Below are 144179 nucleotides of genomic sequence, written 5' to 3'. Positions count from 1 at the left end.
TCTGAACCCTAGAAGACCAAAGAAGCTTGCTTCAAAAGCAAATATACCAATTCATCATGCATGCATAGAAGAAAACCCTTCACATGATACTGGTATGGGTGGAACAGAAGATCCCCAAATCAATTTTGGGGAAGATACGGTTATGGGTGAAACCCAAGATACGGAAGGAAATATTGGGGAAGATACGGTAATGGTTGACAGAAACGAGAATGTAATGAATATTGGGGAAGATACTGTAATTGGTGATGTAGAGCAGGGTGAAATAGAACGATCAGTGGGGGGTCAAATTGAACTGGAATTGATGAAATAGTAGAGCAGATTTATTCTGAAAATTAAGTGGGGCAAAAAGGAACTGAAGAGCTAGGGAGCCAAGAAGGAATTGAAGAAGCAGGAAACAAATTTGGTTCTGAAGATCAAGGGGGCCAGAAAGGAACTGAAGAAGTACGGGGCCAAAGTGGAATTGCCTCCAGCAGTAGCTTTGATTGGGAGGATTTTTATTGGGATGGTTTCATCAGTGGAAACGATAACACATGGAGGTGTACTTTGAGAGATATGGTGGGACCATCTGACATTATTGAGACACAGGCTTCAGTTGTGACAGAAGATGTTGCTCTGGATACAAATGATCCAGGTACAGGCAACTTTGGAGGTGATGTCGATCCTGAAGAATGTTATCACAGTAGCAGTTCAACCGAAGAGGAAGCACATGAAGACAACAAGTCTGAGGACGATTCGGGAGATTATTACGACTCAAGGTTTGAGCAGTTTGATGATTGTGTTGAAATGACAAGTAATGTGTACCAAAATGAAGAAGAAGGAGCTGAGAGAGAAGATGAAGGTGACTAAGAATTGGTATGACGTGGGCAACAATTGAAGAGGCAGGATTATTCGTCAGGAATTATGCGATTGCCAATCAATTTTCGTTCAAGCAAGTTAGGAATGAAACAAGAAGGTTGAAGTTCAGATGCAGAGATCGGACTTGTAGTTGGACTATATACATTGGGCAGAGGAAAGATGGACACACGTATCGTCTTGGTGAGAGCAATCTGGTCCATACTTGTGCTGCCGATCCTGAAGACAAAAATGTTCTAGCAAATGCTAATTGATTGGCAAGACTGCTCTTGGAGGAGTTTACATGAGACCCAGATATAAAAGTAAGGACTATTATTGCATGGGTGAAGGAAAAACATGGTGTAAATATCCGATACAAGCCAGCTTGGAATGCTAAGAACATAATGATGGAGAAGATTCATGGGAATTTTGAAGAAGGTTATAGACTGGCTCCGGAGATGGCACGACAGATACAACTTTCAAACGCAATAAGCATTGACATTGCGTTTGGGAGTGGAAGACATAGGTTTTGTTTTAGACACATGTATAAAAACTTCAAACAGAAACATCCTGGTCTACATCTGGAAGAGATTGCATGGAATGCAACTAAGTCATTCACCAAGCCAGACTTTGATAAATGGATGGCTTTGATGGACAAAGCAAGCTCTAGTGCCAAGCAATGGTTGTTGAAGGAAGATCCCATATCGTGGGCCAGATCCCATTTTGATGTTGATGCCAAGTGTGAGCACATAACAAACAACTTTAGCGAGAGTTTCAACAATCAGATAATGAAACTGAGGGATAAACCACTGTGTAAAATGATCGAAATGTAATGGTTAATGGTTATGTCAACTATATACAATCGAAAGATGCAGGCGAAGGAATGGCGACAAGATAGGCTAGTCCCTAAAGTGTCAAAGTATTTGGAAACACAAAGGACTAAGATTAGGTATTGTACTGTTCAACCTTCTGATAATACATTATGGAATGTGAGTGTAAAGTCAGACACTAGATGGCAAGTCGATTTAACAAATCAGACTTGCACATGTTGCGCATGGCAGATATCAGGTTTGCCTTGTATCCATGCCATTTCTGTTTTGGTGCCAAGGAGGGAAAATTTAACAAGGTAAGACACATATTTTCCTTTTTGGCCCCCTTGCTTCCATTTACATTAGTCCTTACCATTTGTCTCAATCCACCTTTCTTTTTGTCTTATAACAAGTTTTGTAGCCCTTTTTTCAGCATGGGGAGAGGTAACCTCTTCCTTTTTGGTCCCATTTATGTGTTTACAGATTCACTGATTAATACATTCCTTTTTTACCCCCTTTATGTGTTTACAAATTCACTTATTTAAAATTTCCTTTTTTACCCCCTTTATATGTAGCCTGAGTATGTTGTCCGACCACCTCTGCTCTCAAATCCAACAGGCAGACCCAGAAAAGAAAGGAGGGACAAGTCAGAATAAGGACATGGACTGAGAAAGAATATATGCGGCACTTGTGGTAATGTTGGCCACAATAAGAAGACCTGTAGAGGAGCTCCCCCTCCCCCAACGGGTGCATCTTCAAGTACTGCTAGAGGTGGAGGAAGAGGAAGTGGGGGAAAAAGAGGTGGAGGCAGAAGTGGACCGAATAGTGGTGTACGAAGTCAAGGTCAGCAAGAACAGCAACAAGGGCAGCAACAACAGAGAGGTAGAGGCAAAAGTGGATTGAGAAGTGGTGTACAAAATCAGGGTCAGCAAGAACAACAACAAGAACAGCAAGAACAACAACAAAAAGGTGGAAGAAGAAGAGGTGGAGGCAGGACTTCTGTTGAACAACAACAACATAACCAACAACCTCAACAACAGACAAGGCCAAGATTGGTTATTCCACCAATCTCATATGCCCAACCTATATTCCTAGAAAGAGGATGTGGATGGAGAAGAGGTGGGGGGGGGGGGGGGAAGAGGTGGAGGCCTGTGGAGTTGGTTCAACATGAGTAGATACGCAAGTGATGAGTAATGGATTGCTAGTTACTGTTGGTTATTTTGCTTATTCTGTGTTAAACATTGATACATTGAGTGACATTTTGGGATAGTTAGATGTTTATGGATGTTTGTGATGTTTATGAATGTTGGTGACATTTTGGGACATTTTGTGTTAAACATTGTACATTGAGTACAATTTCTGAAATTTTTACTGTAATTGACAAACCGAGAGACTTTTCATTCATTAATTATACTGAAATTTTACATAATCAATGATATAATATTACATGGAATTCTTCTTAACAAAATCCCTACAAAACTGATCATAAAGTATTTGGATCGACACCATTCGTGGTTCTGCTTTAGATTTTTCTACACTTTCAACCTAGTCAGACAACCAATCGAATTTGTTGCAACGTACACAAGAGATAAACTTCCTCTGATAATTTTGGGTTGTCAACGATGTTCGGATCTTCCTCTTGCCTGTGCATTGTGGCAATGGACATGGAGTGTCAAACCATGGGCATTCTTTCGCCCGGTGATCCACAAAACCGCAGTGAAAACAAAATTTGTCCACCACCGACTTATAGCTGCTCGATCCGTCAAGTGAAACCTTACCTGGCCGAGCGCTTACAGAAAAATCTTCATCCTCAACCTCACTCTTCGCTTCATCTAGCCACTGGAATTCAAGGCATGTGTAAAACTGACAAGCAAGGTATTTTCGCACTTTACCTTCTTTGTTCTTGAAGGCAGACACAAATCGAATACCAGTGCAGTTTGAGGTTCGGCAGAGACTGTAGATCCATGGACACTCTAAACCAGAGTGTGATTTTTCATCACAGATTTGACAAATCTAGAGAGAGAAACCATAGATTAGAGACGCAAATGGGAGAAGGAAAGGGAAAGAGAAAACTCGGACTTCAACTTACCATCATATTTTCTGATGCATCGCCTCCACCCCTTAATCCAGACGAAGCTTTCCGCATGTCGATGACAATATCAGATCTGGGTTTAGGGTAAAATGGCGATGAACGGCTGAGTTGAGGGAGAGTTGAGAAGTGAAGAACAACTTCTGAATGGGTTTGATATTTCTTGAAAATGAAGGTGGAATCGTAATTAATGGAAAATGGGTAGTGATTTGACAACATCGGGAAGGAGGAAAGACATGGAAACGCGTGCGTTCCTGCGGTAACCCACGTAAGGGTAGATTAGGAATAAAATGTTCGGACTAAACGGCATTTACACGGCGTCAGGAAATAAGGGGCCATATTTGAATTTACGAAAAACAGGGAGCCATAAAAGAAGCAGGTCACAAAGTAGGGGGCCAAATAGGAATTAACTCGTGTATTTTTTTAAAGTAAGTATTGTCATTACCTCTCCCACCTAGAAACTTATTTCGTACATTATGTAGTTGGCAAGTAAAAAGTTCTAGCACACTTTTAAATATGATTTGAAATTTGTATGCTATTGTCAAATTCTAAATTATTTCATATAATTCTTTGTGTTTGTCCATTTCTAATTTACATCAATCACCAATAATTCATTGAGAATTTAGACACGCACAAGTATTGATAGATAATAGTGCCAAACAACCACCACAAGTGCATGAAACTAACGTAAGAAAAAAAATGTTTTGTTCTCTTTAATTCCAGTCTCCGCAATTCAAATTTAGTCGAAGTAGGGTTGTTTCTACATTTTCTAGCTTTTAATATGTGATACGCCTGCTTTAATCTCAACAATTGTAGATTTATTATGTGTGGTCTTTTGTTTGTTCGTATTTTTCCTGCCTAATATCTTCTGCCAAGTTACCTTCATCCTCATAGAGGTAAATAGGTAATAATACATAAATGTTATCCACCTTTGAGGAAGAATTAGAGGCTATTCGGTGTAAAATATGCTCAATTTTACTTGTAAATCAAAGTCCTATCTTTGTTCTACAATATTTAATCAATCTTTCTCTTGTTTCAACTTTCAAGACAATAAGACAACACTCTTCCTCAACTCGCTTTTTGTTTTCTCAAAACTATACTCCCTGGTGGTAAAGACTTTTTTCAAGCCATCTCTCCAAGAAAAGCGAATCATTTACTCAATTTAGTTCACATATTATTGCCTACCCTCAATTCCCATTAGCAAAACAAAAGAAATATGGAGATGTATAAATTCATCTAAGAAGCTTATAATGTCGGAGTCAAGATCAAGACGGCGAAGAATATCAAAAGCTTTATTAAACATAAATTTTATTAAATGAACACTAAAAGTCCCACACTTCGTCGTTCTCTGCTAGGAAACCTCATGGGGCTGTAGCAATGTAATAGGATATCAACAATTACATCTTATGTTTACTTCATGGGTAGTTCTATTCTGTCTCTGAAAGATCTGGAGTACTTCGATGAAAAAAAATATGAGTTTAGAGAATGACGAAATCTTACTCGAATTCTTTAAGAAACTATGTAATGCGATTATCTCTATGGACTTCTTTTATGCTAAAATGCATGAGAAAGATAATAAATAATGCAGAAGAAATATTTGGTTCAAATACTTCTTGTTACGACTCTGCAGCCACTAAGGTTATAAATGGGCCATGTATACATAAGAATTCAAGCATAATTGAAAACCGAGTCACCTGGTTCCTAATTTATTTAGCTCCTAAAAAATTATAATTAAAGTTATTATTACGTAAGAGTGTTGTAAAAAAAAGAAACCTCTTAAATTTGAAGCTTAGATCTTTATAGAATCTGGGGTCCAACCATCAAACCCTATTATATTAAGATATACGAAACTAAATGTGCACAGAGCCACAGACACGGCCAATTGATGTTGTTGTAGGTATATCTACTGAACATCTTTCAGATGCTCTTGACGATGGATTATTTATTATTGGCGTGTAAAATCACTCATAGAAAGGAGTCAAGAAATTAAAATTAGTTTTTCTCTAATGGGTTTAATTTAATTCCTAATACTATTGGTGCGTAAACTCACTCATACAAAAGATAGCCAAAGCCGTTCAACAATGTAGACAACAATCTTTCAATAGAATTTGTTTTGATTCCAATAACAAAATCAACTATACCATTTTCTATACAATTTTCAATAGCAAATTGATAGGAGGAATACCGATTTACTGCAAGATGCAAAACTCCAGATGCAATAGCCGGAATCAATATCATGAACATCCAAAAAGCCAAAATTCAAGAATTAAAGGACAAGGGAAAATCCATAATGTTCAGAACTTTTATCAGATCTTCAAAGTTCTTAAGACCTTTGAAGCTTGGCGTTATTGGTTTCGACCTTTTTTAAGAGCTTCGAAGTTCTCTGTTATTGGCTCAGACCTTTATTTAAGAATTTTAACGTTTTGTGTTATTGGTTCAGATCTTTTTTTAAGAACTTTAAAAGAACGCGTTATTCATTTTTTATGAAAAATGAAGAACTTTTAATCAAAGATCTGGCCCATGGACTTTTCAAGACAAATTTACTCATAAAGTAATCAAATTCAAAGATCCACCTAAACAGGTGGATCCTTGAAATTCCTACTTTGGGTGTACATAAAAATAATCGATTTTTTTTCCTTTTAATTCTTTTTACACGAGTCGAATAAGTGTGTGTTTAGTATTTATTTTGGGAGTCTACCTTTTTATTTTCTTCTTAAATTCTAAAATGATACTTTATACATAGAAATTAAATATTATTTATTGGAAAATTATACGCCAGAACATCCCAAGCTTTCATTCTAAAATAATACTTTAAAGTTTAGCCCTTAAAATAATATAACGTTCGTTGTAATCTCAAACATTAGTTTGGACGGCTTAGATTTGAAATAATATAAGTTTGATTTTAACAAAAAATTTTGGATTTTCAAAGTTCCAATAAAACGTTCCGAACTCAATGATCAACGACTTTAGTGTCCCGGACCTTTAAAAGTTTCAAACTTTAAAGTTTCTGAACCTTTAAAGTTTTGAACATTTATGTGCCAGGACACTTAAAAGTTATTAGATCTTTGGAGGTCCGGAACAAAAATATCTAGTAAAAATATCTTAACGAATAACAGGCCCTAAATCTTATTTATTTTGGGACATCAATCTAAATCAGGGAAGATCGAAGTAATGACATAACATAGTTGAAGAACAAACTGAATGAATACAAAAAATCACTGCTTTAGATAGATCATAACTAAGTGGCTAGAGAGATAAAGAAGCATACTTTGGTGCGAAAGATATCCAGAAGCTCACTTTCTGCCTTCAAATCATTAAGGGCTGCTTGTGACTGTTGAAATCTGGAAAAATAAAGGGAAATTTTTAAAGGGATTTGATAACTTTGCTCGTCATCCATTTCAATTCCTCTTAACCCACAACCAACATTTCTTTGTCAACTATCTACGTCTTTGATTGATAATGAAGAAAGAAATTGAGAGAGAGAGAGAGAGAGAAGAGTTAGCACCTTAAAGAGAGAATGAAACTGAAGATAGATGATGAAGAGATGTGGTATTCGATTACCCTAAACGGTTACAGAGTTAGAGAGAGGAAATGAAAATATGATATGCCGCTACAACATGCAACGAGTTTAAGAGAATGAAACGGAGAAATCAGTTTGGATGGCCATTGAAACTTAATTTGCCACAAGCTGTTACAGAACTGGAAGAGGGGGAAAAGAGAAAGATATTTAGACTTTAATTTGTCGTGAGCGGTGATCGAATTGGAAAAGGGATAAAGAAATTTGGACGGTCGGATTGAAGTATACAGGCATTAATTTGAGGTTTTAATGAGAAATAAATGGATATCTGGGTAATGGATATAGATTTAGAGAGGTTGAACAAATTTTTTACTTTTTTAGGTAGGTAATAGATCTAAAAGCCGAGATTTAGAGAGAAAGTGCAACGACCGGCTGGATTTGTCATTCAGTTTGTCCTAGTCAGCACAAAACATCAGGTTTTGTATAATAGACTAGGTATAGCCCGTCCGTGCCTTCGGCATGACGCCAAATCGCATTCATATTAAAATAAAATAAATTTGTCTTCTCGAAATTTAGAAGAACAATTACATTAACAAATTTATTTTGATAGGATGCAATTAAAGAAAATCTCTTTAAAAGAAACACACCTGAAATATGAACCAAATCTAAAACAAAAGCAAGGGGCTATTAAATGTCAGTAACGCCCACATATATGAGAAGTAGTAAATTTGGAGATGTTCTCCAACTTAGTTCATCAATTCTCACCATGGAAGCTGATATATATGGTCTGTAGAGGAGAGTAAGAGAGAAGATGAAGACGGTGGGGAAAATGTTAAAGATGATAACCGAAGATTTGAAGACATTTGGTTTTTCGCGTGCAAGCAAAAGTACACAATTGTGTAGGGTATTTGATCTGTTCGGGTACCCTGTCAGGTAGAAATTGGTCGGCAAAACGTTCCAGTCACTCAGTTAAAGGTCTTTGCCTATGTCCTGAACACTAACTACAGGCCTGACATGCTGGGTGCACTTGTGTCTTGTAGCGGGTATCGGCTGTCCCTTAGGGGATGGGACCATCTTAATCGCAGCTATCTGATCTTCTTTGCCAACCTTTACCGATCAAATTCTAGTGCATTCTAAGAAGCAAGAGTTGTTAACGTTATATCTGTAAAAGAAAATAGGGAGATTTTAAAAGGCCTCCCCGTTTTTGTTAAAAGGCCTCCCCATGGTTTCGTTGACTTAGTAAAAAACCTTTGACTTAGCTTGGTTAAAGGGCCCCCCTCTTTGAATGGGTGAAAAAAACCCCCTTTAAAGGTGTATTTCACCCACATTTTCTCTCCTCCTCATTTTCTCTCTCTGCCACATCATTTGACCACGCCACATCATCATCTTCTCCGGCAGGGTCGCCGGCCGGCCAAATTTCCGGCCGGCGACCTTCAAATTTTTTTTTTATTCTCTCTCTCTCTAAAAACAATATTTTTTTTTAAACTCTCTCTCTCTCTACAGATCTAGAGAGAAAGAGAGAGAGCAGATCTATGTCTGTTCACAGACCTCAAATGGGTCTGCAAACAGATCCATTGAAGGTCTGTTCGCAGACCTTCAATGGATCTGCTCTCTCTCTCTAGATCTGTAGAGAGAGAGAGAGTTTAAAAAAAAAATTTGTTTTTAGAGAGAGAGAGAGAATAAAAAAAAATATATTTTGAAGGTCGCCGGCTGGAAATTTGGCTGGCCGGCGACCCTGCCGGAGAAGATGATGATGTGGCGTGGTCAACATCACCGGTCTTGGGTTAAGTTTGATCTAACGGCGTTAACTTTGCCGTTAGGTCAAATATTGATGAAGGAGGTGCTCTTTTGTAGAGGGGACCCTATAACCAAATGGGTTATAATGAGGGGCGTTTTTAGCAGGGAGGCCTTTTAACAAAAACGGGGGGGCCTTTTAAAATTTCCCAAGAAAATAACATAGTTGATCAAAGAAACTGTTAAATGAAATCCAAGCAGAATATCAAACAAAAGGAAATTCCTTACATTATTAGGCCTCAAACACCAAAACATAACAACTATATGTTAGCTTAAGAGACAAAAAAATAGAGAAGAGAATGTAACCCCTCCGTTTAATGAGGAAATGATACGAGAAAGAAACTCAGGATATATCAAGTTAAAGAGGTTAACTTTTTTTACTGTTCTTGGAGGAACAAATAAAGACTCATCTCAAAGCATAATAAGAATAATACAGTCAACGTTCATTGAAGAAGATTAAAACGAAAAACACAATTTAAATGTCGCATTTTGATGATATACACATTCAAACAAAAAACACTTAACAAATATATAAGAAGATTTTATCTCTCTTTCTTTTTTCCATTAGCTAATGAAAGCTTCTAAGTAAAAAACTAAGCTCATTCATATCATCAACAAGAACAAAACCATTCAGAAAAAATATGTTAGAATAACATATAAGGAAAAGATAAACTACGAAATTAAGCACAGATACTCCCAAACACTTCCTTTCTCGACTAATTTATATAAGAACAATATACCATACGATATTTTTGTATCACACACAATACCTACCTGCGTCTTCTAACCATTTCAAATGTCCTTAATCAATTGTGGGTTGAAAGAGAGAGAAAGAAGTTACATGTGGGCTACAAATAACATGTTGAAGTAAATGAAATGAATGTGGAAGCTTATGGAAACAATGGGTAAAAGAGAATAGATCTTTCAAATAAATGTACTGGTGTCAGACTTTGGTATAAGAAATCCAAACATATTTGATTAGGTATGCATAAGGAGATAAGTTAGAAAGTGGATTGGAGTTTTTTTTTTTTGAAATAAGTGGATTGGAGGTTGATCAGACAAAACCCTTCTTGATGATAAAAGTTGAACTTGATGATGAAGTGAACATACTTGTATAACAAATAAGAGGCATATTGAGAAAGGCTTCTGACACAATGAATGAGTGGAAGCTATAAGCAATAAGTGTACCTACGCACCTACGCTACGCTGAGTAAATTGTATATTGCAGAGACTAAAAGACGTTAACTACATGAAAGTTGAAACCCCCAATTTGGTTATGGCTCGAAGAATTTAAATATGTGAAATACCATATGGAATTCCAGTGTAGAAGTCCCGAACATGGAGGATTCTTGTAGATCGCTCAAGGAGGCAATAGTGTTGACAATATCCATCACCACTTGTTGAATTTTTCTGCAGCAACCGAAAGTTCTTTTTACTTATTTCATTGATTTCTTTTGCTATTATACTGAAAACCTGACTTGCTTTATCTGCTTGAATTTTTAACTTCGATCCTTCAAAATCACGTTTTCTGTTCCGGAATACAACTAAGTAGTCTGAAAACTAAACTCAAAGAGACCGCATCTATATTCATGACCCGTCGACAAATAAAAAAAGAACCTGTTTCTAATTCAAGCTCAATCCAAGAAATATGTATCTAAAGTATGGGAAAGGAGACCACATGAAAAGAAAATATATATCAGTTTAGAAAAGAAACTAACACCACTAAGTGACTAACTCAATGTAAAATGCTCCACTTGCTCTACCGAAACTTTGTAAATGAAGGGCGATAGAGATTACCAATCAATGTTAACAACCTTTCTTTCATTCCGGGGCAACTGAGTATTACAGAGGAACGGGAAAAGCAACTTGGAAGAAAAATTATCCCCATTAATGGACTGTAATTTTCCGCTATAATATTATTTGTAACTTCATTGTTTTCAAAGAGGAGTTAGAAGATTAGATATAAAATTGATTTTATAGTTGTTTGAAAGAGGGATATAAATTGATTTTAGCCGTTTGGCCACATAATTTTTGTTTTGTAACTTCTTCAATAACCAAGATTTTGTAACTGACATCTTCATGGTCAATTTAGGATTTCTAATATTGCAGAGAGAGAGAGACGGAGTATGTGATAAAAACTGTAACTGATGGATTGAGGAAATTGCAAGAGTTTAGTGAACCCCTTGTTTGTGTGTGGATTAGAAGGATTGTTAAGAGGGGATGGTATAATTAAGAGGGATGGTATAATTAAGAGGGATGGTATAATTAAGAGGGAAGGTTTAATTATGATCTAGTGGCCACGATTAGATCTGACAACTGACAAACGGTCATGATTTAGTGTGCCCCAATTGATGATTTTTTTAACGTTAATCATGGTTGTAATCATCCAAAAGCGGATGTTAGTGTTTGATGTGGGATGGATGGCCGGATATTAGAAGCTAAAATTTTATCTTTAATAGGGTCTTAATTATTTTTAGAAAGATAAATAACGTAAAAATTTCAATCCAAAGGCCAGGCTTTGAGTTGCATGAAACAAACGGTCATGATAGTTTAATGAGTGGGTGAACTAATTTTCATTTTCTTAGGTAGGTAATAGATCTAGTGGCCTAGATTTAACAAGAAAGCCAACGGACGACCGGATTTGTCTTTCGGCTTGTCCCAGTCAGCACAAAACATTGTGTTTTGTTATATAGATTAAGTATACGACATTTTTGTCCGAAAGGTTTAGAATGCGAAAAAAATGTCCGCATAAAAGAAATATTATTATGTGTTTGTGTGAAAGAATCATGAATCTTGTGAATCACATACTCATATGGACTCTTCAATCTACTCCATGAATCGTTAGAATTTTGTTTGGTCCACTTGGCAACCAAAGAAACCCTAGGGTTCAGGATTATTTGTAGTTTTTTGTTTGAAAAAAAACATTTTTTAACTGATTTTTGGATTTTTAAAGCAATAATTTTTTGAAAAATACGCAGATTTTAAGCATCTTATTATCTCATTTTTGAAAAATTATTTTAATAAGGTATTTTATTTATATTTCAACAAAAAAAAAAGTATTTTATTTATAAAAATGACTATATCTTAAATTTTGGGAAGGGCTTCTTGACAATATCTCTTATTAAAGAATGGTGTTTGTCCCAGTCATCGTTTTCCCTTCTGTTTTATATAATAGATTTTATATATTTTGTTTGAAAAAGTTGCAACTGTTCTAAATTTGTCGGTCTATTTGCTTCAATGTGTATCGATATTTGCATGCAACTTAATGGAATTAAAAGAAGGGGAAGAGATATAGGTAATGAGCAATACTAAAATAAAAGAGATAAACTTAAACCAAACTTTATTAGATGAAATCTTTCCAAACCTTTTACATCTCTTACCAACTCATACAAACAATACACCAAGTACATCTATTTATAGGGTGGGAGAAGTAATAGGAAGTTGACACATAACCCATGTTTTGTCACTTGCATGGTGTGTTGTCACCACCAAGATGACACTTTGCATATGGAGTTGTAGAATGGTGACACATAACCTCATGTGTTGTCACTTGCATGATGTGGTGTCACTTAACCACAAACACTTGTCATATGGAGCTACCATAAGGTGACACTAGATCAAGGTAGTATTGTAGAAATGGTGGGTTGCTATAAATATAAGTTGGATAAGAAAAAGTATATTAAAGGAACCCAAATCCCTTGCATCACCAATGATTTTATGGGCAGCCACAACCCTTATAACAACAACTTGTTTTAAACAAGAAATATCAGTTTCTTCAAAAAGCCACAATTTCACAGCTTCTGTATAATAGCTCTAAAAATCTCTTTCAACAAAAAAACTTTCTAAAAAACATTTGCCTTTTTTTGCTATAGACTAAGTTGACTAACTATACCATCGCAAACAGTAACCCTAAATGTTAATTAGCTATTCGAGTGGTCAAGAAATGTGAGATGCTCCACATTTTTGAAGTTTTGATGCACCAAAAACGAAATATATTCCTTACACTTAGTGTGTGTCATCAAAATCTTTCTCATTATCTTTTTTTTTTTGTTGAAATATCTTCCTCGTTATCTTACCTCATTCGAATAATAAAAAGAATTGATTCTGCTTAAACAAGGAAAAAATTTTAACAACATTTTATTCCAAACTTTCACCATTAATTAAACACCTTCAAATTATTTATTTAGTAGACACAACCTAACATCTTTAGAGAGATAGAAAGAGAATGATTGAGGAAATCAAATTTTCTTGAAGGAAGTTAACCCTATGGATTGTCTCCTGTCATTCACCCAAACTTGAGCTTCATATTTGTTTGAAGATTTTGATTCATCTATGGCTATCAAAATTAGCTTAAAATTTGTAACATGGTCAACAACTTGGGTTTCGCCACTAACTACTTGATCGAACTCCAACTTTTCTCGTGCGCTTCTGTTGTATTTTTTTATGGCGTATTCGCCGGTTCTTTGGATGTTTGGGTCGTTTACATCTTTGATCGGCTGCCAACCGTTTACAGATCTCAGTTTGCGAGCTGAGACTTCAATTAAAACGTTCTGTAAGGAAATGAGAATGACAAAAAGAAGAAAAAAGTGATTAGACCTCATGGTTTGCCTTTGATGACAGAAATGTCAGAAACAATGCTTGTGCTTGTGGGGATGGATGTGAGTAAAACTCTAGGAGTTCATCCAATATATAGATAAGTGCACACTGGTAAATTTGTAAAAAGATTTAGAATTAAAACCCCAGTATAAAATTATAAACAAACAAAATAATTTGGGGAAACATAATATTTTTACATATATGTCTATTAATTATTACATTATTTTAGGAAATACAAGAATATATACTATACAACCTCCACAATAGACATGTATGTAAACAGAAAGATTTTATGCTGCCACTCGGGCCAAGCAACATTCTCCCATAATAAAACAGAAGGATTTTATGTTGATTGGGACAAATATTTTTTTAATAAAAGATATTATCTAAAGATTCTTCATAATATATAATAAAAGATATCATGGTTCAACATTTCATACTTATTTTTCCTCATATATTTAGGCCGCGGCTTTGGGGAATAAAGAAAAATCTCCGGGGCATAAAAACTTAGTCAATAAACATTGATGTATGGGATATATTTGTTTTTAGGCCAAAAATAGACTTGATCAAACATTGCCCCCTAATACTCATCTTCTCTGTCCATCTATCTCTTTACTCTCTCTCTCTCTCTCTCTCTCTCTCTCTCTCTCTCTCTCTCTCTCTCTTCTCTCTTCTCTCTCTCACGCAGTAGAAACTCCCAAATTTCCAAAATCCTAGTTTCTCTTGCGCTCAAAGTTCGTTCATTGTTTGAGCATACTGTTGCCCTAACAAGGAACTTCGAATAAACTACAACTACAAAACCCTAAAAAGCAAGCGTACATAAACCCTAGATGTAGTCCACAAGATCATTCTATTTGTTTATGTTCCTTTAACTGATTGAGTTGTAGACTGGTTTTCTTATGATTAAGAAATCATATCACTGACTATGATGTCTGAAACAAGTTGGTGTTATTTATGAATCATGATCAATAGACCTTAAAAATTTGGCCTTTCTTGATTTACATTTTGTTGAATTTAAAGGGGGTTTGAGTAAGAAATTTGGTTAGTGCAGATAGATGCCAACTTTATGATATTGTCCTTGTTGATATTTCAATTTTTGTTTTTGTATCAGACTAAGTAGTGAGATATGTAGCTATCTATAACAAAAAACTTCAAAATCATAAATAATGAGAGAGAGAGAGAGAGGATAAGAGTGAGTGAATGAGAGAGGAGGAGAGATGATAGAGAAGAGGTGACAATGGTGGTCGTAATGGTGTTGGTGGGAAGTTGTGGTGGTGATAGAGAAGATGAAGATTAAGGGGCAACGTTTGATCAAGTTAAATTTTGGATTAAAAAAAATATTCTCCCGAGAATATCCAAAAAAAACATGAATTTCCTAGAGAATTTATTCCCTAGATATTATTTTTTATGCCCCAAAACCGCGACCTACATTTACTATAAATACACTTGAAAAAAGTTGACCCGTCCTATTCTGAAAAGTTCTAAATCACGGAATGGTTCTAATTATGGTTGAAGAATTTTAGGGATGCAACTGTATTTTCTCCCAAAAGTGTATGATTTTGGGAGATCTATGAAGAAATTTGGTCAAATTTAACTGATACAACTGTGCCCTAGGCCACGAGATATACGCTAGTTTAGTATAAGTAACAAATAATTTACTGTATTAATTAGCTGCTAGGTAGCTTCCACAAAACAAACTACTAAGAACATCTCCAATTGGAAAATGTTACATTTAGAAGTTTTGTTAAAATTTCATCTCCATTAGATCCAATAGGAGAAATTATGTGATGTGAACTTCCACGATGTTACAAAATTAGATATCCTTAAGAATATACTCTATATTTTAAGAATGTCCTTGTAAAACGAAAAACTACTTTAGTTTTCTTATGGGCCAAAGTCTAAGTTGAGAATTTGTCTAATTTTTTGAAATTACATACTAATAATTTACTGATTTTGCATAAACCTAACATCTGGAATCAACACTTTATCTCAGAAACTTTGAGTGCCACATAAGATTGTTAGTCTTTTTTCTTTTGAAAACCCCTTCCAATGCAACACTCAATTTGAATCTCTAACAGTATGTCGAGGTAATTAAAAACTCTCCAATCCAACACCTTATTTTAGAGTGTCTTCTTGAGATATCTCCAATTGTTCAACTCATTAGTATTTAATGTTAAACTAGTAGAAATCAAGTTTATATATTTCCAAAACAACTAATTATTTTTTTACAAAAATAAATATAACACATAAGTAAATAAAACAAATTAGAGTTTTACATTGGAGACACAAAAAGTTTGAAGATCTCTTTTTTCGAAACTTAAAAATAAAAATCTTAATTGAAACTTGACACACATGACAAATAGAGATTTTCTTAAGTTTTGCATTGGAGATGCTCTAAGTTTTGATAACACAATTCTAATTCTCTAGATATACATGTTTGTATACAACATTTATATGGCTTAAGTGCTTAACTAAAATTATCGTGTTCTTTTGCGTCTTTTGTATGTGTGACATGATAATGGTTATTTGGAGAGGAAGAAGTCCATGAAATTTTAACTTCGTTGGCCAAAAAAATGGGCCAACTATGGAGAAGTTTCAAAGTACCGATACAATGCGTCAAGTTGGATTGTTGTCGGTAAGTTCTGAGAAGTTGAACCATGAATACAAAAGAAAAAAATGGGTGAGAGGTCCAAAAACAAAGCCCTATTAGTGCAAATAGTCCACTCATCCCCCAAAATAAATCAAAAGTCCAAAAACAAATTATAAACTTACATCTAGTCCAAAAACGGATCCCAACGCACTAAATCTCATCTCTTGGGGAAAAAATTCCTTCTTCCAACTTTACCCTTCTATATATATAATTTTGTACACATTTTTCAGAACTATGGTACATTATTTGTATAGTTTTTAAAATGTATGTTTTAATCGTCTAATGATTTACACTATGTACATTTTTCAGAATGTTTAAGGAATGATAATACAATGTATTTTCTTCAAGCTTCCTTTATATTTTAACAATTACTAGGTATAACCCGTGCCTTCGGCACGGATGCTCTTGTGAATACTTTGAATCGATCATTTGATGATGTTTTTGGATAGATTATTGAAAATCAAAGAAGAAAGTAGCAAAGACTGGTAGACATAAAAATGAGTCGTATCAAATCTCAAATTCATTTTTGGAACGACTTAAAAAAAAGAGTGCACAAAATAAACGAAGAAAAAGGAATTGAAACAATCTTGCATTCGTTGATTGAAGAATTTGATTGCAGACAAAAAAATTATTAGATGGACATTATAGAAATCCAATCAAATTTAAATAATAACAGAACAATGAAACATATTGATGTTCTTCTTCATTGCAATTCCTCGCTCCCACTTTTCCACTGCGCAACTTGCTCTCTCTATATTAAGTGATAATTTTCACTGGAGTAAAGAAACCGTCTATGGTCCAGAGAAGCTAGCCAAAATCACAAATAAGTTGGAACAATTCTTCTTTCGGAGCTTAGGCAGATTGACCGTTCTCACAGTTCAACAAACTAATGAAGTTTGTAAGAAATTGTTCCCTGTAAATGCAAGAAAGGAGCTCTCACCAGTGATATACATTAGGAACAACATAAGAGTAAGAGATTGTAGATGTAATCATAGGAATGCACCTCTCTTCAACAATGTTCTTGACGTTGAAAATCACAAAACTCTAGATAGAATCGTACTCAAATGTGTGCATGCTGAAAATGGCAAGATTGTACTGCTATCAGAAGCCGATCCCTGAACCACCACGCAAATAAAAAGAAAATAACGAGGTATTAACCCTACAGGTGGATCTCAAAAGACTGCTGACACTTGTGATTAGCATTTAAGAAGTCTTAAACATATCATCTAAAATGCAAAAGAAAGTGTTCTTGGAGCTCATAATGCGCCCATATTAAAAAAAAACACTTGTTCTCATATATAGTATGTTAAAGAGAGAAACTTGTACAACTCGCATTAGACAAGCAAAACAATATAGTTCAGATTTCAGTAAAATAGACGCAACATGAGTAAAATATAGATATCATCTCCCAAAGGTAAAGCGTCAAATTAGGTAATGGCTTCTATCACATCGTTACTTCTTAACAATTCCTTACAGGATTCAAAGAAGTGAGTCATACCTGTCTGATTTTCTCAACTCGAGATACAACAATAAAATCAGGGAGCGGAAAAAGTCGTTTCTCAATTCCTCGCTTTCCCTACAAAATAAAAAAGAAGGGTTGATGAAGTCAGACCTATACTCAGGATACAGTAACAGAACTTTATTAGGTTATAACAATGTCACAAAAGAGTCTAAGAATTCTGATGCACTATAATGGCCTGACATATCTGCAATAAATATAATAGGTTCAGTCCAAGTATTTCCATAATCAAATGCACATGAGTTACGTAGAAACTTCATCAGTTTGCATGGTGGCAGGACCAAAACCAATGGGGCATGCAAAGTATGACCACCAACTAATTAAGGCAACTAATGTTCCGTCCTGCATTGTTAGGACACCACAAAGAAGTCACATAAACCCACCCGAGTATCTCTCCTCCTTCTGACTCCTTGATAGTTACAACGCCTGCAAGAACTACATATATGTATAAGAGGGGTGAGACCTTATGGGTTTTATGTTCTCCTACCCTATAGCGTGAACCCTTATTACATGCCCATCGAGCAAAGACTTCACCTTCATTGTACTCAAGAACCAAATGAAGAAGATAAATATTGTCATATAACAGGGGTAACCCCAACATATGCATCAAGTTAGAAACTTTTTCCACTTTTAACAATTAAGTTCAGTTGCTGTCATTGCACATACATTAAGTAAACTAATTACAGCCATGAATGGGCACTATGATAAGACCCAAATGAAGATTTCTAAATAGAATCAAGCTTACCACAATAAGACTCAACATGACAACAAATGATTTCTGAAATCAAATGTTTATTAAGACAAAGCAACAAAAATTTGACCTTGAGCACAAAACTGTCATTGCTATGCAGTACCCCATTCAATCTAACATGAAGTAGAAGTATAATCAATCAACAGTTACGTCAATCACCCATTGGGCTGAAAAACTCTTAAAAACAATACCACTAAAATGGTCTCAAGATGCTCATCCTGTAAAACCTAAAAGATCACAAAAACTAAAATTTATTTTATATCAAATAGAAACGTCAAATCCTCACCTATAGCCCAACGAATAAGAAGGTCTCGGTGTTTAAGTTTAACTCAAACAGAAATGTATAATCCTAACCAATAGGATAGTGAATTACAATATCTAAGAGCAGGTAAGGAATGTCCTCATAGTAATTATACGGTATAAGAAAATGAGTTTGCAGTGTCATTTTTTTGTGAATCTATAAATTGACAAGGTCAGTATTGACATGGTCAATCAAGATTTAAGAAACGTTACAACAACAGAAGAAGCAATAAGAACAAAGATAACTACAATTAAAATGAAAATACCAATTGACTTACACGAGTAAAGTCATCAAGAGGGATTATTTCCTACTTTTAACTTGGGTAGGAGTTAGCTGGCATTTTGAGTGATGCTTACGGACCTGTACAAAAAATGGCAACTTACATGATAGAAAACACAACATGGACAATAACATTGAAAAACTGGAAAAAAAATCATTTAAATAAGAAACAAAACCTGATACGAACCAAGTCCTCGGCAAAGATTATCTGTAATATGTAGATATTTGGCATACGGATCAAACAAAACTTATTCACCACTTGAAGTAAAACATTTAACAATAAATTACAAGGACAAACCAAGTAAATATAAACAATAAAGGTGAATCTCCGGTAACTTCATATCGTATTTGAGCTCCAATAACCACTGGAATATGCGTATTGCTGTGAAAACCCATGTCAAAACAACTCAAAGAGATCATACCCATGGATTAACAAATAGATCATATCTATGGATTAACAAATGTCTGATACCTACGTACGGATAACATTTTCATTATTACATTTTGAATAAAGGAATCTAAAGCATCAATTGTTTCAGTAACGAACTACAACAAAACTTCATTATAAACTACATTCGTTGTAGTAAAAGACTGAGATTGTTCAGGCAACAATATGTGCACTCTGTGATTGTTGGTGCATCTAGATAGAGCTACATATAACTGACCATGGCTAAATACAGGAAATCGTAGGTCCACTCCTACATATTTAACCGATTGTCCTTGCGACTTGTTTATTGTCATTGCATATGCTAGCCTCACAGAGAATTGACGCCTTGTGAATTGAATGTTCATATCAGAAGAGCTCGGTGTTAGAGAGATTCTGGGAATAAAAACACAATTCACCACTTTTATCTCCTGTTAGAATTTTTGCTTCAAGTACTCGCTCAGCACATTTAACAACCATCAATCTAGTACCATTACATAAGCCATCTTTTGGAGAAAGGTTTCGTAACAACATAATTGGACAACCTTCTTTTAACTGCAACTCAAAAGGTGGTAACCCAGAAGGATTCAAAGAGTTAAGGAACTCACTAGGGTAAGGAGCATTCGAAGAATAATTATCTTCAGTGTCGGCCGTTTTGTCGGCTGCTAGATAAGTGAATATTCACCTGGAGTTTGGTTTAAAGCAACCATATTTATAGAAGCTACATCTTCTTTTCGTGCAGACAAAATGGTCCTGTCTGTAAGGTAATCAGCTGAAACATTATGATTCACACTTAACCTTGGGTAAATAGTATTTATGAGTTCTAATAGAGTACCACATTTGTTTAAGAAGGAAGGTAATTGGAAATGTTCTGCGTCATTTGTCCCCACCTACATAAAAGAGGTGAATAAGCATTTATGAAAGCACGAAAAATATATGATAAAAAATGTCAACACATTGAATTTCAAGATCTAACAATGCTCAAACCTTGTTAAGGAAAGCAAGGAATAACTGATTATCAGAGTCATCTGATTGGAGTCGCATGTTTTGTGACAGAGTTACCACTTTAATTTTAGTCCACAGAAAGGATCTCCGTAATGAGGCTCCAACAATTTGCTCTCGGACACCCTTTGGTATAACTTGTAGAATTTGACGAAAGTCGCCACCAAGAACAACCGTTAAGCCACCAAACGATTTGCTGTTATTTCGAATATCTTGGAGTATACGATCAACTGCCTCGACGCAATATTTGTGTTGCATAGGAACCTCATCCCATATAATCAATTTAGAAGCTCGAAATAATTCTGCAAGTGTTGTTTGCTTACCAATATTGCAAATAGAGTCTTCGTGGACATCAAGCGGGATACGAAAGGTCGAATGAGCTGTTCTTCCCCCAACTAAAAGTAACGAGGCAATACCAGATGAAGCGACGGTAATAACTATATTGCCATTTGCACGACAGGTTGCCGCAATTGTATTGTACAAATAAGTCTTTCCTGTTCCAGCTCCACCATTTAGGAAAAAAAGTAACCCCTTATTGTTCGTTACAGAACTAATTATGGAATCAAAAGCATAGCCGTTGTTCGGGATTGAGGCAATCTACTTTAGATGTTAAATCATCTGTATTAATCGATGCTTGTAGTTGCATGTGTTCCCAAATAAATCGATTGCCACATATGTGATTCCACTTTTCAATTGGTTGGGGCATGGATGGGAAGTCATCCTTAAGGGTCTTACCATACTCCAGGAGAATTTCATTAAGGAGGTGTAATCCAAAATCCAATATTTGGGAAGTCCTTGGTGTTGGAATACCTCGGGTTGTGCTAAGACGATGTGCAAGATCATCACAAATATTTAATGCAAACCTTTCCCACAAAGACTGGATTTAAAGGATTACACTCTAATAGAATTATGCAAAAAAGTCTCCGTAGCTGATAACCTGTATTTATGCGTGCAGCTTCTTCCAGCCATTGTATCCATTCTCCATCGTCTTCTAATAGCCCATGTGCAACACATGCTGATTTGAAAGTATCATAACAAAACCCATTCACAGTCCTTAACGACTCAAATGATAATGAACCCTTCACAACGGTTAGTAATAAACGTAGATAAAATCTTTCCCCTTCATTAGGATTAACGAAGTACATTCTCCCTATTGCGAAACTTTGTTTCCGTTTGAGTCACATTTTGCATTGTTTGTCCCACACATAGTGGTGTGGAAATTCTTGATAAGTGTAATTCCTTGCATCAGGATGCGCCTGACAACAGATAAAATACGCCATTAAAGTTGATACTTCGTTTGCAGCAATATATTGAACTACGTCTGGATGGGCGTCAGGATTGAAAACGACATGATGCATCCCAGGTAAATGTACTGCCAACCTCACAACAGATGGATATTCTTCATGTAGTAAGTAACCAAATAATCTCCATGCCGCCTCGGGTGGTGCAATATATCTGGAGTCGAGGTACTGTTGAATCTCATCAGTTGCTCCCACAACCATTGTCGAACGATCACCACCCTTATAAATATATTTGTTTATATATTTGACACAACGAACACTTGCACAAACTTCTACATTTATGTGGCAATCAAAGAACCTAGAAAGATGTGGATTATAAGGAACAACATCCCTATTATCAACGACATGACCTCTGACGATGGTAGTACGTCCATCATTCCGTCGACGATACACTGGATATCCATCTTCTCCTATAGTTGTTCTATCTACAAACTTACGTGGGTAAGATTTAGAGCACTTCCCATTGATCATACATGGTGACGTGGGTCGTCGGTTTCCACATGGGCCGTGAATCATACAATTTTTTACCGTTTCAAACAACAAAGGGTCATCATTTTCAGAAGGCAATTCTGCACAAATAAACTGGTCAACCTGATCAGGTTTGTGGATTTTATCAGACTGCTGAAGGAAAATGAGTGCATGCATATGAGGCAAACCCCGTTTTTGAAACTCAATTGTGAAAACGTGAGCAACAGCTTTGCCGAAAAGGTTTTCTTTATTAATAACATTCATCAACTTTTTGCGCTTTAACTCGAACACACACCCTACTAAATCTGGACGATCAAGAGCTGTTTGGTTGGGTAATAAAGCCGCTGTTATTTCTGGCCATTTTGGATTTGTAGTCATTGTTAAAAAAATATCTGGATGATGGTGGTAACGTGTGATAGCCATAGAGTCTTGATATATTTCGAATAAATGTCTACTACCTCCTGTAAACGACGATGGTAAGATGAACCGACGACCAATTTGATCAGGAGGTAGACCCCCGCATGAAATATCTGTAAGACCATTATATAGTTCTGATCGTAGCTTGCTTTGATTAAGTCTAATATATGTCAAACGGTTTTGCTCTGTTGTGGCCCACACATCAACCAAAAATTCCTGGAATAAATTACAAGCCCTTAATATAGTTGAATACTCATTAGCTCGTTGGAACAAACGATAACTATAAAACTGCATTTGAGTTGGACGTCTTTTACTCATTTGATTTTTATCCGTATCCCATTGCTTAAGATCGGGCTCCCAGCCTAGTTCACCATATGGAAACAGTAAAACATAATGCAACGGCAAATAGGCTGGATGACATTCTGATATCCGCCTTAATTCATACGATCCTCTTAAATGTAAGACAATATCCCTCGATGTAGTTATTTCAGTACCATCTCCTGGAATTATAACTGCGATTTCATCGGTTGTTGGTAGATTATATCGTCGTCGATCAGTAGATGCACTATAGTGTAGACGAACAGGTACGTCATGGTCGGGTGAATTTATTCGCATGAGAATAGAATATGCTTGATTATATATCCGATAAAATGCATTGTGTTCTATCATGGTGTACTGAATAACACGAAAAATTGACTCATCCAAATCCTCATTTCTATGGGTACGAATGCTTAAAGCCAATGACGGATCGTATATATAAAGTTGCGCATAGGACGCAACTGTCCCATGCTCAGGTATAAGTGATCCAGACTTGTGCCTTAGTTCTCCATGTATAGTGAATGAGGTAGGACCATTACCATTGATACTTCTAGGTTCCAAACTACAACCTAGACTTGTGAAAGCATTTGATGCGTTATAACGGCGAATGTTTGATCTAAATGCTTTGGATCGTGTGTCACAACCTTCATACAATGCTTTTAATATCAAAGGTGGTTCACGTAATTGAGGAAGCCGTATTTTCCCTTGTAAACAACAAGTTCCAAATTATATATTCCTTGTGGTAGAAATTGATAATTTTTCATCAACCCAATGGAATGCCTTACAATGTGGGCATACAATGTCCATCAATCCTAACGAATGACGTTGCGCAAACATAGTGGGTATTTCTTTTCTGACGGGAGACAAAGCTATGACAGATTCTTGGACCAAATTATCTGTTGTCGAATCAGGTTCGATTGATGGGGCACCCTCTTCAGTGAGGCTAGAATGGAATCTCTTACGCTTGACTACATTTGTATGTTGAATTGTCGTATTAACTGCCTATTAATGTAAGTATGTATATCGGTGTCAACATTGATGAGAGCGGAGAATTAATAATAAAAGACTAATACCACAAAGTTTAAAAGTTTATAGAATAACCTTATCAATAGATCGGTTGTTGCCATGAGGAGTAGGATTTAAGTGCTGGTTGCCTGTAGTTTCACCTATCCTTAATGGTCTCAGAGGCATATTTTCAAAATGGTAGAAGTGAATATCTTTAACGTGCTATAATAAATAGTGAAACCATAATCAGAGAAATTTAGTAAATAAAAATAAACAATAATTTCATGAAACAACGAGACACAACAAGCGAAAATCCAAATGAAAATCCAAACAAAAGTAGTAGTCAATTTCATTAAATGGGGGGATGCATTCTACTTGGAGTACTTAAACTAAAATGAATAAGAACTTTTGCTAATTCATTCATTTCATAAACGAAAAGGGTTCAAAATTTTTAAATCTTGTTTCGAGAATGTGAGTCTTAATAGTTGTTCTGGCTTGTTAATTGTTATAAAGTTTAACACCAAACTTAAAGCAAGTTTCTACATGATTTATTTCAAATATGCTGAATTAGGAAATTGGTATAAGTCTTGATCTTACCTCAGGTTGAATTGTCACTGCTTTTCCCTTTTGGTTGTGTGTCACCTTGTCAATTAAATGAATTTAATAAATACAAATAAACAAATATTTAATGCAAATGCGATATATATCAAAACCAAGCCCAATTTAAGTAGTAAGATTGAATAAATTTATACATTGTGCATTTAAAATATGTTAAATAAGAAAATTGGTTTAAGTTATGATCTTACCTCAGGCTGAATTGCCAATGCTTTGCCCTTTTGCTTCTGCGTTACCTTGTCGTTTTGACGGTGCACAGGTTGTGCAACAATTCGGTCCTACATTGATAAGGAAAAAAAAAATAAGAAACTCAATGTAGAAATTGTAGAAATTTCACAACGAAATCGATAGTTATTTAAGGAATTGTAGAAATTTCACATTTTCGGAAATCAATAGAGATGCATCAACATCTTTTAAAGTTCCTGGATCCGAACGCAATGCTCGTTTCCTCGCACGACGGAGTTGTTGGGCTAATGAACGCACCTTAATAGGAAAATATGCATTTGGAGTAAGTTTCTGATTCTCCTCAAAATAGAATACAAGGTGTAAGGAAATAATTTTATTTTAGACACATACATTCGATTGATTTGTTTTAGCCTCCTGTAGAATCTTATTCTCAGGGTTAGTTTGTTGTTTAGGTGGGGAGTTCGGCATCTGATCTGGAGGAACGTTCTCGTCAATATAAAAGATCAAACCAAAAGCACCTGCAAAATAAAAAAAAATTGAGTTATCTGTAAGGTATGGCCAGGGTAAACAATTAGATAAAGAGAAGTCCTGAGTTAGGTTAGTTTAGTTACAAAAAAATAGTCAATAATAATTAAAGCAATGTGAGGTTTGATAATATAGGTCAACCAGAAACCAGAATGAAGAGGTTAGCAGCTGGACGGTTAAGATCATCTCTTGAAGTTGACAAAGGCAAATATTTTGCATATATGTTTGGTCAAACCCTTTAATACCCCTAATACCGGCAAATAAGAAATTCTGAGTAGATTTAGCCAGAAATCTTATATGGCTTCTCAGATTAGAGTCTTCGCTGATGTAACTTTAATTACGAGAAACGGCGTCCGATTTCGCATATAATCTCCACATACTTTTAGTATATGATTTATATGTGTTCTTGATATCTTTTTTGTTTTTGAATGTTAAATATAATAGTTATTACAAAGGCATCATTCTTGATATCTTTCTATACGAAAAAGAAAGAGTTTTGTTTTAGACTCTATGCCTATGATCGCAAAACAAGAAAAAAAAATGCGAAATCTAATGGTATAAGTTATATGGGAAAAAATAATGGTAAACTTAACACCAAAACTTTTCTTTTGTGGAAACTTCAATTATATTTTAGAAACGCAAGCACAACTATCCTGTCTATCCAGATAACAATCGTTGTGCCCCAAGTACGAATTAGTTTTGCAACAATATCCTACAATAATAACCATGATTTTCTTGTTTTAGAAACTGCATTTATTTTGTTGGATTAAGTTCAATTTAGCCTCTATACTGTGACACACTAAAAAGTTTGGCCCCAGCTTACTTCTAGTGCTCTAATTTAGTACCGCAGACCATGATTACATGTTACTCAACGTTAATACTTGATGTTTTGTTTATCGTTTTATCCTTGATCTCAAAAATATTCATCTCTGTCATTTATGCGAATGTCGCCGACAACAGTGAGATGGTCCTGCACAAAATTTCTTGTTTCTTGACATTTTTTTCTACAAACATTGTACCTAGTCTCCCGCTGTAAAACAGGAACCAAAACATGAGTAGATTATTTCCCAATCTGAGTGTCTTGTTTAAACCCAAGTCTTAACGGTTATTGATATTGTTTTTGTTTTTGACACATATCCCAAGCCCTACAATTGGTGGTCTTAGCTTACCACCAACTTCACAGAAAACAATAAAATATAGCATCTACAACCGGGGTTATCAAAATAAAGATAGATAAAAGGCAATGAGAAGAGACGCAAGACATGCTACCTGCATATAGTACGGAGAGAATGAGATACACTTGAGCGTAAATTTTTTGATAATTGAACAACAACTTGACGATCTACTCGTATTAATATGAATTGGCTTTCACAACCTCAAACTCTAACTGTCACACCTATCTTTCAAAATCATGTTTTAAGAGTTGCCTATCTTACAACAAAAGTAATTGGAGTATAAAAAAACGGCATATATGTAATGAGAATGTTATAGAACTTGTTATCTAATCAGATGCTACAAACAATTAGGATTTTTAAAAATAAATATCAATCTAGCAAAAATATCAAATCTACCATCAAATTTAAACCCTAAAGTACAGATGAACCAATTGTAGCTTTTATTTCGGTGTTATTTATTATTTTCAACATTCAATTCGTTAACACTCTTTTCAAATATGAAAACGTGTACTTGCTATTTTTCTTTCATGTGTCGCACAAACATTTCAAAACAAAATAGGATAATAGCCAAGATTAATCAAAACTATGAATCCAAAATCCTTCACAACTTGAGCAGAAATCTGGGTTCAATTAGAGAACTCAACAACAATAGAAGAAGGGTATAAGCTCTTATAAAGAGTTCCATACTTCCATCATGAAGGAGAATCAGGTGGTACCATGAGATATAAGAAATATATGTGGTCTAACAATAAATATAAGAGATATATGTGCATAATGAAGAGATAATGTAATAAGACTTCAGTCTATTCAAAATTCTGAGAGTATTCATGAGATCTGGTGAATATGCCACAACAAGATATTGGAAAAGGGGACAACTGAAGGGAGCAGTAACAAAACTAAGCCGAGGTGTCAATCAAAAGCTACATCTTCATTGTTTCAAATTGGTGTTTTTCATTTAAGTTCTGAATATCATCAATTATCAATATGTAATTCTAAATGCCGAGGTGTCAATCAAAAGCCTGGAAAGAAAGTTAGTCCACATTAGTAGTTGTAGTAAAACTTCAACAAATGTCATGCCACAACATTCCTTTGAAGTGAATCATCCCACTGATTTGTAAATGTACATTATAATACTTATATGGCACTAATAAGATGTAGTAGGAAAAATAGGTTTACTCCTATTGACCAGAAGCAGAAATAGTAAATATAACGCTCTGAAGATTAGGCATATGGTGCACTCTAGTATTTCTTCATGATAGCAGCTCCTCCAGTTTGTATATGTTCATGTGTGACTGTGTGTGTGCATAGGAATACAGCCAAACAATTTACTTGGTCATGATTTATTCTAATGAGACTGAACTTTGTCAAGATTATTCCTTTTTGAAACAATTCGTTAGACCACCCTTTCAGAGTTTCAAAGAAGTACCAAATATATTTATGTTCTTCGGGTAAATAGGAATGAAAAACAAGAATTAGATAAGACCTCTTAGTCCAGTGACGCTAGTAGCCTAGTACAAAAGAAACATTGGCAGCTTGGTACAAAAATAGGGATTTAGGCAAGTCATTTGTACACAGAAGTCACCTTAATCACGCCACGGCAAAAGAGCATGTCAACAACTTCTTTAACAATTGGAAGCAGACCTGCGTGATCCCCCCCAATCCCTCTAAGCAGAAGGCTTTGGAGCTTGACGACCAGCAGAAAGTAGTGACAGTATATCAGCTATTAAACTTCATACAAAATGAAGACAGTCACTAACGAAGCTCAGAAATACCTGTGGAACGTTCCTATCGGATCCCTTTAGATGCGAGATGGTTGTGTCACAAAAAAAAATGATACGAAGCAGATTCACAAACTGAATTAGGCTTCTGATTGAAGTTTTACTACAACTACTAATGTGGACTAACTTTCTTTCCAGACTTTTGATTGACACCTCGGCATTTAGAATTACATATTGATAATTGATGATATTCAGAACTTAAATTAAAAACACCAATTTGAAACAATGAAGATGTAGCTTTTCAGTTATCTTTTGCCTGTCGGTAACTCTATATGTTGAACAAAGTGCTTAGTTATATTTATTGTTAACACTCTTTTGAAATGTTTGATATTGGAATCTTATTTCATTTTTTTAAGACAGAGAGAAAGAATGTATCTAGTGCATCTATTTGTGTCATTGCTTGGGTAGCAATAGCCAATGGTGATAGCATTTGAACATATGAAAATGAACAACCACAAAACATTCAATCAATAGAATGTTATAGTCAAATACATGAAATTAAATTAGTCAGTTAGATAGTATAGGATCATACTCATGTAGTCGTGTACATAAAGCAGGAATGGAAGCATACTGTTAAGATGAGGTAATAAGGCATTTATACATCGTATTTGACAATCAAACTTATCTAGTTGTAGTTAGGGAGATTCTTGCACATGTATAGAATTTCAAACAACAGACTAAATCCCCAACCTCTACATGTACATACTAACCTAATTTGGTAAAACTACATCTCCAATAATTTACGTTTTTTACGTGCACGGACACAGACGCTTCATTGAAGAATACAGATTTGTGACACAAAGAATACAACTTTGTGACACGAAGATACAGAATCACTACCTCAATTGTGACATTAAAACCTTATTTTCGCTACAAATAGGAAACGTGGAGAGCTAACTTACTCAGCATTAAAACTAATAGGCGGCAGAAGATATATAAAGAAGAGATCTCCACTGAAGACTAATATATGCGAACTTTTTCCTCCAGTAGTTAGTAGAATCACAACTCCAGTACAAATACCCTATCATCAATTCCAACAAATAAATCAAATACTTCATAATTTCTTCAATGAAATTGCAAAAAGAAAAAAAAACAGTACTTAACTGCATAAACTATCTATCATCCAAACCAAAGTACACAAGAAACTCACAAGTCACAATAGCAATAGCTGTAATAGATTCATTCATCCATCGAACTGAAAGCAGAAATATAATAACAATCCAACGTGACAAATGTAATAAAATTAAATATCATGAAATTGACACACTAAAACATCTGAAACAACATCAAAGCTTCGACACAAACAACCTATAAGTAATTAATACCACTGGGAAAGAAAAACAAACAATAAAATTCAAATAACATAAATAATAAAAATTAAACATCCTCATGGTGTAGATGTAGTCTCTGATGAAATCTTAGCAATTGAATCTAGAAGCAACTTGGATTCTTCCGAGTAGTTTAATTTTTCGGACTTCACCACTATGGCCTGCACCCGTGCTTCATCATTGTAAGTTTCAATTTTCACTCTCAAATTGAAGATATAATGATTGTAGATAACACCACGAATGGTGTCCATAAATTTTTCATCATTTTCTTCTTTTAAAGAATACAAATCCTCGGCTGAAATGCCCATTATCTCTTCTCCGGCCTCCTGAAACGCAGTGACATATGTTGTACCTGTCGAGTCTTGAAGTTGTAATCGTAGAATATACCTAAAAATGCACTCAGGAAAGACTTATCACAGCTGTGGCAATGCCACTGACAATCTTCAATCATTATAACTTTTTTACTACATTGACGGTCTCCAATCATTAGTGGATAAGAAGGATATGCGAAGTTTTCAGTTTTCACATTCGAAATAATAGCGCTAACAGTGATGAAATCAGCTTTATCAGAGGTCCACAATTGATCGTCTTTGATTTGAGAAATAAGATGACGCTCTTTGCTAAACATACTGGACAAACCTACAGAAATCGATTTGGTAAGGGCAGTGGTTCCTGTTGTGGTAAACCATGTTTTTAACTCTCGCACCTCAGGAATATCTGCTTCAACAAATAATTGAGTTGAAGGAAGAGTTCCTACTGATCTTCCATTAAAATCACTTACTTTTGCGGCTTTAATGCACACAACTGGATTTACTCCAGATTCAAGCATATCATGAATCTTATCCCCTTCTTCATTGCAAATCTTTCCCCACAAGGTCAGCTGAACACTAAAGCCTGACATGTCTCTCAGTTGAAGGGTTCTTTTCTGTGTTTGACTACCATCTTTTTTTGTGATAGTTGTCTCCACATTTATAGTTGAAACTACCCCAATTATATTAACAAAAGAATTAGGTTGCATGGTTACAATCTGACTAATGGGTTGAAACTTAAATTTATACGTAGGTATACAGTCATCGCTCTCCAAACACAATTGAACCGTGGAATACCTTTCTAGATACATTTCGTAGTCATTGTTTAGGTGGTTAAAGCTCTTTGACGCTGGTTTCATGGTGCCATTAGATATCATATACACTTTCCCGGTCTCAACGCCAGCATAGAATTTGTCAACTAACTCGTTAAAACATGTCACATGCATTTCTCCACCGTCAGAATCAAGAACATCGAATGAAAATAATTTACCTGCCCTCTTTGCATTTGTGTAGTTTATAATAGTATTTTTTTTTTAGTCACCCTCACTTTAATTGTCCATTTTTTTAGGTACGGACTCAAAGGCTTAACAGGTATTTCTTTCACAACAATATTTCTTTTAGAAACATCCAGCTCATTGCTCTGAGTTGAACAACTTTTCCTCTTCATTTTGCTACATAATATTTGATACAAATAATTATTAAAACAAACCAGGAAACATAAAGGTATGGCAAATATCAACACTAATTTATCACTATTGGAAATGAATATCCCACCACGATAAACTACACAACACTAAGTTCTCAATAACAACCACCATGACACATTACTGGCTGAAAAACAAAACAGGTTACAATAGTGTTGATTTTATAAACCTAGAAGAAACATCAAACTCGATCTAGATTTGTATATATTTTTTTAAGCTCTTATACTGCCAAGAATAACAACATGGTGTATGTGTAACAGATGGAAGACGATTCATTAAATAAAATGGATTGGCTTCTGTATCATTTTGGATTTAGAAGGATTACACTAAGGGCCCATCAAAATTACAAGGGGGTGGTAAGATTATTTTGTTTGGAATACCTTGCTACTACATTTAACAAAAAATAAGGGTGGCTGAACTTCACACTCATGTCTTATTTCATTAAATAAAATAAGGGTACGTGACTTTATATGGATTTTGAAAGTTTCTCTTGTAAATATTAAGGATGATTTTTTTTTTTGAAGCTGGCGAATATATTTGTTGTACAGGACAATTCAAATTTTTTCATTTTGACTTTTGCACTACGGACGCTCTTTAATTGGTTGAGTCTAACTCAATAGAGTCAACCCGATTCAACCATTTTGATGTTCGGAAGCATAAACCTTTAACAAACACGTAGGAAATTTTGGTTAAACTCCGCCCAGATTTTGTTATCTTTGCGAAAAATGATGACTCCACTTTTTTTATAGTCCTTCTGTTATTAATGTGAAGTTAAATTGAAGTGCTCAGATTCTTTAAGGTGTTGAAAGTTGTTGCTAATATTATGAATCATAACCTTTGTAGTTGTAGCTTTTCAAGATATCAAAATCCTATGACAACTCCATACTTCCTGAGACTTGTGAATTGGCCAAAAAGTCAATGGACCAACTAAAATCACCATTTCAAATATCTTTTTTTATGTATTCAATTTGATATACTCAAAATGGAGCGAGAGAGCTAGCACAAATGGAGTACAGAAAAGTAAAGACTTAACGGGTAATATAAGAATAGAAATTTGACTCATCCAAATCCTCATCTATGGGTACATTCGATTAATTTTCAACTTTGTAAGTATTTACTGTTTCTGATTTGTGTACACTCTCTTTATTCAACTGCAGTGTTGAAGATGCTAAAGATGATAAAGCAGTTAGTTGATTGATAAACTCCATGGTGTCCGGTTCTGCGGCACCAATGAAATCTCCTATTGCAGCAGCACAGGCAAAGATGAGAGAAGCCCAATTGCAATCTTCTTCTCATGACAATCCGCCTTCAGCTGTATCCACAACTTCTGTAGTTGAAGGGAGTTCAATCCCTGCGTTATCAGAAGATTGGAAGAACTGAACGCCAAAAAATTCCACGCCAAACTATCTGTACCAAAACAATCAGTGAGAAATAATTAGAAGTTATGAAGCAAAAAAATTTCATGTTGTGAAACCTAGAAAGAAAAAGAGAGATAGCAGTAACGTGCCATGATTTCATGTCGAAAAACCTAGAGAGAAAACCCATTTCAGAAACCTAGAAAGAAAAAGAGAAATAGCAGTAAAGTGCCATGATTTCAGAAACCTAGAGAGAAAACCCATTTGAGATAGAGAGAACCAGATAAAACCCATTTCGTAGAGAGAGAACCAGATAAGAAAGATCTTAAACCACAACGGACGTGCCATGACTTCTTCTCCATGATTCATTAGTCATAAATTCTCTAACGTCCCCACAGGTATGATGAAGATAAGGTACGCTTGTTATTTTTCATTGATAACGCGGGAAGGAAAGAAGATAAGGCGGGTAGGGAGTTGATGAGTCCCAGATTAAGGGTCTTATTTACCTTCTATCATTAAGTTGGTGATTAAATTTGGGAGGGTAACGGATCAAAGGGTGTGGATTGCATCAAAAACACAACGGACGACCGGATTTGTGTTTCGGCTTGTCCCAGTCAGCATAAAACATTGTGTTTTGTTATATATACTAGGTATAACCCGTGCCCTAAGGGCACGGGCAATTTCTTTTGCTTTTTTTGTTGAAAGTGCACGGGCAATTATTTAACGCACGTTAGAGAAGGCTATGAATAAATAATGTATAGAGAAAAAAAAGTATGTTTAGTGCTTTAAAGTTAACTACATGAAGCAAAAAACTGTACCAATACGTGAGAAAACGACATATTCTTAAAAACTTCCTGCAAATAAAAAGAACAATAAGAACACATTTTATTTTGTTTTTTACTATTTTGCTTCCATTATTATGTGACTTTGAAACTAAAACGTAGATGTCAGGTAAGAGACATACATGAGATTCGAACTGTGATTTTTTTAATTTTAGTTTCTTCATTATTTAATTTTATTGTAGTTTAACTGTTTTTTGTTTGTTAATCGATATGTTTCTATGTAGATATCATTTTTTTTGTGAAATTTCTAATTTCTCATCATCTTATTTGTAACCTTATAGTTTCTATTCTTTGTTTTCTAGATCTTCAGCTGAAACGGAAAAACTGTACCAATACGTGAGAAAACGACATATTCTTAAAAACTTCCTGCAAATAAAAAGAACAATAAAAACACATTTTATTTTCTTTTTTACTATTTTGCTTCCATTATTATGTGACTTTGAAACTAAAAGTAGATGTGAGGTAAGAGACATACATGAGATTCGAACTGTATAACTTAGATCAACTAACAGACTTAAATAAGTTATTGAAAGAAAATGGGGAAGACAATGGTTGGAATTTGAGTTATTAAAGAGACGCTAAAGAGAAAATCTTGGAACAAAGGAGATTAAACTACAAAGAATGGTAAAAAACAAACATAACAAATATTGAAAAAAGAATTGCAACTTAGCAAATCAAATTCAAAACTAAGTGTTGAAGATAGATGGAGAGTATAAAGACACTCAAATTTAGATCTGAAAACCACCGATAGAGACTGATTGATATCAACCCTGAATTTTTTTAACACAATTGCCTACGAAGCAAAATATGAAAAAGAAGATTAGTAATTAACAAACAAAAAAAGTGAAACTACAAGGGAATTAAATAAGGAAGAAACTAAAATTAAAAAAATTATTCCTTCCCACATAATGTCTAGAAATTTACCTATGTGCTTGAAATCCTACACGTTTTTCCGTTTCAGCTAAAGATCTAGAAAACAAAGAATATAAACTATAAGGTTACAAAGAAGATGATGAGAAATTAGAAATTTCACAAAAAAATTAGAAACATACCGATTAACAAACAAAAAACAGTTAAACTACAATCAAATTAAATAATGAAGAAACTAAAATTAACAAAATTATACCTTCCCATATAATGTTTGGAAATTTTCCTATTTCCTTGAAATCCTACACCTTTTTCCGTTTCAGTTGAAGATCTAGAAAACAAAGAATAGAAACTATAAGGTTACAAACATGATGATGGGAAATTAGAACTTTCACACAAAAAAATGATACCTAAATAAAAACATACGATTCACAAACTAAAAAAAGTGAAATTACAAGAAAATTAAATAAAGAAGAAACTAAATTAAAAAAAATATATACCTTCCCATATAATGTCTAAAAATTTATCTATGTGCTAGAAATCCTACACGTTTTTCCGTTTCAACTGAAGATCTAGAAAACAAAGAATAGAAACTACAAGGTTACAAAAAAGATGATGAAAAATTAGAAATTTCACACAAAATAGTATCTAAACAAGCAACTTTTAAGAATTCATCAGAAAAGGAAAAGAAGATGAAAAACTTTACCTTGAATCCATTAGTATAGCATTGAAGTTGTTGAAGACATTTTCTCTCTCCAGAAATTGGGTAATAAACCTATGGGAAGTTTTATAAGGCCTCCCCAATTTTGTTAAAAGGCCTCCCCATGAACCATTTTACTTGCTAAATTATCACTGAGGGGAGGCTTTTTAACAAAAATGAGGGGGCCCTATAAAATCTCCCTAAACCTATTTATACAAAACAGATGAGAGATTGGGTAATAAATATATTATGCAAAATTTTAGTAAAGGACAAGAAGATGAGACTTGAAAGGTTGGGTATTTAAAAAAAAAATTCAATAATGGATAGTGGTTATGATTGGAGTAAATACACATACCCATTTTCTTTGTGTAATAAATTATTTTCAGGTAAGAAAGATGAGAATAAATGATAGGTAGGGGTGGGGAGTTTGGCTCTTCCTTGCAACCTTATTTATTAACCGTAGGATTAAATTGGGTGAACTCGAGATCGAGATAATATAACGGGGATAATTTTGGGGCTATTAGATTCATAGTTGAGTTTTATTTACTCTCTTGGATCAAGTGGGTTAACTAATTTTTTATTTTTAGGGCAGGTAATACATCAAAAGGTGAGGACGAAACCAAAAACGCGATAAACGGCTGGATTTGTCTTTTGGTTTGTCCCAGTAAGCACAAAACATTATGTTTTATATAATAGACTAGGTATAACCCGTGCCCTAAGGGCACGGGAAAATGCTTTTATTACATAATAGGAAGCTCAAATGAAAATGTAGTAACTAAAACCACCATTCAACTCTTCTTCGAGATCGCGTAGAGTAGGACATTAACATGTGTTTTTATCACATCATAGAAGGTTAAAATGAAAAACAATGTACCAACTAAAACCATCATTTAACTTCTTTTCTTATTGTATAGTTGGTCTCTTACATTTGAATCATATGAGTAAGAACTATTAATTTGAATCATTAGGTAGGTTAGGCACCGTGTATCATATGGTAATACAATTCCCCAATAATGTAGTCGGCGTGATAGTCTATTAGAAATTGGAGATAGTTAATTTTGATTCATCTCTCGTATTTTTCTTGTTAAAGTCAAAACCAAACTCAACTTGATTCCTTAAGTTAGAAATTGAGAGGTCGGAGTTGAGAGAAAGAGAGGGGGTTTAGAGAGATAAAGATGTGGGTTACATGAAGAGAGAATGGGGGAAACTAATAGGGAACCTCACCTTTCATCCATATTAACTGGGTGTAACTCCTCACATTATAGTTTAATAAAATTAAAATTTCCAAATAATGGATTTTGCAAACGAGACCATTGAGCCAGTGAGTAATAGGATAAATTATAAACAAATGAAAAAGTTGATCAGGATTCCTTTATTTGTTGGCCTACCTCCCAGGTTCTTCCCACCTTTCTGCCACTTCGACGAACAAAGAGTTGAAGCATAACAAAATCCACAATCGCTTCTCCAGAGAAAACCTTATGCGGCTGCCATTGCACGAACCAAAGTTGACACTGAGGTTCCGTCTTGTTAATGGATAGTACTAAAGAATGTGTCGACGATAATAGCTTGGCTTCCTGATGATCGTTTGGGTACCTACAGAGTTGAAAATGACGGCCAATTGTAAAAGGTTAGACTGATCAGCCCAATCTAATATAAAACTAAACACAAATCAAACCCATACTTCTAGTTTGAAGTTTCGATAACTTATGAAAACCAATATTTGCAACAGAATCTTATCACAAACTACATACTGGTATAGAGCGCGTTATGAAACAATGGAAGTATAAATATATGTTAGATGCCCGAAGAAAATTCATCGGGCATCGAGGGACATGTTATTCTTTCTACTCTTTCAAATTTATTAATCAGAGAATATACAGTTTTCAATCAGACAATCCCAATCCCAATCCCTACCCCTGTTTATTCAAAATATAATGACTATACTATAACCTAACAAGATTTCTCTTTCAATCTTAGGTAATTAAAACAGTTTCAAATAAAGCTTTTAAGTAATCGAACAAGTTATCATCGATAAAACAATAATTCGGCAATCCCATAAATTGGGCAATCAAGATTTTTCCACAAATTACAATTTGATTTAACAACTTAAGGATCAAGTCATACAATACATAGAGTAAATCATAGCTTCTTCAACCCATTTACAGACCAGAGAAGGTTATTAAGGGATATCGTAACAATCAAGTTATAATTGGGGATAAGACATAAGCTACCAAACAGAATTGATAGAAAGAGGAAACTTAGATAAGATCAAGTAGCAGAAAATATGAAAAAGAAGCTCTGCACTTCCAAATAGAATTAGATGAAAGCATTATGATGATAAATTTTGGTACAGAAAACCCTTACTGAATGGGTTAAACCTAACAAAAGAACACCCTACCACAATAATCTATTATGCAGAATAAACAGGACTTTCTTCAGCTCCTTTCTTTTGATAAGAAGCCTAAAAACTATTATTATCTTTGACTTCACATGGGTTTAAGCATCCATTTTTTGGGGAAGAGATTGGATATGGTGGAAGGATGAATTCTTCTCATTAATTTCACTTCACCTTGGAGATGCTAACGGGTTGCCATGTTGAAGCATCGATTTCGAAAGTAAAGTACAAATCTAATATCAAAAAGCTCAATTGAGAGAGGGAGAGAGAGGGGTATACCAGGTGGTGAAGAACTTGAACTGAAGAAACAACAACAGCAACAACATACACAGAATCCAGTACTAAAGTACTATGAACCATCTTCCTTCTTTAATCATCTCTTTCTTGGTGATAAAGTCACTAAGTCGCTTCAATTTGACAATCTTCTTCCATTTTTGGCACTCTCAATATCAACAGAGAAGAAAGAGTGAGAAGACTGATTCTGTAACATAAAGAACGATTTTGGTGATAAATTAGAGAGAAAAGGAAGAAAGTGGAAATTAGGACAGTGGGCAATTGTGTCTAAATTCACGGTGGTTGATCTTCACAGTATCTCCAGTGGCATTGGATGGTCGGACACCAAAATACAAACCTATATAGAATGCATGTTGTTGTGTAGATTTATGTTGAAGCTAATAAATATGTCAGTACTTGAGCATTTCATTGCCCATCAAGCTAAGTTCGATAATGAAGAACAACGTAGGCTCAAGCTGTTAGATAATAAAAAATAAAAAAAAAATAGATTAGTTCCATTAACATTTATGATTCTATTTGTTAAACTTATTCACTTAATAGAAGAGTTTCAATCAATGTGAATGAGACAACCTGCTTATCAGATAAAGCGGCAAGAAACCTCACCCTGACTACATATACAGTTGGGAAAAACTTAATGTAAGTAAATGCTTCCAGAAGTTAACTTGCATAAAATCTTTCCTAAGGTTCTTAAGGCCATTTGTAGCATGTTCTCCTTCTCCAGACTTAGTATATATTTTCACCTGCACTTAATCAAATTTTATCGAACCAAATCTTCGTAAATAAGCGAAATCAGTAAATAAGTTTTTAAAGAGGCGAAATGATACTTGAACGAAAGCATTTTATGGACCTGGGGAACATGCGGCATGTCCATTCAATAAGGAGTTCGTAAATAAAGCAAATCGTTTGCAGGCTTCAAGGTTTGTTGGCATATCAATTCTTTCAGCGTCAAAAATAGATAGGTGCGTTTTATCTAAATTAACTTGATTAAGCATGTATAACATATAACCATTAAAACTCATGAAGAGAAAGAAAATGAGCGAGAAATAATTAATGTACCGATTCACTGAAAAAGGATGGCAAGTTTAGGGTCAATACCCGCAAAAGTATTTCAAGAAACTGAAACCTTGTTACCATGGCCAAGTTCGACCATCTCACTTAATTATTCAGAAGAAAAGTAACCAAGATATATTGTCAAACATATTTGTTTCCATAAAAATTTAGTATTTCATGTTGACTACAAAACAACAAAAACACAACTCACCAATGGAATCTCATCACCATCATATTTTGAATGAAAGACAAGAAACGCAAAAGATATGGTGTAGTGTGGAAAACCACGTACATACCTTAATAACCTCCCATAACTGGATCAACTGAAAGTAGAAGGGGTGTATCCACATCAATAAATCTGCAAAATTAACTACCAAAATCAAAATCGACTTTACGAATTACAGTATTGAAGTAGTTAGATAATTTGTTGAACAAATACATATTATTAATATTTAACCTATTAATGGATACATTGGATACATAGTTGTTGTCTGTCGAATTATTCGAATAATCTTACCTGGTTAATGCAGAGACTTCTAGAGATTAAACCCAACAGGAAACCAAATAGATCGAATATGAACAATTTCAGATAACCAAATAGATAATGCAAAGACTACCAGAAGGAAAGAAGCCTAGAAAAATTAAAACAATCAAAACCTAAGGTATTCTAACAAGCGGCCGGAAGTTTCAAAATGAAATCCAAAAGGAAAATCCGAAATCCGAATAGCTACTGGCATGATACAAAAGTAAAAGCTAAACCTTTATAATAACGTAGCTCTGGAGAAACTAAATATACTAAAATAAGAGAGCCATGAGAACCTACAAGTTTTGAGATTGTCTTACCTGATTATATTAAGCTTTACTTGAAGTAGAAGATCTAGGAATACTGTAACACTCGGAGATTAAAGTTGAAGGAGATCTGGAGTCAATATGCTGTGAAGATTTGTTGCAAGGAAATGGGAGATGATGTTTAGCTGAGCTATTTCTTCACATGTATTCATCATATGTTATCTCCTCTCTAAAATTGTCAAAACGGGATCATTTTTATTGGTACGCCTCCTGCAAGGTCCAATTCATTCATTCCAACAGCTGCACTTGAACCCCTAAAAAATGTAGCTGGTGTAAAGATTGTGCCACAAGTAGTACCTGCAACCATGGAAAGAGCAACAAAAGAACTATCAGTAATATAGGGTGCAGCTTAGGTTAATACCATGAAAGGAGTATTGGATACACAAGAGATCCGACTATTAGCTGTATCTCAAGGAACCACAGTCCGACGCCCAGTTCATTAAATCCTCTTTTGATGGTTATTGATAGGTTTGAAATATTCTACTCTCTAAACTTAATTCAGCATATCCAGACGAATTATCCAGACAAATATTTCAAAGATGGACATCGAATTCTATAATTCAAATGTAAAAGAAAAAACAAAAAACAAAAATTTACATACCAAGTAGATTTGAAGATTCGATGACTACAAATGAAAAAAGAGCTCTTGAAATTGTTCCAGTCGCAGCTCATAAGCAGACCCGTTTTCGGTTTCTAACTCTCTGCTCATCGCTCAATGCTCATAACAAATTTATTAGCATAGATGTATCGAATAAATGAACTAAATCTGGTAAAAGTTAATAGATGTCAGGAACCCTAATTTTATGAAATCTCAAAAATTAAACAAATGAACTAAATCAGGTAAATGTTAAGAGATTATGATACAACTTCACTTACACCCTAGCCATAAGCAAGAATTAACAAATGAATAAACAAAAAAAAAATCAGAAGAGGAAACTGACCCAATGCAAAGAACAAGATGAAGATTGCAGAGTTAATTGAGCTTGAGGTAGAAGAATGAAAGGGTAGGTTTAAAGCTCCATTATGCTGTTGTGAATTCCCAATATTGTACCATCAATTTGTAACTGAAGAAGATGAAGATATGTACCGGGTGCATTAATAAGTATAGAGGACCGATTGAGAATAAAACCGTTGGTAGAAAGAGAGTGGATAAAGAGATCGTTGGAAGAGAGAGAGTAGATGAAGAAAGAGAGTGGATAACCGACCCGATTAAAGGGTTTTGTCACTTTTTTCTTTTAGTGGGTCAATAAATCAAGGTGGGTAATAGATCTGAAGGTAAAAAGTGTATCAAAAACACAACGGACGACCGGATTTGTCTTTCGGCTTGTCCCAGTCAGCACAAAACATTGTGTTTTGTTATATATATATATATATATATATATATATATGTAGTTATGACAGTTTATATGCTTAATCAATTCATGTAATTCATGTTCAATCTTTATTTTGTAATTTGAGGTATTTCGATGTCACTTAATTCATGTAATGATTCTTATATTTTTTTGTGAAAAGAAATATATTTTAGGAAAAAAGTTTAGAGAGTGAGAGAGTAGTGGTGGTTTGCTATGATGGTGATGGTCTAAGGAGCTGGTGGTGGTGAAGATGAGAGAGAGGTTCACTTGTCATTTGACTTGAACAGGAAATACCTTTGGTGAGTGTATATAACAAAAATGGTAAGTGCATTTAACATTTCCCATGGGTAGTATGCCGTTATCCCTTAATGGGCTCGGTAAAAAATATTGTGTGCCTATAACTCATAATAATTCTCATGTTTTATCCTGAAGAGAGGTTCTATAGGCACTACAGATTCTGGTACTGTCCTGTACTCCTGTCAGCATCCCCAAGTATGTAGGCAACTACAGATGTAAATCTACCTTAATTGCCCGATGTAAAAGAAGATATACAAGTGGAGAAGTAAAGAAACATGAAAAAGAACGGAGAGAAGAAATGAAAAGGAGAACAACAACGAGAAAAACATTAGAGAAAAGAAAAGGTGAGAAGAATAAGATGTACAAAAGGTTATAATGTAGGAAAGAAGATGGATAAGTTGTTTAGCTGAACAAGTTCAAATAGAAACCCAGGAGATAAGAAGATTAATCTTAAAGCATATTAGAAAATGAAAAAGAATATATATTAATTATCCAAAACTGTTAGTTGTTCACAAATTGAGGGCCAAAATAAATTTATCCATATTAAAATATCGAAGGTAACTTTATTTTGAGAAAAAAATTTATAAATTCAATTTGTTGTCTTATCACTATGATATGACGGTTTTTTTTTTTATGAAATAGGACTCGGCCTATACTTTATTCAACTCAAATATCGGAAAAAGCGTTGGACTTATCTGCCTCCAACTGGCTTAAAATGAAACTTGGGATCTGATGGGATTCCCATACATTTATCTCTTTCGACTAAATAATCATTTCGAGCAAGTAAATGCACAACTCGATTACGATTACGACCACAAAATTTAATAGTAATTTGAGCTTGGGACCCACCTTTTTCCTGAATTTCAGACATAACATGCCGAATTTTCCAGGGAAAGTCACCACTTATGTTTGAGTGAGCATTAATGACTTTCATTGTATCTCCTTCAATGATAACAGGTTGCCATCGTCTTCGATTAGTAATCTGGACAGCAAGCTTTAACGCATGAGCTTCAGCTTCTGTAGCATTCGACACCTTCATATACTTTGTTTCTGCCAATACGAATTCACCATTCCATTCTCTACAGACTACCGCAATTGCAGTTTTTTCTTCTTTGAAAGCTGCGTCGAAATTAAGTTTCATTACTCCACTAGGCGGAGCTTCCCACTGGTCAGAACAACGGCTGTCTTCGTTCACCTGATCAGTAACCATAGAGTTCAACGATATATCAAAATCGTCGAATATTTGTTTGCAGCTCGGTCTAATTCCTTCAAATAACAATTTGTTTCTTGCCTTCCATATAAACCAGAAGTGTATAGTTTTAGCCGTAAATTCTCAGTTTCTTTTTTATCTCCTAACCAACCACATAAAATCTCAATAACACTCTCATTGTCTTCAAGTCTAACAGTTGGATTTGACATATGCCATATCTCCTTTGCTAGTTTGCATCTCTTAAATACATGGTCAACATCCTCCTATTCTTCCCTACACCAGGAGCATAATTTTGTGACTTGTGTATTAAATCTAAGTGACCGCACTTTAGTTGGCAGAGAGTTGTGAAGTAAGCGCCATAAAAACATCTGTACCCTCGCCACCACATTACAATTCCTCCAAAAACAATTCCATGTCAGGTTCTTTGGTAGTTCCACATTGTAGGAGGTTGAAGGATTTGTGTTTTCGATTGATTTGTACAGTGACTTGGTTGTGAATATACCTTTTTCTGTGTGCACCCAAACAAGTTTATCTTCCTTGCAACTCTTACTTAAAGGTATTTGTAGTATGGCTCTCATTGATAATTCATCAAACATTTCACTTATGGAAGTCCTCTTCCAGTTCCCATCTTCATCAATCAATTCGCTGACAAGACCGATATTATTATCCTCTGTTTCCTCTTCTCTCTTGCTCGGCTTAAATCCTCTTAAATTTGGCACCCGTGGGTTATCCCAGACATTAATCTTAGATCCTTTTCCAACCGAATAACAAAGCCCATCCTCTATGAATTTCCTCATCTCCAACATACTATTCCAAGTCGACGTTATAAGAGATTTAGGTTTATAATTCCAGAAATTTGAGTTTTTGAGGTACTTTGCTTTAAGAAGTTTAACCCATAATGCCTTGGGTTCAGTTTGGAATCTGCATACCAATTTCCCTACCAGAGACTTGTTAACCATCTCTATATTTCGAATTCCTAAACCTCCCTCTTTTTGCTTGGCCTGCAATTTGCTCCAACTCAAGTAATGCATCTTTGAATTCTCCGCATTATGCCCCCGCCAAAAGTTTCTTTGTACTTTATCAATTTTCTCTGTAATGCCTTTAGGTGCAAGATTATTAGATAAGAAATAAATGGGAATGGATGCTAATTCACTTTTGAGAAGTACTGTACGTCCTGTAATAGATAATGAGTTTCTCTTCCAACCCGCCAAGTTAAAATGGCGGAAAACAATAAGAAAAATTTTATAGGCAATGCCCAAACTTGTTACAGGCAATGTATTTTTCACTTATGACTTGGTCAATTCAAGATGACCATATTTCTTTAAAGGTAATGGCTACAATAGTCAAGTTTTGGGGGTCATCTTCACCCAAGTTATCTTTTTCTCTCTTTCAAAATAAGAAACTAAATCGAGTCCTAGATGTCAAACCCGAATCCTTAAACCCTAGCTTCATCTCACCGAAAATATCAAAGTCACCGGTTACTGGCGACCTTCGAAATGCACCACCCATTATGTTCGTCTTCTCAAACTCTAAGTGCAAGTGAAGAAACCACCATGGATGAAGAAAGTTCCAAAAATATTGGGGATACGCCAAAAGACTACACCAAAACAATTTCAGTCCAAAATTCTTTTCTAAAGCGGTATGTGAGCATTCCCTAATACTTCAATTCGTGTTTGAAGGAGTAAATTTCGGCATTGATTAAAAAAAAATTGACGTCGACCTCAAAATCGGTCTGGTTCGACCGAGTTTGTGTGTATAGCACGGTGTGACCCGACCAATTTCGACATACTTACTTTCTGTTATTGAAATCGGTGAGGTTGTACCGATTTGCACTGCCTCCATCGGTGTGGCCACACCGATTATCACTACCTCTATCGGTAGGAGCCCACCGATTCAACAACAGGAACTTAATTTTTGTTAACATCTTTAAATCGATGATTGCCTCAACTCCCGACTAAAATGGCCGGCAGAAACGCTTCAATTAAGACTCCAAGCAACCCCACACAGAGAAATTTAGTTTTGGATCAAGATTTTACAGTAATTCGATCTCCCAAATTCTAGGGTTTATGGACAGATAAAATGGGAGAGAGATGGAGAGGAGAGTTGTAGTGACGCATGTTAAGTATGACCGATTTTGAGAGAGAGATTTGAAGAAGTAGAAGAAATTGACGAACAACGTAGAACGAAATCTCTTCTCTGAAATTGGGGAGGGGTTAAGTCAGAAGACTTTGACTTAACGATGGACCTAACAACATCAATTACGCCGTTAGGTCAAACCCTAGTTGAGGCATTGCCTCCTACCCACACATTGCCTCTAACCAAATTCGGGCTTTGCCTTTAGCGAGATTGCCTATAACAAGTTTGGGCACTGCCTATAAAATCAATTCATTAAAATGACTAATTTTGAAATAGGCAAATTCTTGTGGGAATACAACTGTTTGACTATATATGTTAACTGTCAAACAAATATTTTAATTTTTGCTTTTAAGTCCTAGAGATGGTTTAGAAAGCTAATACTCCTAATATTTTAATCTATCTTTCCATTTTGAAAATCATTTATCATATGACTTTTTATTCAACAAAGTTTGTTCTACTCTGATAATCCGAAGGTCACGTATATGATTCTCGGTGGATGTGAAATCCATCATTTATTGATTTGTGTTAGAGGGTATCAATAAAGAGTAAGGATTTTAGTCATAAGACTTTTGTTTTTGAAGGGTAGTCATAGCACTTATTCATATCATGATGAAGTTTCCTAGAATTCATGATGAGTCATATTGAATGTAACAACTCACAAACTCTATGTCAAAAATAAATGTTGGTAAAGTTTTTAAGTGTTTAGGAAAAAAATAAAAAAATAGAGTCTAGGGAAAAAAAATATAGAGTACGTAGACTTCAATTGAAAGCTAGACAAATTACAAATATGTCAACATAAGAAACAAATAACCAGAGATAATTAGACAAAAACAGACAAAGATATAAAGGGAGAAGGAGAAAAAGAATAGTTCTCTTTTGTTGTAAAGCAATCCCACATTGGTGAGAGACAGGAGTGTGGTGCTCTTAAGAGGTTAAGCACCCTTCCCTAGTGAGGCCTTTTAACACCGTGAGGCCCAGGTGTGCCAAAGCGGGCAGTATCACTAGCAGCCCGGAAGGCTGGTCCGGACCATCCTATAACACGTTATGAGCACGATTCGCTCTGCTGTGATGTGGTCTTGGGAGGGTGTGTTGTAAAGGAATCTCACATTGATGGGAGACAAGAGTGTGGTGCTCCTCTTAAGAGGTTAAACACCCTTCCCTAGTGAGGCCTTTTAAAACTGTGAGGCCCAGGTGTGCTAAAGCGGACAGTATCACTATCAGTCCGGAAGGCTGGTCCCCACCATCCTATAACATCTTTTACTCTTTTTTGTTAATGAAAACTAACCTAAATGGGCATGGAAAGAGGGTAAACATAATTGAACATAACTAGAGAGGTTTAAAATTCTTCAAAGAATATAAAAGAGTAACTAAATGGATTTGCCATAGGACTTCTTATGCCTTACCAAACTGGAAAGCACCAAGCTAACACTCTTTTAAAATAAAAATACTACATGTATATAAGTATCTACAAATCAAATTTCTATCGTTTCCCGTACTATTAAGGAAAAAAATTGGAAAGTCAAGGGGAAAAACCGCCTCCCCTGCACCCCACCCACCCGCTGAGGTGGTTGTGTCACCTTTTTTGTTGTGAAAATAATAGAATATAGTACAAAAGTAAACCTAACTCAAACTTTCATAGAAATCAATCGTCTATTGAGAAGATGAAAAAATTCGTCAAAATAGAGAAAGAGGGAGTTGGCTCAAAAATAAAGATCGGTAATTTCATATAGGTTTTAGACTAGGCTTTGTTGGAATATATTTCCTTATTTAAAGATATCCCATATAATATTGTTACAACATTAAGATATTAGGAAGTATCAAATATTAGAAACTAGTAAGATATTAGGAACAACTAAATATATTAGAAGTTAGTAAATATATTATAAAATTAGAAACTAATAGTATTGTAACTCTATAAATAGTCTTATATTTCTTTTGTAAACCATCAAGGAATAAAATAATTTCTTTGATCAATTTCAACTTAGTACCAGAGCAAACGATTTTAAATTTATTTTGTGAATTTCTATTGATTGAAAGAGAAAAAGCATTCATCTTCATCTTGTTTTTCCGTTTTAGCTAAAGTGACGAAAAAAAACTTCATCAAGTTTTTCAATTTAGTTTATGAAAGGGAGAAACTGAAACAACTGACGCTTCCGCAATAATGACTCGCAATAAGTCAAAGTCAGATTTGGCTACAGTTGTTGGTTAATTCGAAAAAACTACTTATAAATGTACTCACTGCAACAAAATTGGTCATACCAATAGTCATTGTTATAAACTATTAGGCTATCCAGAATGGTGGGATCATAATCGAAAGAAAAATTCTAAGAAGACCCTTGTAAATCCAACTGTTGAGCAAGCTTCATCGACGGTAGCTACTACAGGTAATGTAGGTAAGACTTTTAAATATGTCTACACATGTTTCGAATAGTACTTGGATAATTGATTCTGGTGCTACAGATTATATGACTTTAGATTTTAGACAGGTCTCAACCATTAACCAATCCTAACATACATGTGTATCTACTACCAATGGCACCTCAGCCCCTGTTATAGATGAAGGAACTATAACTTTAACAAATACCTTGAACTTAGAGTCTGTTTTGGTTGTCCCATCTTTAGATCGTAATTTATTAAGTGTCTCAAATAACCACCACCTTATTTTGTATTGTCATCTTCTGACCTGAATTTTGGGTATTTAAGGACATCCGGACGAAGCAAACGATTGGTTATGGTGTTAGGAGAGGAAAGTTTTATTACTTGGATTTAGAATCTAAAAGCTCTGGTAAATTGCGTTGGGCATTAGCAGTGAACCGTTCTGAAATAGAAAGTAAAGCTGAAATATGGTTATGGCATCGACGTCTAGGGCATGCCTCCTTCGGTTACCTTAAAAAATCATTTCCATCGTTATTTATTAAATGCGATGTTTCAAGTTTTCAATGTGATATGTGTGCACTTGCAGAAAGTCACCGTGCATCGTTTCCGTTAAATTTAAATAAAAGTCGAACTCCTTTTATGATCTTACATTCTGATGATTGGGGTCCATCTAAGGTTCCTACTTTGGATGGGTCACGGTGGTTTGTTACCTTTATTGATGATTGTACTAGGATGACTTAGGTGTGTTCGATGAAATCTAAAAGAGAGGTAAAGTCATTGTTTCAGAAGGTTCATAAACATTTTAGTACTCAGTACAACGCAAATGTCCAGATACTTCGTAGTGACAACGGAGGAGGGTATATGGATCATGAACTTCAAACTTATTTGGATTCTCATGGTATTGTTCATCAAACTACTTGTCTATATACCCCTCAACAAAATAGGGTCGCTGAAAGAAAGAATTGTCACTTGTTAGAAGTTATCAGGGCTATGTTGATCGGAGCACATATGCCATTATCTTATTGGGGAGAAGCACTTCTTGCTGCAACCTATTTAATTAATAGAGTATCTTCAAGTATTATTGAGTTTAAGAATCCTTTTCATGCTTTATCGGAAGTTACAACCTCTCCGACAGTTTCAAATTTACCTCTTCGTATCTTTGGTTGTGTAGCATTTGTTCGTCTTCATGAACACCAACGTACAAAACTAACTCCAAAGGCATTAAGATGTGTATTTGTAGGATACGTTGCAAATCAGAAAGGTTACAGATGTTATCATCCTCCAACTAAACGAATGTTTGTTACATCGGATGTTATCTTTCATGAAGATTCTATGTATTTTTCACCTGAGCGTGAACTTCAGGGGAGAAAAGCAAGCAAGAAGTTCTGACTCTTGATTATGAAGAAACTGATAATCATGTAGAAGAGAACAACATTGGATCTAATACTGAAGTAAATTTGATTCCTAAACAAACATTTAGAGCTGAAATTGAAATTCCAATATCACCCACCACCTGAATCGATAATGGAAGAAAGTCATATCAAAGCCATTGAACCAGGGGTTACTAATACACCAAACCAAACGCTTGTCTATGATGTTTTTGAAGCACCTTCTGAACCACCTAGAAATATATTACCACCGCGTCAAACTAGAGGTATTCCTAAGCCGACATATGAACCTGAGTTGTCTAGTAGAGTTAAATATCCTATGAGTTAGTATGTGTCAGATTATCGGTTGTTGGAATCAAATAAGTCATTTGTAAATCAATTATCTACTGTATTTATTCCTAACAATGTGAAGGGAGCCTTATCTGGTCCAATATGGAAAGCAGCTATGAATGAGGAGATGAAATCCTTACAAAAGAATGACACTTGGGAGCCAGTTAATCGTCCAGTTGATAAAAATCCAGTGGGATGTCAGTGGATTTATTCAGTGAAGTACAAAGCAGACGGTGCAATTGAACGTTATAAAGCTAGACTAGTGGCAAAAGGCTACACTCAAACTTATGGAGTCGATTACATAGAGACATTTGCTCCAGTTGCAAAAATCAACTTTGTTCGCGTCTTGTTATCATTAACAACAAATTTAGATTGGCCACTACAACAATTTGATGTGAAGAATGTTTTTTTTGCATGGGGAACTACTAGAAAAAGTCTATATGGACCTTCCACCGGGATGCAAAATACTAGAGATACATAACCAGAAGGTATGTAGATTCAAAAAGTCATTGTATGGATTAAAACAATCACCAAGAGCGTGGTTTGGAAGGTTTACAAAGGGTATAAAGGAATTCGGGTATCGCCAAAGAAATTCTAACCATACCTTATTTATAAAAAGGCAGAAAGGAAAACTCACAACACTTATTGTATATGTTGATGACATGGTGGTTACTGGGGATGATCCCGAAGAAAGGAAGGCTTTACAGAATTACTTATCGAAAGAGTTTGAGATGAAAGACCTTGGTCCGCTAAAATACTTTCTTGGAATCGAAGTATCTCGATTTAGTAATGAAATTTAACTATCCCAGAGAAAGTATACTTTAGATTTGTTACATGAGGTGGATATGTCAGCGTGTGGGCCGATTGATACACCTGTCGAAGAAGGATTAAAGTTGTTCGTGGAGCCTAATCAGATACCAGTTGATAAAGGAAGATATCAACGGGTTTTGGAAGGTTGATGTACTTGGCGCACAAGGTCAGATCTTGCATATGAATTAGGTATTGTTAGTCAATTTATGCACAATTCCGGTGAAAAGCACATGAATGTTGTTTTACGTATTTTGAGATATTTGAAGGCGACTCCTGGAAAAGGTATTCTGTTTACTAAAAATTCGAGTTGTCAAACTATCGATGTATATACTGATGCAGATTGGGCCGGGGAAGTAAATGGTAGGCGATCAACTGCAGGATATTTTACCTTTGTTGGTGGAAATCTTGTCACATGGAGAAGTAAAAAACAAAATGTTGTTGTACGTTCAAGTGCAGAGTCTGAATTTAGAGGTATGGCAGATGACATATGTGAAGCGCTATGGTTAAGAATCCTCTTGGGTGATTTAGGATATCCTTCTAAAAGACCTATTCAATTATATCGTGACAATAAAGCCGCATGTGATATTGCTCACAATCCAGTTCAACACGACCGTACAAAGCATGTTGAGGTGGATCGATGTTTTATTAAAGAAAAGTTGGACGACAACATTGATGAGTTACCAAAGATCCGATCTGAAGATCAATTGGCTGATCTTCTTACCAAAACAGTTTCAAGTCGAATATTTTTGAAATTGGTGGACAAGTTGGGCATGTGTGATATATATGCACCAACTTGAGGGGGACTGTTGGAGTATATTTCCATTTTTTAAGATATCCCATATAATATTGTTACTATACTAAGATATTAGGAAGTATCAAATATTAGAAACTAGTAAGATATTAGGAACTACTAAATATGTTAGAAGTTAGTAAATGTTGTGAAAAATAAAGGAGGGAAGAAGAAACACAATGTAAATATATTAACCAAGAGATTGTAGACAAGAAGAAACTAGATTGGTATTCATATGTTTGTAGAGAATGTCTCTACTTTGATACATTGGTATATTGAACTATGATACATTGGTTTGATCCATCTTCTTCATTAGCAAGTAACCTCTTTATATAGGCATTTAGCTAGATGAGTTACACATCCAATAGGCACACAATAATGGAGCTTGAATACAAAGTAATGGTGGAAAACCTATGGTGGTGGGAGTTACAATTGGTGGTGGTCATCCACCATAAATCTAATATTTATAACACTCCCCCTGGATGTCCACCACATCAGAAATTGTCTCATTAAAACCTTACTAGGAAAACTCAATGGGCCAAAACCATAGTGAAGGAAAAATAGTACAAATTCTTTGTTCATGTACACCTTTTATGTACACATAATCTGCCTCATTAAAACCTTGTTAAGAAAAACCCAGTGGGAAAAAAATCTTAACGAAGGAAAAAGAGTACAGTGTGAAAATATAGTATGCAGTGTTTTCATAAAACTTGCTCCCCCTCATGAAGGTTGAGGGCGTTGTTCAACCTTCTATTGTTAGTTTCCTTTTGACATATATACACAAAAATATAATAAGTACCATTTGACATTCCATGTTGCATCCATATAATATTTCAAAGTTTATGCACACTTAAGATTGAAGTTTGTCAAATCCTCTAGGGATTTCAGTTGAACTCACTTTTTAAGTAATTCGTATTTGTCATATACATCGATAAGATAATAATATTTTTTTAAATAAACGTACTAATCACATTTCAATGTGCATTATAAATTTTATGCACAATCCACCTCACACACATAATAGGTGTTAAACTCATCATTCGATGACTAGTTGTCTCGCCAAAACCTTGTCAGGAAAATCCAACGGGACACAACCTGAACGAAAGAAAAACGACTACAACTTTTAAACAAATTATAACGATTTTCAATACGCATAGTTGCCTCGTTAAAACCTTGACAAGGAAAACCCGATCGGACAAAACCTTGACGAAGGAAAAAAGAGTACAACGCGATTGACATTTTATATATGAATGATGGTTGTTTTCTAAAACCACATTACAACACACATAATGTATTGTCTATACTATATTAGGTACTTCAAGACCTGAATTTTCATGACATATGATAAGTTAAGACAATATGAGTTGCTTTGAAGCTTATAGCCGTTTAGTATTTCAGAATATGTTCATTTTCAAGATTTTCTTTACTCGAATAATCTTTTTCAATACTCTACTGTCAAACTTTGATAAACTCTTCAGGAGTCATAATAGGATTTATAAATACTTCATAATATAATTCGGAGATTTGTAATTCATATTGAAATTTTATAAGTGGACGTCAAATCCTTTATAGACTAAAGGAAATTTCTTACACATGTCTACTTTATTACCTTCGGGGTAATTCTTAATTGGTGCTTCGACTTCATGTCTGAAGACTTAATTATTTTGTAAGAAAATCCACAAGTAATGAAGTATCTCGTCAAAAGTTGACCAATATTAGTTAGAGTAATTCCGGATCAATATGCTCCCAGTAGCTACTATATTCAGAAATACATCGTCTGAAATAATTTATTTGATTTCTCAAATTCTCATAGCATACATAGTTCAATGATCTCATGTATGTATGTACCTTTGTAAAAGGTCGGTGTCTCTTTTCACACATCCTCTTCAGAAGATTTCATTAGGAATATGAATCACATTCAATTCTAATTTGATAGCCTCTTCAGGAGGAAAAAATCTTCCTTCAGTGTCAAGGAGTATATGTCACTTTGATCAACTCTGATCATTTTCCATTACCTTTATCTGGATATAAGCATATTAAGCTCTGAAAAATATTAATATTTCGAGGTAGCAAGTTTTCCGTATAATGATTCCAAATGAGAAAAACTCGATCATTTTCAAGTATTTTACGACATTGAATATAGGACTTCCTCCCCCTAATGTCGATAGATTTTCGTCTTATTTATGAGCACATACTTCAAGGATGTGACAAAGACGAAGGAAAAATCAATTGCTTTAGGCAATTTTGATTTTTTTTTCATATCATATTTTCAGTTAGACAAAAATTACTATCTGATCACAGCTTCAGGTGTGAGCAATTTGTTATAATATCACAACTTCGGGTGTGATTAATTACATGTGAGATATATCATCTTCATGTGATTTTATTTTATTTTATTTTATTTTATTTATTAAATCCATCATCACTTTCTCTTTGGTTATTACAACTTCACGTAAATATGAAAGCGGATATACAACAAATTCTATTTTTTCAAGAATTTACAATTCATCACCTGAAAGAAGATATTATCACCACTTGAATAGATATTCTGAATTTCTGTAGTATTTTCTTACCACAAATTCAGTTGTAATCTCTTAAGAATCAATGGCTATTTTCAATACTAAAACATCAGTATTTCTCATTCTTCAGGAATGAGCAAACAAATTTTGTTTTGCAAGGGTTTATCTTTTTTTTTTGTGATAATTAACCAACTTATAGTGGTATATAATTTCACCCTTTAGAGATTTGATTTATTATCATCTCGTAGAAATTTTATACTTCAAACTCTTGTAGAAATTTTGAGATTTGAAGACTTGTTTCAGACACAACAAACTTCAGGTTTGATTATCTCATATACAATATATGCTTCAATTTGATCTTAATCAAATTCTGGTGGTTAAGTTTCCTCTTTGGAGAAATCTTCTTTAACAAATCAAAATATGCACTTATGATGTATTCATACAAAAATAAACATTAGTTATGAGACTAGTACCTTTTTTTTTTTTTTTTTTGAAGCATAACTTACCTTGACCTTACCATAGAATAGATTGCACTACATTCATATTAGTTTGAAATACCAACCATTTTTCATTATCAGCTATGTAACTCTAATATCCTTTTGATATGATTCACTATGCCTCAACAATCACAAAATCAATGGTTAGAGATAAATAAGAATAATAAGCATAAAAATTCAACAGAGAAATGTGCAAATACCTTTTGATTTACCAATTACAATTGACCAAACTTACCCATGTTTCATTTGTTTGTATCTTGATCAATAAGTGGAAAATTTCTTCTTCCCTTTGATCATTGATGATAGAGCAATTCGTGCTGATAACGTGTTGTGAAAAATAAAGGAGGGAAGAAGAAAGACAATGTAAATATATTAACCAAGAGATTGTAGACAAGAAGAAACTAGATTGGTATTCATATGTTTGTAGAGAATGTCTCTACTTTGGTACGTTGGTATATTGAACTGTGATACATTGGTTTGATCCATCTTCTTCATTAGCAAGTAACCTCTTTATATAGGCATTTAGCTAGATGAGTTACACATCCAATAGGCACACAATAATGGAGCTTGAATACAAAGTAATGGTGGAAAACCTATGGTGGTGGGAGTTACAATTGGTGGTGGTCATCCACCATAAATCTAATATTTATAACAGTAAATATATTATAAAATTAGAAACTAGTAGTATTGTAACTCTATAAATAGAGTCTTATATTTCTTTTGTAAACCATTAAGGAATAAAACAATTTCTTTGATCAATTTCAACTGGCTTTAACCATTGGTCTTTTCAGCATTGTTATTTTATTATATATAAAATGTATGTTTATATTTTTAATCTTTTAGAAATGGGCTTTGATAGTCATTAGTACATGACATTGATACATCATCAAGATGTGATAAGCACGATAACCTAAGTTAAGTCACCAACCAAAGGGGCCTAAAGTCCAACAACATACTAAAGAACTTAAAGCCCCACAATATACTTATTTTATTTATTACTAAATAACTCAAATTCAATAACTATAGATTTCACTTCCTCTTTAAATTAAACCTTAAACCTCTAAAATTTTGCAATTTATGTCAACATTATCAACCACTGCCAAATAATAACGGTACGTTTATATATTCATAGCGGCATCTCACATCAATATTCATAATGGCATCTCACATCAAATGTAGGTCCGGTAGGATTTGCCCCGTCACACGTATCTATATACATAAAGGAATCTCACATAGTCACATCAAACGTAGGTCAGGCGGGTTAGCCCTCAACCTAATTGCCGCGATTTGCGGGTCTGAAGTATTTAGCACCAGAGCGCCATCTCAAACATAATTCATACAAGAGATTATACATTCAAATATCAACTCTTAGAAGAAAATGATATATGAACCACTTGAATTAATTCACTTCTTTAAATGAGCATTTAGACATTTCTACAAAAAGTTGGACTACTCGATTTGGTAGCATCGCTCCAAAAACTATAATGCTTCCATTAATGAAACAGATGGGTTCCTAATTGGGTCCCGAAATTGCCATTCAACCATACTTTTTCATCTCTCTCCATTTACTTCCCAAGTAGGTAACCCCTCTCATTCATCCATTCATCCTAGATGGATTTACTAATTAAATCTTCTTCATCCTTTACATTCATATATGATCGTGCTCAATCTTTGATTAAATGAAACATGACTTTTTCGGATATGTTATTTGTCATTTCTCTTTCACAATTTACTTTCTCATCTGTCGCTTGTCCCACATCTCTTTTAGCTAAAAGAACATATGCCAGAAAATATTCCACCGTCCTTTTTTACATAGAAAAAGAAGTGTTAAACTTCATTATTTGTTGTACTCAAACTAATTCTTCTCTTCGCTTTGTTTAGAAGTCTATAAATTTGATCTTAACGGAGTCTAAAGTTAAAAAAAAAAATGGTCTAGAAGTCGGGAAAATAAGGTAAAAAAGTAACGTTGTCAATTTACTTTTGCGAAGCATAAGTTTTCCTGCTCTATATTAAGATCAGCGATTCAAGGAAACAAGACTATTTTCCGGGGTGTAAGACTTTATCAAATTTTGTTCAACTAAAGTTGACTAATTTATTTTCTAATTGTTATAGTGAAACAATTTTAGTTCACTGTTTCCTCCCTTACCTGTAAGGGTCACTGGTAAATTGTCATTCTCAAAGACTTTTGTTTTCTTTCTCAAATCTTTCCCTCTCATCTCTCTCTTCCGATATTACTTCAGAATGTCAACAAAATCATATTACTTGAAAGAATTTGAGTTTAATAGATATATAGAAACAAGTAACTAGAGATAAATAGGCAAAAATATTGAAACGCAAGTGAAGAGATTCGAACCGAGGACATCATATGCCTCAACCAAACTAAAAACCACCACACCACTACTCTTTCTAGGATATATAGGTGGCAGATCCAGGATTTAAAGTGAGGGAGGGGGTAGTTACTTATCCAAGCGAAAAACTTTACAACCCCACTGATTAACAAAAGAAAGTTATCAACACATATTTATTACAGGAAAGTTTTATAGGAACCTCCCATAAGTGTCAGAGGCGCCTTCTTCCTTCACAAACTTCCCTTAAAATTGCTTTGGGGGAGACGCCTTTAACACATATAGGGGTCGCCTTTAAAACTCCCCTATATTATATAGTATAGAGTATTACAAATGTATTTTAATCTGAGGGTGGAGACAAAGTTTTACTTCACAATTTCCAACAAAATCGTGTTACTTTTTTTTTTAGCTAACCAAAATTTTCTTTTATATAGGAAATCAATCCAGATCATTACATGGTTTGAGATTTTTGACTCATTTGAGTACAACATGAGATTTAGAAGTACAAAATAAGATTTACATAAGTAAATTACAACACGGAGCTTACAAATGTAAAGTACAACATGAAAGGAAATGAGTACAACAGGACAAAAACTAAATGAAAGGCCCTAAAGGTCACAGAACGAAAAGATCTTAAAGATCACGACTGAGTGAATCAAGGTCATAAATTTTATTATACTAAAAGATAAGTAGGAATGATGAACCAAGTAGAGAAATGGAGAGTGTGTGAGTCTGTCAGACTGAATTTTGTAAAAACACTCACTAAATCTTCTTTTTTGCACTTGCAATCAGTTGGATCGTGGACTATGGATTGATAGTTAAATGCATATTCGTTATATTTTCTATAGTTGTTTAAATAAGAAATCATCGATCTTCATCAATGGATGAATTATGATTCCACACTATTCATGAAGAACTACCAAACTCTCGGTCCCAAAATATCGCTTAATGCCGGTAAACGTATCGGATTCCAGAGAAAAGCGACCAAGAATTCCTTAGCCTCCTACGATCAGGCAAAATAGAAGAAGAACTGGATCAGTTGGAAACCACCGCCCTTACCAACTTCGTCCTCCCTCAATGACAATTCATAATGGTTGATATGATGATGATTTGTCGATATTGGTGAATCTGATCTTCTTCCCATACCAATATTTTCTCCTCATTTCTACAGTTATACCACTCTGTTATATTCCAAAAACTCTACTGGGATGGTAATAGATGTAAATTAAGATAAGAAACGAAAACAACACACTTGTAGTAGGATGGTAATAGAGATTCAGACGAAGGGACATCCCTTCGCCGGAGGAAATCGATGATTTTTTCGCTCTTCTCTCTTAAAAAAAGACGGTTATGTAGAGCCAAATCGGTTTTGAAATTAATTTTGCTTTTAGCATTGAAAATTAAATAAAAAATCGTGTTACTTGAAAGTATATATTTTAATCAATAGTTGGACAAATTACAATGATAATAGTGAAGGGATTTGATCATAGAATTTCTTATGTGCCAAGGTGCAGCCTCACCCCTCTAAATCTGCCCTTGCAATGTCAATCTCTTTATTAGAAATAATATTAGGATTCCATTCATGTTAATGTCTAGGTGCATCAATTTTTTGTATGTTAATAGGAAGCACAATAGCTAGCTACTTCCCTTGCTATTAACACTAAGAAATAGGGTCTCATTCACTCTACTTTATTCCTAACTGCGCTTTTATCTCATCACGACATTATTGTAAGTAACTTTACTTTGAATCAATAGATGATACTCGTATATTTGTCTTATAAAAAGTGTGAGAGGCGGTTTAGTTGGCAGTTTCCAAAATTAATAGGCAGTTTAAGCAATAGGCGGTTTTGAAGCTAATAGGCGGTTTGGGTTCAATTTCTAAATTTTGGTTCAATTTAGGAGTGATGCCACCGGCTTATATTAATTATAAAAGGGGTCTTGAGTGCTTGTATTCAACATCAACAAACAACTCAACAACAACTCAATAGCTCAATTCAATAGAAAGCTAGATAGAGTGAGAGCAAGTAAGAGAGAGATTTTGTTCATAGTTTTGAGTGGTGTTTAATTTCTCGGTTGTCGAAGATTTAGTATAGAAGGTTAATTTCTATACGGTACCATCTTGGGACAAACTTGCGGGTTGTGTGAGTCGTCTTCATCTATCCTTCGATAGAGAAGTTCAATGGGAAAAACGATTTTTCTAATTGGTTGATGCAGATGAAGAATCTGTTAATCTCACAGAAATTACACAAGACGTTGACGGGAAAGAAACCAGGAGATATGTCAGATGAGGATTGGGAGGAGTTAGATCTCGAAGCACGGGCAACCATTATGTTGTGTCTTGAGAGGGACGTGGCGTTCCTAGTAGACGGAGAAACAACGGCGGCAAGTGTGTGGTTAAAGCTAGAAAGCAATTTCATGACAAAAACTTTAACGAATCGGGTCTACTTAAAATCTAAATTATTCACATGTAGAATGGAAGAGGGTTCTTCTATTCAGGAATATGTGAATAGGTTTGACAGGATTATCTCAGATTTGAAGGATATTGATGTTAAGGTTGAGGATGAGGACCAAGCCCTCATATTGTTACTTTCATTGCCTAAATCATATGAGAACCTTGTTCAAACTTTGATGCTTGTTGGTGATAGTCTAAGCATGGAAGAGACGAGAAATTCATTATTAGCGGATGAACTTCATAAGGTTGCTACTAGCGGTATGACGTCGGGTGGAGTAGACAGGGATCAAGCACAAAGGTTGTTTGTAACGAGGGGGAGGAGTAATGAAAGGGGAAAGGGAAAGGGCGGGAAATCTAGAGGCTCTTTTAAGAAAACGTGCTTTAGTTGTGGTGAGCTTGGCCACTTTAAAGTGGCTTGTCCAAAGAGAAAGTTGAAGCAAAAGAACGGAGGCTACAAGGGGAAACAAGAGATGCAAGAGGCGCGATATGTGTCAGAAGACCCTGACGAATGTTTCTCGGTAACAGAAGTGTCTGAGAAGATCTCCGATAAGTGGATGCTTGATTCAGGGGCGTCACACCATATGTGTCCAAATAGGAAGTGGTTTACTACCTATAGGAGTATAGATGGTGGTACAGTTATACTGGGTGATGATAGTATATGTAAAACTATGGGACTCGGAACAATACGTATCAAGATGCACGATGGAGTGGTGAGAACATTGACGGACGTAAGACACATACCCGATTTGCGGAAAAATCTAATTTCCCTTGGTGTGTTGGAGCGGAATGGCTGTAAGATAATTATAGAGAATGGCTCCATAAAAGTCGTTAAAGGTTCTTTGGTGGTAATGAGAGGTACTCGTTACGGTAATTTATACAAACTTTTGGGGACAACAATTACGGAAGATGTAGCAGTAGGAATCAGTGGAAGGGATCCAACGGCTAGTACGAGGCTTTGGCATATGCGCCTTGGGCATATGTCGGAAAAGGGTCTATCTTTGATGTGCGGGAAAGGCTTGTTGGAGGACATGAAGAAGCCTTGCATGGAGTTTTATGAACATTGTGTGTTCAGGAAGGCACACAGAGTGACGTTCTCTACAAGCAAACACATGAGCAAAGAGGTATTAGACTACGTACATACCGATGTCTGGGGACCGACAAAGTTACCCTCCAAGGGTGGTTCCAGGTATTTTGTTACATTCGTTGATGATCATTCGAGATTTGTCTGGCTTTATATTCTAAAGCATAAGAATGAGGTATTCAACACATTCCTGGTGTGGAAAGCAATGGTTGAGAACAAAACTGGTCGAAAGCTGAAGACGTTAAGGTCGGATAATGGGACCGAGTACACGGATGGGGCATTCAAGGAGTTTTGTAATCAGGAAGGCATTGTGAGGCACTGGACAGTAGTAAACACACCTCAGCAGAATGGAGTCGCAGAGAGATTGAACCGTACACTACTTGAGAAGGCTAGATGTATGCGCTCCAATTCGGGATTAGGCGTAGAATGGTGGGCGGAATCTGTTGCTACAGCTTGTTATATTGTGAACAGGTCTCCACATTCTTCTTTAGATGGCGGCATACCTTACGAGGTGTGGTCAGGTGAACATGCAGATTACGAGAGACTTAAGGTTTTCGGTTGTATGGCCTATTACCATGTTAAAGGTAACAAACTTGACAATAGAGCAAAGAAGGCAATTTTCTTAGGATATGCTACAGGAGTCAAGGGTTATCGGCTATGGTGTACGGAAGACAAGAAGTTTGTAATCAGCAGAGATGTGGTGTTTGATGAGTCATCTATTGTAGCTATGGCGAAAGCTACGGTGCCTAGTTGTGGAGATGTTGGGTCTACTAAAGCTCAAGTAGTGGAAGTAGAAGCCGAAGACCAACGGGTTTCTAGGAATCATGATCAGGTGGAGCATCAGGATAATACTCAGGATGAGAAAATTGATGAACCCGATCATGAGGAGGTTCAAGGGGAAGGTACACATGTTTTACAACAACAACAGCAGGATGTTTTGGTACACACTAGGCCGAAACGGTTATATAAGCCGGTACAGAGGTTAGGGTCAGACAAACCTCTTAGGCATTACGGGCAGGCAAATCTGGTTGAATATGCACTCTCGGTGGAAGACGACGAGCCGGTCACCTTCAAATAAGCTATTACCGCGGAGGAAAGAGAGAGTTGGTTGGTTGCTATGCAAGAAGAGATGGAGTCTCTTCACAAGAACAAGACATAGGAAGTTGTCCCATTGCCCGAAGGAAAGACTTTTATTGGTTGTAAATGGGTGTACAAGAAGAAAGAGGATTCTTCCGAGATCAAGGGTACAAGGTATAAGGCAAGACTAGTGGCCAAGGGTTATGCACAGAAAGAAGGGGTCGACTACAATGAGATCTTCTCACCGGTCGTGAAACATACTTCTATTCGGGTTTTATTGAGTATTGTTGCTCACAGTGATCTTGAGCTGGAACAACTCGATGTTAAAACCGCCTTCTTGCACAGTGATTTGGAAGAAGAAATTTATATGGCTCAACCTGAGGGATACAAGGTTGAGGGCAAAGAAAATCAAGTATGTCGTTTGAGAAAGTCTCTTTACGGATTGAAACAATCCCCTCGTCAATGGTACAAACGATTTGATTTTTTCATGCTAAAGCATGGTTTTCGCAGAAGTGACTATGATTGTTGTGTATACATCAAAAAGCTTCGGGAAGGTGACTTTATTTATCTTTTTTGTATGTGGATGATATGCTTATTGCTTCTCGAAGCATGGTGGAGATAGATAAGTTGAAATCTCAACTCAGTCAAGAGTTTGAGATGAAAGACATGGGCGCTGCAAAGAAGATACTGGGAATGGAGATTAAGAGAGAGCGGTCAAGTAAGAAACTATACTTGAATCAGAAAGGTTACATCGAACGAGTAGTTTCTCGGTTCGGGATGCAGAATGCGAAGGCGGTGTCAACACCTTTGGCACCACACTTCAGGCTCTCGGGAAGACAATCTCCCACTACTACGGTGGAGAAGGATCTTATGGATCGTGTACCGTATGCTAGTGCAGTTGGCAGTTTGATGTACGCTATGGTCTGTACTCGTCTAGATATTTCACAGGCGGTCAGTGTGGTTAGTAGGTTTATGGCAAAACCGGGGAAGACACAGTGGGAAGCTGTGAAGTGGGTCTTGAGGTACTTGAAGGGTACCGCTGATACGGGTTTGTGCTTTGGTGGAGACACATGTCAGGTAAGCGGTTATGTTGACTCGGATTATGCTGGCGATCTCGATAGAAGACGATCTACTACTGGTTATGTATTTAGGGTACATGGTGCTCCAGTTAGTTGGCGATCGATATTACAATCTACAGTTGCGTTATCTACTACGGAGGCCGAGTATATGGCTATGGCCGAGGGTGTGAAGGAAGCATTGTGATTGTGGGGTCTTCTAGATGATCTAGGGATTAAGCAGGAGTGCGTAGAGGTATGGTGTGATAGTCAAAGTGCGATCCACTTGGCGAAGAATCAGGTTCATCATGCTCGTACTAAGCATATCGATGTCAGGTATCACTTTGTACGAGATGTCATAGAGGAAGGTGATGTTTCTCTCATGAAGGTACACACAAATGAGAATCCCGCGGACATGTTGACTAAAGTGGTGACGTGTAGCATTGTCTGGAATTGCTATAAATCGGCTCGTGTTAAGTTGCCCGAAAGGGCGTAATGGCGACAAGATAAACTTTATGTGAAGGGTTGGTAGAACTACGGTAGACTTGATCCTATAAAAGGGTACGTAGGCAGTCATGGTCATATGGTGCAGTCGGAAGCAGATATATCTTACAAGGAGTATCCTGGTGTTCGTCCAAAACTTGAAGTGTATCAAATTGTGTACGAGGTGGAGAATTGTGAGAGGCGGTTTAGTTGGCAGTTTCCAAAACTAATAGTCGGTTTAAGCAATAGGCGGTTTGGGTTCAATTTCTAAATTTTGGCTCAATTTAGGAGTGGTGCCACCGGCTTATATTAATTATAAAAGGGGTCTTGAGTGCTTGTATTCAACATCAACAAACAACTCAACAACAACTCAAGAGCTCAATTCAATAGAGAGCTAGATAGAGTGAGAGCAAGTAAGAGAGAAATTTTGCTTATAGTTTTGAGCAGTGTTTAATTTCTCGGTTGTCGAAGATTTAGTATAGAAGGTTAATTTCTATACCGTACCATCTTGGGACGAACTTGCGGGTTGTGTGAGTCGTCTTCATCTATCCTTCAATAAAGATTTCTTGTTCGTCCGAGGACGTAGGCTTTAGGCCGAACCTCGTTAATTCTGTTCGAATTTTTAGATTTTGGCTTAGCTTTTCGATTAATTTTCATAGTCGGATCAATTTCTAGGTAGGTTCGATAGCTTCCGCGACTTTTAGTTCCAACAAAAAGAATATTCATGTTAATGTCTGTTGGTATCAAACATATCGACCCCCTGGTCAACCATGGAGTTTCATTGGTGGTGCAAACTGTGACAGATGATATCAATAAAATTAGAAAAGAAATAATTGGTGAGACTAGAAAATCTTGGGTCACGGGATGTTATAATAATCACTTTGCTCGAAATGGGACTGGATGTGCAGAGATTGGGAGAAACAAATGTTAACGTCTTTACCTCTTAGATGATGATCTAGAAATAATAGGAAAAGAAAAAGCATTTCATGGGCAGGGTATGCATTTATTAGGTCAATATGGTTTGAGTGTTTCCCATTGATCTAGTCTAGGACAATGATATACCCCACATTTTTAGACCTCCCTTTTCCTTTCCACCGACCTTGTCTGATAGGCTATCACTGCCTCTGCATCTGGTCACATCAAAATCCAAAATTATATAATAAAACTATAACTATAGACATTTGATTATTACATTTTATCTGCAATTAACTCCAAAATACCTAATCAAGAAAATTAGACTTACAAACAAAATTAATCTAGTTTAATACAAAATAGGCATTAGGAGAAAGTCAATTGGATTTTAGAGTGAATACATTGAGATTTAAGCTTCCGAAATCTTTTAATGATTTGAATATTACTCATTTGAATATTACTCGCTTATACACTTCTAAAAGAACTTATGGATCGTTTGTAGATGGAATAATCGATGTTACAGTAATTAATCGATCAGTCATTTCTCTATCCGATCAACTGTTTATTCGCATCTATACATCTCTATCTGACGTAAATTTGATCGATAAATAATTTTACAAATTTTACCAACTCGGTTACTTTATTTTATTAACAATCTAAAAAGTAGACAAATATATTACAATTTTACTCCTAAATTGATCAACCATACATTTTTTTCCCTTCCAGTCACCACAACAAAAACAAGGGAAAAATTCCAAAAACTTTACAGATCATTTCAGAATCACTACTCTTCACATGTTTCCTTTTAGCAAGTCAGGTTCTTCATCTTTTCTCCTTGGATTCTTATGTCTTCAGAATTATAATTTGGCTCCATTGATAAATAAACCTGAGATTGAATTACAGTTTTACCAATCTTGAAACCAGGAAACACTGTAAATGAAACCCTAGGATTATCAATATGGGTTTGGTGGAAACCATTTTCCACCACATTTTCCATGAAAACTTCTGAAAATCTACAATCTTTTCTTACTTGAAAGATTAATGCTTGAGGATGAAATGAGAAAGCTAAGTAATTTAAGATCCAAATCATCTTTGCCATTTCTGAAAATATATTGAAGAATTTTGTTTCTGGGTATTTCCCTGAATTTATGAGTTTTCTATGATTCAAATCACCAAAGAAAGAAAGTTCCATCTTTTGATGAACAACATCAAAATACTTCATGTTTAAAAACTTCCCAAATTCAGAATGAAGCTTGAGAATCTCTAATGGAGTTTTGGACTTCAATTTCATGAATGTTTGAAAGAATTCAATTTTTTGTTCAGTATGAGATTCTTTTGAAAAGTTTGGATTTTGAAATCCATCAAACATAACTCTGCTCACAAAAGATTCAAATGTGAAGTACTTGTGATTATCCATATGATAAATTGAACCTGGCTCGATCGATTCGACTGCTAAATCAATATCCCACCTTGACGATTCCATCTTTTCGATCATTAACCTTGTGAAGCTTCGAATCGATTTGATAGTGAGTCGAAAAACAGTGATAAAATGGGTAGGGTTTAAGCCAGAGAAGTGAAGATCATCAAGAACTGATAAATGTCCAGTTGGGTTTAATCTCTTTTGAATTAATCGATTAAGATTATCAGACTCTTCTAATTCATCTTTAAGAGATGTAATCTCACTATCTTGAAGATTCAAATGAGACTCAAAATTCTTACCCATGATTATATACGTCTTGAGAAGACTTTGTTGTTCTTGAATTTCAGCCATTAATTGAGTAATTTGAGGATTTGGGTCAATAGTTTTCTTCAAGTAAGATTGTTTTAATTCTGAAAGAACTTTAAGTTCATTAATGACTAATTCATCAGCTAATTGAACACCATCAGGATTATAAGGAGTTTGAGAAGTTTGAAGTTGAGCATAAGAAGCTTTAATGGAAGAAACACTAGCAAAAAGCTTAGATAACAGAGCTTCAATAGAAGCTTGAGTTCGAACTTTTTCATCTTCATCTTGTTCAAATGAATCAGACCCTTTAACAATAAGAACTGAATCTTTTCTGGGTTTATCTTGAAATTTAATCTTCTTGATTCTATCTGAAGTTCTAAAGCCAAGAACTTTAGTGAAGTTTCGAACTAATCCAGAAGTATTAGTAGTAGAAGAAGGTTTAACAGAATCCATCTAAGCCTGTGAGGACTGAGGAGAACAGAATCTGATAATGAGAGTGATTATTGGGTACTGGGTATCAAGTTTTTAGAGAGAGAAAGAGAGAGTAAAGAAAAAGAGAGGGAATCAAAGAAATGGGATTTGAAACAAAGGGGATGATGGATGGGTAAGATATGTTTGAAGAGAAGAAAAGAAATAAAGTGATTTTTAACTTTAACACGCTAATCGAGGAACGGTAGTGGATTTTGAGCTTTTCTTTGGGTTTATAATTTAAGATTATAAAGAAAGGACTATTAAGCGGGAAAAAGAAGAGGAATAGAAGAAGATGATGATGAAAAGGAAAGCAAGTTAGAGAGAGAGAGAGAGAGAACCGCGTTTTATTCATAGAAAGCTGTTACACAAACGACACCAACAACACAAATAAGGGCAAGATCAAGCTAAACCCAAAACACAAAACTAGTATCTTTTTAATAAATATTTAATTAAGGAATAGATACAAATTAGAGTTTTTTGTCCATTGTTTAGTGAGATAAATATATTTTAATTACTTTCTTGGAAATCAGATGGAATTGGGATGACATGATGGTTTAATAGTTTATGAATTTTTAAGACACCTACCCTTAACCCTTTGATCGAATCTTGAATGGCATTGACTAATAAAAGCATAAGTAATGTTTTTTTTAAGGTCGCGGCTTTGGGGATAAATAAAATTTTCCGGGAAATAAATTCTCGAGGGAATCCAGATTTTTTTGAAAATTCTCCAGGGAATAAATTTTTATGGGGAATACAGAATACATTTTTTTGAAAGTTCTCCTCCATCTCATCACCTCTCTCTGCCACTTCATCGACACCTCATCATCTTCTCCGGCGAAAGTCGCCGGCCGGCGACCTTCAAACATAATATTTTTTTTTTAAAAAAATTTCTCTCTCCTCTCCCTCTCTCTAATTTTTTTTTCTTTAACTCTCTCTCTTTAGAACTGTTCTAGAGAGAGAGAGAGGCCTGTTCGTGATGGAACACGAACAGATCTGTTCGTGTTCCATCACGAACAGATCTGTTCGTGTTCCATCACGAACAGATTCAGTTCGTGATGGAACACGAACAGATCTGTTTGTGTTCCATCACGAACAAATTCAGTTCGTGATGACACGAACAGATCTGTTTGTGTCATCACACGAACAGACCTCTCTCTCTAGATCTGTTCTAGAGAGAGAGAGGTAAAAAAAAAAAAAAAAGGGAGAGGAGAGAGAAAAAAATAAATTTATGTTTTGAAGGTCGCCGGCCGGAAAAATTGGCCGGCCGGCGACTTTCGCCGGAGAAGATGATGAGGTGTCGATGAAGTGGCAGAGAGAGGTGATGAGATGGAGGAGCTTTTTTTATAGCATCTTTTAAAATTAAAAGCCTCTTAGCAATAAAAAGAAACATAAAAAGTCAATCTTATTTGACTAGTTTTAAGAAAAGTCTTTATTCCCCGGAGAATTTTCTTTATTCCCCAAAGCCGCGGCCTTTTTTAATAGAAGCTTAATATTTCCTACTTTTGATATTGAATTTTAATTGATTTTATCCTACCATCTCAATCTTGACATCATTCATGCGGACACCTACATGATCCATGCTAAATTAGAGCACTCCAATCACAACACTAACACTTACATTACTGGTTTTTATGACTGCGCCTATCACAAAAACAAACTCCACCCGTGGAGAACTCTTACCGCTCTTCAGCCTGACCCAAACTCCCCCTGGATTGTTATAGGTGATTTGAACAGCATTCTTGACCCTCAGAAAAAGAATGGAGGAACTGACACCTCTATTATTCCAGAGATAAATAACGCCATTCAACATCTTGGATTGATAGACATTGGCTTCCAAGGTAACCCTTATACCTGGAGTAACAGACAATTCTCAGGTCAGTTGATTCAAGAGAGACTAGACAGAGCTCTAGCTAATGACAATTGGCTTAATAGCTTCCCTCATTCTTGTCTCACCCATCTGGACGCTATAGGCTCGGATCACAACCCGATTTACCTCAACACCCTAAAGTAGGAGAATCATCAACCTAAACCTTTCAAGTTCATTCGCACTTGGATGGATCGTCCGGATTGCCATGATTACATAGCCTCCAAATGGACCCCCAACAATCATAATCCCTCCAATAACAATATTCAATCCCACCTGTCGACGCTTAGCAAACACCTCTCTCATTAGAACAAGCATGTCTTCGGTACTATTGATAAACAAATCAATGACATTATCTTGGCTCCCCAAAACAAAAAGGATAAGAATGATATCCTTCTCCTCAACACTAAAATCGAAGAACTTTACCGATATCAGGAAAGGCTTTGCAAGGAAAAAATCGCAACAATTTCATTGTTTTGGGAGATAAAAAACACCAAATATTTCCACTCTCAAGCCATTCAACGTAGTAGAACTAATCAAAATCTTTCTATCAAAGATCCTAACGGGGACTGTCAGAAAGATATGAAGGATATTCAGAAGATTTTTCCGATCACCTTCTCGAAATCAGTACGACTTCTAACCCTGACCTCGACCCAAATATTCTTAACTTGTTTCAACCCGTTATCTCTCTGGCTCAGAATGATAGTCTGACCTCGTCTCCGGACAAAGCTGAAATAGATCAGGCCATCCATTGGCTAAAAAAAGAGGCGGCTCCCGGTCCCGATGGGTTCCGCCATTCTTCTTCCAATCTAACTGGGACACGGTTAGCCAAGACATCTATAGCTTAGTTCAGAATTTTTTCTGCACTACTGCCCTCCCACCAGACACCAATCATACCAATATCTGTCTTATTCCCAAAACTCCCATACGTCAGACTCCAGCGTACTTTTGCCCTATCAGTCTCTTAAACAATACCTACAAAAATTATTACCAAAATTATGGCAGAACGTCTAAAACACATCCTTGACCCCATCATTTATCCCTTTCAGGCTGCATATATTCGTGGTAGACAAATTTCGGACAACATCATCATAGGCCAAAAACTCATTCACTCGTACAAACAAATGAAAGGGGCCTCCGGGAACTTTGGCCTTAAATTAGACATATCTAAAGCCTTCGACATAATCGAATGGTCTTTCCTCTTCAACATCATGGAAAAACTGGGTTTCTCCGAGCACTAGCTAAAAATGATCTCTAATTGTCTTTCCACCTCCTCAGTGTATATCTTAATCAATGGTAGGCCGGGGCAAAAATTTCTTCCCACCCGTGGTATCAGACAAGGGGATCCTCTCTCCCCTTTTCTCTTTACGCTGGCTATGGAAGGTCTTAGTCGTCTTCTCTCTCTAAATTTTGGGCCAGACAAATTTTTGGGATTCCTTACGAACAACCCCAATCTTACCATTTCACAGCTCCTTTTTGCTGACGATCACATCATCTTTGGCAAGAACTTCATAGATAACATACATAACCTTAAACTTATCTTAAAGCTCTTCTGCTCGGCGTCAGGTCAAACCATCAACTATGCGAAATCAAATATCTTCTATTCCAAGAACTCTCACCCGAAATTTAAGCGCCTCATCATGCGATCTCTCAAAGTTAAATACACCTCCACTTCAGATAAATATTTTGGTGCTCAACTCTTCATTGGAGCCCAGAAAACGAAGGTCTTCCATGGTATTCTGGAGCAGATCAAGTCTAAACTCTCCATGTGGAATCATTCCTTCCTTTCCCAAGCTGGTCGCACTGTGGTTGTATCAACAATAGATGCGGTCGTTCCCCGATATTAGATGCAATGCTTCGCTATCCCTAAGGGCGTAAGCAAACGCATAGAGACTTTACAAAAGTCCTTCTGGTGGGGAAAATCTAAAGGTACATGCACCAAAGCTTGGTCGTATATCAGTCAGCCAAAAAAGCTCGGAGGTCTAGGCATTCATAAGCCTCATCTTCATAACATCGCTCTCCTCAATAAGCTGGCCGGGAGGCTTAAATATGACCCAGATGCTATTTAGGTCAAGTTCCTAAATGCTAAATACTTCCCGAACTCGGATATGCCAGGAGTAGTGATGTGGTGTGAATTCACCACCTTTATGTCACTTAATTTAAATGAGTTAGTCCATTTTATACTTTTATTTTGATTAGTTATAAACTTCTTTTGATTAGGTAAGATCTATGGAGTTGAACAAGAAAAACGGATAAAAATGGAAGAAATGGTGATCATAAGAAGTCGATGGATATTTCGGTCTTTGCTAAAAGTTAGAAGATGTAGAGAATGATGAATCACCCACTTTGGTTTCTAATGAGAAGCAAAGCCTAACATCCAAGACTCAAGAGCCCAAGAAAGAAGAGAAAAGATAAGTTTTAAGAGCACTCTTTGAGGATTTGGCCCAAGTCAAAGGAGGACCAAGTCAATTTGAGTAGGTTTTTGGTGAAAGAACAAAAGGAAAGCAAAAAATCTGACTTAGGTTTTTTTTTTTTTTTTTTATCTTCACCAAGTGCAAGTAGAGGGTTGATCAAAAGGCTGGAGGAGGGAGAAGAGGGGGGCGGTTTTGGTTGTTGAAAGAGAGGTGTTTTTTTTGCTGGTTTTAGTGTGGGCGGATTGAAGGTTTTAGTGGGTTGATGGGTTAGGCTGGATTTGGTGGAAGAAGCGGCTATTTGGGAAATTCAAATAGTTGGTTTGGTAATTGAATAAAGGGTGGATTTGAAAAGATAAACAGTAGGTAGTTTGGTTGGGTTGGTGGTTATAAAAGTGGGTGATTTTGGAGGACTTGAAATCGTGATTTTGAAAGGATTTTGGAGGCGGTTTTCGGTGAAAGAAGAAGGTTGTTTTGGCTGGGAAGTAGGGTACGTTTGGCTTGATTTCTTAGCAAGAAAATCATTCTTCTTTAAGGGTCTGTTTGGCTACATCAGAGATTGAATTTCCAGCAGCTTTCAAACCCCATTTTCTCTCTTGTTCTTCCATTTTTACTTGTTCTTTATCTTATTCAACTACTCCAAAAGCATATTAACTTGTGTTAAGTTACTTTTGTCAACTCATTTTGTGATTCTTAGTGTTTCAAATTATAAAATCATGTGTGTGGTTTCTTCTCTAACTTTGAATCTCGATATTTGCTTGAACATGAGTAGCTAATTAACTTGTTGAGGTCTAGGGATGAAATCTTGATATGTTTATGTATGTGTTTGTTTGATTAGATTAGTATGTTTGATATCTCTATCATGTTAGGTTAATCGGTTAAACTTGTTTCATGTCTTATGTCAAGCATATGTCATATAGTTACTTGTTAATCGATCTTTCCGATCTAGACTCGATATTAATGGAATATGATGACCCTTTGACTAGTTATGACCATTAGGTATATCTAGCACTTAGAGCATCTAATTTAGAGTCGAGAAGACTCAAACTTGATAATCGACCCAAACAAGCATCGACGCAAATATATCTCGATGGATTCCCGAATCCTTAACCTCTCTCATATTTAGAATAAAACCCTAGTCTCCCAAGAATCTTTAGTTAATAGTTCAAGTTTACGTATTTCTCTTCTATTTCTTTTTGGTCAATGCCTAATTAAAACTCCCCTCTTTACTTTATTTTTTTCTGTTTATTTTGTTAGTCATCCTTTCATACAAAAATTCCTATTACTTGTTCCGATTTAGGTTTTAGTCACTTTAATCCTCTTTAGCTTGTATTTTAGTTACACTTGCCGTCTCGTGGATCGACCCCGATTTTACCGGGTACTACTTGATACCTCCGCTTGGGTTTGCAACCTTTTCGGGTGCATCAAGTTTTTGGCGCCGCTGCCGGGGATAGCAACGTGTAGCTTAGATATAAGTATTATTTTCTTTTATCCTAGATTCTAATTAGTTTTGTTTGCTTTGTGTTTTTCAGAAAAACAAAAATAACAAAAAGAGATCGAAAGGAAGAAGTTTGGGGATTTCGGAGGAAAGTGGAAACCCGACTTCAAAATCAAACAACAAAGGGGGGTAACGAAGTTCTATCTTTCATATTGTCTGACTATTGTGTGTGTTTGTGCGTGCATTTTGTTCTCTCTTTTTGTGCATGAATAGTTGGATTAGGAATTGTCATAATCGTTTAGAGAGGAACATAGAGTTTGGCAGCACGTCTGAGTCTGACCACAACAATCATCGGTCGGACACTATGGAGGACCAAGAGAGCACACATGGTAGTGAGGGTCATGAGATGAACCCTCCTATGAGGAGCTTGAGAGATTACTTGCAACCCGACCGAACTAGTCAACCATCTTGCATTGTCCTTCCTATGCATGTTGGCAACTTTGAGATTAAGCATGGTGTGATTAACTTACTCCCTAAGTTCCATGGCTTAGAGTCTGAAAGCCCGTACCTTCATCTGAAGGAATATGACGAGGTCTGCTCGACACTCCGACTCGATGGAGTGCCCGAGGACATCGTTAAGCTTAAGCTATTTCCTTTTTCATTAAAGGAAAGAGCTAAGCAATGGCTTCATTCTCTACGCCCTAGATCAATAGGGAGTTGGAAAGAGATGACCACACACTTTCTTAAGAGATTTTTTCCCACTCATAAAACGAACACATTGAGACGGAGCATCATGAACTTTTCACAAAAGGAGCATGAGTCGTTTTATGAGTATTGGGAAAGATTCAAAGAGCTCATAAATTCTTGCCCACATCACGGTTATGAGGTGTGGAGGGTTATCAATTTCTTCTATGATGGTCTATCCTCCACCCAAGCACAACTTGTAGAAATGATGTGTAATGGGGAATTTATGAGTAAAGATCCCGAGGATGCTTGGGATTATTTCGATCACTTGGCGGAAAATGCCCAAAGTTGGGACATATCCGACACAAATGATCGAAGTAAATCCAAGGCTCAAACGAGCTCAAGGGGAGGGATGTACCTTTTAAATGAAAGTGATGATGTGCATGCAAAGTTAGCCAATTTGACTAAACAGGTGGAGGCCTTAAAGGTGCAAAAGGTTAATGTTGTTAGAGCACCGGAAGCTCGTATAGTTGTTTGTGATGTTTGTGATAGCATGGACCACTCCACTAGAGATTGTCCTTTGTTGGTCCATGAACAAGCAAATGCCATGAACAACTACAAAAGGCCATTTAGCTCGCCTTATTCTGACACTTATAACCCGGGTTGGAAGAACCATCCCAACTTGAGTTGGAAGAATGGTCCTACTGCAAATGATGTGCATAATCATCAAGGTCCCTCATCAAGCAATGCTTATGTGCCACCTCCACGGAGGAACCTTGAGGATCCAATCCATGTAATGCTTCAGAATCATGAGCAAATGTTGCAAGGCCTTCGAGAGAGTATGGTTAGAATTGAGGCAAGGTTAAGTGTGGATGAGAAAGGCAAACTACCTTCTCAAACTCAAGAAAACCCTAGGGGAAACGGTGAGAGTAATACATCTGACCCTAGGGTTGCACATGTTAAGGCAGTTACCACTCTCAGAAATGGCAAAACGATTGGACAAGATGATCCTATGAGGGTTATTGAACCTGAGGAGCTTAACCAATCTGAGGGTAGTAGTGGCCATAACAAGGCATCCGACAAAACCTCAAGGCCTAACCACATTCCTAAGCCTAGTGTGCCTTTCCCTGAGAGATTGGTCTCTACTCAACCAATGAAAGATAATACTGATATCCTTGAGATCTTTAAGCAAGTTAAGATCAACATTCCTCTCTTGGATGCAATTAAGCAAATTCCTACTTATGCAAAATTCTTGAAGGATCTTTGCACTATGAAGAGGAAACATCATGTGAAGTCTAGAGCTTTCTTGGCTAAGAATGTGAGTGCCATCATTAAGGAGAACCTCCCACCTAAATATAAGGACCCTGGATCCCCACCATTTCATGCACTATAGGGGCGACTCACATTAAGCAGGCACTCCTTGATTTAGGTGCGAGTGTTAATCTTCTACCTTATTCGGTCTATGAGCAATTGGGCTTAGGTGAAATAAAACCCACCAAAGTAGTTTTACAACTTGCCGATCGCTCGATTAAGATGCCGAGAGGGGTGGTTGAGGATGTTTTGGTCCAAGTAGATAAGTTCTATTTTCCAGTAGACTTCTTTATCTTGGACACAAAACCAGTGATGAATGGTGAATCTCAAATTCCAGTCATTTTAGGTAGACCTTTCCTTGCAACATCACAGGCTTTAATTGATTGTAGGAGTGGTGCTATGAAACTCTCATTTGGTAATATGACTCTTATGGTTAACATTTTCAATTCTTGCAAGCATCCTATTTCTGATTATGATGAGTTTGATGTTGATTATGATGAGTCTGATGTTCAGGAGTTGCACATGATTGAGTCTTTTGTTCAGGGTGGCCTTGCTTTAGGTACCCAAGACCCATTTGAGACTAGTCTTATGAATTGCTTTACGTTTGATGATGAGATAACTATATCAGAAATGAACTCTCTCATGGATTCGACACCTTTATTGGACACGGAGATGTGGAAGGTTAGATTTGAGTCACTTCCAATCAATGAGCCTAAACCACAACCGTCTTCAAAAGAGTTTCCGAAACTTGATTTGAAGCCCTTACCGAGTGAATTGAAATATTCATATTTGGGCCAAGAGCCATCATTTCCGGTTATTATCTCATCACAACTAACCAATTCACAAGAATGTAGTCTATTGGAGGTCTTAAGAGACCACAAAGGGGCCCTCGGTTGGACTATTGCCGACCTAAAAGGGATTAGCCCCACTGTGTGTACCCATAGAATCCATCTTGAGGATGATGCCAAACCTTCACGTGAGGGTCAACGAAGGTTGAACCCCCACATGAAAGAGGTTGTGAAGGCAGAAGTCCTCAAGCTATTAGAGGTCGGGATCATCTATCCCATCTCTGATAGCAAATGGGTGAGTCCGACTCAAGTTGTGCCTAAAAAGTCTGGAATTACCGTAGTCGAAAACGAGGCCAATGAACTAATCCCGACTAGGAAGGTCACGGGATGGAGAGTGTGTATCAACTATCGGAAGTTGAATTCGATGACGAGGAAGGACCATTTCCCCTTACCGTTCATCGATCAGATCCTTGAGAAACTTGCCGGTCATCCTTATTACTGCTTTCTAGATGGATATTCGGGGTACAAGATTGAGATTGATGAGCGAGATCAAGAAAAGACTACTTTTACATGTCCCTTTGGAACGTTTGCATATCGTCGTATGCCATTTGGGTTATGTAATGCCCCTGCGACGTTCCAAAGACTCATGTTGAGTATCTTTTCTGATATGGTGGGCCAGTACCTAGAGGTATTTATGGATGACTTTTCTCTCTTTGGTGATTCTTTCGATGTGTGTTTGCATAATTTGAAATGTGTGTTGAATTGTTGCATTGAAATGAATCTTGTATTGAATTGGGAGAAATGTCATTTTATGGTCTCAAAGGGAATTGTGTTAGGTCATGTGGTGTCATCTAGTGGACTAGAAGTTGACCGTGCCAAAATAGAATTGATTTCGCACTTGCCTATACCTAAGAGTGTGAAAGACATTAGGTCTTTTCTAGGACATGCAGGGTTCTATAGACGATTCATCAAGGACTTTAGCAAGATATCTAGGCCTTTATGTGCTCTTTTGTCTAAAGAGAAAGATTTTGTATTTGGTGATGAATGTATGAAGGCCTTTGATACTCTTAAGACCTTGTTGACCACGACACCGATTATTCAGCCACCCGATTGGTCTATACCATTCGAGGTGATGTGTGATGCCAGCGACTATGCCCTTGGTGCGGTGTTAGGCCAAAGAAAAGACAAGCTACCATGTGTCATTTATTATGCGAGTAAAACTCTTAATGAGGCACAACTCAACTACTCCACCACGGAGAAAGAGTTGTTATCAGTTGTTTTCGCATTAGACAAGTTTAGGTCATACTTAGTAGGATCTAAGGTTGTTGTATACACAGACCATGCAGCCCTGAAATATCTTTTATCCAAGAAAGATGCTAAGCCACGATTGATTAGATGGATTCTTCTTTTGCAAGAGTTCGATTTAGAGATAAAAGATAAGAAGGGGTCTGAAAATGTGGTAGCTGATCATTTGTCTAGGCTTGTTACCCATAGCACTATAGAGGCTATACCAGTGACCGAGACATTTCCCGATGAGCAGTTGTTTGAGGTCTCTTTAGCTTCACAGTGTCCTTGGTATGCAGATATTGCTAACTACTTTGCTGTAGGACATGTGCCTTCTCAGTGGAGTGCTCAGGACAAGAAGAAATTCTTTGTCGAGGTGCGAAACTTCATTTGGGATGAACCGTTGTTGTTTAAGTATTGCCCTGATCAGATTATCAGACGATGTGTCCCAGAATGAGAACAAAAAGGTATACTTAATTTTTGTCATTCTGAGGCATGTGGAGGTCACTTCTCTGGTAAGAAGACTGCCTTTAAGATCTTGCAATGTGGTTTCTATTGGCCTTCAATTTTTAAGGATGCATATCAATTTTGCAAAGCATGTGATAGATGCCAAAGAGTAGGATGCATGACCCGTAGAGACATGATGCCCCTTAACCCTATATTGATTGTTGAGTTATTTGATGTTTGGGGTATTGACTTTATGGGCCCTTTCCCTTCTTCTTTTGGTTATGTGTATATCTTAGTTGCAGTTGATTATGTATCTAAATGGATGGAAGCAGCCCCATGCAAGGATAATAGCCATAGGGTGGTCATAAAGTTCTTGAAAGAACACATTTTTGCTCGATTTGGCACCCCTAGGGCTATTATTAGTGATGGAGGTAGTCACTTTTGCAATAAACCATTTGAAAGCTTGATGCGAACATATGGAATAACGCATAAAGTGGCTACCCCCTATCACCCTCAGACAAGCGGGCAAGTGGAAGTGTCTAATAGAGAGATAAAACGTATTTTACATAAGACGGTAAACCCGAATCGCAAAGATTGGTCCTTAAGACTAGTTGATGCTTTGTGGGCATATAGGACAGCTTTTAAGACCCCTTTAGGAATGTCCCCTTTCCGCCTTGTGTATGGCAAGGCATGTCATCTACCAGTAGAGTTGGAACATAAGGCATATTGGGCCATAAAACGGCTCAACTTTGACTTAGACAAAGCAGGTGCTAGGAGGAAGCTTGATCTTAATGAGCTTGAAGAGATTAGGAATGAGGCTTACACGAGTGCCAAGATTTATAAGAGTAGAATGAAGGCCTTTCATGATAAACGAATTCTTAGGAAGACGTTTGAACCTTTAGACAAAGTTCTTCTCTATAACCCTAGGCTCCATTTATTTCCCGGTAAACTCAAGTCTCGTTGGACTGGCCCATATATTGTGAAGACCGTGTTCCCTTACGGTACCGTTGAGATCGAGGATCCCAAAGATGGCAATTCTTTTAAAGTGAATGGCCAACGGTTGAAGCCATTTTTGGACCTTGAAGACCCAGAGGTTGAGACTACCCCATTGGTTGATCCGGTGTACCAGGATCAATCTCCCTCTCATGTTGGTCAATCTTGTACATCAAGGTTGACCCCCCTCTCATAGTCAGACCTCTCGGAGTCGATGTTTGTGGGTATCATCTCTGGAAACCCTCCACGAGACAAAACTCGTGCTCTCGTGCTCACGAGAGACTCAAAGGCTAGTTGCATAGCTTGATGCAATCGAGTGATCCCGCGTGAGTGGTCATTTTTATATGGTCATGCTTATGCTTCATTCTTATTCTATTTATTGATGTGTTAGGAGTGTTTCTCAATTTGTATACTTTTGGGATGTGGTTCGTTCCAAGTTTGGGGATGGCGTTGGGCTCATCATCAACTTGGAACTCGAATACACAAGTCTTGGTAGTATTATCTTTTATCTCCTTCGGCTATGGTAATATCCTTCCACTCTTCTCTTTAACTTATTGTACCTCTTATATTTTAGTGAACATATGCTTAGAACATTGAGGACAATGTTAGTTTTAAGTTTGGGGATGGGGATACGACCTTTTGGTCGCATGACATCATGACCTTAGATTTCAAAAGACATGAGGGTTCAACAAATTGACCAAATTTGAAAATTTTTGGGTAGATTTGGTATGCCTCTAGTGGTATTTTTAAGTATGTTGATACATGTGGTTCTTTCCTGATAAATCTTATGCATGCTCTTAGTCTTTTCATGAATGTTAAGTCCTTTGGTGTTGGTGTCTTATCATGTGAGTAGCATCTTAAGGAAGAAGGAACACTTCTAAGTGACCTAAAATAGTCATTAGTGGAGACTTCAACCCATGTGAGATATCTAAGCCTTTCTATTGCTTTTGAGTGTACTCTTCCGCGCTAACTCCGAGTAGAATGAAGAGCTACTCAACTTCGCAACTTTCAAAAGAGCTTAGACGATCTCATGAGCTCAACTTCCTTAGCCACTAGGAGTGACATCAGGATAGCGAATAAACCTTACTCTTGTAGTCCATGAAGCCCGATAATAGTGTCAACTTTAGGGAAACGGATACTCCACCATCCATTCATCATATTACTCCCGAGAATGAAGGCATGAAAAGTAAAGAAGAAAGAATGTGAAAGCAAAGTGTGAAAGTAAAGGTGATTTGTTGAGAATACTAGTTTGTACTTTTGTGTTTGGTGTTTGGTTATGTGTGTAAAAAAAAAGAGAAAAGAGAAAGAAAAAAAAAAGAAAAAAAAAAGAGAAAAAAAAAGAAAAGAAAAGAAAAATAAAAAGAAAGAAAGTTGTTTTTGTGTAAAAGTTCATGTGGACTTTTGAGTGTTTATGTAAGTGTTTGGAATAAATAAAGTATTCAAAGCAAAAAAGTCAAGTTAAAGGTTGTTTGAGTGTTCTTTTATCATTGAAGGCGTCGACATTCTCGGGATTTCATCATCTTCCATTCCATCACTTGTATCCATTTACCTTTAGGAGGCATTATTAGAGGGTAGAGTGGGTGAGAAGGGTGAGTGAGCTTCCCCATTCCGTTAGTGGTTATTTCCATTCCTAAGAGATCATTTCGTTTTAGAACTTGATATCCTCATTTAATTTTTGTATATGTTGAGTTTACTTTATTCCATGCTCACATATGAGAGTAAACCATTATAATTCGTTTTTGAGTGATTTCATGTTTAAGAGCATATGACCGTGAGGCCAAAGTCGAGGCGAAATGTGCTATGATAGGAAACAAGGTTTTGTTACTTTAGACTTGGATGATGCTCATGATGATGGGACGCTTGCACTTGAGTATGAAACTATTAGTGAGGAGACTCTTAGCATGCTTTTCTGTTTATTGGTTTGATTCATATGTTTAACATACTTAAGTCTCTCGCTTGTTGATCATCACCTTATTTGCATCGATAGTTGGACTTTTATGTCTTTTGGAAATCTAGAATTTTGTGGGTGTATTCACTGGAAACCCTCACGAGACGACACTCGTCCACTAGAGGTAACCTAGGGGTTTAACGGCTTGTTGCATACGCTAAATGCAACCGGGATCCCTCCGAAAGTGAGTTAGGATTTTACTTTATTGTTTTGTTTTATTCATTTGCTCGAGGACTAGCAAACTTTAAGTTTGGGGATGTTGATGTGGTGTGAATTCACCACCTTTATGTCACTTAATTTAAATGAGTTAGTCCATTTTATACTTTTATTTTGATTAGTTATAAACTTCTTTTGATTAGGTACGATCTATGGAGTTGAACAAGAAAAACGGATAAAAATGGAAGAAATGGTGATCATAAGAAGTCGATGGATATTTCGGTCTTTGCTAAAAGTTAGAAGATGTAGAGAATGATGAATCACCCACTTTGGTTTCTAATGAGAAGCAAAGCCTAACATCCAAGACCCAAGAGCCCAAGAAAGAAGAGAAAAGATAAGTTTTAAGAGCACTCTTTGAGGATTTGGCCCAAGTCAAAGGAGGACCAAGTCAATTTGACTAGGTTTTTGGTGAAAGAACAAAAGGAAAGCAAAAAATCTGACTTAGGTTTTTTTTTTTTTTTTTTTTTATCTTCACCAAGTGCAAGTAGAGGGTTGATCAAAAGGCTGGAGGAGGGAGAAGAGGGGGGCGGTTTTGGTTGTTGAAAGAGAGGTGTTTTTTTTGCTGGTTTTAGTGTGGGCGGATTGAAGGTTTTAGTGGGTTGATGGGTTAGGCTGGATTTGGTGGAAGAAGCGGCTATTTGGGAAATTCAAATAGTTGGTTTGGTAATTGAATAAAGGGTGGATTTGAAAAGATAAACAGTAGGTAGTTTGGTTGGGTTGGTGGTTATAAAAGTGGGTGATTTTGGAGGCACTTGAAATCGTGGTTTTGAAAGGATTTTGGAGGCGGTTTTCGGTGAAAGAAGAAGGTTGTTTTGGCTGGGAAGTAGGGTACGTTTGGCTTGATTTCTTAGCAAGAAAATCATTCTTCTTTAAGGGTCTGTTTGGCTACATCAGAGATTGAATTTCCAGCAGCTTTCAAACCCCATTTTCTCTCTTGTTCTTCCATTTTTACTTGTTCTTTATCTTATTCAACTACTCCAAAAGCATATTAACTTGTGTTAAGTTACTTTTGTCAACTCATTTTGTGATTCTTAGTGTTTCAAATTATAAAATCATGTGTGTGGTTTCTTCTCTAACTTTGAATCTCGATATTTGCTTGAACATGAGTAGCTAATTAACTTGTTGAGGTCTAGGGATGAAATCTTGATATGTTTATGTATGTGTTTGTTTGATTAGATTAGTATGTTTGATATCTCTATCATGTTAGGTTAATCGGTTAAACTTGTTTCATGTCTTATGTCAAGCATATGTCATATAGTTACTTGTTAATCGATCTTTCCGATCTAGACTCGATATTAATGGAATACGATGACCCTTTGACTAGTTATGACCATTAGGTATATCTAGCACTTAGAGCATCTAATTTAGAGTCGAGAAGACTCAAACTTGATAATCGACCCAAACAAGCATCGACGCAAATATATCTCGATGGATTCCCGAATCCTTAACCTCTCTCATATTTAGAATAAAACCCTAGTCTCCCAAGAATCTTTAGTTAATAGTTCAAGTTTACGTATTTCTCTTCTATTTCTTTTTGGTCAATGCCTAATTAAAACTCCCCTCTTTACTTTATTTGTTTCTGTTTATTTTGTTAGTCATCCTTTCATACAAAAATTCCTATTACTTGTTCCAATTTAGGTTTTAGTCACTTTAATCCTCTTTAGCTTGTATTTTAGTTACACTTGCCGTCTCGTGGATCGACCCCGATTTTACCGGGTGCTACTTGATACCTCCGCTTGGGTTTGCAACCTTTTCGGGTGCATCAAGTTTTTGGCGCCGCTGCTGGGGATAGCAACGTGTAGCTTAGATATAAGTATTATTTTCTTTTATCCTAGATTCTAATTAGTTTTGTTTGCTTTGTGTTTTTCAGAAAAACAAAAATAACAAAAAGAGATCGAAAGGAAGAAGTTTGGGGATTTCGGAGGAAAGTGGAAACCCGACTTCAAAATCAAACAACAAAGGGGGGTAACGAAGTTCTATCTTTCATATTGTCTGACTATTGTGTGTGTTTGTGCGTGCATTTTGTTCTCTCTTTTTGTGCATGAATAGTTGGATTAGGAATTGTCATAATCGTTTAGAGAGGAACATAGAGTTTGGCAGCACGTCTGAGTCTGACCACAACAATCATCGGTCGGACACTATGGAGGACCAAGAGAGCACACATGGTAGTGAGGGTCATGAGATGAACCCTCCTATGAGGAGCTTGAGAGATTACTTGCAACCCGACCGAACTAGTCAACCATCTTGCATTGTCCTTGCTATGCATGTTGGCAACTTTGAGATTAAGCATGGTGTGATTAACTTACTCCCTAAGTTCCATGGCTTAGAGTCTGAAAGCCCGTACCTTCATCTGAAGGAATATGACGAGGTCTGCTCGACACTCCGACTCGATGGAGTGCCCGAGGACATCGTTAAGCTTAAGCTATTTCCTTTTTCATTAAAGGAAAGAGCTAAGCAATGGCTTCATTCTCTACGCCCTAGATCAATAGGGAGTTGGAAAGAGATGACCACACACTTTCTTAAGAGATTTTTTCCCACTCATAAAACGAACACATTGAGACGGAGCATCATGAACTTTTCACAAAAGGAGCATTAGTCGTTTTATGAGTATTGGGAAAGATTCAAAGAGCTCTCTCTAATGACTCTACATTGACTCTACATTGACTAAAGTTTCTCAGCTTATCTCTAATGATAGTTGGGATGAAACCTCTCTCAATGCCACATTTGATATCCCGACGCCAAATCTGATCAAAGCTATTCCCATAGATAATGATGGAAAAGACCATTTGAAATGGACTCTCACCGATTCTGGTAACTTTTCTGTCAAATCTATGTATAACTACCTAAATACCCCCAACGACTCCCAACCTCAAACCACGACCAACTGGAACTTCATCTGGTCCATTCCTACAATTCCTCGCATACAACTCTTTATCTGGAAAATTTGCAAGAAAGCTCTCCTAGTAAGAGATAGAATCGGAAAACACATTAACAACAATATTACTTGTCCGAATTGCATAGAGATAGAAACGATTGAACATGCGCTCTTACACTATCCTTTAGCTAAAAAAAATTGGTTTTATTTCAATATTTTATCTACTAACATCACCTCCTTAGCAGATTGGATTTTCTCTTGGCAGGAGATTCTTCTAAACTCAAAGTGCACATAGGATTTTCTAGAGTCCTGGTTAAAGTCTAACTCTAATGGGAAGGTCTATTTGGAACACTTCAATGATACAGAGGTAATTAATCTTAGGGTCCGTTTGATACGTTAGAAAGCCTGAGTAAGAAAACCAACCTTTTTCTGATGGGAAAGAAAACATAAATTTTCTTATGAAAAATCCAGTTTCTGGCGTTTGATACGGTGTTAGAAAATTTGAGTAGAAATTTTAAAAGCACTCTTCATTATTACTGTGAACCCCTCTTTTACGTGTAAGTTAGGTGCCAATGTCATAAACATAGGGTGCTTTCAGAACTTCTAAAATTAAATCCCCATCTAATTCGATTGATAGGGGGAGAAACAATGAGGGTTAAGGCTTCCCGTAGCTTCTTCATCTTGTACCAGATCTTCTTCTTCTTAAAAAAACCTTAAAGACCATCTCTCTCAAAACACATCCATCCCTCTCTCTTGAAGGAAAAACCAATCAGCTTAGAATTAGGGTTCTTGAAGGAAACCAATCAGCTTAAAATTAGGGTTCTTGAAGGAAATTAATCAACTTGAAATTATGGTTCTTGGAGCAAATTGAGTTATTTTCTCTCTCTAGATTTTAGATTTGTATACTTTTATGTTTATGCCTTTCTTAACAAGTATTTAATGGAGATGCACAACTCTTCCCATTCCTTCATCAATTTGACATACTCACAGGTTTGAATCAATACCGTTTTGGAGCAGTTGATCAATAAAAGTTTGGTAGTTAGGGTTCTTAGTTACTTTCTCTCTCTAGCTTCTTGCTAATATTACGAAGAATTCTCCCTCTAATTATTATAAAACAAGAACCCCAACTTATTTCATTCATTCCAAACAAAACCAATAAGAAATTGAAATATATCTCTCACTAACTTCTCATAGGAATTCCGCATTTCATCTGATTGAACAAAATCTCTATAAAAGCTCTTTGTCAAATATCCTTGTTTTTTTCCCAGATCTATATCATTAGGTCTTGCTTCTAAAACCACTTCTTCCAATTGCTTTGATAGTGAGGTTTCAATTTATAAAATCTTTGCTAAATCAATTGCTTCATGATCAGGACAACCATCTAGGGTTTTGAAAATCAAGAAAAAATAAATTGCTTCTTCCAACCTAGCTTGAAAATCAATTGCGTCAGAGAAGGTTACCGGAGGAGAGAGAGCGTGTTATGTGTGGGTGAGAATTGGCTTTTCCCATCTTTTTTGTGGGAAAAGAAACAAGCCCTTTTTCTTACTTTTTTTTCTCATAAGAATTCGGCTTTCTTACTCAAGGGTCCTATCAAACACTAAAAATCTGACTTTCCCGAGAAAACGACTTTCTCAGCCACGTTTTCTCACGTATCAAACGGACCCTTAGAGATTTCGAGATGACACTCTATTTTTAGTGCATTCTCTTAAGATGCCTCTTATTGTCTACCACATCATATTTAATAAATATATTTTATTAAGATTTTAAAAAAATACTAAAAAAATGTAATAAAATAAATACTACAATTTAATGATCATGCAAACAGATGGGGTTCTGATGATAAGAGACGGAGTTATTATATATCTATTACTAGGTATAGCCCGTGCCTACGGCACGGTAAAAATAAAATTTCAAACATAAATGTAACTTCTAGGACACTCGAAGAAATGCATACATTTTTTATGATGATTTTTATCATCCATTCAATAATATCAAAATGAAGAAAAATCTTAATGAAACACAAACATGATTATGAGAATTTCATATTTAAGATTGTAAATTAGGGATAACTGAGATGGAAATACCATTAAGGCCCAAAAGGGATGAACTTATTGTACATTAGTTGATGAGATAAAACCAACCAGAGCTAAACCTTAACAAAACTTTGATATAGTGATCGCCAAAATCAAAAGCCTCATTTTCTTTCAACCCATGTAACCCGATTGAACAAAACCGACCTTCTTTAGACAAACATTGGATGTTTCTTGGTCAAATTTGATATGTAAATATTATTTTCCTTCACATAACTTTGTTCTTAGTAAGAACGAAGTAATTCAGTGATCTTTTGATTCAAAGTCTTCTGCCTCACGCATTCGCTTTTTCAACAATCCTTCTTCCATTGTCTCCTTGAATCGTTACCAACCTTTGCATCACAACTGGTAGGTTCAGTTCTCCCACTTTACTAATATCAGATTCTTCTTTATTCAATTAGTAAGCATCAAGCATTATCATGATCCACTTGTACAAATCTTTCGGACTTATGCATCACGACGACCCAAACCAGAAGGTAAAAAAAAAATATTGGGATTCTTTTATTGCAGTTTCGTTACCAAGAGAAGAGCAGTAGCTTTATCTCTTTTTGCAAAACGCTCTCAAGACAACTCTTTGTAAATGGAAACCACGAATCACAACAGTATGTCTTTTGCCTGCAATACCGAGAATAAACATTAGAGAGCTTTAACATAAGTTTGTATCTGAAATAATTTCAAAAGCTTCGAGGCTATACATTCTTAGTTGTTAGGTAAGATTTCCCTTGATCTTTTATTCTTTATAGTTGTAGACTCTTGAGGTGCAACCCAAACACTGCCTATAAAAATATCAATGAAGATAGATTTCTTTTGTCTTCCATTCTTTGATCTATTCACAATGTGTTTGAAACAATAGTCTTCGGATTTGAGGGAAGTTGAATAGGACAAACCTTCAGAAACACAAGAATTCACCCATTGGAGTTTAATATACTAATTCCTTTACACCCATAATTTTTGTCAAAAAAAATTAAAATAAGACATAAGACCCTAGCAAAAGGGGCTTTGGCTATCTATCTGTCTCTCTTGGTCAATTTGAGATTGTTTCCAAACTGTGTCTATTTTTATAGATACAAAGCAGATCGAGTACGTTTTATAGCTATCTACTCTTTGAGTGCTTAATTTGTATTAAGTATTGTAGTTTTCGTCCATTAACCTAAAGTAAACCCTCCAATAAGAGGTTTTGGGTTTGACCGTGCTTGCGGACAAGTAACAATTTTCTTGACATACAACCATTTTCCACAATTCTAATAAATGACCATTTTGTTAGATGAACAACCATTTTCAATATTATGATAGCTACTTCAATGATCGATTTGCGACTCCACTGAAATAAAATCGCGGTTCAAGTGTTCAACCACTACCTCTACTTTGTCTTACTTTCACAATATTGGTATCTCTAAGTATTATTATCTAAACCTGAGATTACTAAATGATGTTTCATACTAATAAGAGTGCAAATTTGTGCTTCTTAAAGCAATATAGCACAACACGCTATAACTGTGTTATTCTGGAAATCAAAATCAAAACTAACCTTTCCTTCAAAAAAGCATGGCTGCAATATCTTGTGAGTTCGCTTCAGGGACAATATAACAACAATCTATACACAAATTCATGGTAAGTGTATTGTACGACTGACTACCCATCCTACGAAAAAGGGTACCTGAACCTGCACAAACTTGTGAAAATTACGTAAGAAACCACAACGATAGATAACTTTGTTGGGAAGATAAATCTGCAAAAATATGCTTAAATCTATGTTTCAACATACATAACAATAAACAACAAATGACTAATTTAAACTCAAGAAAGAAATCTTACTAATTACTAAGAAATAGAGAAGAAAAATATAGAACGTCGAAAAAGTGCCTACATTGTTAGAGAGAAATAGGTTAATGAATTTTATGCCTCAAGGGCTAAGAGAATTTTCTGGAATTAAATGGAAAAAATTGTCATGAAGTGAGCTGAGGATAAGAACCTTCGGGAAGCGGCTTAAGGAGAAAAATTGATGCATTTTTCAAGGAAAATAATGCAAGCAAGAACTCAGTAGTACATGAAAAAATAGAATATTTCACATTCCACATCATAGTTCTTTCAACATGCACACGACCAGCACAATAGAAATGGGCAGTGAGCGATTTAAGCACAATCATAAATTATTTTAAATTCAAATTATTTTCATGAATATGTCTGATCACAATTCTCGAAACAACAAAAAATCGTCAACCATAAGTCCAATGATAATATACTCCGCATTGATGTTTTTGTTGTTGTTCATAGTAATTCTCCGATTGTCCTCATTTAACCAAATTATGTTGAACCAAATTCAGAAATAAAACTTCGGTTACCATGAATCAATTATACTGTCATAGGTATTGAAGCTCTCACTCGCTCATATCGTCAAGCAGATCCTCATAAAATCCTATACGAATGATTAAGAAACAAAAATGATTTTTTCAACATGAAAAAACGCAATTTAGCTATCAAATTCTCACTCAAATAGATCCCATCACAAGTTCTAATTTTTCTCATTGACTCAAATGGATCGAAATAATAATTACATAGAAAGAAATAAAATAAAATGGAAGAGAGATTCATTTTTCATTGCATTATAATGTAGGTTTTCATTACTGGATAACCTTAGGACTTCTATCATCATATAAGTAAAGGAACAAAGAATTCTTTGTTATCTGCAAGAGGAATTGGAGGTTATTTATTTTTTACCTATTTGAAGAATTACATTTTCTTTTGCGCGCATCATAAAATGCATTTATTTCTTCCACATTGTCCTAAGTGTGATGGATTATGGGCAATCACTCGTTTATCCAAGTCAAGTGCCTGCAAAGACGACCAGATCAGAAATGTTTACAAACATAAAGTGGGTTTCTCAAAGAAGAAAATCACATAAAAGTTGAGGTAGTATATGTTTCTTCTCTCAACGCGATAGTTGAGGTAATGTATGTTTTTTTCTCTCAACCCGATATAAAATTTGACTTGAGGTTTAAAATAACTCATGAAGGAGCGCCGATAGGTATTTTATTAAATCAGAAAAGAACTTTAGATAACAATTTCACTCAAAATAGGGTATACAAAATATAATCTAATGTTTCTGATCCAAAATTTTGTATCCCTACTTTTCGGAAACAGTGAATCCTATTTATTAGTTAGATCGTGATATAAGAGAGAGTGACACTTGAGTTTAGTTTGATCAGTAATGAAGTAGAGCCTGTTGAACTTACCCTTTCTTTTCCTTTCAAAGATTTACCTCCTATTTGTTCCGTCAAGAACGACATCACAAAAACTTCATAGAGAACACTGTTTCTCATTGAAAATAAATATTGAATCTTGTGTATCATAATGTATCACTTTCCATTTGGGCTCTTCTTCTCAATTGGGTAGCACTGCTTGGGTAGCAATGGTGATAACATTTGAATATATGAAAATGAAAAACAACAAAAAATTCTATCAATAAAAAAGTTCGCTTCGCATACATGAAATTAAATTGGAATAAATCCACAATGGGTCAGAACTTCAAAAATAATTACTAAATGAGATGAAAGTAGATTTGGTAACCTGTTAGGGGAATACAATCAGATGCGCGACAAACGTGAGTTCTCTTCTGTGCAACAAATAAGAAAACAAACGTTAAAGTATTTAAAGATCCAATTGATGAACTCATCAATCTGGATTTTTTTGTTACTCTCTTATTCATCTGCAAGTACAGGAGATGGAGGATGATCCACAAAGTTAATTCAGTATCCAAATACATAAAAAAAAACAATAACAAAATGTAGAAACTGCTTGCAAAAGGAAAGTGAAATAAAAATATAGGGTTGTTTTTTTTTATTATTTACCCTATTTTATTGCAAGAACAAATTCTGCAACCAAAGGTAAACATGATACTGCAGCTGATTCAGGCAAACATGATGTTGATGGTGATTAAATCGCTCAAGATTCCCCTTATTGTAAAAAAAAGTAACAAATTTAGAAGGACCAAAATTTGTAATCTATGTGAAATGGAAATCCAAAGGCAAACATGATACTGTTGTTGATCAGGCAACATGAAATGGAAATCCATTGACCCAAGATGCTTTCGGTGTAAATATATCAAGTAAACCCCTGGATATATGCATTGATCCATTTGATTTCATCTAATTGACCAGAATTACAATCAAGGGAAAATGACTATTTAGGTAGAAAATTTTTTCATAATAACTAAAAAAAGCTCCAAACTTTTACTATTAGTTATTTTGTATTTCAACGTGAACTTTGTATGTGTATGTACGAGAAGTCTCCACAATGGGAACTACCTTCAAATTATACTAAATCTAAATTCAGTCTCTCACCCATACTCTTCTCTCATAAAAACGAAACACGGCTTCAAATAATCTCTTATTATTTCAACAAAAAAGGTAATCTACTTACTTCACTTTCCAAATTATTATTTTCAGTTTGAAGAAATGTCTTAATGAGTTAATTATCAATCAGGTCAAAATTTTAAAAATAATTCAGAATTATTCCGATAATACCCTTCTTTCTAGCTTCTCTCCCTTAGTCGACTGAAATCGATTCTTTCCTTTCTTATCTTTTCTCCAATCTCCATTAATAGGTTTTTACAAACCCTAGTTTCTTATTCATCACCTGAGAAAAGATTTATGTTCGTCTTTGATCGCCAAAAGATTAAGTCTCGTTCTTGGGATTTCAATCAACTATGAATGAATCTAAGGTTTGGTTTTGGGAGGTTTGTTGTTTTTGAAAATTTATTGTACATTGCATAACGACTGGTTATTGGGTTCAATTTGATAAATCTGAATCTACTTTCTCTTACTACCTATGATTTGATTTGATATTGTTGTAAACATGTTGTTTTTCTAACCCTAACTTGATTTGAACTATAATCAACAGTTCAATACTCTAAACTGTTTTTCGTTCACTGCTTGTTTGTTGTGGAGTAATGTTGTCTACTGTATTCTTTTTAATATCAAGCTGTTATTTGATGAGTTCTATAGATTTCCTACTTCTTTCCCTGCTGAAAACAGGATAAAGAGAACATATGTTTAATGATTCATTCAGAAAAAGATCAGTGTATTCTTTGAATTTCCGTACATGGTGTAAGCCTCATCCAAGAAGTATGTTTTAATCGTTGATACCTGAAGTGTTTTTATTGTGTACTTTCTTCATGATCCTTAGGTATAATTGGATGTGATACAGTTAGTTCTTGATCCAAGATCAACTAAAGTTACTGAATCCGAACTTAGCTAATTAGATAAATTGGTGTTTTACAGGACAAATTGGGTATGCTCTTGTACACATAGTCGCTAGAGGAGTGATGTTGGGCCAGACCAGCCTGTAATCTTGCACATGCTTGATATCCCACCAGTTGCATAAGCCTTGAACGGGGTCAAAATGGAGCTTGTCCATGATGCATTTCCCCTTCATAAAGGATTTGACTTTAAAACACGCCTAGGCGAAGCAGCAATGGTGAATCATCGAAATATTTGTTTGAGTTGATGGGCCATAAATGCTAATAACTGTACTCTGTTAGTAAGTCGTTCAAGTTCTTTTAGGTTGATAAGTTAGTCAAAGGTTGATTTTTTTGTGGTTTTGAACTGTCATTGTGATTTCATTGAGACTTCTTGCTTTGTTTGAAGTGAACCATATGAGTAGAGAATTCTCACTGTAGCTAGTCGTGATGAAGATGTTAACATGCTAGCTGTTGTAAAGCAATTGACAGCAGCAGGACAAGCTAGCTCGTCATTTGAAAAGCAGCTCCGTCCAATCGACCGTTATGCTATGAGGTTTCTAGATTTGTGGGATCCACTCATTGACAAATCAACATTTCTAAGTTATTATTGAGAAGATAGAGTGGGAACTAGACTGAATTGAAAAGTTCAAGGAGGATATGGAAGCCGAGATTGATGATGATGAGGAACCTTTCCTTTATGAAGGTATATCTTATTTACCTGTTGAAGCCACATTTTTTGGGGGAGTTAATGAGTTATGGTATCTAAGGTTACATAACTGATAAGCAAGAGTTAGCTACCGGTTGCTTTAAAACAAGGGATTTCTGTAGCTTGAGGTCTATAATGTTCTGTTATGCATTCTACTTTGTCTGTTAAGTGGTTGGCATTACATCACAAATAACATAGCTTACCATAGGCCCCTTCAGTTTTATTGGAAATTGGGCCGAAGACCAATATCCTGTTGGTCTTGGTGAAAACACGTGTATATTTTTTCAAGCTTGTACTCCATGTTAAATATGTATTTTTCTGGGTTGGGCTCCCTGTGAACTTCTTCGAAATATGCAGAATTCACTCGTGCAAATCTGTGCAAATATCTTCAAACCCTTGCAAACCTTTAGGAGTTGACTAAAAAATTGTTTGATCCTCTTTGACAAGTATTTGACTTAGGGGGTTTTGACCAATTTTCCTTAATTATATGACTACTACTGGAGTTAGACTATCGTATAAGAAATTAGAAATTTAAGCGGTTCGATTAGGTACAGTTGTAGTTGTTCTAATAAAGTTCTAATAAAGTTCTAATAAATATCAATGTTATCAGGATGGGATGCTGAATTTGCAACCAAAGCATACAGACAACAAGTGGAGGTTTTGGCTCAACGTCAGGTTTGTGCTCAGAATCATTGTGGTCTTTGTTGCAAGTAGTTGAGTTTGACTGGTCTTTGCACGCGTTGCGGTTGCTGGAAGACCTCGAATGCGAAGCAAAGAGGGGCAAAAGAGGCGGAAAACACGAAGTTGAAGTCTATGAGATAAGCCTCGGGCTTATGCATTCAAATTTCAATAACTTAATTATATTAAAACACAACAACCATGTTAAGAAACAAGCAAAATTATAAAACTAAATAGAGTAGGAATTACAAAGTCAAACCATTTAATGCAATTGTGAACATCAATTCATAAAGCTACAAAATTGATTTAGGTGTACCTCAAGGCCTAAGAGCTAGCAACAGTTTTAAACATTTCCCCTTCTTAAAATATTTGACTTTAAAACACACCTAGGCGAAGCAATAATGGTGAATCATCGAAATATTTGTTTGAGTTGGTCATAAATGCTAATAACTGTGACTCTGTTAGTAAGTTGGTCAAAAGATTGATAGTTTTTGTGGTTTTGAACTGTCATAGTGATTTCATTGAGACTTCTTGCTTTGCTTGAACTGAACCCAGACAATTGAGTTGCTAGTAAAATCGTTGGAGGTTTGAGCATTATAGTCAAGTACGCCAACGGTTTCACATTTTTTAACTCTAAATTGGTGTTATTTTGTTGTTTGCAGACCAAGCACGAGGCCCAAAGGCTACACAATGCTGAAATAGTTAGGATGCAAGAGGAGTCTTCCTCAAGAAAGAAGCATCTACCAAACAGTTTATAATGCTTTCACTAATGTTGCAAAAAGGATCACAAAAAGAGAAAAAAGTGCAAACCTGCTAGAATTCTCTCGTTTCTTCGATCTTTTTTGACTATGTAGAGTTGTATTTCCTTTGTTAGCTTTAAATTGCAAAAATGGCCACTATTTGATTATGAATTTGATTTCTCTTGTTTCTTGTACATGTTGTCCTGCCTCTATTAGGTCCAGAGTTTCCAGCAGCTGGGTCTTCTACATGTATATTTTATATGACTTTGCAAACATATGTTCGCAGAACTCGTTTGCAAACACTTGTTTGCTGAACAGATTTTTGCAAACACATGTTTGCAAAACTCGCTTGCAAACACATGTTTGCAAAACTCGCTTGCAAACACTTGTTTGCAGAATAGATTATTACAAACACATGTTTGCCGAAAAACGTAAGAGAAAAATGTCGTTTTTTTTCTAGTTTTTTTTTCGGAAAAAAAGTAGTGAAAGAGGATCTTGTTAGAAAGTAAGTGAAAAATCATTTCTAAGTATATAATTTTTATCGAAATCCGACATCTCAAACAAAAGTTATATCGATTTAAAGTTTGAGTTATTTCCTAAATAGCCCTCAACTTTGTGACCAGTTTCCTCCCTAGCCCCCTACTTTGTCAAAAATACCTAGATGGCCCCCTTTTTCACTTACCGTTGTTGGGAATTGGTGGTGTCTACTAATGGTGTTAGAGGAATCTCAGACATCACATGTAGAACAGATTGTTGCAAACACGTTTGAATAACAGATTTTTGCAAACACGTTTGCATAAAAGATTGTTGCAAAACACATTTGCATAACAGATTTCTGCAAACACGTTTGCATAACAAATTGTTGCAAACACGTTTGCAGAAAAACGTGGTGTTTTTTTCTGGATTTTTTTTTTTGAAAAAAGTATTGAAAGTGGATCTTGTTAGAAAGCTAATGAAAAATCATTTCTAAATATATAATTTTTATAGAAATCCGACATCTCAAACAAAAGTTATATCGATTTAAAGTTTAAAGAAAAATAAAAGAATTTAGTTACACAAAATGACAAAAAGGGGTACTTTAGTATTTGCACACTTTTTGACCTGAATAATAATTTTCAAATGTTTTGTGCTTTTCTACTCATTTTCAATATTATTTGACCTTTTTAGAAATTATCTCTACAATCAAATTCAAAGTCCCCATATTTTTGAGAACCCATTCCTGAACACTCAGGTTAGAATAAGAAACCATATAAAACTTCAAATAAAGAGAAACTTTATAAACTAATTCGACATTTACCAGATTTCAAACTCCATTGTAACTTCGCCACAAAAAAATGAACTACGAACCCCAGGTAAGAATTGACAAGAAAGATGGTGACTTTACAGATAGAGAGATTTGCTTCCCATACAAACACAAAAACGACCGATTTTGGTAACAGAAGTCTTCAATTGAGGATGAGTAAAGATTGTAACGACACTATTCAAATGGAGGATGAGGAAGGAGCCCTTAAAGTTGCTAGGGATAAACGATCCAGATTCGAGGCCGTTGAACCTGCTCTAACGATCCATATTCTTGGTCGTTTAAAGGTACTTCAACGCTGCAGATTAAAAAATAGAGAGGAATAAATAGTCCTGATACATCGTTTTGTTTACCCTCTTTCTTTGAGTGGGTGATCGAAAATGTTGTCCTAGTCACAGGCATTTATTTTGTCCTTGTCAGCTAGACCCCATCCTGTTTTGTTATATATATATATATATACTAGGCATAATCCCGCCCTACGGGCGGGGAAATGGCTTTTACTCCCTCCGTCCCATTTTGTTTGGGTGTTATTCCTTTTGAGGAAGTCCCAAAATGTTTGTCCACTTACTTTAAATAAGACTCATTTATTACTAGTTTTAGTGAGGTTTCCTAAGCTACCCTTACTTTTAATACTAATAAAAAAATTCTATTGGTTCTACACTAGTTCCAATGTAGTTTTCAATGTAATACTTTAAAGTAAACATGGGTAATTTAGGAAAATACTTTTAGTTAGGAAGCAATAAATGACAATCCTTAATAAGTTGGATCTCCCAAAAGGTCAAACAAAATGGGACGGAGGGAGTACGTTACATGGAAAAGTAGACGTATTATTAGATTATTTAGTTTTTTTTTATGTTCTTACTTTCTTATTGTAGTTTTAATTTTTCAGATTGATACTCTCTAAAGATAAGTGTGGTATTTTAGAGGTAGAGATTTATCTTAAGTTATATAAGTTTTTGAGATTATTTGATTTTGAAGTTCTTAAATTTATTTAAAAATCTATTCCTAAAAAACTTTCTCATGTAACAATTTCTTTTAATAAAAAAATATTAAATTCTCAAAGAAAGACGGAAGAATTTGTAATAATAAGTTACTTCACAAGAATTTGTATACTATTACACTTAGATTCGCTATGAAAATCTACTTTTTTTTTCTTTTAAGAAGATAAACAAAGATTTTGCTTTTAATTCATTTTATTTTTATTTTTTATTGTCTGCTTGTATTTTGTACAGTACTTTTTTTGTTGAAACTATTTTATATTGTACTTATCTCTTTCTTCTCTCTCATAGTTTCTCAACAAAGAAAATAAATTGTCCACATTGTTTTTCTTTTTTGTCGAAGAACTGCATATTGTTTAGTTTTACCTTTCTTAGTCTTATGCTTTGTTTGGCATAACTCTTTCATTATTAATTATGGTTATCCATTTTCCCTCTTAGATTGATTCTCTCTCTATCTATCGATGTTATGTCTGCTATTTCTCTACCTTTATCAGGTTAGTTCTGTCATGTTTTTGTAGGTTTAAGTTTCAATTTTCAATTTTCAAATTGATATCAATTGCTCAACAATAAATTCAAACTATCTGCTTATTCTAATCAATTAATTAGAGATGCAGACAAAAATAAAGACCATTCATATTATGAGTTCAAATGCTCAACAATAGCAATTATTTTCAATTAATTTGTTTACACAAGAGATTTGATTTGAGAAAATTATGTGAGGACTAAATATGCCACAATTGCAGATTGCCATCACAATTGTCTGGGTCAATTATAACAATCTGGGTATACATATCAGAGTGAATGGTTAATACAATTTCAACTACAACTCTGTGGTTGATCTAAAAAAAATTACAAGGTTTGGACTGGATAAACGAATAGGTAAGAGTAATAACAATTGGGAAACAAAATGAGATCTAGAATGAATTTTAAAGATATAAACTCATTCTTATTAAACATAAAAATGAGTCCACTTCTTACTGTCTAAAGCATAAGTTGAAATCAATGCTCTAAACAACTTCTAGAATCAACCTGAAGTTAAACTTCTTTAGCAAATTGAATTAGTTGAAAGAGAAAATCGACTGAGATTTTTGACGTAATGTGAAGTTATGAAGATAACATAGACACACCCAAATGTATTGAGCTTACTTAAATTCAATGTCGTAATATAACTCTTGCAGGCCGAGAGCTCCATACAGTATATTCCTGTGTCAAACTGTAAAAGTAGAATATCTAACTAACCCCTTTCTTTTTCACCAAACGAATATAATTTTTTAGTTTCTTCACAATGTTTCTTCTTTCACATTATAGTTACAAAAACTAAAAATAGAGTACGGAACAATAACCACAAATCAGATAGCCTCTTCAACAACATCCACAAGTCCATCTCATACCATGCTAAATATTTATGTACTTTCATAATTAAGTATAGGAAGTACCCCCCCTAGAAGAGGTGCAACAACTAAGTCGCCTACATCCATCCTCTATGAATGCTTGAGGTTTGAACAAAACTCCCTATAGTTAGAATAGATCATCAGTACTCTACTGTACACAACAATACACTATTGGTATATGATGAGCCATGAAAATGTCCCATCTGGATCTCTTAACTTGGACTAGTTAGTCCAGTTCGAGCAGTTACTCTGATAAATTATGTGTTTCTCTTGCTCAGGTGTCTTTTATGGAATTGCGCGTGAAATCCGGATAAAATCGAGTTAATGACATACTAAGGGCATTTTGGTCATTTGAAGATTCTGGTAATTCTCACCAATGTTGATACTCGGATGAAATGGAATCGAAGATGAACCTGACGGCGAAAGTGGAAGTCAAATCGGAATCCGAATGCGAAAACTAGAGATGGTCAAAGTTTTGGTCCAGGTTGGTTGACTTAAGAGCATCCTGGGACACGTGGTATATGCAGGTCGCTTGTGGGCTATCTTCGGTCACAGGCGGGTGATATTTGGGATCATATTGGAAAACTAATTCAGTGGGACGAGAAGCATCGTATTAGGGTACTCCCATATACGCGGATCAGGATCCAACGACAGAGAGAATAGCCGAACATAATGGCATCATCTAAAGCAAGTCGCAGCTTCTTAAACTACTCGTCGATACACAGAATCCTACCAGCTCTCGGCAGCCATCTCTCACGTTGATCTTTCCCAAATTTTGGGATTTATATTCTATCTTTATCTGCCTAACGGAAAGAATAAAAAAAAGGAAGATCTTCTGAGATAGAGAGAGAAATTGGTTTCTCTTATAAAGGGAGTAGGGTGGTTCGGATTCGATGGGATGTTAGGTGAGATTTTAATCTTTCGGGTCTATATAAGTAACAGAACCGAGAGTCATGGAGGAGGAGGTTTTCGGCTGGTTCTATAAAGGAGAAGGAGAATAACAGAGAAGGATCATCACGGTTTTAAAGAAGAAAGTTAGAGAGAGACAGGTTTATAGAACAAAAATAGAGAAGAAAGGTTTTAGTGAGAGAAAAAAAAGAACAGTAGAGAGAGAGAGAACCGAGAGCTTTGATTTCTGATTTTTGTTTCTTTTCTTTTGTACTTAGTTTCTTAGTGAGAGAGAGAGAGAGATTACAGAGGAAGAGAGAAAGTTAGAGAGAGAGACAGAGAGATTTTGTAGAGAGAGAGAGACTCGGTTGTGATAGAAATTCATCTTTATTTTGTTAAAAAAAAAAAAATTTGAGAATATCCTTGGTCATTGGGCTCTAGTGTATGTCCGATAGATATCGTGATAAGAGAGGTTGTTTCATTAGTAGAGAAACTCATCTAAGTAATCTTTTAGCGAATCTCTCTTTGAGTGACACTATGGGTGAAAATCTAAACCAAGCCAGGGATCGAAATCAGCCTATGACACTCAGGGATTACATGAATCCCACTAGAACGTGTCAACCATCAAGCATACAGTTACCACACTCCACGACTCACTTCGAGTTGAAGCCGAGCATTATTAAAATGCTCCCGACCTTCCGTGGGGTTGAGAACGAGAATCCCTACCACCATGTTAGGGATTTTGAAGAAATATGTGGGACTATGAATCTCCCCAATATGCCTGATGACATTTTGAAACTTAGGTTGTTCCCTTTCTCTTTGAAAGAGAAAGTAAAATCTTGGTTGTATGCCTTACAACCTCATTCCATCACTACATGGGAAGAATTGAGCAGTTCATTCCTTCTAAAATTCTTCCCTAAGCACAAAACCACCTCTTTAAGGCAAAGTCTTAATAATTTTGTTCAACAAGAAGGAGAGTCTCTTTATAAGTATCTTGAGAGATTTAAAGAACTTGAGTTGCAGTGTCCACACCATGGTTATGAAAAAAGCAGACTAGTCCAGATTCTTTATGATGGACTAGACTATCCCACAACATCCATGGTAGAGTCATTTTGTGGTGGCAGTTTTACTTATAAATCCGTCGATGATTGCATGGCTTTTCTAGAAGATCTAGCTGAGAAATCCCATCAATGGGAGACTTCTAGAGGACCTCCTACTAGGGCAAATCCTACTCCAAATAAAGGTGGCATCTATAGAGTTGATAAGTCAAAACTTACACTCGTTGCCATGGCTAGAAGAATAGAAGCCCTAGAGCTTGGTCAGCCTAAAGCATTCAGGGAGGATCCCACTCAGGTCATGAGTGTTGGAAATGAATCCACCTCTTATCCGTGCTCCATCTGTGGAGACCCTTCTCATATAGGAAACAAATGTACCCTATTTCTTAGTTCTGCTGAAAAAGAACAAGCTTATGTTCTTTACCAAAACTCCAGGCAAGACAATCATCAAAAGTATGACCCTTATTCTATCACATATAATCCAGGTTGGAGAAATCATCCCAATTCTCCTGGTCCAAGGGTCAAAATCAGGGACAGCCTAATAGTTCGATGAACCCTCCTGGGTTTAATGCTCCCAGGAATCCATATGGTCAACCTAGTACCCAATACTCTTCTCAAGAAAATGACTCCTTGAAGGAAACCCTAAATCAACTAGCTAAGACCCAAATTGAGTTTATGCAAATGACCAGCCAGTCTATTACTCGTTTGGAAACCAAGCTAGAAGCCCTAAGCCAGAGAGAAAAAGGTGATTTTCCTAGTCAAACGGAGCAAAACCCAAAAGGTACTTTAGGTAAACAACAAATGGGTCAAGCCAATGCAGTAACCACCCTTAGAAGTGGTAGGGTAGTTGATAATAAGGTAGGAGTTCCCGAAGATAGTGAAAGAGATCATGAACCCTCTTCTATGCCAACCAGAGTCTCTAGTGATGAGCCTGAGAAGGCTCCTGAGTCTGAGGAACCACCTGTAGTTACTGAGCCTTACGTTCCTAGAGCTCCATATCCTCAACGTTTAGTAGAGCGAAAGAAGAAGTCTCAGTTCGACGAGATAATGGAAATATTTAAACAAGTCAATATTAACATTCCATTACTAGATGCAATTAAACAGAACCTAGCTTACGCTAAGTTCCTTAAGGACCTATGTATTAGAAAGCGTAAGATGAATGTGCATAAAAAGGTCTTCTTGACTCAACAAGTGAGTTCTATTATCCAACAAAACCTCCCACCTAAGTACAATTAGGTTTGGGAGAAATAAAACCCACTTCTGTAGTCCTTTAGTTGGCAGATCGGTCTGTCAACGACCACGTGGCATAGTAGAGGATGTTTTGATAAAAGTTGGCGAGTTTATTTTTCCTGTAGATTTCATCATCTTAGATACTGAACCCATTCATGATACCAAGAGTCAAATCCCTGTCATTTTGGGTCGACCATTTTTAGCTACATCGGATGCTGTCATATACTGTAGAAGTGGTCTTTTGAGATTGTCATTTGAAAATATGACGGTGGAGATGAATATTTTTGATGTGGGACTTCACCCTGATGACATAGATGAGTTCAGTGGGTTGAACTTGGTACAATTATTAGTTCAAGATGCATTACCAACAACTCAGTCGAGAGATCCTTTAGAAACTCTATTGGCACTTTTATGCTCAGATGAGGAGGGTAGTATTAATGAGAGAGACAACATGTCCGAGTCTACCTCCTTGTTAGTGTCTGAGCCGATTACTTTGCCGACTTTAGAGTCACCACTTCCATCGTATGAGTCAAATGCTCCACCACTGAGCTATGGACACACCATAAAAGATGATGATGAATCTTGGCTGCTCAATTTAGTAAATGAGAATGATGACTCGCTTAACTTAGTCAAGGACCTAGAGTTCTTTAAGGACACTAATGACATCATAATCAAACAAATTATAGAGGGTTTATCTGAACCAACTTTGGTAGAGTTTGAGTCTGGTAACCGAGTGATTCCTTTGGAAGAACTCCGTGTACCTGTTTTAGAAACCTCTTGTTTAACTCTGGGTGTCTTTGATAGTCCTCTAGATCCTCTTGTGTCATATCCCTCGGGAGCATGTTTAAAAGATTGTGCAATACCTCACTTGGTTTCTCATCCCTACCCAAATCCTTTCTACCAGGACTATACTCTTTCTGGTCCATGGCCAAACTTAACGACTTTATTGTCGTCTAAGTTTGGGGATTCTTACCCGATCACGATAGTCTCACGGGTACTACAACATATTTACACAAATGTGAGACTATCCTTCACTAAACGCTTCGTGTCTTGGGTAGATCCACAGATGTTTCGCCTATTGGTTTATGGAGCTGTTCTTAAGGTTGGTTGACTCATCTGTATCGTCTGGCTGAAGACGTTAAACTTAGCGCTTTCTGGGAGGCAACCCATGCATAGGACTTCTGAATCTGGTAACATCTTTCCCTAATCCTGTTATTTTGCATAGTCTTCAGAACATTGAGGACAATGTTCGGTTTAAGTTTGGGGATGGGGGGATTGAATTTTTTAGTCCTTATTACAAAAATTCAAAATGGTTCAAAATTTTTAAATTTTTGGATTGAAAATGTGAGCTAGTTGTTTTTGTTTGTTAATAGTTATAGAGTCTAGTTGGTCGGACTATCCGTTTGCTGAAGGTTTTTCCATGAATTTCGAGTCTTGAGGTTGTCTGTGCACTAGCCATGTGAGTGTTAGATAGGTGAAGAGTTGACTTTTCTGAGAGAACTTAATCGATCATTAGTGGAGACTTAACCTATGTGAGATTCCGAGCCTTTCTTGTTGTTTTGAGTGATCTCTTCTGAGCTAATTCTGAGTAGAATGAAGAGTTACTCAGCCTCGCAATATTCATTAGAACTCAGTTGATCTCTTGAGTTCAAATTTTACAACCACTAGGGATGTCATCAGGAATGCAAACCTTCTCTTGTAGTCTGAGAAACTTGAAAACAGTGTCAACTACGGGAAGATAGGAACGCCATCATTATTTAGAACCCTGAGAATAAGGCATGAAGCAAAGTGAATAGAATTTTACCCAAGGAAAGAATAATGTGAAGAAAGTATGTTATGTATTTTGAGTTTTATTACCAGAGTCAGTAGCAAAAAAAAAAAAAGAAAAAAAAAATGAAAATGAAAGAAAAAAGTGTTTATGTAGTTTTGCTTGAGTGTTTATCCCTTGAAGTAGTTCTTGAAGATTTGAAGACGTCGAGTTCTCAGGAGTTCTAGTTAAATCCTCATTAGTGTCTATCTCTACCTCTAGGAAGCCTTGTTAGATAGTAGATCAGATGAGAAGAGTTGGTCGGCTTCCTGATTCCATATTAGTGGTTGTTTCCTTCTTTGAGATCAGTCGTCCACAAAATTTAGTCCGTCTTTTTCATGTGTTGAGTTTTCCTTCATATTCATACTAACACATAGAGTGAACCATTCTTGAGTGACTTTGATTTTTGAGTGTATGACCGTGAGGCAGTAGTCGAGGCGAAATGTATCGAGACGGTAATAGAGGTCTTGTCTTTTCAGAACCGAAATGATACTTATATTGGCTGGTCACGTGTACTTCGAGTCTTGATTACTAGTGAAAAGATTTTTAGCGTTTGTATGGTTCGATTGATTTGGATTTCATTTCTATTAACTTTCAAAAATCTATCGGATGAACATTTTAGTCCACATCATATTTAGACCCTTTTGCATTTTTGATTTTTGAATTTTGTGGGTATATTCACTGCAAACCCTCAAGAGACAAAACTCGTCCTCTTGGGTAACTTAGAGGTTTAACGGCTTGTTCCACGTGCTAAGTGCAATCGTGATTCCCTACGAAAATGGTGAAGTGGGTTTAGTTTTATTCTCTGTTTTGCTCGAGGACTAGCAAAAATCTAAGTTTGGGGATGTTTGATGAGCCATGAAAATGTCGAAGTGCCCGATATAAAGCATAAAATTCAGACTCATAAACAGTCCACTTGCGTCGTACGTCTCCTAATTTCTCGCTCGTGAATTCGATTGGTCTTTTGTGTTGAGATAGGACTTCTCCAATTCCAAGTCCGGAGGCGTCGCATTCGACTTCGAAAAGCTTTAAAAAATTCGGGAATGCGAGAATGGGGGCTGAACAAAGACATTGTTTAATTAAGTTAAAACTTTCTTCTTGTGTCTCCCTACACAAATTTCCCTTTTTTCAAGCAATCTGTAAGTGGAGCCATAATAGAACTGAAACCCCGAATAAAGCGCCTATAAAATGATGGCAAGCCATTGAAACTACGAACCTCCAAAGGAGAAAAAGGGGTCGACCAATCCGAAATAGCTCGAACTTTTGCGTGATCGACTTTCATGCCGTCCTTTCCGATAATAAAACCTAAAAAATAAACCTCACCTAAGAAGAAGTGACTCTTCGGAAGATTCATGTATAACGAGTTGAGGCGCATTGCATCGTAGAGCGCTTGAATGTGTTGAAGGTGGTCTCTCTTGGAATTACTGAAGATGAGAATGTCATCGAAATAAATGACAACAAACTTGTTTAAGAACGATTTGAGAACCTGATTTATGAAACGCATGAAAGTACAAAGTGCATTAGAGAGACCGAAGGGCATGACTAGCCACTCGTAAATACCTTCTTTTGTTTTGAATGTTGTTTTCCATTTGTCTCCTTCACGAATCTGAATCTGATGATATCATACTTTAAGATCGATTTTAGAAAAGACTGTAGAACCAGCAAGGTGATCGAGCATATCTTCTAAGCGAGGGATCGGAAATCCATACTTAATTGTTATTTTGTTGACAGCTTTACTATCAACACACATCCTCCATGTTACGTCTTTCTTCAAAACCAATAGCATCGGAACTGCACACGGACTAAGGCTTTCCCGAATAAATCCCTTTTCGACTAATTCCTCAACCTGTATTGAAGCAATTTATGTTCATGCGGGCTCATCTTGTGATGTGGTAAGTTTGGTAAATTCGGTCCTGGGATAAGATCGATTTGATGCTGAATATCTCGTAAAGGTGGAAGGGTTAGTGGTGAAGTCGATGGGACCAAATCCTGAATAGTTGTTGTTTCTGAAATAGTTAGAACACAATGGAAAAGTTTAACTTACTTTTAAATAAAGTTGTCATCAAATTTAAAGTAATGGGTATTGTTGGAAAGAGAAAAAAGTTTTTTTTTTAGAAATGGGACACTAAAATGGGACAACCCAAAAAAGAAATTAGGTCATCATTATGGGACTGAGGGAGTAGTCATTAAAGCTTGATGGCATAACTTGAGTACGAGTTGAACTTGGACGTAATTCCGAATTATAATTACTGGGAAAATAGGTGTGTTCTCAATTACTTGAGATTCTAAAGTTATTGCCTCATCATCTATATCGATTCTTATTTGATGATTTTCTTTAATAGGATAATTCCAATCTCCATCTTCATCATCTTCTACCGAGTAATCATCCTCATATTCTGCAAGCTAATAAATGAGTTTTGATGATGCACAAAATGTCCAGACGTTGACTAACGTTTGAAGAGTCAAGATCAGACCTGAAGTTCATCGGATCAACCCGACTTAAAGTAACAGGTCAGCTGAACCCTCGACGATCCGTCACGTACTTCCCTAACTGGGAGGTCGGCTAGAGGAAACTAGTCCTGTAACGCCCTTGACATGAACGGATCAGCCCTGGGGTCTCTAAAGGAATGAGGGGGGGTCCTCGTAGGTTCGGTCGATGTCTTACGCCCAGAACTGGGAAGGCAAAGCGCACTAGCAATCTACAGACTTAATCCTAAAATTTCCATAGATATCTTAGTCGGCTACATATCTCTAAGTGTTTAAGCAAGTGTGGACTTCACGCGTCCAAGGGAGGAAACTTCTCCCCAAAGATCTATCACATCGACAGGATATCTGCGAAAGATCCTTGAACTTAGGAACTTTCATCTATCCTGGGCGTGAGATAAACACAAAGGGAAAAATTCCTTCCACGGCAATCATCGCCGCCTCTTAAGCCAGAAAAGACCCCCAAATCGTCCTCCAAAGGACACGATCTCTGAACCCTAGAAGATCACTGTTAACTCTGAGTTCTCATAACTCGCCCCTTAAAGGATCGATCAATATTCATTCTTTTACTACAAAGAGCACCTTAACTGGCTTAAGCGTCGGAGCGGTTTTCGAACCCTTGGCAGATTTTCCCCCTCGATAACAGACGAACAGGAGCGGTAAGCACGAGCAGGAGCGAGGAGCGAGGAGCAAGGAACAAGAGCAAGGAGCAGGAGAAGAGAGCAGGAGAAGCAGAGAACCAGAGCTGGAAGCAGATTCAACCGATGGGATCAAACCTGACTTAACAAAACATTCAACTTAACGGAGGTTGTCATGCCTCAACTCCCTGTTTCATGCTGATATAACGGAAGACTATTTTTTGACATCAGCAAGTTTATCTTTCTTCTACATCATCTTGAGTAAAATTAACATTCTCAGAATGTTTCTTGAAAACTCTGCATCTGATTTATAATGACCAAATTTGTTACAACGGACACATCTAACTTTAGATTCATGATACTGTTCAATTTGTTTAGATTCCTTACAATGACTTTCTTCACCATTGGAACCACCATTCTAAACAAAGTCACTTTGTTTCGAAAATTTTGTTTCATAGACCCTGCAGCAACTCTCTGGTTCATCATATGTTCATGGAAACATAATGAACTCATTAAAACCTCAACTGACATAGTTGGGAGGTCTTTTTTTTCCTCAATTGCAGTGACAACATAGTCAAAATGACATGTCAATGATATCATGATTTTATCAATACCACGTAGATCAGTTAATTGTTCACCATTATTGACCCGCAATTGATTAACAATAGATTGAACTCTAGAAAAATAATCAGAAATATTTTCATAGTTAATCATATGAAGAGATTCAAATTCACCTCGTAAAGTCTGCAACCTTACATATTTTACATTCTCATCACCCTTGTGGGAGCTTTACAACATAGTCAAAGTTGTTTTAGCTTTCGAGATTTTTTTGACAACAATTTGATAGAGAAAGAATAATGCCTTTTAATTCTTCTTTTTGTTTTCTCTCAAAGTGCCCTTTTGGACATAAGAGAGAGCTTCATGTACTACTCGACCAATTGGTTCTACACATCCAAATTTGACAACCTCTCAATTTTCTTGAAGCCAAATAATGATTTCATTTGGATACACTATTGATCAAAATGTTTTCTACAAAATCGTGGAACATGTGGTTGGACTTACCTGTTCATTTAGCAATACAGTTAGTAATCACAAAATATTTCTAGCTCTGATACCAAATGTAAAAGACTTTAGTTTTCGAATTATAAAAGAAAATTAGCACAGACAAAGAAGAATGAAGGAGATATTAAACTAGGTACTGAATTTAATTACTACTCTTGGTTTGGTAGAAAATAATCTACAAAGACTGGTCTATTTATAGATCAAAATTTAACACAATAACTATGATCGCTACTAAAATGATCCCACTAACTTATACTTTAACACCAATAACTTACCACTAAATTAACCCACTAATTTCTTAACTATTAACATTAACCAAAATAGAATTTAAATTTACAATTTTTTTTTTGAATTGGTAAGCGTGTGCCTCGAACCCTTGACCTTTAAGTTGGAAGACTTACCTCTTACCAAAATTTTGGGTCTAGTATATTTTATATAATAATAATTAATAATGGTAGACACCCGCAAGAATATAGCTATGCCTTTGTAGAATATGGTAACCACCTCTATCAATGCCTACCACATTCGCTGCTATCTTCGCAAATTTTTAACTTATAACATATTTCAAATTTTCTTGCTTACATATAAAAAGAAAAATAATTAGATTTGAGGAATTATAACTTAATGAAATCGAATTGAAAATATAGAAAACTACTCAATATATAATACATTATATATAATATATCACATACCACATATCATATATCAGACTTATTTAAATATTTTAAGTGTAGTATAAATTTTTTTGATAAATTTATTTTTTAATAAGTTAACAATATAAGTAATAGAAACAATTTGGAGTGTAAAATTCACGAATGAAATAAATAATAATACGTCGAAAAATATTTTTAATGAAAAAGAATTTATAATTAATATTTTGAAATAAATAATTGTATATTTAATATTTTTAAAAGTTTGATAATTAAGGAATTTTGTCAATCGACCTTTGGGGGTTGTGGGCGAATGGGGCTTGTGTGAGACCATCTCGGGTATAGTATAATTTATTAAATAGTTACTAGAACCATGTCGTAGTAGAAACACAACTCCCCATTACGAGTATTGGTCCAATACAACTCTTCGTGTCCTGTCGGTAAGCATTTTGGAGAATTAGCGGCCACAGGACACCCGACTTGAAGAAGATGGGGACGCCCTTGTAGAATGTGGTAACTATACCTCCAACAATAGGTACCATAATCTAGTCTCTAGAATCTTTACAGTCCCAGATCTTGTAGCAGATTCTAAGTTTTCTTCTTTACATATAAAAAGAAAATATATATATTTTAGAAATTATTAATTAATGAAATAAAATAAAAATATAGAAAACTACCTAATATATCACATACCACATATCATATATCAGACTTAAATGTTTTAAGTGTAACATTATATTTTTTTAATAAATTTGTTTTTTAATAAGTTAGAAATATAAATAATAGGAATAATTTTCAGTGTAAAATTCATGAATGAAATAAATAACAATACGTGGGAAAAGATTTTTAATAAAAAAGAATCTATAATTAATATTTTGAATTTAATAATATAAATTGTAAATTTAATATTTTTAAAAGTTTGATAATTAAGGAGTTTTTGGGCATTAGAGAAAAGGGCGGACTTTATGTATCTATATTCAATCTTGTGATGCTTCTGTTGGTCGCCTGACAAGTAAGTAAACAAGACTTCAGAGTTCCCTCTTTATAGCTTTTTAATCTAAAACTAAGCACTAAATACTTATAAATGTTGTTTTCAGCTTGTTAGGGGACGTATTGATTGTATTGGGCTTTTCATTAGTCCAGTGGATGACACTGTTGTGAGAGCAACGACAGCGTACCCTTGAAGAAGAACGTCTCCGAGACATAGAAGAAGCACGAAGACGAGAGTTTCTTTAGTGTTGCATTGAAACTTTTATTACATTTTTATTATCATACTTTTATGATATTGACTTTGTTTTTCTGTTTTCTTCTATTACTTTGCGTAATCATCTTATTTTTGTAACTTTATAATATAAGTCATTAATTTTGCTTAAATTTAAACTTATTTTGTTATTCTTAGAGTTTATGTATCTAAAAATATTTTTAGAAAACATGCACAAAATTACGAGTGTTGCGGCTAATTCATATATACCACATACCACATATCACATATAATATATTAAACTTATTTAACAGTTTTAAGTGTAAAATACATATTCCGATAAATTTGTTTTTTTAATAAGTTAATGATGTAAACAATTTTCAGTATATTTATAAAAGAAGTAAATATTCTTATGTCGGAAAACGTTTTTAATAAAAATATTTTGAGTTAAATAATATAAATTGTATATTTAATATTTTTAAAAGTTTAATAATCAAGAAGTTTCGTTAATGGTTGAGGTTGACATTTATGAATTTAACTACTTCCAAATATCATTAGACACATACAGGGGCGGAACCAGGATTTTAAAGTTAGCCGGGGCAGACTTTTTACTTAATGTATTTCTAATTCTGTAACAAACAAAGAGAAGAAAATGAGAGAAATTTTTTTTTTTTGGAGAGAGAGAGAGAGAGAGAGGAATTTTTTTTTTTTTTTTTTATGTTTGAAGGTCGCCGGCCGGCGACCTTCACCGAGAAGATGATGAGGTGGCGTAACAGATGATGTGGCAGAGAGAGAAAAAAAATGGAGGAGAGAGAGTAACGGAAAATTAAAGATAACTGAAAAAGGGGGCCATATGGGTATTTTTGCTAATCTAGGGGGCCAGGCAGGAAGCTGGTCACAAATTTGGGGGTCATTTGGGAAATAACCGAAGCAGAAACAAGATAAGATCCACGAAAAAACAACCCAGTTTATGTCATGTAAAAAGAGCATATAAATAATCATAACCCGGTAGTAAACCATGTGAAAGAAGGTCGAAACAATGTACTTGGTAGAACTATATGAGGCGTTACTGTATTTGCTTCTTTCAATATCTCCAAAATACCATCAAACTCATTTTCTTACACCTCCTAGAAAACACAAACAATGTAGGAAGAGAGACAGATTACAATTTTTAACCAAAATCTATTAATTTTGATCAGTGACAACATATTGATCAAGCAATTGAACTCTATAATCACATAAATAAATCTTAAATTTGAAACTATGAGTACCTCATTAGAAGTGGAAACACTAATAGCGGCCCGCTCAGACCGAACAGACTTTGAACTCTTGTCGAGTCAACATTTTTTAACAACTGATGAAGTGGAATCTTATACACCTTTGAAAACCATGAGAGTATTCTAAGATAAGTGATAAGTTAGAAGAACATATCATTCCTCCTACGTCACACGATTAAACAAATTAATAGATTAAAATCAAACTTTTCAAATCAAGAACTAAATTCCATATTCAGGACTGAAACTTATTAATGAAAAAATCATTGGAAACACCAAAGAGATCATTACCGAGTTTAAAATATCTCCATCGAATGGTCGTTTTCTTTGATTCGAAGAAGAAGAAGATTTTTATCGAATGGTGAGCCCTTCCATGAAAAAGAAGAAGCTTAACCAACATAACATGGACACATATTTAGAGCATATCAATCTTCTTTTATCAGATGATTGACTAACAAAAAACCAATGAAAATCAAACTTACTAAAATCATGAACTAAATTTCAAATAATCACAGGAATTCAACCCTAACGAAAAAGTAAAATAAAATCAAGTAAAAAAATCTTTACACAGAGACAAACCTATAAAATCCAAATCCCAGACTTAATCTTACAGAAAAACAAAGACCCGTCATTTATTATTGATCAAAGCGGAAAAAAACACTAGAAAGTTGAGTCTTCGTATTCTTCTGAACTGATAAGAAATTGAATCAAACAACAACCTATAGAGAAACTTATTATAAACCCTAATTTCAAATGAAAAACCAAAGTAGATACTTGAATATAAATGAGAATGACAACAAATGATTGAAGTTTATGGTAGTCTTGAAACAACGAATCTATGATCAAATCAGTTGCGGGGAAATCTTTGTGCCCTATAAATGTAAGAGTAACCAAACTCATGCTGTTAGGATCAACTTAGAGAAAGGGAGAGAAAGTGAAAAATGTTGGGTATTTCTTCTCCTTAACGTTTATCGATTTAGGAAGTCCAGTCGTTGATTTCCAACTTTAATTTCTTAGGGTTATCTGTTGTTAATGGAGTGGTAACTGAAGTAGCCAATTATCGGATAAATGAAAAATACTAATCCCTGGCCATAATATTGATAGAGATTATGAAAAGGATTTTATTTAAGAAATGAAAATGTTATTGATGTGAATAAATGGTGGTTTATTGATAATGAATTCCTAGATTATAACCCCCATCTCTCCCCCAAAATCCACAGAGGGGTTGGGTCATTGGTCCAAAAAGGGGGCCAAAATGAAAATCCCACCCAAAGTTGCCTAAAAATGTAAAGGAGGTCCAATGTGTCAGTTTTGGGGGTCAAAATTACGTAAAGGGCCCTTAGAAAATAAAGTATTTACCGTTCATGCCATCGAAAATTACAAAATTGCCATAAAAAATTCTCGGGAAACGATTTTTTTTCTGAAAAATAATCTGACAACCCGTCCATCAGAATGTGTACTGTTCAGAAAATTACGGAACAGCCACCGAAAAATTCCCGGGAAACGCAATTTTTTTTGGTAAATTATTTTATTTACTGGAAATTTTTTTCTGTACTAGACATTTTTGCTGGGCGGGAATTTGAAATTTCGTAAAAAAAATTTGAAAATTTGGGCGGGAATTTGAAATTTCGTTTGAAAATTTCAAAACTTCGAAAAAAAAAATTTGTGACCGGGAAATTATTTTGTTTACTGGAAATTTTTTTCTGTACTAGACACTTTTGCTGGGTGGGAATTTAAAATTTTCAAAATTTGCCCGGGAATTTAAAATTTTCAAAAAAATTTGAAATTTTGGCTGGGAATTTGAAATTTCGTTTGAAAATTTCGAAAATTTTAAAATTTCAAAAATTTTAAAATTTCAAAAATTTTAAAATTTCAAAAATTTTAAAAATTTCGAAAAAAATATTTCGTTTGAAAATTTCAAAAAAATTTGAAAATTGAAATTTTTTGTGTACAGGAAATTATTTTATTTACCGAGAAGAGATGGTTTGCTGGGCGGGAATTTGAAATTTCGTTTGAAAATTTCAAAATTTCAAAAAATTTTGAAACTTTGAATTTTTCGTGTACTGGTAAATTATTTTATTTACCAGACATTTTTTTTTTTTCAGGAAAACGTCAGCATGTCCCCTCCAAGGGCAAGAGGGGAATAAAAAAAAAAAACTGACATTTGGACCTGCAACTAATTTTTGGGCAAGAGTGGATTTTTTTTGGGTTTACCCCCCAGATTTTGGACTGTTGACTCAAAAATCCAAAATCCACATGCACATTTTTATGATGTGAATAAATGGTGGTTTGTAATATGGGGAGTTGGCTCATAGCCTCATATCAAAGACCCTATTCTCCTTCATGTTCAGAAAACGGCTACAAGTACTCTTCCTCGCCCCTCTCTATCTCTCTACCATTACATCTCATCAATGGAGGAGCATCAGTTACACTACCTATCTATTAACCACACCAGCCTATTCTTTTAAATTTTCACAACAAATTTTTTTCTCACATTTTACAATTGTTCAAGCTGCCACCCATACATATGATAGCTTGGAAGATGACCGGCCTTCTCACGACCCTCCATTATCTGACCGAACAATTGAGAAGAACATAACTGCCTGGCTCTTCAATTTCTAAAAGATGTTAAAATTTTCAGCTTCTTCAATTTCTTCATCTTCCTGATGTTCACTCTCTAGCTAAATCATTTGGAACCCAAATGGCAAGAAAACTTCAACGAACAACAGGCTATTGAAACCCTAAGAAAATCAGTATCATCTGAAGAAAAACCGTACTCTAATCTTCTCTCACTTCTCATCAACTCCTTCAACATCTATAATTGCAGTCCAACTCCTTCCCCTTATTCTTTCATTTTCAAAACCCTAACCTTATGTTCCCAATTTGATCAAATTCCTTCAGTCCCCGACCACTTAGAAAAAAGTCAAAAAATTCGATACACTCGAAGGAGTTTTCATCAATCTCATTCGAATTTATTGGGATGCACATAAGTTGGGAGATGCAATTGATTTGTTCTTTAGAATCCCTTATTTCAGGTGCTACCCTTCTATCTATTCCCTTAATACATTGCTTTCAGTTCTATGTAAATCAAAAGAAGGTCTTAAATTGGTTCATCAAGTTTTATTGAGAGGCCAATTGATGAACATTCGATCTGAAGAATTGACTTTCAGGACACTAATTGTCTCTATTTGTCAAATTGAGAAAGTTGGGTATGGAATTGAGATGTTAAATATGATGTCTGCTTATGGATATGATCATGATTCAGAATTATATGTTTTTAGAAGAGATTCGAAAAATGGGTTTTAGTCTAAATAGGGAGAATTACTCAAGTGTGATCAACATTTTGGTCAAAAATGGGAAAGGAAAAGATGCTTTGATATGTTGAGTGAAATGAAAACTAATTGGTTGAAGGCAAATGTTGCTTGTTACACTAGGGTTTTGCAAGAAATTATATCTATTGGGAATTTTAAGAAAGCAGAGGAAGTGTTCGACGAAATGCCTGTGTTAGGTATAGTTCCTAACATTTATACTTATAATGTTTATATACATGGAACAGGATAAAATTGATGATAGTTTTAAGATGCTTGGGTATATGGAAGAATTGGGGTAAAGCCTGATATAACAACTTACAATACCGTTATGATGGGGTTTTGTAAAATTGAAGTTAGATAACCAATGTCTTTCTCAACAAAGCCTACTTGATTTTTTTCAAACCAAGTTTCTGATATTGCTTCATCTATTGATATTTCTATCAAAATCGTTTCAACCTTCAATATGCCCCCACTCCAATCGCTTCACACCCTAACCCTACTAAAACCTTACATGAAAATCGCCCATTACGTTATTCTATTGAACCTCGGGCGACCATTATCCAACAAAACGCTAATCCCCAAAAACCCTCACCTAAAATTAATCAATCTAATTAGTGAGAAATTCTCTTCTGGTGTTGTTGGTTCAAGTGGAAGTCAACTTTCTACTGTTAGATCAATGGTTGTTGTTTCTTTATTACATCAAGTTCCTCTTGAATATATTGATTCATCTCCTTTGTTAAGAAAGTCAGAGAATTGTCAGAAAGTGCTCAATATCAACAACAACAACAACAAGACTCAAATTCGGCAGATGGAAATCATAATCAGAATAAATAGGTAAATTTTGTTTAAAGGGTTTATGGCTTTTGTAGTAGAATCCAGATGGTTTCGGTTTAAATAGCCTAACTAGCAACCAACTGCAAGAGCAAAAAGTACAAGTTTTCTGCCCATATATATTATGCACTTAAAATTTTCAAGTTGCAGTATATAACTTATTAGGTAATCATATATATATATATATATATATATATATATATATATATTTGGGTCATTTTACTGGACTTGGAGTATCTCATTCTAAAGTTTATTACTTTTCTATAAATTTCCAACTTCTTCAATTTCTTCATCTTAGCTAAACCCTAAGATTAAGGTTCTTAATCTTAAACCAATGAAAAGTTCTGATAGTTTTAGAGGTAATTTGGATTTCCCCTTATCTTTTTAATCTATTATTTCCTGAATTTTGTTTTTGAAATTCTAAATCATTTTTTTTCTTTTCCAAAATGAAGTAGATATAGGAATTGGGGTTGGAAAACTAAACAACTGAAGTCATATTAATAGTATAGTTGGGCCTTCACCTTGTGCAGTCAATAAATAGTATTTTTGGAGTGAAGTTCTGAAACCCTAATATCTCATTTGCCCTAAATGTTTACCCCATGAATTTATATTTCTGATTTTTATCTTGGATTTAACCTGAATCTTTCTTTTTCTTCAGAAAAAAATGCAATTTCATTGTTTTGTAGAGAAAGCTTCCTCGAGAGAGAATTAAAGTTTGTATCGATGGGTGATTATAGAAAGAAGATGAGTTTTCATATTGGGAAGAACTTTCACCGCAAGAGTATCAGCTTCTCGTGAAGGACATTGTGGTAATAACAATTCATTCTTTACTCGTTCATTCCTATTATTTGATCCTGATTTCAATTGATTTTGCATATTTATATCTTTACTCACAATTTTTCATTATCCATTTTTCAGAATTTGGGGTTTCAGATCTGAGAATAGATTGAAAATCGATTAGATGTCATTCAATGAATTTTCCAATTAAATTTTCAAATATTTTTTGATTCGTTATCTCTTAAATTGATAATTATATGGTTTTAGTTGATTCATTGATTCAGTGAAGTGTTTTGTTTTCTTATCAATTGATGTACTTATTTTCGATATTGTGAAGTCAGAGCAATTAGGTTCTCAACAAGTTTTCCTTTCTTTTGTTTTGGGCTTTGGCTCGTAGACTTCTCCTATTTGGTGAAATTGGTTTCGCTGGTGTTTACTTGTCACTGGAATCGGGCTTTGTTACTTCTGAATTTCTATTGAGAATACATGTTGGTTCCAATGTTCACTCGAAGTATCCAGCGATACAAATACCTAAAAAAAATGGTTTGGTTATACCCACCATTCACTTATATGAATTATTATTACTCTAGAATAAGATAGGTATTAATAAAATTTTCAATACATTATATCTTTACTGTTGCAGGTAAATCTGCTGCACTCAATATGGACCATGTCAAAGTTTGATGGCATACTTGGACTTGGTTTTCAAAAAATCCTGGTGGGCAATATTGTTCATGTTTGGTATGTTATTACATCTTTAAATATTAGTAAATCAATCAAAGATTTGTTTAAAACTACACAGTAGTTATAGATTTTGGTATTTACACCATCTGTTACTCTATTTAATTGACCGAAAAACGTCTCATTTTTCCTTAAAATTAGCTGTTACTTCTCCCTGTATCTCCTATTTGAACTAATAAGTTTACAATCTCTATTCAGTTATACTCCTTTAATTCCTACCATCTTTATATAATCAATACTTGGTCAGGTTTAACCACTTAAGTGTTGTGTTTTTCAACTTTCAAGCTGCAAGGATTAGGGATAAGTGTTTGATTTAGTTATCTGGCTATGAAGTTTATGGAAAATAACCGAAAGCTCCCTTCTGATGAACAACCCTCGAGAAAAGGTAGTATCTTACTTCAATTTTCTTCAAACGATGCTAAGGAGTTTAGTTACTCAACCTTTCTCTTTTGTATTGAGTTTCTTGAAAACAGATCATATGAATTCCCCAAACATAAATTTTCAATGTTTTCTATGTGTAGAATCTGACTTTTGAAAGGGGTATATGATGGGCCTAAAAAGGTTACCCTAAATAGGTCTACACCCGCAAGTGCACGGGTGTCAAGTTGTAATAAATTCCGGTAAGACCGGTTCGTTCCTCAGAGACTAAGTGAAACCTATTCTAAGACTTGGAAGTAAGACGGTTTTTGTTTTTGAAAATTTGCTTTGGTGATAAAAATATTTAAATAAAATAACGGAAATAAAAACGAACTCAAATGGGGGGAAAGAAACCTAGGAAGAGAGCCTAGGATTTTAGAATCCATTTTAACACATTCTCATGAAGACCTAATCATGCATATCTTTTTATCACTCGAGTTTTGGTAACCGAATGTACCAATCCCCGGAAAATAGTCTAATTAACGCCGAAAATAATTAAAGTCTAAATTCTAAAGCCTTGATATAAAGTTTCAACTATTGACTATCAATCTATAAGCATACACTATCAAAGAACTAAACCTAAGTATAATGTATCAAATCGAAAGCATAGTCAATGAAGAAATCGTCATTTATCGAAACTAAGAATTCAATATTTTTTTTACATTTAAACCACATCAAGATATTAAAGCATAAAGAAGATATCAAAATTATATGTCAAAATTTCATCACAAATCCTAGCAAGATATTTTAGCTATTCATGGTGGGAGAGATAAACATTAATAACATTAAAGAAAGAAAAAGATTCGGAGAAGAAAACACCTTTTTTTCGCTTTTTTTTTTCCTTCTGCGCAGCCAAACAGAACCTTAGGGAAAATTATTTTCTCGTCTTCCCGGAAACGATTTCCAGGTGAGAAAATAATTTTCCTTCCCTGGTTTTTCTTCTCCTTCTCTGTTTTCTCTTTATTTCTCTTTCCAAACTTCTCTCTTTCTCTCTCTAATGAATACAGAAACTCTCTCTAATAATTATAACCGAGTGATGATAAAGAAAGAAGAAGAAGAAGATGATAATGGATTTATAAATTCAAACTTTCTCTCTCTACAGTATCTCTCTCTCTCTCTCTCAACTCGTTCTATCTAACTCTCTCTTTCTCACTAAGAGAAGAGTTATAAGAAAAAGAAGAAGAAAAGAAACAGAACTTAAGATATAATCTTTTTCACTCTCTCTCTAGCTCTCGGCTATACTTCAATGGTGGAGAGATGATTCTCCTCTTTCTCTCTGTCTCTCTCTGTCTCTCTCTCTCTCTGGTTTTGCTATAGGTCGAGCTCGAGAGGATCAATCCCCAAAACCGAGATCTCCCCAAGTGATGATCCTCACTGTTTCTTATACCGAGCCTCCATCACTCTCTTTCTTTCCATTTCTAAAAAATCCTCTCCACCCGAGCTCCTCCCATCACCAACTATCAATCTTCAAAGTATATCCAGCTTTCCATGTAAATCCTGAAGAGAAACTTTCCCTCTCAGCCTCTCTCTCAATATCTCTTTCCTTTTTTTTTTATTGCTTTTGAAATCTCCATTTCTTTCTTTCCTAACAGTTTGAAAGAGACGAGAGAGAAGGAAGAGAGAAAATAGAAAGAATCTTGGACGAGCTGCTAAGTGGGTATTCATCGCGCATCGCGGGCCAATTTAAGAAGTTGCAACGCACCTCACAGATCACGCCTGGTGTACGGAGTCAACTCTGACTGTCCGATTTTCTTTGATGTGCATGGAAGTACTGTGGTATCCTGCCTCGTTTTGCATGGGATCAGAACTGAATCTAATCCCGAAAACGTCCCGCCGGTGCCTACCCGTCTACTGAAAATTTCAAATGAACGTTTGGTCTTGTGCCATGTGTCTCTGGATGACTTGGTCAATTGATTTTGTTTGACCACAACTTTGACTCGCTCTATATTTCTCGTTCGACCTCCGATTCCACTCTCGTTTTCGCCGTTGGACTCTACTTTCATCTGAGCACCAATGTTGATCAAAATTACCAGATTTCCCAAATGACCAAAATGCCCCTAGATGTGTGCTTCTCCCGTTTTATCTATTTCTCGCGCTCAATTCAGTAGAAACACCCTGGGAAAGAGAAACAAACAATTCATCATAATAACGGCTCGAACTGGATTAACTAACCCGAGTTAAGAGATTCAGATGGGACATTTTCATGTCTCATCAGTATAAAATTTGTAAAGTTGGATTATTTGAACTTTTCATTCAAAGTATATATATATATGGGTCAATAAGACTGAAGTTAATATTAAGTTTGGACAGGGAGAAAAAAGTTGTCATCTATTTACACTAATAATATAAGTGGTTTCCACATTGTTTTATCTCATTTTTTAGTATGCTATTGTGTACAGACGGATCATGAAAGTGGGGATGAAGTCATCAAAGGACCCTAATGCGAAAGAACTACTCAGTAGGCCTTTGAATTCCGAACATGAGATGTATGCACTTAAATATATACACCAATATATCTATAAGGGTGAAAATAATACTTCAGTAATCGAAGCAGCAGACGAGATTAAGTAGTACTATGATTGTATAGTTTTTTTGGTTTAAAAGTTGTTTATTATAAATTTCAATTTATAACAAATTTTTATTTTTAATAAAATTATTTTGCTGTATTTTTCCTAATTAGTGAGCATGTACTTCCCTTCTTAGTCTGAAGAAATCTGTTCGGATCATAAAATTAAATGTCTTATTGCATACCGCACACGTTTTCTTTTTTCAAATTGTTATCTTTAAAAATAGGGTTATTTCTCAAATGGCCCCCAACTTTGTGACCAGCTTCCTGCCTGGCCCCCTAGATTAACAAAAATACCCGTATGGCCCCCTTTTTCAGTTATCTTTAACTTTCCGTTACTCTCTCTCTCTCCTCCATCTCTTTTTCTCTCTCTGCCACATCATCTGTTACGCCACCTCATCATCTTCTCCGGTGAAGGTCGCCGGTCGGAAAATTTTCCGCCTGGCGACCTTCAAACATAAAAAAAAAAAAAATTCTCTCTCCTCTCTCTCTCAATTTGTTTTTTTTAATTTTTTTTCTCTCTCTCTAATTTTTTTTTTTTTTTTTATTTCCTCTCTGCATAGTAAATCTTATAAGACATCGGAACTGTGGGATTGGCTAGCTATCTTTTTCTTTCTTTTACTAAAAAATAGTTACAAAGATTAATTTATTTTGCAAACTAAGAGTTGAGATGACTTATACACACATGTTGTTTTTCAAAGGTTAATTCTATTTTGACTCCCAATTTATGACCAACTGATTGCAAATTAATGTTCAAAGTCATTATCATGCTGTTGAAAATATTATACTATGATGGTGGTAGTGGTGGAGATGGAAGAAGAGTGGAGAAGATGAAATCTATTTTTAATTCGAGCGAAAGCCGCTGACACAGTTGGTAATTTTGCAAAATGAAATCAGGGGACTTGGGGACAAAAATGAAATGGGGTCAAGCGAAATTTAAGTCAAACGACACAAGAGTAGGAGTTGTAAAAATAAAAAAGTTCACGAATTTTAGAGGGTCAAGTAGTCACAAAATTGGAAACTAAAACAAAATTTACGCTTTCATTTACTAGAACCCAATAATCTTTCTCTACTTTACAATATGAAAAATAATCTCAGCTTGCACCAGTGATCTAAGAAAACTATGGCACTAAATTGATACTTTTTTACCAGTCTTTCTAATGTATGTGTCATAAGTCCTATTATATATATATATATATTAAATGTAGTATCCCTTCGACGACCTTATGTTTGGTTCAAAAGCTAAAGTTTCGGAAGTTAGAATGGGAAAACTTTAGGAACTTTAAACATACAAATAGATACGTACATGTTCTATGTATGTTTCTTTGTTGAAATTGATATGGATTAGTTGATATTATATATACAGATAGATATATTAAGCGCAGGGAACGGAAATGTGAAAATAGAGTCTGGTGGAGGTAGAAGAATGACCTAGAGAGGAGTATCTAAAGAGGAGTGATGTTAACATGGTAGGAGAAAATGGAGAGAAAAACGAAAAGTGGGTTTTCATTTTAGAGGGACCCACTTGTTGAAGAGAAAAGAAAAAGTGGGCCTCTATTTAGGGGGGGTAGTGGTTCAGGACATTGGAGGACACTCAGAGACAAAATGTTCCAGAGACATTTCAAGACATTTCGGGACATTTGTCCGTAGACAAAATGTCTTTATGGACATTTCAGGACATTTGATTCATAGACAAAATGTCTCAGAGACATTTCAAGACATTTGGTTCATGGACAAAATGTCCTGGGGACATTTCAACATATTGAATCCATGGACAAAATGTGTAGTGGATATTATTATTATTATTATTATTATTATTATTATTATTATTATTATTATTATTATTATTATTATTATTATTATTATTATTATCTCATCATTGAAGGATAATTGGTAGACATTTATTATTTTAATATTATTATTATTGTCAAACCATATGAAATAATATATTTGTACTCATGTTTCAATAATATATTTTTCGACTTTTGTGGACATCTGTGGATATCTGAGGACATTGATGGCAGTTGGTAGACATTTATTATTTTAATGTAATCATTATTGTCTAATCATACGAAATAAATTTGCCCTACTACTTTGAAAATATATTTTTCGACTTTCGTAGACATTCGTGAATATCTGTGGACATTGATAGATATTTAGTTGATATTTATTATTTTTAATATTATTACTGTCTTACCATATGAAATAAAAAAATTAATTAATATTTCCAAATATATATTTTTCGACTTTCGTAGACATCCGTGGATATCTGTGGACATTGATAGATATTTAGTTGATATTTATTATTTTTTAATATTATTACTGTCTTACCATATGAAATAAAAAAATTAATTAATATTTCCAAATATAACATAATATAATATAATATAATATAATATAATATAATATAATATAATATAATATAATATAGTATAATATAATGTAATAATAATACAATAATATAGTAATATAATAATAAGATAATATTATAATAATATAATAATATGATTTGATAATAATAATTATTTTTATTACCTTCCTTACTCAAATATATAATAATAATAATAATAATAATAATATAATAATAATAATAATAATAATAATAATAATAATAATAATAATAATAATAAAAATAATACAATAATATAGTAATATAATAATAAGATAATATTATTATAATATGATTTGGTAATAATAATTATTTTTATTATCTTCCTTACTCAAATGTCCCCAAGTGTCTTCCATATTTTGAGAGACATTTTCTCTCCAAAAGCTCTCCAAATTTACACTAAAATGTCTCCAAATGTCCCCAAAAACAATTTGTCTTGAAATGTCCCTAATTTCATGTCCCGAACGAATAACACAGACATTTGGGGACATTTGAAATGTCTCCAACCAATAACACGGACATTTGGGGACATTTGGAGACATTTGAAATGTCCCCAACCAATAACACGGACATTTGGGGACATTTGAAATGTCCCCAACCAATAACACGGACATTTGGGGACATTTGAAATGTCCCCAACCAATAACACGGACATTGGGGGACATGAAAATGTCCCCCAATGTCCCCAACCACTACCCCCCCTTAGTTTAAAGTGTAGTAGGTGGCCCATAGTAATTCCCTTGTAATTTAGTGGTCTGTTTCAACTTGATTAAGATATCTATAAGCACCTAAAGAAGATGTGGTCCCAAGATTTGGTTGCCCAAAGCGAGGCTTTGCTCGTTTTGGGCCAAGGTCGGGCTTGGTGTCTAGCCTAGACGCATCCCAGATGCATCTTGGTCAGATAGTAACTTTTTAAAAAAAAATTGTTGTTGTTCCACCTACTGTTTTGAACTGATTTAAAAAACCTAATTTCAATTTTTTAAAAAACTTCTAAAATTAATGAAATTCACCATCACTTTTGAAACCCTTTTCAACATCGAAATCTTTTGAAACATTTTGCGAACTCCAATTTTGAAATCAATTTGAATTTAACTTTTAAATCCAATTCAAAATCAAACAAATTGATGGGCGAAACTTTTTTCAGACTCACACATCTTTCTAAACAAATATGGATTTAGTTCAAAATTTAACCAAATTAGCTTCGTGCAAGAGCCTCTGGCGCCATTGTTGCGTCATGGTGTCTCCTTGTGCTCTAAGTGGGATCTCATACGTCTAATATGTCTAACACTAGTATCCCCAGGATCTCTTGCATAAGTGATGAGACATGAAAATGTCCCATCTGAGTCTCTTAATTTAGACGAGTTAGTCTCTCTAGAGCAGTTACTCTCACGAATTACTCTCTTTTATGTTCAGGTGCCTTTTTACAGAGTTATGCGTGCAAAACGGATAAAGTCGGAAAGAATACAGACTAGGGGCATTTTGGTCATTTGTTGATTCTGACTTCTTGGTCAATATTAGTGCTCGGATGGAAAGTAGAGTCCAAGACGAGCCCGTAGGCGAAAACGGAAGTCAAATCGGGGTTCGGATGAGAGACTTATAGCTAGTCAAAGTTTGGATCAAAATCAAGTCAACAGTGACACGTGGCGTGCAATCTAACGTAATATGGAATTTTCGGTACACAGTTGGGCTGTGCGGGACGCTTGTTCGGGATGGCAAGAATTTACGTCCATATACACCCGCGAGCAAGTTATTATGGTGCTTCCGAGCTTGTCCGCCGTCCAGATCCGCGTTTTGAAGATCCGACGGTCTCTGAAGCGGCCCATCTTCACGCCATGTCAGCGCCAGCACGTGAAAACCGATTGGACAGCTCAGGCATTTCTTATTTCTCTCTTTCTTCAATTAATTGTTTAGATAGAACAGAGAGAGATTTTCTTTCTCTCTCAAAAGCTAGATGTAATCAAAACAAAAGAGATGAGACCCGAGAGAGAGGGAGTAAGAAGATTTCGAAATCAAAACGAGATGGGTTGGTTGAGTTTTGTAGAGAGAGAGAGAGAGAGCTCGTGGTTAAAGCAGAAGAAGGAAATAGAGAAACCCGGGAGAGAGAAACGGATTGAACCGAGAGATTCGATTCAATCCGAAATCAAAACAGAAATCCCTATTGGTTTCCTATAAAACAGAAGAAGAAGAAAGAGTTGGGCATGATCGGTTTTAGAGCTTTTTGGAGAGAAGATCATCACGGGTTTAGAACAGAAAAAAACAGAGAAGGAGGAGTAGAGAGAGAAACTGAGCCGAGACCATTGATTTCATGATTTTCTTTTTATCTATTTAACTGTAGTTTCTTTTATTTGTGAGAGATGGAGAAATTACAGAGAGATTGAGAGTTTACAGAGGAAGAAAGAGAAGGAGATTGTAGAGAGAGAGAGAGACCCGAGAGCTTTAATGGATATATTTTCTTGATTTTAATGTTATATCTCTTTGATTATAATTAGTATGTCTTTGTGAGAGAGATAGAGAGAGAGAGAATTAACAGAGAGATTAAGAAAAGAGAGAGAAAACAGAAAGTTTAGAGAGAGAAAGAAGGTTGAAGAAGATGAGAAAATAATTTTCTCTCAGGGAAACCATTTCCGGGAAGACGAGAAAATCGTTTTCCCAGAGGGTGCGTTTGGCAAATTTCCGGGAAAAACAGAAGGAAATCAATTCCTTAAGGCTCTGTTTGGCTGCAAAATCAGTAAGAAATCCAACTTTTTCTACTTTTCTCCCATCATTTATTTAGTTAAACTTCCATCTATCACCATGAGAAACTAAATTTCTTATCTAGGGTTTTAGATGAAGTCCGTAATGAGAATGTTATTGTTTTGATTTATATGCAAGTCAATTTTTAGATTAAATCTTCATATATTTTTAAGTTCTTATTGATTTTAATGACAACATCTTCCGGTTTCTAGAACGTTCATGTAATAGAACCCGAGTAAAACAAAGAACTTAGTTGATTAAGGCAAATAAATCATCTTTAGGATTATCATGTGGATGGATTCAAAAACCCTAGGTTCCCCTTTTCTGAATACCGACTTATTTCTTTGTTTATTTATTTTTTTTGTTTTATTTTTATTAAACCTCCATCAAACCATTTTTAAATCTCAATAGTTTTAAGGTTAGATTTTAGTTTAACTTAGTCTCTGAGGAACGAACTGGTCTTACCGGACTTATTACTTGACGCCCGTATACTTGCGGGTGGAGACCTTTTAGGGTAACCTTTTAGGCCCATCAAGTTTTTGGCGCCGCTGCCGGGGACTTAGTTTAAATTTAATCTAATTTTATTTCTATATTTTTTTAGTAAGTTTATATTTTTGGACACTTTTACTTGCTTTTCCGTTTTTGGTGTAGAAAAACACTAAGGAGCAAAGGAGAAGATGCAACAAGGAGAGGAGCTCAAAAAGAAGAATTTACATTTTTTTTGTTATTTTTTATTTTTATTTTATTTTTTTGTGAGAGAGAGACTTTTAGACTTTCTAGTTTTATTTTTATTTTTAAGTTTTGACCCTAATTTGGAGGGCTTAATTAAATTGTAACCGAAAATCAAAACGGAGCCTCGGGTCGGAACACTCGCGGGTCATCTACAAAGGTCATCGCCCGTCTTGAACGGGAGGTAAATTTCTTGAACACCCACGAATCTCCTGTCAGTGGGTTTTTGGTGTGAATTCGTGTGCTTAATTGCTGTGACCGAACTGTTTAGTGTAATCATTCTAGTAAGGGCACTAACCCAGTTACAAGATAAGAAACGGATTTCATCACCGTTCTCTTGCCCACATAGGTAACAACATTCACGAACCCAAACCTCACTTAAAAGCTAAAATATTATTTAGACATCAGCCCCTAAGGTATCGAGCTCATAAGACCCTTCAAAAACAACTCGGGAAATTGACTTTTATCTAGGCATTCTCAGAGGAAAGTTTGTAAACAATTCTTGTCAAAAAGGCCGCCTCGAGAAGAGGAAACGTTTGCCGAAGGAAGACGGCTATCACAACGTTCATCGTTGGTTGTCTTCCTGGAGAATTGTTTACCGACTACTCTGATCGAGTAACCTTTATAACAGTCAAAGTTCAAGTGTTGTGGTGAAGTAGGAGCTGTCTAGCTTTTTAGGTGAATCTGACAAACCCACTCATTGCTAGATTTTGTCTAGGTTGCTTGGTGGAGTCAGCCTGATTGTGTTTGCTTTCCTATAAGATCTTCGTAGGGCTTCTTCGGTTTTCGGTCTTCCAAAAAAAAAGAAAAAAAAAAAAAAAAAAAACTGATGAGAAATGGATAGATCGTGGTCCCAACATAATGGCAGAAGGGACGAGAGTTTTTCAAATCTACCATGGTGGTATTTAGCAAATGGGCAGAATAGTAGTAGTCATCCTAGAGACAATGTGCATAATGATGGTCGTAGGGATTATTATCAACCTCAAGAAGGTTATGAACCATATTATAGATATCCTGACAGATCATCTTACATGCATTATAGTAGAGAGTCTTATGCTCCAAATGTGTTCCAACCTCAATGGGAAAACATTGAAACTAATGACTCTTACATGCATTATAACGAAGAATTTTATGCTTCACACGTATCTCAACCTCAATGGGATAACGGTGAAACTATTGATCCTTCATCTCCAGCATCACCTTCGTTGGCCGAAGAAATGAGTATGTTAAAAAAGGTTCATGAAGAGTCTATGAGTGCGCTAAGGAGGATTTGTGGAGAGTCTTCTGCTCCACACGTGTCTCAACCTCAATGGGATAATGGTGAAACTATTGACTCTCCATCTTTAGCATCATCTTCGTTGGCCGAAACTATGAGTATGTTAAAGAAGGTTCATGAAGAGTCTATGAGTGAGCTAAGGAGGATTTGTGGAGAGTCTTCTGCTCCACACGTGTCTCAACCTCAATGGGATAACGGTGAATCTATTGACTCTCCATCTTTAGGATCATCTTCATTGACCCAAACTGTTAGTGATCTTCAAAAGAGTACTTTCGAGTTTTGTCAGACTTTAGAAGAAAAGAATGACAATACCTATGGAACTCTACAAGAAATAACAACTAGTATTATAGAAGAAGATCACCATGAGAATGTAGAGTACGGTCCACAATGTCCTGTGTACTATGATGACGAGGATACAATTTTAGAGGAGTATAGCTCTCCCGACAACATCGTTATTGAGACTAAAACCTCAAAAACGATGGAGCCCGATATTGAGATATCCTCTCATTGTATCGAACCAGAAATCCATTCAGACCATAATGAAGAGTTCACTAGAGTTGAAGATAATTTGAAGTCGTTTGACTCAACTGAGGATGATGAATCATGGTTGACCAATTTGCTAAATGAGAGGATTGACTCGCCTGATTTAGGCGAAGATTTAGAATTCTTTAGGGACACCGATGATAACATGATAAAAGAAATTATAGAAGGACTATCTAACTCGACTTCTAGGGATTGTGAGTCTGATAGTAGGGTTTCTCCATTGAAGGAACCCGAAGTACCTGTTTTAGAGAACCCTAGTTTAAGTCCGGGTGTCATTGATAGTCCTCTAGATTGCTTTGTATTTTGTCCCTCAAAACCATGTGTAGATTTTGAAGCACTCACTCCATCTGTCGATCATCCATATGAAGACCCATTATATCCGGTCTGTACTCTCTCTAGTGCGGTGCCAAACTTAACGACCTTATTGTCGTCTAAGTTTGGGGATTGCCCTTCTTTCTTGATAGTCTCACTTACACTATCACCAAGTTACGAAAATGTGAGACTATCGTTCACTGAAAACTTTGTGTTTTGGGTGGACCCACAGATGTATCGATTATTGGTTTACAGTTAATCGCATATTTGTAATCCAGTAGGTATAATTTTTTTCTATTTTTCGAACCATCTGTTTCGTCTGGCTGAAGACGTTAAACTTAGCGCTTTCTGGGAGGCAACCCATGCAGAGGACGCTGAACCGGGTAATATCTCTCCCTTCACCCTATTATTTTTGCATAGTCTTCAGAACATTGAGGACAATGTTCGGTTTAAGTTTGGGGATGGGGATTGAATTTTTAGTCCTTATTTCAAAAATTCAAAAGGGTTCAATAGTCCTTATTTCAAAAATTCAAAAGGGTTCAAAATTTTTAATTTTTGGATTAGAAACGTGAGTCTAGTTGTTTTTGCTTGTTAATAGTTATAGAGTCTAGTTGGTTGTACTATGCTTTTGCTAAGGGTTTTTCCACGAATTTTGAGTCTTGAAGTTGTCTGTGCACTAGCCATGTGAGTATTAGATAGGTGAAGAGTAGACTTTTCTAAGAGAACTTAATCGATCATTAGTGGAGACTTAACCCATGTGAGATTCTGAGCCTTTCTTTTTGTTTTGAGTGATCTCTTCTGAGCTAACTCTGAGTAGAATGAAGAGCTACTCAACCTCGCAGTATTCATTAGAACTCAGTTGATCTCTTGAGTTCAAATTTTACAACCACTAGGGATGTCATCAGGAATGCAAACCTTCTCTTGTAGTCTGAGAAACTTGAAAACAGTGTCAACTATAGGAAGATAGGAACTTCATCATTTAGAACCCTGAGAATAAGGCATGAAGCAAAGTGAATAGAATTTTACCCAAGGAAGGAATAATGTGAAGAAAGTATGATATGTATTTTGAGTTTTACCAAAGTCAGTAGCAAAAAAAAAAAAAAAAAAAAAAAAAAAAAAAAAAAAAAATGAAAAAAAAAAATGCAAGAAAAAAGTGTTTATGTAGTTTTGTTTGAGTGTTTACCCCTTGAAAGAGTTCTTGAAGACGTCGAGTTCTCAGGAGTTCTAGTCAGATCCTCATTAGTGTCTATCGACCTTTAGGAAGCATTGTTAGATAGTAGATCAGGTGAGAAGAGTTGGTTAGCTTCCCCATTCCATATTAGTGGTTGTTTCCTTCTTTGAGATCAGTCGTCCACAGAATTTTAGTCCGTCTTTTTCATGTGTTGAGTTTTCCTTCATATTCATACCAACACATAGAGTGAACCATTCTTGAGTGACTTTGATTTTTGAGTGTATGACCGTGAGGCAGTAGTCGAGGCGAAATGTATCGAGACGGTAATCGAGGTCTTGTCTTTTCAGAACCAAAATGATACTTATATTGGCTGGTCACGTGCACTTCGAGTCTTGATTACTAGTGAAAAGATTTTTAGCGTTTGTATGGTTCGATTGATTTATATTTCATTTCTATTAACTTTCGAAAATCTACCGGATAAACATTTCTAGTCCACATCATATTTAAACCCTTTTGCATTTTTGATTTTTGAATTTTGTGGGTATATTCACTGCAAACCCTCACGAGACAAAACTCGTCCTCTTGGGTAACCTAGAGGTTTAACGGCTTGTTGCACGGGCTAAGTGCAATCGTGGGTCCCTACGAAAGTGGTGAAATGGGTTTAGTTTTATTTTTCTGTTTTGCTCGAGGACTAGCAAAATCTAAGTTTGGGGATGTTTGATGAGACATGAAAATGTCCCATCTGAGTCTCTTAATTTAGACGAGTTAGTCTCTCTAGAGCAGTTACTCTCACGAATTACTCTCTTTTATGTTCAGGTGCCTTTTTACAGAGTTATGCGTGCAAAACGGATAAAGTCGGAAAGAATACAGACTAGGGGCATTTTGGTCATTTGTTGATTCTGACTTCTTGGTCAATATTAGTGCTCGGATGGAAAGTAGAGTCCAAGACGAGCCCGTAGGCGAAAACGGAAGTCAAATCGGGGTTCGGATGAGAGACTTATAGCTAGTCAAAGTTTGGATCAAAATCAAGTCAACAGTGACACGTGGCGTGCAATCTAACGTAATATGGAATTTTCGGTACACAGTTGGGCTGTGCGGGACGCTTGTTCGGGATGGCAAGAATTTACGTCCATATACACCCGCGAGCAAGTTATTATGGTGCTTCCGAGCTTGTCCGCCGTCCAGATCCGCGTTTTGAAGATCCGACGGTCTCTGAAGCGGCCCATCTTCACGCCATGTCAGCGCCAGCACGTGAAAACCGATTGGACAGCTCAGGCATTTCTTATTTCTCTCTTTCTTCAATTAATTGTTTAGATAGAACAGAGAGAGATTTTCTTTCTCTCTCAAAAGCTAGATGTAATCAAAACAAAAGAGATGAGACCCGAGAGAGAGGGAGTAAGAAGATTTCGAAATCAAAACGAGATGGGTTGGTTGAGTTTTGTAGAGAGAGAGAGAGAGAGCTCGTGGTTAAAGCAGAAGAAGGAAATAGAGAAACCCGGGAGAGAGAAACGGATTGAACCGAGAGATTCGATTCAATCCGAAATCAAAACAGAAATCCCTATTGGTTTCCTATAAAACAGAAGAAGAAGAAAGAGTTGGGCATGATCGGTTTTAGAGCTTTTTGGAGAGAAGATCATCACGGGTTTAGAACAGAAAAAAACAGAGAAGGAGGAGTAGAGAGAGAAACTGAGCCGAGACCATTGATTTCATGATTTTCTTTTTATCTATTTAACTGTAGTTTCTTTTATTTGTGAGAGATGGAGAAATTACAGAGAGATTGAGAGTTTACAGAGGAAGAAAGAGAAGGAGATTGTAGAGAGAGAGAGAGACCCGAGAGCTTTAATGGATATATTTTCTTGATTTTAATGTTATATCTCTTTGATTATAATTAGTATGTCTTTGTGAGAGAGATAGAGAGAGAGAGAATTAACAGAGAGATTAAGAAAAGAGAGAGAAAACAGAAAGTTTAGAGAGAGAAAGAAGGTTGAAGAAGATGAGAAAATAATTTTCTCTCAGGGAAACCATTTCCGGGAAGACGAGAAAATCGTTTTCCCAGAGGGTGCGTTTGGCAAATTTCCGGGAAAAACAGAAGGAAATCAATTCCTTAAGGCTCTGTTTGGCTGCAAAATCAGTAAGAAATCCAACTTTTTCTACTTTTCTCCCATCATTTATTTAGTTAAACTTCCATCTATCACCATGAGAAACTAAATTTCTTATCTAGGGTTTTAGATGAAGTCCGTAATGAGAATGTTATTGTTTTGATTTATATGCAAGTCAATTTTTAGATTAAATCTTCATATATTTTTAAGTTCTTATTGATTTTAATGACAACATCTTCCGGTTTCTAGAACGTTCATGTAATAGAACCCGAGTAAAACAAAGAACTTAGTTGATTAAGGCAAATAAATCATCTTTAGGATTATCATGTGGATGGATTCAAAAACCCTAGGTTCCCCTTTTCTGAATACCGACTTATTTCTTTGTTTATTTATTTTTTTTGTTTTATTTTTATTAAACCTCCATCAAACCATTTTTAAATCTCAATAGTTTTAAGGTTAGATTTTAGTTTAACTTAGTCTCTGAGGAACGAACCGGTCTTACCGGACTTATTACTTGACGCCCGTATACTTGCGGGTGGAGACCTTTTAGGGTAACCTTTTAGGCCCATCAATAAGCTAAAGATGAACTAAGGGGTTGGAGATTTACCTGAATTGTTATTCCCACAGACTAAACTGATTGCTTTGGCTCGAAGACAGAGAGCTCCAATTGTAGCCCCTCTACTTGAGACATCCGAGTAATCGACTTGATCTCTTTCCTTTCCAGCTAGCTTGAACTATCTCCAGTAATTAGACGAAAACACCTTTCTTCTTTAGACTAGACATATAGCTAGAAACTATTCTATCTTTCTCTACTTGATGTTTGTACATACAGATGTCTCTTTGAGAAATTTTCACACTTGTTTATGTTCTAAAGAGGCCCTTATATAGAATTCTAGAATTCAGAACCCCATTCGGACAAGGATTTTTTAATGGCCACATAAACAGGTATCTAAGTCCCACTCAGGGATTCCAGATGAGTTAATCATCTGGGAAGCCGTAATAGAGTGGCCAGACAAATCTTCCCCTTATTGGGTTGGGCCTGGCCAACCTCTATAACATGGTCAGCTATGCCTTGGTCGGGCCTTTTACCCAACACATTACCTTTTGTCTTGGGCTTTTTGTTATCTTTGCCTCTAGTCATATCTTCCGATTAAATCGACACTCTTTTATGTAACCCGATGTGGGATCTTGTTGAAGTTAGCCGCGAATCACCCAAGTGATTCGACGATTATAGTTGGTTTTTAGCTAAAAATTACGATCCCTAAATCGTTTAGACTTTAATGATCTTCTTCACCTATTGTCCTATTTGACAAATTGATCGCAACTCAATTGCCCTTTCTTTTGATCAATTTTTTTTTCTTCTTATGTTTGTCTCCTTTCTTAAACCCTTTGTCCTTCTGAGCTATAAAAACTTCTTTCTTTAGTTCAACTATTGTGATATTTTTTATTAAGTTGTCTGAAGCATGATATAATTACTCCAGGGATTTGTCCCAACTATTCACGTTATAGTCTAATCGGAATTAATTGAATACTCTATGAAGTGAGAGCAAGACAATGCCAGTTGTCAACTCTTGGTTGTAGGGAAATCCAAGCATCGTCATTTTTCCGAATATACCAATCATTTTGAACACATAAGGACCTACAGATTTTCCCTTCCCAAGGCGACAATCCAGTATAACCCAGAGGGCTCGTAGCTCTTCGCTCTTGACTTCTTTTAAAACATGTTCCTAAGTTGCCAAATGATTGTGTAAATCCATATCAACGAACCTTCTCGAAAACAAGGTTTCATGGTTGCCAACATAAGGCATGTTACTGGTTCAGATTTTTTCGAACAAACTTTTTATGCTCATTTTCTTCAGCAGTCGAATCAACATTCCATGTCGAAATAAAAGTGTCTATAACACTTTGTTTGTTTTCCGATGTAAGAACAACTCCCATATTCATTTCCCAATCAGTGAAGTTTTTTGTGTTCAATTTCTCTTTATGAAGGATTGAGCGGAAGTTGAAGACGCTTTCTTTTGTCATTATATAACTATTTAAAAGACATGCAAATTTGTCAAACTTGTTATAAATGGAAAACGATTTCTGCCACATTATCCAATAAAAACTGTATCATGTTGAATAATGGGATTCCAAGATCCAATTCTTTCGAGGTTGAGCGGACTAAGGCCTTGCTCGATGATCCAGAAAATGCCCATCAGTTGAGTGTGTTCTATGAGTCAAGAAAGAACAAAAGCCCAATTGGTCGACTCGTGTCAAGTAAATAGGGAGGTTGAATTCGAAAGAGGTCCGCCACTCAAGCCCAGAATTACGGGGTTGGTACAATCGTCATCGACGCCCCGATTCAAATACAACTAGGTCTGCCTTGTGATTAAGAGAAGACTAAGGGGGTCTGTATAAGTGAGGTTGGTACCCTAATCCTGAAGCAAGGGGTAGAAGCAAGCCTAAGCTTTACTGACTTAATCCCGAATCCGATCAAAGATCCTAGTTAGTGAGGATCTTAAGTATTTATCAAACTTGGGCTTCAAAAGTCCGACAAAGAGGAAACTTCTCCTAAAACAACCCACAATATTGGAAACACCATCTCTCAAATATCCTCGAGACATATAACTTCTAAATATCAAACATACGGGATAATCCCAAAAAGGTCTTAATATAATCTCACTACGAAATAGTAGATTTAATCCAACACGGTGGTTCTCAGTGATGTGACATGAAACTTATGTCACATTTGAAGCGCCTAACATAGACTAATTAATCCATTTCGGGTATTATTTATAATAGTTTATGTGTTTTTCTTGTTAGGTGACTTACATGGAGTTAGACACGTAAGTCAGAATAAAAAGAACAAATTATCACTTTCATCTCATGCGGCTAAACGGGAGAAAAAGATATCTATGGGATCAAACAACAAGTGGAGTCAATCGTTAGTCTGACGGCGAAAACAGAAGTCAGATCGCAGTTCGGACGGGAAAGTTATGAAAGAAAGAAGCCGAGGTATTTTCTTGAAATTAGATTTGTAGAGAAAAAGATAAAGGCACCCCCTGGATTTTAAATGAAAGCAGATGCCCAAACCCAAAGAAGAACAAGAACAAAGAAGGATTTTATGAGCACCCCTTTTTATGGGTCCAAGTCAACAAAGTCTTAATATGTTGACCATGTCATGAGACCTAGGTTTTTAGTTGTTGAAAGATAAAAGAAAGATAACAAGTCTAAGAAAAAGAAAAGGAGCGGATCCAACCTAGGTTTTTTCTCTAGTGGGAAGTATTGGCTTTAAGCTTGAAGAGAGAGAGGAAGAAAAAAGAGTCGACCAAGCTTTGGCCATCCAACAAACAAGAACCGGCCAAGCTTGGTTGGCACATCAACAAACTGGGACGCCTAGTAGGAAGAATAGGACAAGTCGGGTCAGCTTCAAGAACGACAGCAATTCGGGTATAGGGTTCTTAGAAGCACGGGACAATAGCTCCATTGCTCGGGAAGTCCACGATTTGGCTCGGGACGGCTCGGGAATGGGATGATTTTGGTCGGACTTCTCATTCTAGCCGGATTTCATTACTTTCTTGGTCGGATCTTTTTTTATCTTTCGGGTCACTTTCTTGGTCGTAAAAGTTAGGGTGTTTACTTCCCATATCATTGTGTTGTTACCCTTGTTGTTTGATTTGGTTTTGGGCTAAAATTTCTAGAGAGAGAAAGCTTCAGTTATGCTTTCATGGAGTTTGAGTAAAGAATAGAGAAGATGATGTTGATTTCTATGGGGAACTCTGATTTTTGCTCGGGGACACCTATTTTGCATTTCTAAAGGGAACCCAAAATTTCGGTAAGGGGACATCGACTGCACATTAAAGACTCACATTTTTCGACGATCTTAGCCTCGCACCACATCAAAAAAGAGAGATTCTGTCATTATCTTCTTGTCATTTATTACTCATTCGCCATGTTTAGCTAACTCTAGCATGTCGTTTATGGGATGAAATTGTGATGAATTATGATTATGTGTGTTATGGTTTAATGTTTTAATTATGAATCGACGTTCATTTATTTCGATTATCTTTTCGGTCATATTTTCATTTGTTTTGTCACGCACCTCTCATAGTTAAGAGATGAAGCGAATTCGATGTCGATTGTAGTCGAAGTCGAAATTTCATGTATCTTGTCATGCACTTCACATAGTTAGGCGACGAGACAACACTCTTGATGACTCGGGTTTAACAGATTAGGACGTTTGTTTGACTACGTATGATCTCTGGATATACGTAGTGCTTAGAGACATTTACCTTAGTAGTCGAACTTCAATTGTACTTCGACACATTAGATCAGGCCACACATAGTTGGAGGTTTATCCTTACGAATTTCCGAACTTCGACACCTCTCTCACTTGTTTGTCTCCCGACTCTTGTTGTCTGAAATTCTTCTCACGAATTTCTCTCGCTCTTTTACTTAAATTATTTAGTTTAGTTTTACTTGTTTTGTTGATTATTCGATAAAAAAAATCCGTTTATCTTTGTTCCTTTCCGTTTTAGTCTAAGTTAGCTAGTGACATCTAGACTGGTGGACTAGACCCTCCGATTCCTGTGGATCGACCCCGGTCTTTCCGGGTATTTGACGTACCTCCGCTTTGGTGTGCAACCTTTCGGGTGCATCACTTTGCCGCCTCATCATCTCCGCCTATCAACCAGTTGTTAAATGAGCTTATAAAAGGTAATCAAATCGCCTCGAAGAAGACACAAGCAAACATATTATCTCAACACAACTAGTAAGTCACAACTCTATAAACTCGAGTTCACTCTATACTCAATATTTTAACTCCAATGACAATCTAACACACGTAAATAATTTGGATTTGGGATCCCTATTGAGACTCCGACAACGAAGTTGAAAAAATTCAGAAGTTTCCCAAAATTCAGGGGCTCTTAAAATTGGGAGCCTGGACCGGACCAGTGTAAATTGGGGGTAAATATAAATAAAGAATGAATAAGGTGACCTGGCGAAATGTGTATAATTGGATATTCCACGTTCCAGTCAAACATTGGTCCGGCTATAATTGGACAATATGAAACCTATCCCCATCGTTTCACATATGTAATGAATGATAAATCTTCACCCAGCAATCACTGAAAAGTTTTTATGACAGAATCTCTATGAAAATGGAACTGTTTAATTCCAAAAATAACAATCCTCAATCTCCACAAATAGTGCATGCATTTTAATTTAAGTTTAGATTTACCTCAAAGTTTAATAAACTTCTAGTTAATCTTTATATTATTTGGAAAACAATGTTATCGACGTGTTGTAGTTAATCGTTTTTATTGTTTGTGACCTCTCTGTCAACGATAAAAGAGCTATAACTTTTTGATGTTATTTTTATTATCGTACAGATCAAACTAAAAAGAAAATGTTTCTTTTTTGCACATTGGCGTTTGCAAGTATATCAGAATCATAAATAAAATATCTCCCCAGTACATCAAAATCTTTGGTCATTTAAAGATGTTCTCCACATACCCAAAATCAAATCTTTAAGACATTTTCATATATGGTTCATGAGTATTATGTTTTAATTTCCCTCTTAAAATTTAAATTAACAATTTGGAAAAGTTTAAGTGTTAGCAAACAAAAAGGTAAGGTTGACTATAATCATATTAAATGGTATTTAGCAAGTATACCCTAAAAATCGTCTTCAAAATAAAACAAGTAATTAAATGGAGATAAAAAGAGATCATGCAAATAAAGAACATTTTTAATTGGATTGTGAAATTTATAGGATCTTACAAGACCACGGTTTAGTGTTCAAATTTCTCTCTCTATATCTTTCTCTTTATCTCTAAAAAGGCACCTTGTTATCTTAAAACTTAAGCTTTTTATTTTGTTTCATTTGTGATCAATCTATTTGAAACTCTCTTTCTCCTTCTCAACAACTCTTGACTCTCTCTCTCTCTCTCGATCTCTCTAAGAGCCATGGAAGGCCGTCGTGTTTTGCTAGTTGATGATGATAGGTCGTGTATTATACCTGTTGAGGCCATGCTAAAGGCACATAACTATGAAGGTATATATAGCTCGACTAGTTATGCATTTTGTGAAAATTGTGTTTATAACATGTTGTATAACTATTGTAGTTTTGGGGCATAAGTTTCATTTGTTTTTTTTTTGCAAAAATGATTTTTTCTTATTTCGCTATGCCTAGTTTTTAAGTTCATTCTTTGTTTTTTGTTTTACTATTTCATGTTTTTAATATTGGAAGCTATTCAAATCTAGACATTCTGAAGTGAATTCTATGTCAGTCAAGTGGTAACTGGTAAAACACACACTCATATATCTAAAAAAAAAGATTTCGTTGGCCTTGGATTTTTGGACCAATTAATGGACTCATACTATCAATCTTTTTTATCATCATTTTCATACTACTCATCCGCTTCTATTTGTTCAGTCTACAAAAATCAATAGCAATCAATACATCCAGTTTTCGTAGCTGCTATTTCTTTTAAAGATTTTGTGTACAGAATCAGGGTGTAGGGGCGACTAAAAAATAATAATCTCTTGGTATTCGTTTTTGTTACTAGACTGTAAGGTTCTAGTTAAAGGGTTCATGTGATGACGATTTTTCAAATGTTCATAAAAACTTTCACAAAGAATAAAAGTGTCAATTTTTTCTTGTTTCATTTTTTTTATCAATCACTTACTCGATTTAACCTAAATTATATGAGCTAGGTAAATTCTTTTCTGATCTGAGGATTTATTTAGTTTTTTTTCTAGGGAGATGATTTATTTAGTTGAAGTATGACTTCCTGATTAAATCCCTCGCACAAATACTCATCAAGACGGGCCAAAAAGAAAAATGAGGAGATTAGGGCAAAAAAAAAAAATGATCCTCATCCCGGCACGAAACCGGCCGAAACCCAGTGGGGTGACGTTTCGGGCTGTGATCTAGAGAGAGAATTCACTTTCTCTCTCTAGATCACAGCCCGATACGTCACCCCGCCCGGTTTCGGCCGGGTTTCGTGCTGGGATGTGTATCACGGCTGAAAAAAAAGTTTTACTACAAATCTAAATGAGAATATATAGAGTGTTGGCCGGCCGACCATCTGTTGGGAGTGACTCTCTCTCCCTCCCTTTTTCTCTCTGTCTCTATCCCTCTCTGTCTCTATCCCTCCCTCTCTCTCCACCACCATTATATCTATTAACCACCATCTTCATTTCTTCATCTCAATGTGAAATAATTGGATCGAGGATACCCGCAGAACCCTAGCATAGGAACCCTAGCATAGGATTTCAAAGAGCTAGATGAAGATGGTGATGAGAAAAGAGGATATCGTGGTACATGGAGATGATGGTGGGGGTGAAGAGAAAAGAAATAATGAGATAAGAGAGATACAGACAGAAGAAAGAGAAATGAAGGTGGTTAACATGTGGACGACCGCCCACTCGCTATCGGGGTTTGGTTGAAGCTGGAAGAGGAGGAGAGAGAAATAAAGAGAAAGGTTACACAGAAAGCCATAAAATAAAATTAGAAAGCGAGATGAAAATTGAGGGGAAAATAAAATGTCACATACTTATGGAGACCAAAACGAACTAACATGTAGTTATCAGGCCCCAAAATGCCATGATTGGCATTTATATAAGATTTTATTTAGGTGTCATAAATTTGTAAATTTGGGTTCTAATTAAAGAATTCATGAGTACTAAGATCCCAATCGAATATCAATGCTTGAACTAATTTATAATTGTACCATACATGCACTTTTACGTGTTTAGTTAGACTAGTTCTTGGTCGAATTATATATATTACGCGTAGATTTACAATTATTAGTTTGGTTCGAATCAGTTTGAGATAGAGCTCATAAAAATCGGTTTTGGTTCATCTAAAATTCAAAACATAAGAAAAGTTGTTAAAATCAAAGGAATGGTATTCTACTGGGCTATCAAACAACCATGGATCAAGAATATAAACTTTAGTGACTTCATTTGTAATTGGGATGCTTTATCAAGGCTTTAAGCCTTCTAATGTATTAACTTGTAATATTGTTGAGTTTTCACTTGTAATATTGTTGAGTTTTCGGTAGCCTTCTCGGCTACCATTACTCGGTCGATTAATGAACTATTTTGCTTCTTCCAAAAAAAACATAAGAAAAGTGTGAAACTAATACTTGTTATTAACATGCATTGAATTCGTTTTTACGTATGATTATTGATCTTGTTTCTGTATTCTTAGTGGTGGCTCATGAAAATCCTGTGCAAGCTTTAAAGGAACTTAGAGAGAAGAAAGGTGGATTTGACCTAGTCCTCACTGATGTTCATATGCCAGAGATGAATGGACTTGAACTCCTTTACCAAGTAAAGAAAGAATTCAACATACCAGTCATTTGTAAGTATTACTTTGAGTACTATCTTCTTAATTTTTTCAACAAATAAAAATGTCTCCTTATTTTATTTAGAAGTTCAGAAAAATGATCATACTTGGAGAGAGTGGATATATGCAGACTACTGCAGAACCCTCACAATGGTCATAGTGCTGGACCAACGGGTCGAGGGCTAGTCTATTATAATTTTGAGAGGTTTAAAACTTACAATAATCGTTTACAAACCTACGATATGTACAAGTTTGATGGTTCTTCATGGTACTATTCGTTCTTCATGGTATGAGGAACAAGAGTTCTAAATTGGTGAGGGAAAAAATTATTTCTCACACTCTCAAGGTAAAATCTTAAACATACTTAATAGTGGTGTGGGACAGAGTCTCGGTGAAAATTAGCCGCATTTAGACCTATATATGTTTACGAGGTCTAAAACGTTGTCGTTTAACCTGCATTATGTTCAAGTACAATTCAACATAGCTATTCGGCTATTCCTAGCACAAATAGGAATTTAAATAAATAACTTGCATGCTAGCGGTAATAGAGATAAAAACCTTTTATATCATATTACTAGCGCAGATACGAAATTAAATACAAAATCTGTTAGCACAGGAAACGAATCTTAGACGAAGAACCTAGCTACCTCGATTTGCATAAATGCAACCAAACCAAACATTTCCATGAACCACGTACCACGTGCATGTTTCTTATTAGAGTAGCATCTGATCGTTTATTCCTTTTAAATTTTATTGTTTTACGTCAAAGTTGAAACTTTGATTACATTCTTTTTAGAACAGTAAGATTTCAATCCTAGTCTATCCAACGGAGTAACACACTTATACCCAATCGGAATAGCCTTCGCGACTGGTGTATATTTTTTTTTTACCTCTAATATGGCTATTTTGTATGCAGTGATGTCCAGAGAAGCAGAGAAAGATATAATAATCGAAGGAGCACTTCGTGGAGCTTCTGTTTTTCTCATGAAGCCTTTAAGCATGAATGAGGTTCAAAACTTATGGCAACATACAATTAAAAGGAATAATACTAATCGTGTGACTAGAAGGGTCGAAAAACCATTAACTATCAGAGGTTCTACACCAACTCAGAAGGTAACTAATGAAGAGATCGATAATGAAGAGACCGAATCCGAATCTTGGTCAATGAACAAGAAAGTGAATAATTTGAAGAGAAAACAGAATGGAAATAATAAACGGAAGCATCCCAGAGAAGTTAGTGATGAAGAGAAGGATGAACCATCCACCAAGAAGTTAAAAAGAATGGTGTGGGATGCTGATCTTCGTAGCCGTTTCTTGGAGGCCCTTGATATTATAGGAGGCGAGGAAAGTAAGCTGCACATTTACATTTTATGTACATATTTGAGTTTATATCAGACTTTGGACTCTTAAGTTAGAGTTACTTAACATATGACTTAACCGAATCCAAAATCAGCTAGAGTTACCATTCATTGAGTCAGACATTATAAAGAAGACTGAGACAAATAAACACTCTAAAATCTAACTCGAGTGAATCCAGATCTCAAGTCATATGTCATATCTATCGTGGAGAAATAGCAAATATTACCTAAGCTGATTTTACTCTATTTTTTACATATGTACCATGAAAAACCTACTTGTATAGAATTGATCAGTCACATAAGGTACGGATACACACGACCTAGGTGATATTATAGCTAGGTACCGTACCTCAGACCTGAAATAGGAGTCAACCGTCCATCAAGAATGAAAAATCTATCAAGAGAGAAAAAGAGAACTGCCTTGAAAATGGAAGTGTAGGTTAGAGTAGGCTTTGACTTGTAACCTAATCTGGCGTTACTCATACACAGAATGTCTGATCTATATTGTTCAAATTTTATGCGTATAATTAGTAGTTTTCCAACCCTAACCAATTTCTTTTTTGTGTCATTTATTTACATATATTACTTGAATCTGATAATCAGATGCTGTTCCCAAACAAATATTGGAAATTATGAAGGTTCCTGGACTGACTAGAGAACATGTGGCTAGTCATTTACAGGTTTGTTTCCTTATGATCTATTGCCATTTAAATTACTATGGAGTATAGACAATGAACTTGCATGTACGAAATGAGTTTGGAAGATTCGAGTTGTAGCTTAGGAATTAAGAATTTAATTAGATCTTTTGGGAAGAGTTCGAGGGTTCAAATCATCCTCTAAGCACGAGTATTATGCTTTGCGGATATTGAAGAAAGAAGGCCCAATTAATGAGTTGTACTTCCTCTAACTGTATCACGTAAATATGTACGACTATTTTCATACATCACATGCAGTTCGAGACCAAACTGGTTAGTCGTTTTTTCAGTAATTAAAAGCTCTAAAATCGCAATATCTAGTTTCGATCCGCTTGTCTAATTATATACCATACATGGCCTATTCCTAAACAAAATTTCTTTCAGGAGCTTAAATCATATATAATCTCACGTGCATTTTTCTTCTATACGTTCTTATGGTTCAAACAAATGCTTATTATTAACTTATTTGCAGAAATATCGAATTTATTCGAAGAGAGTTGATAAGGGAGAAAAAAAAACCGTGAGAAGGAGATCTTTGGCTCGATCGGCTTTCAAAGCATTTACTTCGAGCCATCCTTTGTCAGTGACTAATGTCCAACCTGTACTTCCTCAATTCTCACAGGCTTCTCAGACTCCTAGTGCACCCTCAAGCTTAAGTGGTAACTTACTCCAAGGTTCCAATTCTCATCTTGTCTTCTTCATGCCCTCTACTTTAATTGATCAAGTACTAGTAATTAGATCGGTGGACATAGGTTCATAAGATTCTCATCTTTGAGCAGGCATGTCGTACCTACGAGCTACGAACCTTCTCCATGCACTATGCCAAGTGCAAACCATCTAAGTCTACGACTCGCCCATGTACGATACAATTGGGCACTTGGTGTTATAACATAACACGTCTTGAACTTAGAAAAACTTATTGTAGTCAAATAATTTATGTACTAGTACTATATTACTGCAGGAAATGAAGTTGTACCGTCTTCTTATCCTAACTTTGACAATGGCTTTCTGGCCGAATCTTCTGGAGGTGGCGTAATAACGACTTCGTCCTTAGACACTAATACTTTCTTTCAAGGGGTCATTCATCACCCGATAGCCAACAGACCAACAATGCAGATAGCTTCTCAACAACAAAATATGGGTTCATCATGTGACAATCTTAGTCAATCTCAACAACCCAATTCAGGCACAGGAACTAGCAGGAGCATCAACTCTATTCCTTACTCTCCATCTGGGTCACTTAATGCTGAACATATTCTTGATGGTGATTTATCGAATATATTGAACTTCAATGGTAACTATATAGGAGAAAATGTTGCAGCTATGCTAGAAGGAATAAGTGAAGGTCATCGTTATCTGGCTCCTCCTCCTCTTGGACCTCCTCCTGTGCTCAGTTCAGATTTTACTACTGAAAATGAAACTTACGGTAGCAGTGCCGGGTTTTCAAGTTCAACCCAATTTCTCCAAGCACCACCACCACTCAATGATGTAGCTTCTCAGAAACTAAGTAGTGACCCACCGGCACTATCACCATTCCGTAATGTAGCCCCTGAACAACTAAGTTACTATTCACCACCACCACTCAATGATGTAGCTACTCAGCAACCAAGTAGTGACCCACGGCCACTATCACCATTCCACAATGTAGCTCCTGAACAACTAAGTTACTATCCACCAACACCACCACCAATCAATGATGTAGCTTCTCCACAACCAAGTAATAACCCACCGCCACTCTCACCACTCTATAATGTAGCTCCTGAACAACTAAGTTACTATACACCAACACCACCACCAGCGGTGGCACCAACAGGACAAAATGGAGGAAGTCTAGTAAACCTACTGTTAGATATTGGGAGGTCCAATACTAACTTTGAAGCGAACTTGCTGCCACAGTTGTTCAACGAAGAAGCATTTGAAAATACCTTGTTTAACAATCAAGATGATAACCCAGCATTGTGATCAGGCAAGTCTAATTCCTTCTTATATTTACTTAAGGTTTTCCTTTCCTTAAATTTTTATATTCAGTGAAAGTGTTTCTATATTTAGTAGTTACTTGAAATGCAGGCACCGACGTGGATCGATATGGTATACAAATCTTCGACTGAATTTCATGACTATCAATTCATATCAGCTGAAAGTTAACTGCATTCCTGGAGAGTTGGTACATTGCTTATCTTAATGTGAAGATCAGACGAAGAAAACTATGGTTATTTTGATGCAGACTAGTGATAGATTTTAGGGTTTTGACTCAAATAGAGCATAAGTCTTTATACAATGAATTGGTGGGTGGTTTTTCTTTAGACTAGCAATCTGTTACCAGATGAGTTTTCAACAAACTAGCACATTTTTATCATTTTGGATACAAGGTTTTTACTTGCCTGATGGATATACCTTTATATGCTCTTATAATTGCTCGATAACTTGATTTTATTTCTGATTTTTCTTGCTTTCTTTTTTTACTTGTTCAAACACATTATAAACACCTCTATTTATACTAGAGGATTTAGCCCAACTAGCAAGGCCTAGAGAGTTCCACATCGGAACTTACAAAATAGGGAAATGCTAAATGTGTGAAGGATTTTTGACAAACTCCTTAACTTGATGAGCGACACGGGTAAAAGAACGGTCTAGATTAAATTCAAACTTTGAAAATATTTTGTCCTCTAGTGAAAGTGAGTCATTAAATCAAGAATTTTGTCGATTTTGTCATTGTAGCACTCCCCTACAAAATAACCAATACATATTCAATACTTATCTAATGATCAAACTTCTCTAGGCTTTCTGCTTTGGAAACTACAACAGCTAATTGTTCTCTAGATTTTTCTAACACCTTTAGCAATTACAAATTACATTTTTAATACCCTTCTTAATTTGTAATTTGCATATAGTTCTTACATTTAAAAAAAAATTCAATTGTAGTAGCTTTTGTGAAAATATCTGTCAATTGTTCATTGGTGTTGATAAACTGAAGTTGAATTTCTACTTGATGTACCAAAATGCGAATGAAGTGATGATAGAGTTCAATGTGCTTTGTTCTGTAGTGAAAAACTAGATTTCTAGATTTTTGTCAGTGCTATTGAGGACATATTATCGCAATCTATAGTTGTTGAACCATTTTCATTTTGAAACAAATCTTCTAAAATTCTTCTTATCCATACGGCTTGACATGATGTTTGGATAGAGGCAATATTTTTTGCCTCTGCTAATTTGCTTTTTTGATGTCCATGCAATAACTTTAGATCCCAACTGGAAAATATATCTGGGATATACTTTTTCTATCATTAAGAGAACCAACCCTAGTTCAACAAGAAAAAAGAGAACCAACCCATGAATTTTGAGATTACGCCGAGACAATGACTCATCTTGTATTTGTAAGATAAATAAGAGACCAAAGCAGACTTCGATAAATTTTGGCAACAAGCTTAGGTGCTCCTTCCTTTAATTGCAATTTTTCATTTACACCAATGGGTGTAGCAACAGGCTTGCATTTTCACAACTGAAATCTTTTTAAAAAGTTTTCAACATATTAATTATTCTTCAAAAATAAAGATTGTTCCCTTTCATTGTGGTTTTTGAGTTACAAAAAATATTTCAGGAATCTGTCGTCTCATATTCCTTCATCATAGACCTTTTGAATTCTTCAACCATCTTTGCATTTGTGTTGAGAAAATAAAATTGTCTTTATATAAACACACAATTAGGAAATCATTTCCTTCTTTCTGCACATATAAGGGCGGTTCGCTTTTGTTGTTCGGAGAATCATTTTTATGAAAATATCCATCTATCTTACTATTCCATGCTTGGGGGCATGTTTTAAGTTGTACAAGATTTTCTTTAACCGGTATTACTTTATTTCTCTTTCCTTTTATTTTATAGCCTTCAGGTTACTCAAATCATTTGAGCAGCTAATGCAAGAACAATTCTGGTTGTTTCCATCCGTACTACTGGTGCAAAAGTTTCATTGAAATCCATACCGGATGGTTGAGAATAACCCTTTGCAATTAAGCAAGCCTTATATTTTGTAATTAAGCCATCTTCATCAAATTTGGTCATTGTAATAGTCCCACATTGCTCACAAGAGTGTCCAGAGACTAGGCTATATGTGTAAGCTCAAGCTTAGTAAGTACCGAGGCCTTTTGGGTAGGCTTGTGGTGCCTTCGCCAAGGACAAACCCCCGTACCTGTGTGAGGTGGTTAAAGCGGGGACAATATCGGCAACTGCTAAGGCTTGGGGCGTTACAGTCCTGTAGATCCATTTCAATCCTACTACATCTTTTTTCCTTTTACAGATTCTACAAGTTCTCTAGTTTGATTTTTTTTTATCAATAGTTGTCAATACTTCATTCATAGTATTTCTCTGAACTTCTTTTTCTACTTCTTTAAAATTTTGCGGGCACAAGTGAAGAATGCAAATCCTCATGTTTCATAAATATCATTTACAGAATGTGTCTTTCTTGGAGGTGTGATGGAACCCGAAGAATCTTCATCATGATTTGGAGAGTTTTCGAATCCTTCACTTTCGAAAATTTGTAACCTCTCCGATGAACTCGATGAAGGAATTTGATCTTCTTGATTATTATTAATTGGAAAAAATTCAAATTTCTCTTTGACTATCATTATTTGGGGGCGAGAAAACGATAATCTTTGGATCCATTACTATATCCAATGAATACGAATTTTTTACCCTTCTCATTAAATTTTTCCTTTCTCAGGGGAATGTAAAAATATGTCAAACAACCAAAACTTTTTAAAGAAGTTTTCTTGAGGCTTCTTTCCATTAGGGGTGTCAACGGATCGGTTCCGGTTCGGGTATCTCACTACCCAGAACCAGAACCTATTAATAATTATAGTTTCGGTTCCTAACGGTTCCAGGTCCGGTTCCAGAATTTAAGGATCCAGAACCAGAACCTATAAAAAATGCGGGTACTCGTCGGATATCGGATATTTATCGGTTTTTTTAGGACTTCTTATTTAATCGTTTTTAACACTAATTCGGAAGGTTATAGTGCTATACTTCATTCAAAAACTCAAATAGTTTTGGTAGAATCTATTAAATAAGATTATACATTAATGAGTTACTAAAATTTACGACAAATCTGATTATTGTATATTTTAAGTTGCTATAAAATTTGTTATTAAATATAGTTTGATTATCGATTAAGAATGGTATGTTAAATGAGAAACTCAATATAACATGATTAGAACATAATTAACATAAAATAAGTAATTATGACCTTAAAATTTGTGAAAGAATCGACTAATTACGCATTAAATTCGGGTATCGGGTATCCGTCGGGTACCCATCGGATATACCCAATAAGTATTGTAATCTTATCGATTCTATTCGGGTAATATCCGTCAGGTATTAAATTCTTATCGGGTATGAAAACAAGGATCCAGAACCGGCATAAACAGTTTCGGTTACGGTTCGGTTCCGAGTAAATGGGTACCCATTGACACCCCTACTTTCTATACCACACTTCATATAGGGTAAAATCTTTTAAAGAAATTTTCTTGAGGCTTCTTTCTACACCATGCTTCATATAGGGTAGTATTCTAACATGCTTTTCTTGGAGACCGACTTAATAGAAATACAAATGTATAAAGTGCCTCAACCCATAAATTATTTGGAAGTCATTTTCTCTTCAACATGTTTCGAGCCATTACTGCAACAGTCAAGTCATCTTTTTCAACCACACCATTTTGTTGTGGACTATAACGAACAATAAGTTCTCTTTTAATTCATTTTTCCTTGCAATAATTCATGAAAGGTAGATAAATAAATTTTTCGCCTCAATCTATTCTGAGATGTTGAAAGTGTCTTGAATATGGGTCAATATCTAACCCAGTTTGCGACTCGCTAACCCACTTTTGGACCCATTTAGCATGCCTAATCTAAGAAGCAAGACTGACCTCTGAGGCATGGCTTTGGTAAAAAGGCGGTTACTAACATTACCGGTATCCATGTCCAATTCTTTACTTTCGATTATACTTTTCTTAGTTTCTTGATTTCTTCACAACATCAGAGTTTTCAATTTGAGACCACTTTGTCTTTCAACATGTGCCAAAAACCCAAAATGCTTCTCGTTTTTGTCGAAGAATATAAATCCACATCATCCATGTATAATCATCACAAAACAAGAGAAAATATCTCTTATTGTTAAGTGAAACTGTTTTTGTTGGTAAAAAAAGATCTGCATGTGCCAATTTAAGTGGTGCACATGCCCTTGAAGAGACTTTTGGAAATGAAACCAATGCATTTTACCATAACTACACCCTTCACAAATTTCATCATATTTTGAAATGTAAGGAAGGCGCCAACAACCATAATTTTTCTTTTAATAATTTAAGACCTCTATAATTCAGATGACCATATCTCAAATCTCAAACATGAGTCTTATCAATTTCACTTTTGAGAGAAACATTCTCACACTTTAGCATAATAAGGTAGAAAACATTATTTGAAGTCATTTGAACAGTAATCATCAGTGAGAATCTTCCCAGTTAGTTGTCCATCATTAAGAGATTTTGTGTTATACTAGACACATAAAGAACATCATGAATAAATTTACTACCTTTATTTGTAACTACTACAACAACTCTTTTTCCTCTAATAGATTTTAATTTTTCATAACCAAGTTTTACTCGAGTACAAATGTTTTTTAAGTTCTACGAATAATCCCCTACTTTTTGTCATGTGATAATTGCATCCGCTATCCAGATATCAAATATTTGAAGTGGTCATTTCAAGACTCATGCAAGAAAATAATTATGCTTCTTGATTTTCTTCAGAAAAATTATCTTTACTTTTTTTCTTTTTGAAATCAACAATCTCTTTGATAATGATTAGGAATTTTGCATTTTGTGCATTTAAAATAATAATACTAGATTCATGACTAATTTTTTTGCAACTGAAACAAAAAGAGTAGGATTATAGTCAAAAATTTTTATGTTGAAGATCTTTCCTCGATTACGTTCTTTTTCTTGAGATTGAAAAAAACCTTATCCTCCTTGATGATTTTCCAAATTACTTCATTCTCTTTGTTGTTTTGCCACTTTGTTTTCTGAAATATTTAATTTGGACTAAAATGCTTGCTCCGCCAGACTACTTTAATCTATTATATAAAACGCAAAGTTTTTTGCTGACTAGGACAAGCTGAAAAACAAATCCGATCGTTCGTTACGTTTTCGATAGGATTCTCACCCTTTGATCGGTTACCTACCTAAAAAAGTTCACCACTACGAATGAGGGTAAATAAAAAGTTCACCTGGGAGATGAATTAAACCCACTCCTTTCGTTACCCTTATCCAATCTCCCCCAAGAAAGTACCCTCTTTTTTGGCATTTA

General features: G+C 35.6%; 4 protein-coding genes, 6 long non-coding RNA genes and 4 pseudogenes across 13 annotated transcripts; 7 read left to right on the top strand and 7 right to left on the bottom strand.

The window, feature by feature from the left end:
• Positions 1–16859: 16859 nt before the first annotated feature.
• LOC147548634 (uncharacterized) lies at positions 16860–17863 on the bottom strand. Its single transcript, XR_015238608.1, has 3 exons — positions 17785–17863; positions 17290–17401; positions 16860–17199 (listed from the first exon to the last, which is right to left on the bottom strand). It is a non-coding gene; the product is annotated as an uncharacterized LOC147548634 (long non-coding RNA).
• Positions 17864–19586: 1723 nt separating this feature from the next.
• Positions 19587–29986, bottom strand: LOC147548633 (uncharacterized; annotated as a pseudogene). The gene is made up of 7 exons (XR_015238607.1): positions 29253–29986; positions 25263–25390; positions 25065–25169; positions 24878–24964; positions 24669–24713; positions 24168–24293; positions 19587–20450 (listed from the first exon to the last, which is right to left on the bottom strand). The product of XR_015238607.1 is annotated as an uncharacterized LOC147548633 (transcript).
• On the bottom strand, positions 29738–30696 carry LOC147548632 (replication protein A 70 kDa DNA-binding subunit C pseudogene; annotated as a pseudogene).
• Positions 30697–33851: 3155 nt separating this feature from the next.
• Positions 33852–35260, bottom strand: LOC147548631 (uncharacterized). Its single transcript, XR_015238319.1, has 6 exons — positions 35162–35260; positions 34962–35030; positions 34756–34827; positions 34515–34586; positions 34313–34357; positions 33852–34181 (listed from the first exon to the last, which is right to left on the bottom strand). It is a non-coding gene; the product is annotated as an uncharacterized LOC147548631 (long non-coding RNA).
• Positions 35261–36153: 893 nt separating this feature from the next.
• On the bottom strand, positions 36154–40754 carry LOC147548630 (uncharacterized). The gene is made up of 8 exons (XR_015238318.1): positions 40485–40754; positions 40145–40244; positions 39538–39840; positions 38991–39052; positions 38248–38384; positions 37982–38099; positions 37630–37831; positions 36154–36548 (listed from the first exon to the last, which is right to left on the bottom strand). It is a non-coding gene; the product is annotated as an uncharacterized LOC147548630 (long non-coding RNA).
• Positions 40755–63274: 22520 nt separating this feature from the next.
• LOC147548629 (protein GRAVITROPIC IN THE LIGHT 1-like) lies at positions 63275–65239 on the bottom strand. Of its 2 annotated transcripts, XM_086671912.1 has the most exons (2): positions 64085–65029; positions 63275–63539 (listed from the first exon to the last, which is right to left on the bottom strand). In XM_086671912.1, the coding sequence occupies exons 1-2, from the start codon at positions 64830–64832 to the stop codon at positions 63511–63513; spliced, it is 777 nt and encodes a 258-aa protein (XP_086528038.1). In that variant the 5' UTR covers positions 64833–65029; the 3' UTR covers positions 63275–63510. The 2 variants fall into 2 exon arrangements, with proteins under 2 accessions (XP_086528038.1, XP_086528037.1); XM_086671911.1 differs by having other exon boundaries at positions 63275–65239.
• A 4476-nt stretch (positions 65240–69715) lies between these two features.
• Positions 69716–77440, top strand: LOC147548627 (uncharacterized; annotated as a pseudogene). The gene has a single exon (XR_015238331.1). The product of XR_015238331.1 is annotated as an uncharacterized LOC147548627 (transcript).
• On the top strand, positions 75271–76266 carry LOC147548628 (uncharacterized). Its single transcript, XM_086668091.1, has one exon. The coding sequence runs from the start codon at positions 75271–75273 to the stop codon at positions 76264–76266; it is 996 nt and encodes a 331-aa protein (XP_086524217.1).
• A 5506-nt stretch (positions 77441–82946) lies between the features above and the next one.
• LOC147548626 (uncharacterized) lies at positions 82947–87362 on the bottom strand. The gene is made up of 7 exons (XR_015238963.1): positions 87048–87362; positions 86767–86905; positions 86433–86594; positions 85918–86031; positions 84728–84862; positions 83895–84086; positions 82947–83814 (listed from the first exon to the last, which is right to left on the bottom strand). It is a non-coding gene; the product is annotated as an uncharacterized LOC147548626 (long non-coding RNA).
• A 442-nt stretch (positions 87363–87804) lies between these two features.
• Positions 87805–89898, top strand: LOC147548625 (uncharacterized). The gene is made up of 3 exons (XR_015238658.1): positions 87805–87919; positions 88479–89141; positions 89755–89898. It is a non-coding gene; the product is annotated as an uncharacterized LOC147548625 (long non-coding RNA).
• A 4928-nt stretch (positions 89899–94826) lies between these two features.
• LOC147548622 (uncharacterized) lies at positions 94827–124284 on the top strand. The gene is made up of 2 exons (XM_086672632.1): positions 94827–95509; positions 120007–124284. Exon 2 carries the CDS (start codon positions 121871–121873, stop codon positions 123422–123424), a length of 1554 nt encoding a protein of 517 aa, XP_086528758.1. The 5' UTR covers positions 94827–95509; positions 120007–121870; the 3' UTR covers positions 123425–124284.
• LOC147548624 (pentatricopeptide repeat-containing protein At2g38420, mitochondrial-like) lies at positions 108822–110361 on the top strand (annotated as a pseudogene).
• LOC147548623 (uncharacterized) lies at positions 112090–115235 on the top strand. Its single transcript, XR_015238546.1, has 3 exons — positions 112090–112200; positions 112486–112585; positions 115017–115235. It is a non-coding gene; the product is annotated as an uncharacterized LOC147548623 (long non-coding RNA).
• A 10323-nt stretch (positions 124285–134607) lies between the features above and the next one.
• On the top strand, positions 134608–139265 carry LOC147548621 (uncharacterized). Its single transcript, XM_086668089.1, has 6 exons — positions 134608–134791; positions 135693–136124; positions 136738–136814; positions 137302–137503; positions 137791–138795; positions 138897–139265. The coding sequence occupies exons 1-5, from the start codon at positions 134608–134610 to the stop codon at positions 138789–138791; spliced, it is 1896 nt and encodes a 631-aa protein (XP_086524215.1). The 3' UTR covers positions 138792–138795; positions 138897–139265.
• Positions 139266–144179: the final 4914 nt, after the last annotated feature.

The sequence above is a fragment of the Eschscholzia californica genome, unplaced genomic scaffold (genome assembly GCF_041429995.1).
Source record: "Eschscholzia californica isolate CP2 unplaced genomic scaffold, dmEscCali1.0.p SCAF_3, whole genome shotgun sequence".
Taxonomy (NCBI): Eukaryota; Viridiplantae; Streptophyta; class Magnoliopsida; order Ranunculales; family Papaveraceae; genus Eschscholzia; species Eschscholzia californica.
Note: the sequence above shows the minus strand (reverse complement) of the source record. Positions and strands in the feature narration are given on the sequence as shown.

Bases quoted from the DNA above. Each gene is read 5' to 3' on its own strand.
- LOC147548629 (XM_086671911.1), bottom strand. From the start codon at position 64,832: ATGGATTCTGTTAAACCTTCTTCTACTACTAATACTTCTGGATTAGTT.
- LOC147548628 (XM_086668091.1), top strand. From the start codon at position 75,271: ATGATGCCCCTTAACCCTATATTGATTGTTGAGTTATTTGATGTTTGG.
- LOC147548622 (XM_086672632.1), top strand. From the start codon at position 121,871: ATGGATAGATCGTGGTCCCAACATAATGGCAGAAGGGACGAGAGTTTT.
- LOC147548621 (XM_086668089.1), top strand. From the start codon at position 134,608: ATGATTATTGATCTTGTTTCTGTATTCTTAGTGGTGGCTCATGAAAAT. The intron at 134,792-135,692 runs GTAAGTATTACT...TTTTGTATGCAG, and splicing joins ATTCAACATACCAGTCATTT to TGATGTCCAGAGAAGCAGAG. The intron at 136,815-137,301 runs GTTTGTTTCCTT...ACTTATTTGCAG, and splicing joins ATGTGGCTAGTCATTTACAG to AAATATCGAATTTATTCGAA.